Source organism: Clavelina lepadiformis, chromosome 4 (genome assembly GCF_947623445.1).
Source record: "Clavelina lepadiformis chromosome 4, kaClaLepa1.1, whole genome shotgun sequence".
Lineage (NCBI taxonomy): Eukaryota > Metazoa > Chordata > Ascidiacea > Aplousobranchia > Clavelinidae > Clavelina > Clavelina lepadiformis.
This window is the reverse complement of record NC_135243.1, coordinates 21221532-21360723: the sequence shown is the minus strand read 5'-3', so window position 1 is coordinate 21360723 and position 139192 is coordinate 21221532. Positions and strand designations below refer to the sequence as shown.

At 36.1% G+C, this 139192-nt stretch overlaps 17 protein-coding genes, 2 long non-coding RNA genes and 2 other non-coding genes across 32 annotated transcripts; 13 read left to right on the top strand and 8 right to left on the bottom strand.

Moving 5' to 3' along the window:
* The first annotated feature begins 1952 nt into the window (after positions 1-1952).
* On the top strand, positions 1953-3257 carry LOC143452566 (uncharacterized). The gene is made up of 3 exons (XR_013115060.1): positions 1953-2533; positions 2621-2771; positions 2971-3257. It is a non-coding gene; the product is annotated as an uncharacterized LOC143452566 (long non-coding RNA).
* Positions 3258-12912: 9655 nt separating this feature from the next.
* On the bottom strand, positions 12913-14569 carry LOC143453036 (uncharacterized). The gene is made up of 5 exons (XM_076954188.1): positions 14431-14569; positions 13825-13956; positions 13332-13509; positions 13101-13194; positions 12913-13012 (listed from the first exon to the last, which is right to left on the bottom strand). The coding sequence occupies exons 1-5, from the start codon at positions 14567-14569 to the stop codon at positions 12965-12967; spliced, it is 591 nt and encodes a 196-aa protein (XP_076810303.1). The 3' UTR covers positions 12913-12964.
* A 3735-nt stretch (positions 14570-18304) lies between these two features.
* Positions 18305-28350, bottom strand: LOC143452930 (serine/threonine-protein kinase Chk1-like). Its single transcript, XM_076954081.1, has 8 exons — positions 28183-28350; positions 25083-25208; positions 24227-24361; positions 21575-21752; positions 19741-19861; positions 19370-19465; positions 18790-18953; positions 18305-18716 (listed from the first exon to the last, which is right to left on the bottom strand). The coding sequence occupies exons 1-8, from the start codon at positions 28226-28228 to the stop codon at positions 18488-18490; spliced, it is 1095 nt and encodes a 364-aa protein (XP_076810196.1). The 5' UTR covers positions 28229-28350; the 3' UTR covers positions 18305-18487.
* Positions 28351-28355: 5 nt separating this feature from the next.
* Positions 28356-30987, top strand: LOC143452931 (uncharacterized). 8 transcript variants are annotated; one of them, XM_076954086.1, is made up of 7 exons: positions 28356-29038; positions 29238-29288; positions 29428-29535; positions 29799-29983; positions 30193-30352; positions 30525-30641; positions 30768-30987. In XM_076954086.1, exons 4-7 carry the CDS (start codon positions 29831-29833, stop codon positions 30851-30853), a joined length of 516 nt encoding a protein of 171 aa, XP_076810201.1. In that variant the 5' UTR covers positions 28356-29038; positions 29238-29288; positions 29428-29535; positions 29799-29830; the 3' UTR covers positions 30854-30987. The 8 variants fall into 8 exon arrangements, with proteins under 8 accessions (XP_076810201.1, XP_076810198.1, XP_076810197.1 ...); XM_076954083.1 differs by having other exon boundaries at positions 28356-28797; positions 28939-29038; positions 29428-29983; positions 30768-30986; XM_076954082.1 differs by having other exon boundaries at positions 28356-28797; positions 28866-29038; positions 29428-29983; positions 30768-30986.
* Positions 30988-32359: 1372 nt separating this feature from the next.
* Trnat-agu (transfer RNA threonine (anticodon AGU)) lies at positions 32360-32431 on the bottom strand. Its single transcript has one exon. It is a non-coding gene; the product is annotated as a tRNA-Thr (tRNA).
* A 1545-nt stretch (positions 32432-33976) lies between these two features.
* LOC143453035 (general transcription factor II-I repeat domain-containing protein 2-like) lies at positions 33977-35173 on the bottom strand. Its single transcript, XM_076954186.1, has one exon. It carries the CDS (start codon positions 35171-35173, stop codon positions 33977-33979), a length of 1197 nt encoding a protein of 398 aa, XP_076810301.1.
* A 1512-nt stretch (positions 35174-36685) lies between these two features.
* Positions 36686-36757, bottom strand: Trnat-agu (transfer RNA threonine (anticodon AGU)). The gene has a single exon. It is a non-coding gene; the product is annotated as a tRNA-Thr (tRNA).
* An 8445-nt stretch (positions 36758-45202) lies between these two features.
* On the top strand, positions 45203-50071 carry LOC143452469 (alpha-(1,6)-fucosyltransferase-like). The gene is made up of 6 exons (XM_076953460.1): positions 45203-45393; positions 45472-45580; positions 45656-45890; positions 46179-46286; positions 46436-46590; positions 49978-50071. The coding sequence occupies exons 1-5, from the start codon at positions 45218-45220 to the stop codon at positions 46552-46554; spliced, it is 747 nt and encodes a 248-aa protein (XP_076809575.1). The 5' UTR covers positions 45203-45217; the 3' UTR covers positions 46555-46590; positions 49978-50071.
* LOC143452470 (alpha-(1,6)-fucosyltransferase-like) lies at positions 46510-51987 on the top strand. The gene is made up of 5 exons (XM_076953461.1): positions 46510-46576; positions 50133-50199; positions 50306-50421; positions 50531-50696; positions 50840-51987. Exons 2-5 carry the CDS (start codon positions 50197-50199, stop codon positions 51149-51151), a joined length of 597 nt encoding a protein of 198 aa, XP_076809576.1. The 5' UTR covers positions 46510-46576; positions 50133-50196; the 3' UTR covers positions 51152-51987.
* Positions 51988-62059: 10072 nt separating this feature from the next.
* LOC143452468 (alpha-(1,6)-fucosyltransferase-like) lies at positions 62060-65541 on the top strand. The gene is made up of 11 exons (XM_076953459.1): positions 62060-62180; positions 62251-62354; positions 62481-62640; positions 62718-62826; positions 62902-63136; positions 63420-63527; positions 63678-63819; positions 63962-64028; positions 64144-64256; positions 64366-64534; positions 64683-65541. Exons 1-11 carry the CDS (start codon positions 62080-62082, stop codon positions 64992-64994), a joined length of 1620 nt encoding a protein of 539 aa, XP_076809574.1. The 5' UTR covers positions 62060-62079; the 3' UTR covers positions 64995-65541.
* A 4305-nt stretch (positions 65542-69846) lies between these two features.
* LOC143453159 (uncharacterized) lies at positions 69847-76413 on the top strand. 2 transcript variants are annotated; one of them, XM_076954326.1, is made up of 12 exons: positions 69847-69919; positions 70218-70397; positions 70545-70676; positions 70793-70969; positions 71221-71352; positions 71499-71684; positions 71851-71982; positions 72325-72498; positions 72619-72753; positions 75681-75719; positions 75909-76023; positions 76175-76413. In XM_076954326.1, exons 1-12 carry the CDS (start codon positions 69871-69873, stop codon positions 76263-76265), a joined length of 1542 nt encoding a protein of 513 aa, XP_076810441.1. In that variant the 5' UTR covers positions 69847-69870; the 3' UTR covers positions 76266-76413. The 2 variants fall into 2 exon arrangements, with proteins under 2 accessions (XP_076810441.1, XP_076810442.1); XM_076954327.1 differs by having other exon boundaries at positions 75909-76076.
* LOC143453156 (general transcription factor II-I repeat domain-containing protein 2A-like) lies at positions 73006-75565 on the top strand. The gene is made up of 3 exons (XM_076954324.1): positions 73006-73879; positions 73993-74174; positions 74331-75565. The coding sequence occupies exons 1-3, from the start codon at positions 73275-73277 to the stop codon at positions 75374-75376; spliced, it is 1833 nt and encodes a 610-aa protein (XP_076810439.1). The 5' UTR covers positions 73006-73274; the 3' UTR covers positions 75377-75565.
* A 966-nt stretch (positions 76414-77379) lies between the features above and the next one.
* Positions 77380-81626, bottom strand: LOC143453160 (uncharacterized). 2 transcript variants are annotated; one of them, XM_076954329.1, is made up of 12 exons: positions 81543-81626; positions 81055-81234; positions 80772-80903; positions 80412-80588; positions 79873-80004; positions 79582-79767; positions 79186-79317; positions 78707-78880; positions 78477-78611; positions 78189-78227; positions 77890-78007; positions 77380-77738 (listed from the first exon to the last, which is right to left on the bottom strand). In XM_076954329.1, exons 1-12 carry the CDS (start codon positions 81592-81594, stop codon positions 77675-77677), a joined length of 1521 nt encoding a protein of 506 aa, XP_076810444.1. In that variant the 5' UTR covers positions 81595-81626; the 3' UTR covers positions 77380-77674. The 2 variants fall into 2 exon arrangements, with proteins under 2 accessions (XP_076810444.1, XP_076810445.1); XM_076954330.1 differs by lacking the exons at positions 77380-77738; positions 77890-78007 and having other exon boundaries at positions 78198-78319.
* Positions 81627-84657: 3031 nt separating this feature from the next.
* LOC143453161 (cysteine-rich secretory protein LCCL domain-containing 2-like) lies at positions 84658-89655 on the bottom strand. The gene is made up of 11 exons (XM_076954331.1): positions 89469-89655; positions 89072-89251; positions 88836-88967; positions 88520-88696; positions 88104-88235; positions 87749-87934; positions 87354-87488; positions 86901-87074; positions 86623-86757; positions 86379-86417; positions 84658-85241 (listed from the first exon to the last, which is right to left on the bottom strand). The coding sequence occupies exons 1-11, from the start codon at positions 89524-89526 to the stop codon at positions 85105-85107; spliced, it is 1485 nt and encodes a 494-aa protein (XP_076810446.1). The 5' UTR covers positions 89527-89655; the 3' UTR covers positions 84658-85104.
* A 3672-nt stretch (positions 89656-93327) lies between these two features.
* Positions 93328-97362, top strand: LOC143453162 (uncharacterized). The gene is made up of 11 exons (XM_076954332.1): positions 93328-93458; positions 93708-93887; positions 94005-94136; positions 94285-94461; positions 94821-94952; positions 95204-95389; positions 95600-95734; positions 95995-96168; positions 96319-96453; positions 96675-96704; positions 96892-97362. The coding sequence occupies exons 1-11, from the start codon at positions 93410-93412 to the stop codon at positions 97026-97028; spliced, it is 1467 nt and encodes a 488-aa protein (XP_076810447.1). The 5' UTR covers positions 93328-93409; the 3' UTR covers positions 97029-97362.
* Positions 97363-101827: 4465 nt separating this feature from the next.
* LOC143453155 (uncharacterized) lies at positions 101828-104958 on the top strand. The gene has a single exon (XM_076954323.1). The coding sequence runs from the start codon at positions 101853-101855 to the stop codon at positions 104469-104471; it is 2619 nt and encodes an 872-aa protein (XP_076810438.1). The 5' UTR covers positions 101828-101852; the 3' UTR covers positions 104472-104958.
* A 2362-nt stretch (positions 104959-107320) lies between these two features.
* On the top strand, positions 107321-113887 carry LOC143453154 (uncharacterized). Of its 2 annotated transcripts, none has more exons than XM_076954322.1 (11): positions 107321-107938; positions 109058-109222; positions 109789-109987; positions 110300-110457; positions 110726-110990; positions 111273-111391; positions 111478-111604; positions 111678-111803; positions 111899-112961; positions 113152-113304; positions 113448-113887. In XM_076954322.1, exons 1-11 carry the CDS (start codon positions 107545-107547, stop codon positions 113523-113525), a joined length of 2847 nt encoding a protein of 948 aa, XP_076810437.1. In that variant the 5' UTR covers positions 107321-107544; the 3' UTR covers positions 113526-113887. The 2 variants fall into 2 exon arrangements, with proteins under 2 accessions (XP_076810437.1, XP_076810436.1); XM_076954321.1 differs by having other exon boundaries at positions 107323-107938; positions 109783-109987.
* A 3006-nt stretch (positions 113888-116893) lies between these two features.
* Positions 116894-121330, top strand: LOC143453158 (uncharacterized). Its single transcript, XM_076954325.1, has 12 exons — positions 116894-116983; positions 117096-117272; positions 117539-117670; positions 117847-118026; positions 118303-118434; positions 118770-118955; positions 119165-119299; positions 119704-119880; positions 119963-120094; positions 120198-120227; positions 120366-120477; positions 120774-121330. The coding sequence occupies exons 1-12, from the start codon at positions 116929-116931 to the stop codon at positions 120880-120882; spliced, it is 1557 nt and encodes a 518-aa protein (XP_076810440.1). The 5' UTR covers positions 116894-116928; the 3' UTR covers positions 120883-121330.
* A 1587-nt stretch (positions 121331-122917) lies between these two features.
* Positions 122918-127329, bottom strand: LOC143453134 (cochlin-like). Of its 2 annotated transcripts, none has more exons than XM_076954297.1 (4): positions 127184-127329; positions 126496-126688; positions 123717-123857; positions 122918-123508 (listed from the first exon to the last, which is right to left on the bottom strand). In XM_076954297.1, exons 2-3 carry the CDS (start codon positions 126647-126649, stop codon positions 123721-123723), a joined length of 291 nt encoding a protein of 96 aa, XP_076810412.1. In that variant the 5' UTR covers positions 126650-126688; positions 127184-127329; the 3' UTR covers positions 122918-123508; positions 123717-123720. The 2 variants fall into 2 exon arrangements, with proteins under 2 accessions (XP_076810412.1, XP_076810411.1); XM_076954296.1 differs by having other exon boundaries at positions 127188-127327.
* A 3414-nt stretch (positions 127330-130743) lies between these two features.
* LOC143453236 (uncharacterized) lies at positions 130744-133603 on the top strand. The gene is made up of 2 exons (XR_013115142.1): positions 130744-131765; positions 131860-133603. It is a non-coding gene; the product is annotated as an uncharacterized LOC143453236 (long non-coding RNA).
* Positions 133604-135279: 1676 nt separating this feature from the next.
* On the top strand, positions 135280-137529 carry LOC143452575 (uncharacterized). Its single transcript, XM_076953604.1, has 5 exons — positions 135280-135708; positions 135894-136028; positions 136256-136566; positions 136700-136902; positions 137051-137529. The coding sequence occupies exons 2-5, from the start codon at positions 135918-135920 to the stop codon at positions 137236-137238; spliced, it is 813 nt and encodes a 270-aa protein (XP_076809719.1). The 5' UTR covers positions 135280-135708; positions 135894-135917; the 3' UTR covers positions 137239-137529.
* The last annotated feature ends 1663 nt before the right edge of the window (positions 137530-139192 follow it).

Below are 139192 nucleotides of genomic sequence, written 5' to 3'. Positions count from 1 at the left end.
CTATTGAACTTTATCAGAATAATAGTGGCACCACGCTTGAAAGCAACCTTTATACTATAGAATGATCTCTGAAATTGAATAGGTATAGACCAATGCTAAGGTCGACTCGTTCTAATTGCAACAGTGTGTGGAACGTTTTTATTTCCGTCACATCCTCTTCATGTAGATGTTAGTAATAGCAAGATCTTACACCTTATTTGTCCTTAAACATGAGCGCAGTCAATTCTAACCAGTAAGATATAACAAAGGAACCTTAATGTAAAAGTGTAAGGTATTATAACCGATTTCATATGATTGCTACGTTCAACTTGCATGCCTTAGGATATACAGTAGCTTGGGTACATTTATGAAGGTAAGTGTGCATTTAAACTTGGTATGAAGATTAGTAGCATTATTTAGCTACTCCAACTTTATTCCAGAACTGTTTGCCATTTTGATAAGATAAAACAGGTGAATTAGAATCAAACTAGTGAATTAAACTAAAATAGCCTATTATGAAATGACTGTAGTTTGTGATAATAGGGGCATATTACAGTATAAAGATCGAATACAGTGTAGATTTTCTGTTTTTGGAAGTCTTCTTTGCGAAGCATAATATTGCGTACCAATAACTTCCTGTTTTCCGTTTTAAGTCGTAACATTAATGTCGTGCCTGCGTATCTTGCGTGCATTATTATCATACACAGTTGTTCAATGCATTAAATCTACTAAGATCAACGCTGTAACATTGACGTCTTTATGCTGTTGCTGTGCTAATGTTTTGTCTGAATGTAATTGTTCAAAGAAACTTCAATATAATCAATATATACAGGACAGTTGTCATTTCTGTGTAACCATTGTTAAATTCAATTTGAAGTAGTTCGGTGTTAAGATAGACAACTTTATTGTCATCTTCACAAGACAATAAGCCGTAAAGGTGAACATTTAAATCTGAGGGTAAGAAAAGCAGACGACGACCTCATGATACTCATATATCATCACCCGCAATAAACATTTCAACAAGTAATTAATGTAGTGGAGTGGGTCAACCTCTCAAGTTCAGGTGCCATATACCCACTTTTTGTTACAAGTTTTAGAATTGTCAATAAGCGTTTTAGAGATGTGGTCTACCCATACGCGACAGATTCTGTGTTAAGATGAATGCAACTCGCCTTTCGATAAGTAATATGCGGTGAAAGATGCCAAATATTCAATTAAATGTATTCACGGGAGATGAAATCTTAAACGTGGCGCCTATGTGCAAATAGGCGGAGTGCAAAAATTGTAAAATCACATTGAATTTTCTTATAAATAGGTGCAGTGTTGTGTGATAAACCAAATAGCAATTTGGCAAATAAGTACACAAGATAACACGGAAAATAAGAAGAAGGTTAAAATTTTTTATTGGTAGCCTACTGTACCGTATCGAGCCGGACTCCTGTAAAACGCTTAAGGGGTCAGGACCCAACTGAATGAGATAGGCTTTTCAATGCAAAGTACATTAAATCAAGACGCTACTGTCGCAAATTCACATCATAAACCTACACTGAATTTTGGCTTGCAACGACATCTAGGTTATGACTATCTGCAGTCTTAATTTGGACAAAATCCATGTACTCAGTTTTCTATAACAGCTACCTAAACTTTACAGCAACTTTTAAACTTAAAAATTTAGCACAAATTCTCCAAAAAAGCATAAACTCAAACCCACAAAAAATGTACAAGTTAGCCTAGACCTGCGACCAGCTACCGCCAAAATAACAACAAAACTTGTTCACAGCGACGTCACATGCGCATTGGACCGGAAAATTTATTACTTTTTTTAATATGACGCATTGAGTACGAACACGTAATAATCACTGTGTTGCCGGCTCAAAATTGTCTTTATATAGGGTATTGAGCCCTTATAGCCAAAAATTTATTATGAATGTAAAACTCAGTTTTTAGGCTTACTTAACTTGCTAGCTTGTCTTTGGGCTAGGCTATTAACTAAAATTTGATTGCACACTTTCCAGAAATACTTTTGGCTGGCTTTTTTGTATTTAACGGCGTTTAATTCTTTGTTTATTCATTTTATTTGCAAAACTGGTAGGACAGTTATTGTTTTCGTGCTATAATGAAGTGTACGTATTTTTCTGACAGAATGGATGCGTTTTAAGTTAATAAAAGCATAAAGCACTAATATTTTATTAAAATGTACGCAGACAAACGATGAAAAAGCCGATAGAAAATTTAACAAAGGACATGGTTCGGCTGGCTTCTAACGAGTCTTGTCTCTCTGGATTAGCACAATGACCGATAACGGAATGGTAGCATCAACTTTGACGGCCAGGGGCTGGGCAATCATTGACTGACATATATGCTAGTAGTACATAAATCAATTTTACCGCTTGCATGTGATTTGCAAGTAAGTCATTTGCGGCTTTGCGTCGATCCATATCGCTTCATTTTAGAGCCAGCCGACGTGAACATTTCAAGTTAGTGATGCAACCATCATCAATACTGTTTTGGCCATGATGTTTTAAAAATTGCCTTTACAGGCTTTGGGCATTAGGTACTACAATAGTTGCTATGGTTATTTTTGTAAGTTTCTACTACTGTTCCGCCTAAAGCATGCTATTTCAATGGCCCTTTGTTTCAGAATTTCCGTCTTCGACGAGCGACTGCATCCATTTTGTTGCTGGGAAGCCTGACTGTAAACGAAAGCCCTATGCATCGCAAGCCATTGGTACTGCTGATGGCGCTACCAAAACCATTGTTTCGACATAAAGCTGCAAGCTGCAATCGACCAGGTATTTTGTTTTCAAAATGGCTGCCTGTCGGCAGCGTTTTCGAAAATGTATCGTTTACACTTTTGCATTTTTTGGTGTTTTTACCTCAACATATTACACCCAAAATTCATTGATTGAAGTATTTGGCAACGGTCTGTTTGCAAAGCAATTACGATTTGTCATTTAGTACAAGACGTATTTTGTTGTTGTTCCATAACAGTGGTCGCGATTTACCACGGCGAACGAAAGAAAACCGTCGACATTCATTCGCTGTGATCATCTTGCAGGCCGGCTAAAACAGCTTCTGTTGCGTTGTTTAGCAGACTTGTCACAGTTTGAAGATCCTTTTCAAGTGATTTTCGATGCAGGCTTCGTACTGAGCAAACAACCTCGACTGAAAATGGATGGCAAACTTTTTTCGCGAACGTGCTTTCATCGCGCTGCTAGTGTCTTCTTTTGTAAAGAACTTACCTATGCAAAGCTTTCGAAAACGCCGACCAAGGAATTGAAAGGTATGGAAACAGCTTGTCTCACGTGTTACTGGTTGTTCTTGAGTTGATTGCATTTGCTTGGAAAAGCCGTTAAAAACCTTTAAATCGTTGTCAGTTGTGAGAACGTTAACGACCAAGCCATCCCTTGCAAATCTTTGGCAAGCTTCTCCCCTACGTCGCGCTCCATGTTGATTTACAAAACGGAAATAAATACGATCGCAGTTTTTATGTTATCAGTAGGTGTGTCTTGTCTATATTACTGCTAGACGTCGTCTTCCTACGACTTTCCTGCGAGCGCTCCTAAGATAATCTGGCAACACATAAAATCGCCTTTTTGCCAGATCCTGCTAGCGTATTGTTGAATTATAATCTTGTTCCAGGCTTCCTGCGTTTCGCCATGTCGTACACAACGCATAGATTTTCAATGGGACTAAATTACTTGTGGCTGGTCCAGAATTTTAACCTTAATTGATGTCTTTTAACCAATTAAGGATGTCTGTGCTCGAATGGCCACCTAGCGGTTAGTGTAAATTTGCTCTATTTGATAAACGTTTGAGCTCTCTTGGATAAAGGTGACCAATCTTTCGCGCACGTTGGACTTTCAGTTGGTATGTTCTAATGCAAGCGTCTTTAACCTTAGACAGTCGGATTAAAAAATTCCCTATAAGGGCTCAATACCCTATATAAAGACAATTTTGAGCCGGCAACACAGTGATTATTACGTGTTCGTACTCAATGCGTCATATTAAAAAAAGTAATAAATTTTCCGGTCCAATGCGCATGTGACGTCGCTGTGAACAAGTTTTGTTGTTATTTTGGCGGTAGCTGGTCGCAGGTCTAGGCTAACTTGTACATTTTTTGTGGGTTTGAGTTTATGCTTTTTTGGAGAATTTGTGCTAAATTTTTAAGTTTAAAAGTTGCTGTAAAGTTTAGGTAGCTGTTATAGAAAACTGAGTACATGGATTTTGTCCAAATTAAGACTGCAGATAGTCATAACCTAGATGTCGTTGCAAGCCAAAATTCAGTGTAGGTTTATGATGTGAATTTGCGACAGTAGCGTCTTGATTTAATGTACTTTGCATTGAAAAGCCTATCTCATTCAGTTGGGTCCTGACCCCTTAACGGTGTTGTCCTTACTCATCATTTTCGCCAGTCTGTGGATCCATTTTCAAGGTTTTGTACACCGTTTGTTTCATTAAATGAATTGCATTGCAATTTGTAAACAACTTGTTAACCCAATTTTTATAATTGCCATTTATTTTTGTTTGTGAAGGTATTTAGCAAATTTACTTTCGGCACATTAAGTTGGTGTATAAAAGTAAGTAAAGTAGTACGTAAGTACAGTACAGTAGCAACCTAAATAAGTAAAGTAAACAACGTAAAGTAGAGTGAATTTACTGCTTTTCAGTTATTTAAAACTTGCGTTGAAAACTATGTTTATAGACATTATAATTTATAGTAATTTAACAGTAGTATGGCCAACACGTGGCTGTGTTGCACAAAAAACAATAAACTAAAACTTTGAAGAAATTAGAATTTATAATTTTAAATAGAAATGTGTGTTCAATGATAAAGTCTCCGAATTATCAAAACTAGCAGCTTTCCCGCAAATACTTTGTTAGCGAATTCGAGTAACATAAACATTTGACTTGAAGTAAGTTATATACATTTAATTCCGGGTTCATTTGTCTACGCCTCTACGGTAAAAGTTCCATAGTTTGTGGCTATTGTACTGACTAATGATCTACAAATAATGAATTAATATACTGACTAAAATTCATTTGTGAACACGTGGTAGCACAGAAAAAATATCTTGGTGTAGATCAGTGGTTTTTAATCTGTGAATAATTAGTATTAATTACCCTACACTTTTGAACATTTTATCTGTTGTTACTGGCAGCAATACTGAGTAAGGATGGTTGCTGAAAACAACGCTTCCCCAAATTTCAGCAAATGACTTTAGATAATCCGACTGGCAAATAATGCATAATTCAGTTCCGGGTGGAAATCGTTTTGCGGGTATGGTATATTGCACATGTGAAAGAAGAATCTATTTAATAACTTAATCTTTTCATTGTCACGACGTTTTTGCTTGTTTACAAAACAAGCTATGGGTGTGTAAAAATGTAATTAAGAGCTACTGTAATTTAACGATTAAAGAAGATCCAAAGATTCAGATGACAGGAATTAAACGCAAGATGAATAAAGTGAAAATCTTAGTGATGTAGCCTTGTCGGCAGTTGTAATTCTCCAACAATCTTCCTTCATTGAATTTACTGCGAAAAAAACTAGATGCAATCAGAAGTAGAAACACTGAACCAAAACGGAAACGGTAAGTTATTCATCTAAAAAGTGCTCAAGTAGTTTGTTTTGAATTACGCTTCAAATATTTATGCCTTTGTTGATACGACGGAAGACGTGTGAAGTTCTGTTGAAACGTGAAGATTTTTCGAAGCAGCTAGCAGGTATAGGATATGCCAAGACTTGACACCATGTGCGTATTTTTATATTCTTATTCCAGATGTCAGCTAACACTTGTTACAATGAGGCTTTAAATATATACACCAGTTTAAGTACAACTTGCGATTATGAAATATTTACATTTCCGAAGTAAATTTCGACGTTTAAGTATTAACTTTACCTTGAGTAAGTTTAGTATCCTTAAAAATTGAATTGAAGTTCGCCTCGCGAATTCATTTCGGCGCATTCGGCAGCGCCAATTATCCTTTTCTATATAGTTTTTGTCCGGGTAGTTGCTTGAGCAGGGAGTGTTACAGTATAAGTGGCGGGCGTCTGTTAACTGTGCACGTTTAATTTTTTCACATTATTTCATAAACACATAATTATTAATTCATCTATTATTTTATTGAGTTACAAGAAGTAAACTCCTTAAAAACTCAGTGTGAGCGTTTTTATCAAAATACTCAAATATTCTTCACCGGAAAAAAGTTTTGCTGCAAGTGACTCCGTATATTTGTAAACAACGATTGACGTATACGTAACTAATGATAGAAGAATCGAGTATATAGTAGCCTGCACTGCCCAACAAAACGATTTATACATGAAGTCAATCTAAATATTTGGAAATGGCTAATGATCACCAATATACAACGCAGGATGATACGTGCTGAGGTTAAGTATTAAATTAGATGTACATGTGTGCATTATAACTGCTCGTTCTGGGGATGTAATCGTAGCAATATTTACCTGAGGAAGAAACTATCTGCTTCCCCTAATTGGACAAAAACAAAACATTTTTCACAAGAAAGCAAACTTTAGTCTGAAAACATTGAAAGGTTTGGGAATGACAAGTTTGCTCAAGTGTATTCCAAAACAAATATTCAAAATCCTATACTGCAACTGAGAAAACCTTGACTATCGAATGCCTAATTCCGACAATAGTCATCACTGTCACTAGAGCAAGAAAACTACTCTGTTTCATCACCACTTTGTTGCTTTTCCACGCACAAGGAAATACGTTCCTTTACTTCTTTGATTGTTGGCGCAATCGCCGGATCTTCCCTGTTTTCTTCCAAAATAGTCAAACATTTTTCAAAGTTTTCCCTTGCAGCTATATAATTCTTTGTAAATACGTAAATGTTTCCAAGCATTCTGTAACAGAAGGAAAGATGCTTTAAGCTCTGTATTTCAGATGTTTCGTAGCGTTTTATGAATTCTTCAAATGTTTCAGTGGCCCGTTCAAAGTTTTTGCTTAGTAAATGGCAATTTACAATGCCAATGATACAGGTAGGTTCAAAATCACGAACTAGTATTTTCATCCGATTACAAACTCTTTCGTTTAAAGTCGGCCAAATAAACCGGAATTTCGACAAAACCTCTGACATTCCCAAATAAACATCTAAAGCTTCTTTGTGATCTTCTACCACACTCTGCAAATAAAGGGCGTAAAAGTTGTAACACCGGACGATGAGCTCGTAGTTGTCTTCTATCTTTAAGCTGGCTAAATTGTTCTTTACGAATATAGAAACGTCGTCATTTCTTCGCCGAAGTGTTATCAAGCAGTCAAGCATTAAACTGACAAGATCAAGCTTTTCACTTAGAATGTCAACTTCCTCAAATGCTATTTGTAAAAAGTTCAACGCTTCTTCAAATTCTTTGTTGGCAATCAAACACTCACAAAAAACGATTACTGTCAGCAACGGTATCTTCTTTCTCTTTTCAGCAGATTGGAAAACGTTTTTAAACAAACGAACGGCCTTAGAATACAAGCGTAGATTATAAGCGTTGAAAATTCTACGACTTGGCGTATCTCTTATCAATTCATAGTTGTAAGGTTGAAATCTTATCAAGCTCTGCAACTTTTCAACGATGCCAATGTAATCAACAAGGCTTTCTTCCCCTATGCTTTTCATTACTTCTGGTAAGAAATGTTTCAAATCAAATGAAAAATAACCCGGAATAAGAGACATATCGTTTTGACGTTTTCTCTTGGAGTAGAACTTGAGCCTAATCTCGCATGATATGGACACTGCGTAGGCAAGTTCATGGGCAATTTCAGAAGAGATTACTTGACTTTCCGCTAGATCTTTAATGATATCAAAAGTAGAATGACTTTTAATGTGCGTTAACTTCATCCTACCCAGAGCAGTAACAAAGAGTGTAGAACTTCGAAACAGCAACTGCTTGATGTTGAATGACGGGGCAAATGCTGTATACAAACTGCTTTCCATTGTCTTGTAGACGTTAAAATTTCGTAGATCATCTTCCAACTGTTTCACGAAAATTTCGTTACCGTCTTTGCAGCGTACATCATTTTTTTGTTTAGAAATGCCAACAAAACGATTATAAATTGGTAAATAGCCTGAAACAAAGCAGGTGTTGGATAAGACATTTGCTAAATGATACCCGTCTTTCAAATCTACGTCAGCATCCAGATATTCCGTCATCTTTGATACAGGTCGAATAAGTTCAGTTGTCCATGGTTTGTTCTTGGTCTTTTCCTGTCGACCAAGTGGAAAGTGTGAAGCATATAAAGCCATACTGTCAAATGAAATACCGCTTGGTGTGTAATCGTCATAAAACCAGTTATACTTTTTATTTTGATTGTTGTTTAATGACGGAATAGAAACATTAAAAATTGGAGTTTCTCCTAAGCCTAGGACAATGAGATAGAATATTACACAAAACCATCGAAAGTATTCCAAAACAGATTGATACTCATTGCTATCTTCCCTAAACTTTTCCAGTATTTTGTCTTCCAACAAAATGATGTGTTCAAAATCCGAGTAAGGTGTAATTTCTTTGCGAGCCAATGATCCCATCCCTACAAGAGCGTACCTACACGGGGGATTTCCCAAGATCTCTATACATTGGTCGGAGACCCATTTCATTGCTTCGCTAAAAGAGTTTGAAGTTAAAGTTTGCAGATATTGCATTGAAATTATTTTACGTTTTTGTCTAATCAAAGCTTCTTCATCTGATATGCCTTCCGGTATGGGTTCAATTTCCTTTAAAATTTCATTTGCGTCTTTTCGCAAGCAATTGAGTTTTTCCAGGACATGATCAACAAAGGTACTTAATTCCACGTAAATACCTTTGGCGTTTCCTAGTTTAAACGCTAGGTTATGAAGTTTATCAAGATCTTGTTTCAACTTCACCAAAGTCGAAGGCCTTCTCACAATCGCTGCATTCATAAGAGCGGCGCTTCGAATCAACGCATAACGTACGCTGGTGAGTATTCGAGGAATCGCGTTTCGTATGCTGGTTGTGATAGGTGAAAACGAATGTTCTAGCAATGTTAACACAGATGATGCAAAAATATATTTCCAAGAGAAATCTATGGCTCTCATTCGATAAATTTCTCCAAGTTCGTGGAGCGTTTCTGCCGAGTTTTTCAGATGACTTTCCCGCTCACGCAGCATTTGTCCCCGATCTTTTGGCTCGCAATATTCTTTCAAGTCGTCAACTATTTCCAGCTCCCATTTCCACAATTGAGATAAACCTTCAATATCAAACTCACAGTTTTCTTTCTGCTTTTCTAATCTCTTTATGGCGGCCATTTGCACACTGTGGATGGCCTGGAAAGTTAAGGCATATAAAATAATATACACACCTATAAAAGAACAGCATACGTTTAATAAAACGTGGGTTTGTATAGTGTTAAATAAATCACAGAACACAGAATTCAACTATTTTTTAAATCATCACATTCCTTTGTTTTATTTTTAACACTGTCTGTGACTTTATTTCTGTTAAAAATATGAAAGCGTTTCCTTATTTCATAAACACTATACACCAGTAAACTTTCATTGCCAACAAATAAATGCAAAAATCAGGCACCGGGCTGTATTTCCTTGCTTAGGTTGCCTAAATCGACTTTATTACGAGCATTAAAAGTGAACGAAACACGCGTTGATAGTTCCACTTTTGCCAACAATTTAGACGTTTTATTTTTTAATTAAAAATTAACAGATGCCTAACTCCATCAACAGTCTAAGGTTATCAAAAAAGCAGCCTCTAACTAACCGTGACCCCAAATGAACCCGTACTGCATAACAGCAATTTTTTTAATTTTATTTTGTATTGTAGTATTTTCGTTGTAACAGAAGCTCAGCTATTGTTGCAATCTGAATTTGTCATTGTCTTATTGGAACGATAAAACGAATTTTTCTATAGCCTGCCATTAACTACAAGTTATGTTTTATCAAAGCAACGTTATTTTGATTGTTGAAACACAATCTTCTGAACAATACTACTGTTTACATTTACAACATAAGTTAGATACAACAGTAATACACTTTAAATTTCGGCATTTGTAGCCAATGGTACTAGTCAAAAAATGGCATATACCAGAGATGGGCAAACTTGTTCAATAAAAGAGTCACTTGTAAACTGCAAACACCAGCGAGCCGCAAAATCAATAGTGTCAAAACAAATACGGTAAATAATGCATGGATAATGAACAATAATAGATAATACTCATCCGCGTAATACGTAACTCTTTTCTTGACCAGTGAAAAACCTAATTGCCTATTGCTAAGTTTTCAAACACACTAACGTCTTAAATTCAACCTAAATCTATCTTTAAATCTACATTTAACTTCACTAAAACCGAAAATAGTTAAAATCAGGTTTTTATAACACTTCTACTAACCTAACCTAATTGCCTATCTTTAACAATAGGCAGCGTGAGGTGGTAGTTAAGGTAAAATAGTCACTTTCCAAACAACTTTTTGTATTGACTGTAGAGCACCCTGCCAGTACCATGCTTGAATGGTTTCACGCTCCATCAGTTACAAGTTTTGACGTAGTGTAACATTATAGCAAACTATTCATGAGATGTTAAGTTCCTTTTTCAAAGTTATTGCATAGGTTTATTGGCGTCGAGTAATCCTTAGTCAAACAGTGGGACATAAATAACCTGCTTCATAGGATGAAAATTAACTCAAGGCTTTTCGTTCTAACTCTGTTGATTTTTGCAAATGTTTTCCTACAGGCCGAGAGAAGGTCATTTGTTTGTTAAACAAGTGGTGCGTAGACGGAAACACTTCCTATTTAAACAAAAAATCAAATGCAAATGCTGTATTAAAAGGTCTTTTAACAAGTGTTGATTGTCATTTATGTGCTTGATACGTAGCAACATTGCGGTGCAGTTCTGATAATAACAATTTAGTGACGTGTTTGTGCTTTCAACTCTCGAACGCTGTGCTATTGTTGTCGCTGATTTATTGCGGGTTATTTGACTTATTGTACTTCCGGGTTATGTTAATCCGACAGCCAACTTCAATGATGCAAAGCGGCGCACGTTGTTTTTTCTTGTTCCGTTTACTTCTGACAACTTAGTGAACTCTTTGTTTTAAAACCTCGATACTGTCATATTTCAGGGTGTTGTTGTTCCTGTGAAATCGACTTTCCTTCGACGATTTGACTGCTACAACAAGTTATAGTCTGGTTCAGCCTCTGTGACTGACTGTTCAGTAGTATAAAGGCCGTTAACGATTACGCAAACAATGGAGTCGCGTCAACGTTCTAGTCAATAATTAATAGCATGGCGCTCCTGCCAGTCAGCACAATAACATAGGTACAAAGTTTAAGCCATTGCCGGCCTTATTTTTGCTTTCCTAACACTTCCTTCCCCATTTAATATAGGTGTCGAGGTTTCGTTTCAAGAAAACGATTTAAAAACTTAGGGTTAAGTGAATTAAAGCAAACATATTAAGGAAAAAATAGAAACTAAAAGCCTGAAGTGCAGTGTTTATCGTTTTACCGCTTGCAAGGAATCGCATCACTCTATCTATCGAACTGAGCACATTGTATTGTTTCTGAGAGGTTGACAGATCACAGAAAATTAAATTTGGTTGATCAAAAACTCTTCTCATATATCTAATCAACCGCAGTCGGCGCAGTAACCCATAACAAGGCCGTGAAAATGTTACGTGAAAAATATAAGGTCACGTTAACAGCACACAAACGTAAAATGAACTGTTCATATACTGACTGCCACCTTTGCACCGGAAAACATTGTACGTTTCAGGTTTCTTGTCTTTGAGTCGTCAAAGAACTCACTCATAAATAAAACATAAGACTTCTAAAAGGTTCGACATAAACAGTCTTAAACAAAGGGCTAAAAGAAAGAGGCCAAACCAACTGTATTTACACCAGGGTTGGCTCTTATTTAAGCGGGACGAGTTAAGTCTTGAGTCAGCGAAGCGTGTCAAAATTCAGCTGCAATAAATGAGAAAGTAATAAAAATTTCAGTTCTTGAAATTTTTTTGTAAGACAGATAGTAAATATTGCCTCTTATGAGCCGGCGTTTAATATGAGAAAATAGTATAATAGTCTAAGCTGCTCCAATCAACGTAAATTTAAATGCCTACGGTTGGGGTTCCACTTGCATCCGTCTTATATGCCGCGGCTTCACTAAATAAAAATTTAAACGATGTAAGTTGCAAGTGGTTTTTAACATATGACTCTGTTCAATAAAAAGGTTGAAAAGGCGTGTAATGAAATGTTCCCCTTGTTTGCTCATTTCGTTTTTATCTATAAATAATTCTTTTATGTACCTTGTTTCCCATCAGGCAAGCGTACGGATTCTTTGTTGTAAAGACTACGCAGTCTGATGCATGATTGAAGTAATGGAGCTATGTAACTGCTTCATTTATTAGCCTGAAAGAAGAAGCAATATAACAATAACAATAAAGCAATTGCAAAAGAAATAATTTTCGTTATAAATTGATTAAAATTGTTTGTTACGCTCTACTAGTGCTATACAAAAGACAAATAATTTGGTTTCGTAATACGGAAGTGTGAAGCTCTTTAAATCTTTTCAACGTTGTTGGATTCTCGTAGAACAGGAGCAATTTCATTCCCATCGTGAGAATTTCTGGAGGAAACACAAGAAATCTCAGTCACACAACGATTCTACGACGTGGTTTTTATTCTTGTAACTGTTGTATTGCACGACATATTAGAATTTTCAAGTTAGTTTTCAAGTACATTAACTTCACAGATACCTGTGTGACCCTTGGATTTTATAATACACGACCCATGTAAGTAGAAGTAATGCGATAAGAGTAAGACATGGGATTACGGCGTATCCAGATATCTTTGATCTTTGATTGATATCTATTGATAAGGTAACAAAGCAGGTAGGTTTGAAGAAAGTTTGATTTCTGAATTTATGCCAGAAAATGTCACAAGTAAATCTTGTATATGATATAAACTATTTCGATGGTCTTTTTTGTGTAAACCTCTAATGGTAGTTCATTTTACCTGAACATGGAGTTGTAACATCGGTGAAATTATTATCATCTAAAAATGAAAATTCGTATTACTACAACATATTTGATGATCGCAACTTGCGTGAGTGTCAACAAGCCAATTATAATCATTATCTTACTGGTAGTTGTAAAGTCAAACGATGATGGAAACGGTCCATGGTGTAAGCTTGTAAACAAGTGTCGTTTGGTTCAATTATAAAACGGTAGTCCTGGCTGAATATAAACAGCAATTAAGCCACCATCATTATCTTAAAATTGAAAACAAACGCGTCTGATCTCCCATAAAAGTCAACATTTGACGGTAAACCCATTAGTTTATGATTATATGGTACTACGTTTAAGTAGCTCACTTGCTTGAGATTCTGCCATCATGGATTGCAGCCTTACAAATCGATGACACCGAAGCGTACACGACTATTCCCCAAACGTTTGAAGCAGAATCCGCAGATGAAGGAGGGCTAAAGATTTTAGAACTTGATTGAGTGTAAAACATCGGTTCGTCAGCAGTTGTTGTGCAGTCAGGAGCTTCTGTTTAATCAAATGTTGCTGTAATTACAATCACGCCATGGCATAACTCATTAATTTAAGTATAAGATTTCGGTTCTTGAAAGTTTTCAATGAACATTAAAACCTTCGTCAGCTTTAAAGAGTATCAAAAAATAGATATTACAGCTAATATGCAGCTACAGTGAGAGTTTAAAATGGCGCTGAACCAAAGTTGGAATCATTTAAAATGTTGCCATTCATATTGCTGTACTGTGTAAACCTAAACATGAATTTGGCTGAAGCCAAAGTTATACAGGTATACCACTGTATAAGTAAGCTAATTTGTTGTAGGTCTACCTGTTAATTCGGTTGCAAAACTGAAGGATGTTTTCCAATATCCAGAAGGTTTGCTTGTGACGCAATTTCCTTGAGTGCCGAGATATGACGATTGGCCGAGCTGTCTGTAAAACGTTACGCTACCTCCATGGTCTGTTTAAAAAAATGTTTTAGAGTTAACGATATCAGCTAAATCCATTAAGAACGCAATTGATCTCAAACAGGCAGATTTTTTATCAAAATAGGGCAAAATTAAACTTATAAAAAGCTAAATGACGGTATAAAAACTATTATTTTTAATGCTACTGATCTTACAAATTAAATCAACCTGCTATTCTTCCATCATGAATAGCAGCCCTGCAAACGGCGAAATCGTGCGTATAGATGCCGCTTCCCCAGACATCTCCAGTTGTATTAGCATACCCGGATGGACATGTCAGATTGCCTGGACCGTAAACCTGGTATCACGACCGGTGATGTGGCATGACACCGATGGGTCATTAACACCTAAACACATATAAATGTTTATCTCTCAGCATTTTAGAAAAGTGTTTGCAAACTCCTGTAGTAGAAAGAAAATACCTTTTAACCGAATGTTTTGATTTTGTAATCTATGCAAAGTTTTACCTGGTAAACCTGGCGTCAAGCTAAAAGACGAATGAGAATAATCCATCAACGAACTGTTGACTGAATTTCGTTCTTCAGCTTGGTAAGATGGTTGACCGGGTTGTGTGAAAATTGTTACTTTGCCCCCAGCGTCTGGCATAAAATAAAGAATATATTAATGACATTATATTTGATATCATAGAAAATGTTTTATTTTTAAGTAACGTGTTGCTTCTAACTTTGTAAGTTATTTACGGAAGAAAAGACAAAAATATTAGGCTACATTTCAACCAACAAAACTATAGCAATATGATTAGTCGAATGTTAGTTACAGGGCCGGCTCAATTAAGTAATTGAGGGGCAAGGTATGGAACAAGAGTTAAACTATTCCTGGTTTCTAAAGGGCGGCCAAGCTAAAAAGTCCAGCAAGTTTTTCAAATAATCTTATAAGAATAAAAGCATAAAATAAGATGAAAAATGCAATAAAAAGTACGACAGCATGCAACGTGATATTATACCTCAGCAAAGCAGTGCAAAAGTCAAACGTATGTGTTTACGCTAACCTGTTCATTAAATGGTTTATCATTTACAACCATAAAAGATTAAAGCCTAACCCTGGAAAAGGCACTGGGGCGCTTCAGCTCTTTTCAGAAAAACTTAACGAGATATTCATTTCGGACAAAACCTTTTGCATCTCTACCAATACAGTGTTTTATATTTATTGTTAAAATCACAGACATATAGGCTACTTGTTATTTTTCCGTTATGAATGGTAGTTTTGCATAAGGAAGAATGGTCGCTGGATTACTGGATACAACCCTTCCCCAAACCTTTGCGGACGACTTCAGGCATCCAGGTGGGCAAACGATTTGGAAAACATTCAGCAATGCGAACCCTTTGTCTAGGACCGGTGTTTCACATGATATGGGAGTAGCTATTATTCAAAAACAATTTTTTGATCATTTTCAATATTATTAATGTTTAAAACGTATTTTGTTTTGCAATACTATAACGATTGTTTAACCTTTTTAAGTACTTGGTGTCACGAGAATATCTTTTCACACCTGTTTTATAAGCACTGCATTTTAACGTTGTAACACCCGGTTTGTAAAGCACTAGTTTACGGTGTAAGCTGTTTATGACTACTTAGTGTTTGTTTTATATTTACTACCCCGTAAACTGTTAGGGAGTTTTTACCTTAGTGTGTGCGTGCACTGTTTTTCTGCTGCATTATATTATACAGTAATTTAGTCCAATATGTGTGTGTCATCCGTTTCTATAGGTGCTGTTCATTACTTCATTTATGTGTACTTGCGTATACTTGTCGGTTTTCATAACTTCTCTCGCACTGTCGCACTTCTTTACCATTTACACGTGCAGGTTTTTTTTAGCTTGTTTCTTGTTCCGCATCACCGCACTACCCCTGTAGGCCTATTTGGTAATTAACGCCCCGCGCTTATTTTCTTGCTATGTGGCCAAGATTAATTCTGTGTTTTGGTTGGTTGCTCGGCTGGCAAGTTTTAGGGTTGAGTTGAGTTAGTCTACGTTTGGTTTTAATAAAGAGAAGACGTTTGTTTTTATCTAAGGAAGACTCGTAAAAATAAGAGAGTCTGGCTAATTGACTAGCCGTTAAAGCGGGGAGCTTACCTGGTCAGAAAAAGTTTGGTTACACTTGGTGCATAAGCTGGTGAAAATTTGATAAAATATAAATGGTGTAGGCCTATGTGAGTTTTTGCTATTCAGTGAATTAGCCTTCACCTGGAACTTTTGGGGAAAAATAGGCTATACTGTATAGGCTACAATGGCATGGTTCGTTATCAGAGAAAGTTGTCACATGTTTTAACATCATGACATTCACCTGTCAAACGTCCATTGTGAATTGCAGCTCGACATTTAGATGAGTCGTGCGCTTAGATTTTTTTGCCCCATACACAATATTTTTGAGAAGCGGAACCCTTTGGGCATTGGACAGAAAAGAACATGTCGTATTGCTGACGGGCGTTTGTTGCGCATGTGTACGTCATTGGGAATTTTAAGGCTACGATAAAAAGAGCAGGCAGCATAATATTACCGTTTAAAGCATTTTCCCCCGACTAAGTTTTTTATCACTTTTTTTTATAAAATGTGACCACGCATGAGTTATGTGGTGTAACATGACGTTGTTTCAATAGGTTCGTTGCTGATGAAAAGTATAATGGCTTAGTATGACATATTGCTAGATTGGTATTGACAAAACCAACAAAACGTCATTGCAACCACGCGGAGTCATACTTGTTCAATTGTGGTATTTTCCTGAAAACGTTAATCAAAATATATGTGCCTTTAAAGAAACAAATAATGCTAAAATGGATTTAACCGAAATATCCGCCATTTAATATAACGACGTAAAACCAAAACAACACATAACGACTGAAAAAGGGGGCGGGCATTGCAAATTTATGACAAATAAATTTAAATGTATGGGATTCGTACATATGGTAAAGCACAACTTACTTGGGTATTAATAAACGAGCTTACATCGACCATGTCAGATCATTGAGATCAACCATGGTGTAACATTGGTTTTGCAAACAGCTTGAGAAGCAGGCGCTACGATGTCAACATATTCAAGAAATAAAAATAATATTTTAAGTTTTTTTTTGTACTTGTGCACTCCGATTTGAAGGCCTGAATGAAAAGTTATGAGATAAATCAAAAAAAATTATGGCGTAATATTTTTTCAATACTAGATCCTTATATGGAGTACAAAAGTTAAGGAGACCGATTTTAAGTTGCGAAGTAACGGTCACAATGATTGCTTTAATTACATTACGATGCCTGTATTTGGTTGCAAATCTTAGTAGGCTACTTACCAAATTATTTACCCTCAGACAAATTGTAGTTAAAACCTGTTTTACAAGCCTCTTGCTTTAAAACTTTGTCTCCGAGGTATTTAAAAGAGGATCGTATCTTTGCCTCAGACGCACCAAGTTTTTCAAAAGTTAACTGAAATATTGTACTAGTAATGACCACCTTTAAAAGTCGGGCTATTAGCCCAGACGGTTGAACTAATGAAACAACTGGAAATTGATATGTGTTTATCTGACTACATTCAAAACTACTAATCAGTAATAATCACGTCTTGAGATGAGATTCGTCAGTATCAGGCAATAGCTGTGAAACAGCAACAAACTTCTCTGTCCATCTCGCTTAGCCAAACGAAAGACAACCGGAAAGCAGGCATGGATGTAACATGGACGGATGTTATTGCAACATGTCAAGTAATGCAGTACACATCCCAATATATTACAAAGTATCTTTTAAAGGTTTGCTATTAGCTAAAGGGGAAAAACAAAAAATTATTAAACCAAATTCTTCCAAAACACCTTCCTTGACAAAAGTTTGGTGGACGGGAACAAAGGAGTCTCACCGAATTTGTTTGTTGGTGTACACCAGGAGCTACAAAACTTTTGTAAGTCGACAGTTTGGCAAATTAACAGCCACATTTCAGGTAAGCCCCAGCTTAAAACTACGTATAGACAGAGTATATTGCTTGATAGCATAATGTGACTACAATGACTGTTTTCATCATGAGCTAATGAAACTATAGGATATTTTCTTTCAGTATCGTGAAGTTTAGAATTAACTAAAATAACTCAGCATCGTCAGTTTTAGCAAAAATTTTTGAATTAAGTAAGTATTGCAAAATCTTAACTCGGGCTGAGCCACTCATGTCAAGTCGCATTATAGCCTACTCTAGATAAATTTAGAGATTCGATACCGTAAGATTACTTTTGGATGAGGTCCTTCTAGTCATAACTAAATAGACTAATTTAACATACTTTGACAAATAGAGAAAGAATGAATTATATTTTCAAAAGAAAAGGAAATGTCACGGATAAAGAAGGGAAACGGAGAAACTCATACAATAACTACAGCAGCAATCGATTAAGGTTAAACATAAATGAAGGAAATGAGCACTGCACAACATATATTACAGCCATTACAGAAAATTCACCGATCTACAGAAAAATCAGCAAGAAATGCATTTATATTATCTAACATATGCAAAGTTATGCATAACCTGCAGCACCCACTCTTATAAAATACGCATAAGGCGCTTTATTAATGCATCAAAAAGTCGTTTGAACTCCAAGCCGTCTCCTTTTGAAAGGCGAACATCTACTAAGGTGTGATAAAAATCAGCTGTAACCTTAGAAAATTCAGCAGCACTGGGATAAATAAAAACTTTAAAAATAAGCTTTCTGAATCGCCGATCCGATGTAATCACAGTAAGTTCTGTGGACGTGGCTTGTTTTACAGCATATCTAAAAAAAGCATACAGAATAATCATAATCGCCTAAGGATAAATAACAAAAGTACAATTCCAATGAGCCTTACTCCAAATTTTCACACGCCTTGCAAATTTCTGCCATGGTTTCCTGAACACCTTTCTTTGTCCAGAAACGAGTCATACGTTTTCCTAAACGCTGCAATGCCGTCTGGGAGCTACCTGGTGTTCCCATACACTGCGTACTCAGCAGCATATTGTCAGCTTGAACTGGCTGTAAACATGAAAAAAAATGTTTTCAATATTTAAAAGTGCATAACAGTATTTTTAACTCATTACTTTCCATGAAAAATGTCGAGAAATGTTTTAGACAAAACGAACACTATCAGTTTTTGATTTGGTATTTATCGTGGTTTTGTATTAATTAAACCCATACATTTCAGGCGAATTCGCCCGATGATAACTTAGCCAAGTGTAATTCTTTTCAACCCGAGTCAGAAAGGTTGAATTGACCATTGATGAACTGAACGGAAACCATTGATGCTTACCCATAAATCGATAAATGAAATACTTTTCTGCTGGTTTGCACTTCAAACATGTTTATTGTTTACCTATGAAAGGTAACTGTGCACAAAACAGCTAGAAATAAACGACTACTTAATGAACACAATGTCATAGCTAAAACGGTACCTGAGATAGACCGACATGAAGGAGATTTCCAACGGATTCTTCTGAAACATTAGATGTGTTAAAGACTACACCTGGATCAGGTTGAGACAAAGAAATCTGTGTACGAATGCAAAATATTACAGATTGCTATAAAAGAATTATTTTCAAACATGAAATAAAAATTCATATGAATTATATGATAGTGACGGCATCGCACCTAGAAGCATAATTCGTTGTATGGTGACCGTTTTAACTCATTTAGTTATAGTTAGTATTTTACAAGACTGATCTATGTGTTTTCACAATCAAATGTTTTCCATTTGCATATTGATGTTAATTTTGCAAGATAAAATTGTGTGTGGGTGCAACTCCTAGGGAACCTGAATGGATACCTCTGTTGCCAACAAAGCATTGGATGAAAAATCCTCACAGCTAGTCAATCCTCGTTTTATGAACGGGGACTCTACAGGTGAAGACAGTCTCCGTTTCTGTTGAAGATGCTTCACAAACCACCTATTTACAAGAAAAAAGGGTATAATTTCTCAAACATGGAATGGGTTAAAATTAGTCCTTTTCAAGTAACAAGACGGCATTTGTGTGAATGTCAATGAAAAACATGGAAGAAAGGAGTCAAAATCTTTTTAGGAATCTCGATACTACAAAATTCTACATTTTTAAGCTACACTTGTCTTTTGTTTAAGCAAATTTTTTACTGCCTTTCTTTTCGGGAGTCTATTTTAATTTTACGGCTATTCTTCAGCAATGCTGGTTGGTTGTACAACCTTGGTCATTTAAGGCGTGGTCCACATTAGGGTATTGGATTCCTCAGGTTTTCACATAACCGGAAAAATGTAACTCAACCCAGGTAAAATACAAGACTTTAATAATAACACACATACATCTCAACTTCTTCTACGAATTTTCCCTGTACTGACAGTGCAGAAAAATCAAAACATTAACAAATTAGTCTTTTAGCCTCAACTGATGTTGGTGGAATGCTGAGGTATGAGATGAAGCCTTTCAAGAAGACTGCAATTGATAGCATTGTTGATAGCCAACTAGATTTGTTGTTTTACATTTTAGCTACCTGCTTAATTATTGCCATTGTTCCCACACGAATCACTAATTAAGACTGTAGTTGCCTTCAAAAAACTTTGTTTAGTATTATTGCTGAGCAGAATGACATCATGATCAAAATATATTCATCGTTTTTAACCAATAAATTTGGGTTTTGAAAGTATTGCATCAAGTTGACTAGATTGTGTTGTCGTCTTTGTTGTATACGTTCAAGTTGTCATATGTTTAAGAATTGGTTTGATTGAGCAGTATATAAGTGACTGTTTGCTGCACGTTATTGTGTTAATGTCCACAAAGCAATCCAAATCTGACATTGGAATATATCTGTTCCCCGGTAGAATTATTTGATGTTCATTTGTGGTGCAATTTGTAACAAAACAATAATTTCCCAACGACAATAACCACTTCTGACAGTTATTGCAGGTATGAGTAGACTATGCATATAGCTGCAGTAAAATTTTTCCTCTCTTGAATAAGAATGTAAAACTGGGCAATAGATAAATTCCTAATTTCCCACCCCAAATACACTTGCGGAGAATGAAAAGGAACGAAGACAAATCCAGGCCCATGAGAACCTTGACCCAAATAGTTTTAATTTACACCAAGCTTTGGCTATTCAAATTAGGGCTGGGAAATTATTTCCGGCTATTAGACACATTAGGCTACAAGCTCTTAGCAACTGAATATTTTGTTAACCTTAGCCTTAAACGTGTCGTTCATGTAGTAGAGAATTCTGAACAAAATTTTTGGTAATCTATCAACTCGTGAAATGTGCTGCTCTGTATATCATTTTCATTCTTGAATAGTTTGTTTCCTAGATAAAATTTGGAGTCAAACATTACATACGTTGCTAATTCTAACCTTTTTATCATGCTTCCTAAAATAACCTGTAATTTTGCCTACAATTAACAATGTGACTTGAAATAAGAGGTAAAGCTTCTAGTATGCTGATAAAATCTTGATATCACTATCTTACCAGTACTTATCATAACAAGTAAAGGGGACTTATCAAACGGTATAGACACATAACATTTGATGGATTTTTATAGCGACCTAAATAGAAACACTGAAACACTATCGTTAATTTGTGCTAATTTATGTTAATTAAAGTTACTTACAGTACTGTCTAAGAGAAAAATAAATTATAACCTGTCTTTTTTTAATGCAGCAATATTACAACGTGATTCTGGATCATGGGTAAGTAACTTTCTCAGCAGTGCTAAAGGCAATGTGTTGATCTTGCACCATGGAGAATATTGAATCTTGTGATCTATCCAGTTATTATATTCCTCACATGCAAGAGAGGGTTCATCCCAAGGAAGTTCTCCTAAAGCCAATGAAACAAAGATTTGTACAATCATATCAGATGCAACTTCATCGCCACCTGAAGTTTGATACAGTAATACTAGAATATACTAATAATAATACTCAACATTTCTAATTATATGGGTTTAATCAGTGCTTTTCAACAGGAGTTCTGCATACTTTGAAGAGTTCTGCAGGGGGGGAAATGCATTTTACACATATTAGGGGAAATGATATCTTGCAATTTATAAATATTTACATCAATAATCATCACTTACTTCAAACGCTTTTGATTAAACTTTGCTCTACTGCATAAGATTACTAGAATTCAGCAAAAATTTAGAGGCTAGCCAAAAGGCTTAAATCATTCAAGACTATTCTCGTAAAAATGTTTGATGAAAACAACTGCGAATAGTATACAGAGTGGGTTTCGTCACTAACAAACATACTTCTAACAAACCCTCATAACAATTAGCCAGCAAAATACTGTATTTGGAAGAAGTGTCTAATAATTTAAAAGAAACATACAAAATAATTATTACTATAAATAATATAAAATTATTTAAGCCAGTGGTGTCAAACTTGCAGTCCGCCAAGCATGTGTACCACAGTTAAAGTAACAGATACTCTTATGAATAAATAACAGCAATCTTGAATTGTGCATGAAAATAAGGATAATAACAATGAAATGACTAGAGCAGTGCTTTTCAATCTTTCTGATTACGGTTTGCACTTTTTAGTGTCTTGAAAATCTCAACCGCAAGTGATACAGTCCAAGCTGTAAAACATTTGGCAGGCTGGTGATTTCATCATTTGTTCACTTTTTTTTATGCTACTTATTGAAATTAAGATTTTATAAAACAATCTGTACCAGAATCCATAGGTTATACGTATATGTGTCAGCATTCGTAAACCCAATTTGACCCGAACGGAAACAAATTGCAACACACTTCACATAATCTTGAAACATTACATGAGAGTTTACTTTGTTTCAAGGTACATTACATTGAGATTAAACTACCAAAGGCCAAATGTGAACCGGATTCGAATTATCGCAACGAAAGAAATTACTGCGGCTAACTTCATATTGTAAGTTAACGTGGAGAGATGTCTCAAAAGAACGTCTGTGTGCCTCCTTGTCTTTAACGATGACAGACTTGAAATGTGAATGGTGAAATAGAGAAAAACACAATGGATGTTTTGGAAAATTAACGTGGTGTCATGCCCCTATCTAGCGGACAGTGTGACAAACGCTACAGCGCTACCATTGTACTTTCCTTAAACAAGGTGTGAATGACGCTTCTTGATGAATAGTTCCAAAGTTGGGTAACACAAATCAATGGTAGGCAGGTATCACAGATTTTTATTTTTGCTTCAGCAGGAAATCCCTCATCTTTTCACTATCCATTGCGTGATACACCACCAACACTTAGTTGCAAAACGTTTTAGTTTACTTCTATAAGAATCTTTGAATGTTGCTGTCAAAGCAATTAACAATTAATAAAAAGCAAACACTAAGGTAACGGTAACGAAAGTGACATGTATTCACAGATCTATCAGACTTGAAAATATCACTGTATTTAGCAACAAAAAGATTTACAACAGTGTGAAATTATCATGCCATCAAAATCGAAGTACGACAGACCAAATAAGGTCAAATGCGCATTAAAGTTGAGTTAAGTGTGGTCGTATTTTCTCACGTGGTTAGCTAGTTCTTGTTTGTAATCTTAATTATAATACTGGTTGCATCAGGGGCAATTAGATTAAATTGCGAACTTGGCTCACTGCCTGCAGATAGGCAGGGGAAGGATTCGTGTACAAAAGTTGAATCGTTTTTGCCTAACAAAAAAATTGCGCAGTGATCTATGTGCGGATGCTAAAGAGCTGCGATTTAAAGACGTTGTGTCTATAATTCTATTATGTATTAAAAAGAAAAAAAATGGGTAAAACAAGACATGTTTAAGCGTTTTGTTTTGCAATGACTGTCGAATGCTTGCATTTATTATTTCATGGAATATATTCAGTAATTTCATTTATTATTATTTAGCCCAATAACAATTTAGCCAGCAAACCAAACATGACGAATAAACTGCACTAAGGTCATATTGGGAAGAAGAGTGTATGTTGGAAATGATTTAAAAATCAAAACAATATTACAGCTTTACTTTCGTTCACTTTTCAGCTTTGAAGAAGCAAGCTTATGCTTGCGAAAGCTTGTGTCGAAAAATATAAAGTTAACCTTAAGAGTGCCAAACTATATCCTGTTTCTTATTTTACTTTAAAATTTGGTTAACACGATTCAGACAACATCAGCTTTACTTTGCGTTTGGGTTTTAAAATTATAAAAAATTTAATTTTCGAAAAAATAAATATCACGACAATCGTTAAAAACTGTGTATATACTGTATATGTCACAAATTTTTAGGGAAAGTTTTGGTCATCAAGCTTGGGGAGCAACTTACACATCGGTTTTACTTAAAAAGTAGTATATTGTACCTGCAAGCATGGCCACCAAAACAATCCCACACGACCAAATATCAGCTGCTTCTGCTTTGTATGGTGTTTGTTGCAAAACTTCCGGAGACACATATGGCGGTGTTCCACAAAATTTTGCTATGAGCCTCTCATGACCTGTAAGTTTGATGACAATAGTCTTTAAAGTGAGGAGCAGGTTAAAAACAAGTTGGCCTTAAATGAAAGAATAGTAGCCAGTAAGTATACTGAAGAAAGGATTTTAATAACCTATAGAGGTAAAAAAGTTATTGCTAAAAATGTATTGCAAATTTGGCATCTTTTTTGATGGAGATGGCGGCCATTATTACATTACAATGTAAAAACAACAACATGCTTTATGAATGAGGTTTGAATTAGGTAGGGTAGTACTAGTGGTAGGCCAGTTACAGCAGTTATAGGTAACGGACTGGAGTAGCGCCAAAACTGAGCTTGGTGAGATGTAGCTACATTCGCCTGTACAAATAAATTAAAGGTAAGCTTGCTCAGACATATTTAGCGCTAAAAGATCCTGTTATAAACTTAAGTCTGCTTTAATTATACTTATTTCTTGTCGGCCACATGAAATATTCTGCTCATACTTGTTCCAAATACCCGAGTCATGCACATTGTTTTATATTGTGACTTAATAAGAGCTGCCATCTCCGTCATAATTAACCATGAATTTGCGTTTTTTGCCACTTATTTATGGCCATAACTGCTTAACCACTACATTTTGGTAAAAATCCTTTTCCCAATATACTGACCGACAACAACTCTTTAATTTAAGGCCAACAAGTTTTTGGATTTACCCTCACTTTAATTAAAAATTGTCAGAATACAACACAACTATAATGCCTACCTCTGTGTCTAAATATTGTTGCAAAACCAAAATCCACTATCTTGAGGATATCATTTTCATCCAGTAAAATATTTTCTGGCTTGATATCACGATGAGTGATTCCAAGTGAGTGAAGGTATTCAATACCTATCGGTGGAAATCAACAACCATATAGCTGAATAAATCAGTTTAATTTAAAAAATGCACACATGGATATGGTTTGTAGTTGACTAATTAGTTCAAGATTAGGCAGTTAGTTTTTCAATATTTGTTCCAGCAAAATATTCAGCAGTTTCAAGAAATCTTGCATTGACTACAACACTTCAATACCTGGGACTAATAAAATTTTTGCGGCCCGCGAGCTTTCACAGTATTGATTTAATTTATTTCAATTAGAACAAGTATAGCATTTGGATAAAAAGTGTTTCAACCTATTTCTGTTCACTACACTGTTTCAACCTATCAGGTCTCATCAGTACAACTGGGCTTCTTAAAGGCTGATATGTACCTAGTGTTCCGGACGTTTTTGTTTCCTTTAAATATTCCATAGTTATCTTTTAAATTGGAACCCTAATACTGGCTATTGTGCAACAGTCAGAAATTTGGCATAATCCAATAATTGCGACAGCATCATTGCATCTCATCATCCATTTGTTTGTTACGTCATAATAGTAATAATAGTGGTAATAGTATTGGAAATGGCCCGCAAGTTGTCACGTTTTTGTAAAGTGGCCCGTAAGTCAAACGTAGTTGGACCACGCTGCTCTAAGTGAATAACAAATTTTGCACACTTGGTCATTAAATCAATTGTTTATGCAATAATAAACCTTTTCTACATGAGGTCAATTGCTTGTGTCAAACGTGTAATTTATGTCATCCTTCTCTCAGGTCTTTTTTCTTCATTTTGTTGGTTATTATTTAGGAATCAATCCTCTGATTTGTAAAATGAAATGTTGCTATCAATCATGTGATGTGTAAAGGACAGGGTTTCCTTTCTAGAAGTCGACAACTTAATCTGTTCTCATTTAAGTTTCAACTAAAGCAAGTCATACTTTCATAACGCTTTGCAAAATGCGACATGATATCACTACAATATATCAATACAATATATAATGTAGTGACCATAAAAATGCCAGTTTTGGAAATTTTGGACATTCTCTTCATCCCCCATTTTGAGTTAAAGAAATCCATTTTTGGTAAAAATTGCAAAAAAATGAAATACTAAAATAAATTCGAACTTTGTCAATTTTACTTAAAAATGGCTCTTTTATTTAAAAAATTTAATACTACTGTATATATTTTTAGCAAATTATTTTTGGTATACAAATGATAACACTAACAACCAACATGACAAAAAGGTTCAGGTTGTATAATAATTTCTGCATTTGTATGTGTCGTAAAACTTTTTTCTTGAAGCAGGTTTTTTAATTATTTTTCATGTAATTATATCAGTGCTGGGAACATTTTTTGTGTTGATTTGTATATATCCAGTCTGCTTCTAATTTAGTGGAACTTTCAATAACTAAATTTTATTTAAATAATTTAACTGAAAGTTGAAAATAAAGTTAAAATACTTAATGAGCTTTTAAATAAAATATATTAGTTGAAATCAGCAATTAACTAAGAGCAGGCTGGAATCAGAGAAATCAACAAAATAGATCTTCTCTGCACTGCTACAACTACATGACAAATACAGTTAATTGTCAACACAAAAAACATTTAAAGAAAACAATTTTACGAGTCAGGCAAATTATGTAGTATTATCATACAACCAAAACGTTTTCGTGATATTTCATTTATATACAAAAATAATTTGCTTAAAATATATAATATTAAACATTTTAAAAAAATCATTTTTAAGTGAAAGTGGCTAATTTTTTGTAAGTGTCACTAATGCTGCAAATAATCATATACACTGTCTGTACCTTTTATGATTTAAAATCAAATCGTATTTATGCTGGAAAATCACTTTTTATAAAAAATCAAAGTACCTATTAATTTTGACCCAAAAAAGAAGATTAATTCATTTTTAAATACTATAGTGTGTTCTACACTAGCCCGTATACCTGGGAAACTTTTTTAATTGGGAATTTTTGGGACAATGTTTTGTAATTTTTACCAAAATGAATTTTGAAATTCAAAATTGGGTTGAAGAAAAAGTCCAAAATTGCATTTTTACGGTCAGTATGGGTCACTACACAAAATATATACGAATGAAATTAAAAATTAAAATTATTTTTAATGAACTTTCTAATTCGGATATCGCACTAAACCAACATTTTTTAATAAAACAAAATAGTCTGGATTAATGAGGCCTGACTGTATATGCTAAATTTATTGTTCATACATTTAACATAAGATATAAACTGTTCATGGGATCCTAGAGACATGCTGCATCTTGTCAAAATGCCGTATTCATTCATATGTATCCATGCACTTGACGGCCTGAATATCGTGCTCTCAACCTAGTCACATAAATAGGATACCAATCATTAGGATGGTGTTTATTTCGGTAAGGTTTTATTTCAAACATCCATGTGCAGTTGTGCGTCATGTTCTTACCATTCTCTTATGTACATTCAAACATAAGTGCTAATAACAGAGTGTGTTATCTTTTTGTGCTTTTCTTGTCCTAGTTTTTAATCTACTTTTTAAAGTTACGTATTGTATTGAGGTATTTGGGTATGTATGTATGTATGTATTTGGGTTTGGTGGCCGTGAGCCCATGCTAACCTATCATCATTACATCACCAGAGCATTATTAACATTTTAAGCCAAGGCTCGAAGCTTTGCCACTTTTTTCCTGTTCATTGATTGTGTGTGAACATATATTCAGTCTATGATGCTGCAAAGATTAGCACTATCTTTTTCACTCCTCACAGTCAATGGTAAAAAATAAACGATACAATAACTAAACATGGTTTGGACACTTTTGTTTCAAAAAATATAATATAGCTTAACATTTGCAAAACCAATTGGCTAAATATAAAAATGTGAAAAGGACTTTTCTTAAGCATAAGTGTGTTTATATAAAATAACAAAATAGATATTAATTTAACAGAGTTGGTTTAAACAGGAAACAGTAACTTGGATAATTATGTAACTATCAGTTATTTCTTACCATCTATTAACTGATGAAAAAAATTTTGAGCATTATGTTGTGGCATCCCAACATCTGGCTCAATCCTGTCAAACAATTCACCTCCGCTAGCATAAGCCAAGAAAATGTACTGATGATCTGCCTCTTTTCGTGTTCCGTAAAACTCGAGACTCGTTGATTGGTTAATGTGCGTCTGTCTGCACGCTAGGCTACGTAAAGAGTTTGGTATAGGCTAATGGCCTTAGTCACGTAGCTTAGTACGTGTGTTTTTCGACTAGGCCTACTGCTGCGTCATTTGCTTAAGGCAGGTTGTTTTCCGTTTCAGGATTATAAATCAATATTCAACAAAAGTATAGCCTATATTTCAAACCATTTGGCATATAAAAGACATCCACCAAATTTCGAATGAGGCAAAATCTCGAAATAAAATGTGCCCTATAAGAAAGAAATACGTACTAAGTCATGCAAGCAAAGTCAATATCTGAAGAGGTCCAATAATAAACCTAGGCTAGGTGTCCAAGACTGCCAAGTTTTGTAACTTTATCATGAGCGAAACATGTATTTTAGACGGAGGATAAAAAAGCCCCCTCATGTGTATTTTGAGTCTCTCTGGAACTTGTGTAAAATAGAATTAAGGTGTGTAATTTTGCACTTGTAATGTATAATAGTTTCTAGTTTGACTAATAAAAGTGTCATGTTTTTAGGTTAACCATGGCTTCAGCACAAAACATGCATACCAGTAATTATATTTTTAATTTAATTTTTAATTATTCCCAGATAATTATAAGAGTGCTAGAAAAAAGTGTGAAAAAGCAGTAAATGCAACTCATATCTGCTCAGAAGATTTAGACACTACCGACGTTGAAAGTAAAAGGAAGTAAGTCAGATAAAAAACCAATTATGTGGTTGGACACTTAGCAATTTAAGCAATGAAGATAGGTTTTCTGTGAGTAGCATTTGACAACTAAAAATATGTGACTAAATAAATTACATAATTTATTTGTAATGAAGTATTCAAACTCGCACATTTTTCAAATATTTTGTTGAAACAAAAACATATACATATTTTTTATCAGAATTCGACCTCCATCTCGACTTGAAGAATCAAATTCTGACAATGATGCCAGGTAAAGTAAACAGAATTGACCTTGGATGATGAAATAAACAAAGTGCAAATGCTTGATAAATTACCTGATTAATTATTATTATACATGTTATGACTGTCTAAAGTAGTGATTTGCACATTAGTGAACATATTTACTGCAGTAACCACTGGGAATCAGACCAATCCAAACCCAAAAGGAAAAAATTGTTTTCACAACATTCAACACCACCACCTGTTGTTCCAGAAATGCCTAACACCCAGGAAAGAAGGTATACATTATTCTCGATATTGCTGTTATTATAAATAATATGTAATTTTTTAAATAAGTTATGGGCTACATATAAAAGTTACCAATCTTTACATTAATGTTCAAGGTAAAAAAATGAAAGTATTTTATCTTCAAGTAGAAGTGATAAGCTATGCTACCAATTTCTTTGTTTTGGCAGTGCAAATACTTCTTTTTCAACACCCATTTTAGTTGCAAGGTAAACAAATTTGACATGCAATGCCACAAGTTTTTCTTTGTAAACAGTTACGTAACAGCTGTAATCAGTGTGGTATGCTATGTGGTACGGTATGCTCGTTTTTCGTACTTCCGGATTCTGTAAAATAATCCAAGTTTCTTCGGTGGAACACTTCAACTTGCCGATAGATTCATTTGAGGATTTTGATAGGGTGGAATCACTGCTAGCAGAGAAATCACAAGCGCATGTTTTTGTAAGTGCAACATGTAGGTTAATATGCAAGTTACTGATAATTAAATAATAATATGAATATTGAGTATTTTCATCTCTTTTATCTAATTGCTATGGGGGACTACGTTGACATTTTTTTCAACTTTGATAATGCTTCCATGTAAAAGCATGACATGTAACCAGTAACATAATGCCGCCAAACAATTGATTCTTATCAGGATTTTTTTTTAGATTTCCTATCTAGAAACAATAGGTGGCATAACAGCAAAAGATGTTATCAGCATGATGTTGAGCAAATTGTTGACCTGTGAACTGGCAACCAATTGTAATTGGATGGGAAAGGGTCATAAGACAGGAATGCATTCATCACAACTCGCAAAAGCTGTTATAGGTGAATAAGTCAAAATTGAGTGTTGATGGTTTTGCTAAGTCATGTTTTGATTTTTTAGGTTGCTTACCGCTTCTTAATTGTTTTAAGATGTATTGTGAGTGTTATTTACTATTAGGCCTATCTGTCGATGATGTTTACTCCAGTATTTTGTTTTCATGTCATTATACTTTAGATGCTGCCAAGAAATTGGGTATTAAGGAAGCAGAGAGTATCTGCGAGATCAAGAAATGGTTAAAAAATGCTAGTGATAGGGAAGGGGGACGGCTAAAAAGAATGAAGAACAAAATGGGTAAGCTGTGTGGCATGCGTGTGTGATGTTCATATCATGTATTGCAGAACGTTTTACTTTGCATTTTTAATTTTGTAGATAGTAAAGAAACATTATGCAATATATTTCATTACAAAAATGTTTTAGATAAAGAGCGGAAAGATGAAGCCACGCGCAGACAATTGTATTTCATGAATTTCGACTCATCTTCTACAAGTGATGATAGCGGATGATGATAGTGATTATAATAAAATATTGTGTTTGCTGGTAGAACTTTCAAATTTGAAAAAATAAACTTTTTGCTGAACTGCATAAAAACCCTGTGTGTTAGTGATTGTTGGTAGGCCCAAAGTCGGCTCGTAGGAGATCGTAGCTAACTTGCCGACCGAGGTCCGACAAAGATTTTGTTGCTCCCTACCCGACCTAGGCCCGCTGGACAAAACGAAGTTGGCCCTTCAGCGATTATCGTTTGTGGGCCGCCAAAAGCAAGCTAGCGGCTCGACGTCGGCCCTCGAGCGACGTGCTATCTGGGTAAAGTCATCATAATTATTCCTGGGGCTTGACCAAGGAGGAGTCATTAGCGAGTTATAACTATCAGAACATATCAAGCACCTACCCAAGGTTTATGACAATTGCTTAAGGCACCATGTACCAAATTATAGAGAGGCTTGAAAATTTACCCAACATAAATATGAGCCAAAACTTTTTAAACTTACCTTCAGATACGCCTAGTATTGACAGTACAAAAACCCAATTGGAAATTCGAAATTAATTAGCCGACACATCCACTGAAAATAAATATAAGACTCTTAGAATGGAAGTATCATAGCAGAACCATAAAGCAACAAATCTTTCAGTATTACGGTTGCAATTAAGCAAAACAAGTGAAATGGCTATATTATCGTCTGGACATGCGGAAATCAAACCTTGCTGTATGGACCTTATTTTATTTTTGCTGTGAACGCAAAAGCTACAATTAACAGCTAACAGCAAGTAACCTTTAGAAGAATAAATTGTTGCAATACATGAAATTAGATTGCCTTAACTTGCCCAGAAAGTAAGCTATAGTTTGCCTTTATACGACCAGCAGTCAACAACGTCACTAACAGAACTTCTTGACTTAGTTAGTGAGCCTGAAACGTTCACACCAGGGGCTCGGAATCCTTGCTTTCAAAAGCTTCATCGCCCAATTATCGAAAGGGCGATGTTCAAAATATTTATCCAAAAGGGCCACATGACGTCAAAGGAATTGTGGAATGCTAATTAGCGTGCTTAGAGCAATTATCATCGGCCAGAACGAAACTCGACAAAAGCCCTTTTAACAAAGCGAAAAGGCATCAAATGCTTGTAAACCACGAAAAGACCAGTGGTGCTCTTGCCCACAAACTGAAAAATATTGCTGTCGATTGCAGTAAAGCTTCGAGATAAATGTGGATAAATGCCAAAATAACAAACAGAATCCCAACCAACCAACAAGCAGTGTCAAATAAAAGAAATACGTATTAGCCTGAAATTTTGCAATTTTCCAGTTACCTTTCCACTGCTCTGAAAATAAGATACTACTGTACATGTGTCCGTTTTTGCTTTGTTGGTAAGTACAAAATGTATAAATATATATAAATAATGATTTTTGTTTTTTGAACTGATTATCTTTAGTTGGTAAATTGTTCTGTGTTGCTGAGTAGTTCTGTGTACTAAATCATTTACAATCAAGCCTCAATTATAATTAAAAGAAGTGAAGGCACCACCGGGGTTCGAACCCGGGATCTCCTGTTTACTAGACAGGCGCTTTGCCGCTAAGCCATGGCGCCGCTCGAGGCAGAGAAGACGTATAAAGTATTCATATAACTTGGGGCTTATTTATTCAAGTCACTTGTATTGTATTGTACTTGTTATTTTCGCCATTGATTGTGAGAAGCGAAAAAGAATTGTTCTCAGCTTGTTGCGGCATGATATAACAAGAAAAATGCGATCAAAAAAATCAAGATCGAGAACTCTGAAAGCCCTAGGTCTTAAAACGTATGAGATAATGGAATCAGGGAGCTATAGGTTATAGCCATAGTGGTTAGCACGGTCACCAAACCTAGAAAGCGTTAAATATTTCTAATAATAGAATATTTTGAGTTACTCGCCGTTATTTTATGGGAGCTGACAAGATTTTTTCGATGGCTTATACTTCAAAAAGAAATCTCGATCCGCTTCGAATCTTTTTAGAATTACTCGCGCTTTTGCATTTGGATTGGAAAGATTTTATTCACATGATTAAAACTGTAATGAAAAAGTATCGCGTAACTATTTTTTATTTTTTTATCTAACAGCAGTTTTAAGTACTTCATTTGTTCGATATGACGTCACCGTACGTGGTCATCGAAGCATGCGACGTAAAATATATAAAGTGAGGAACGTTTAAAACTAAGTTGGCCTTTAATCAAGGAGTAGTTGTTGGTAAACATACTGGTGAAAGAATTTTTAATAGAATGTCTAGGTTAAGCAGTTATTGACATAATAGTGTCGCAAATTTGGTTTCCAATTAAGACAAAGAGAATGCTACAATGCAAAAACATGTTGGCTGATATGGTATGATAACATCTGGCTATGTTTCCTCATCGCTTGAGCCCCGTTTACCCAGCTAGCTTTTGTGCAAGTTCCGATTATCACACATTCCTTGTTTGATTGGTGCCTGACGTTTGTTTGTATTAGGTATTGTAGGCTAGCTAACACGTCTTGGATAGAATAGGCTCTGTTTCCATAGATATGCCTATGCCTAGGTGATTATTACTGTAGCAGGTTTATTGGTACAATGTTTATTTTTATTACAGCTATGTCATAAATGACAGTACTTGAAGTGGTAAAGCATTCTTGTTTTTACCGCAGTTACCGGTACTGGACTAGGCAAGGGTCAACATGTAGTTAAGACTGAACTGTACTCTAAGTTAGCATTTACTTTCTCGAGTAGGCCTACAGATACACCAACGGTTAGCTAGTTTAGGCGTATTTAACGCAAAATGTTCCTGTTCAGCCAGGAAACATGCTTTTCATACTTGGTCCAAATACCTGAGACATCTCTGTTGTTTCTTTTATGGTGACGTAATAAAAATCGCAATCTTTGACGTAATTAAGCCATGAATTTCCGTTTTATGCCACTTATTTATGGCAGTGACTGCGAAACCACTGCATATTTGTACAAATCATTTCACTAGTGCAGTGGTTCCCAACCTTTTTTTGGTGTTGGGGCCGAATTTCAACCTTCAGAGTACGTATGGAGCCGCATGAAAACACTCAAGTAATTAGAACGAAAATTTTAAAGCATGTACCAAAGAATAGCAACACAAACAAGAAAAATAACACAATACAATTTAATGTCCAACTTGGCATTGGCTTTGGGCTTTAACAAGTTTGTCAAAGCGAGGCGCAATTGCAGAGGATGCAGTATGCAGTAGCTGCTTGAGGTGGTCATCGGTCAACCGGCTGCGATATTTATTTTTGATTCTGATCATTTTGCTGAAAAGTGCTTCACATACGTAAGTTGATTCGAATACAGAGGCGTATTTCTGAGCATTGGTTTTCAAGTTGGGATACTTTCCCTCTGGAACTCGACTCCAAAATTCAAGTAGGTCTTCACTTCGAAATAATTGCTTGAGCTCGATATCTGACTGCATGTCCAGCAACTCCAATTGAAAACTATCAGGAGCTGTGGCCACATTAACTGCAATAGGATTTGCAAACATGTTCATCATTGGCAAAAATAAACTCATTCCATTAATGCGGCGGTTGAACTCATCAATCAAGTTACTGATAAGTCTGCTGTATGCTTCAAATGATCCATTGGTTCGATGGTCAGATAACGTTGGAAAATGTATTGTAACACCACCTGCAAGCTGCGTTTTCCAAAGACAAAGCTTGTTGACAAAAGCAATTGCTGTGCTGTACAAATTGTGACAAAACTTGCTATTGCCTTGTAGAGTTCGATTTAGAGTAGAAAGGTGTGTAGTGATATCAACAAAAAACGCCAAATCAGCAATGCAAACTTCATCGCCAAGCTGAGGGATATCTATCTTTCCTTCAGCAAACGTTTTAATCTCAGGAAGAAGGTCATAGAATCTTTTGACACATGTAGCGCGGCTTAGCCATCGCACAGCTGTGAACATGATTAGATCACCATACTCAGCGTCAGTATCTGCTAGAAACTTTTTGAACTTCCGATGGTTAAGTGCATTGACTCTAATCCAGTTTACGGTTGTTGTTACCACATCCATCACATTAGACATGTTGAGTGACTTAGCAACAAGACTTTCTTGATGTAAAATGCAATGATGCCATGTCACAGGAGCAAGATGATCTTCCTCTCGCCATTTATTGATGAGCCCTTGAAGTCCTCGATTTGCTCCAATCATGGAAGGGCAACCATCCGTTGCCACTCCAAACAACTTTGTTGAGTCCAAATGTGCTTCTTCAAGAGTAGCATGAAATTCACGAAAATTATCTGTTCCTTTAGTTGTGCCATGGAGAGAACGCAAAGTGAGATATTCTTCATAAATCGTAAAATCCGGCATAATTCCCCTAATAAACACGGCTAATTGCTCTGTGTCAGTGAAGTCTTTTGAGCTGTCAAGTGCAAAAGAGTAGTATACAAAATTTTTTGATTTCTCAAGAAGCTGATCGTGTTGGTCGTTTGATATACATTCAATGCGCCGAGTTACTGTAGTATTACTCAGCTGCAACTTTTTTTGCCTTTTGTTGTATGGCACTTGAACAGCAATCTGTTGCAAACGTAACTATCGCCTGCTTCATAATTTCACCATCCGAATATGGTTTCATATTGCGAGCAAGTAGATAGCTCAACCTGAATGATGTTTTGGTAATACATCCAGATTCATTACTAACCTTGAACATATTTGTTTGCTTATTCCATGCCGACTTAAGAGATTCCAACTTTCTTTTCCTTGATTCTCCTTGGTAGCAATCATATTTTGAAGAATGAGTTTTGTAGTGACTCTCAATGACTTTACACTACTTATCACCGCAGGACATAGAAGGCAATGTGCTTTGTTGTCTACCTCAATTTGAAAATACTTTTCTTCCCAAGCGCTTTGAAAGACCCTATTCTCCTGCTGAAGAGTAGGCCTACGTGCTTTTTTTAAAGGCTGATCTGACATAATTTTTGGCTGAATATACTAAAACTTATGCAAATGGCTAATTATCCTATCATAGTTTTATAGCGGCAATAACTGCTTTTCTCAGTATGTTTTATAGGACCTTCTAGAAATTTTACACGTTTCGTGGTGTGTTGAGCGTCACACCATATCAACCTAATTAATTCCATTAATCGTTTATGATTCACTATAAGTAGACAATGGGCCATTCAAAACAGAATAAAGTAGGCTACAATGTGTAAAATGAAAAGTTCACTGACAGTGCAACCTCTACAACCCAATGACAACGAAGTTTGTAAACAATTTTGACTTTGTAAAAATTTTGACCTAACGCTATAAGGTTTGAATTTTTTTGACAAGTCAAGAAATAATCGCCCTAATTATTATAAATAGATTTTTTATATTTTTTGTGGGATTTTCAGGGGTCAATGAGAGCCGCAGGAAGCCTAGCTTGGAGCCGCATGCGGCTCTAAGAGCCGCGGTTGGGAACCTCTGCACTAGTGTATTTACTATTTACTGACGACTACTCTTTGATATAGGGCCTAAGGCCAACTTCTTTTGCACTTGTCCATCACTTTAAGAGTTTGTGCAGTTCTAAACATGAGTTCAGTTATCAGTCATGTAGTTGATTGTTCTGCTACTTGTTGATTTCCTGTTGCAAATCATGTCGTTAAATTATGTTTCTCCATGATCCCTGCCAAATGATGTGCGTAATATCCTACGTAGTTAGTGTTAGTTCGTTAAGTTGTTATACTTAAGTAAATGTATTTAGCTATTTCGAATAAATAAATCAATACTGCAAATAAAAGGTAATTAAGCAACTGGAAACCACCTTTTCGCTGGCAGTAAGACGACCCTTTGACTGACGAAAACAAACATTTCTGCAAAATGTTATCCTAAAAACAAAGTTGAAGGCACCACCGGGGTTCGAACCCGGGATCTCCTGTTTACTAGACAGGCGCTTTGCCGCTAAGCCATGACGCCATTCGGTGGAGATAGGCATAGTACGAATTCTCATACGATCGACACGCGAAATCTTTCAAGTCACAAGTGTTTTTACTAAAAGTATTCAGGCAATTTTCCCTTCCTATAAAAACAATGACATCGGCAAAAAAATACTAAATAAACAAATTCAATATTGCTAAAGCAAAATTAATTTCCAATCAATAAAACATTACCAAGAGAATAAAAAAAAATTGTTCATACTTTCGATGTTGAAGTCTAGGATAGGTCAAGCAACTTTCGTAGAATAATTAATTTCATCAAATTATTACTAAAATTAACGCAAAGCTTTAACAATCCAAGAAAATTTGTTTATACCGGCATTTGAGAGAAATAGTTAAAATTATGTAGTCCTTGTCGGTTCAGCAGCCGAGTGGTTACTTAGAGCGTTGGACTTGCAATAATACGGCCCGTGTTCTGTTTACGACACCCAGTGGCGCTACTGTTAGAATGATGCCCTAGGTTAAGGCATTAACGATGCTTGCTCCTATTCAGTGAACCTGGTAAACAGCTTTAAATTTGGGCAATACGATATAAAAAAATCCCAACAAGAAGCAAATAAATAGGCGTTATAGGCGAATCTGATGTAGATCTTTGACGTAATAAGTAATTTTAATTAAAATGCATTCAAATAAAATGATATATTTTAAAACGTAGGATTAACTGTGACATTTTTGTGTAAACAAGCAAAGATATTGTTGCAGTATTCTTGTGGAAAACAGCTAGAAGTTAAGAGTCTTTTTTACCAGTTAGCAAACTATAGTATATTATGGGATGATCCCACTTTCATAATAATTCAGTAATAACTTCAATTTAGCAGAACAAGGGAAATAACTCAGAGAAGAGAGAATTTCCAAGAGCCGAGAGAAGTACTAGCAAGTTCTGAAGGGACAAGCCCTTGCAGAGCCTCGCCGGCCAGAGCTTCCAGCATAACGATTTTAACCAAGCTTAAAGTTTTATATCATACACGTCAGCCAATCAGCTAACGCCATGTTAATTTATCGTTGCTACGTGTATGTGTGTACTATCTATTATTCTACGAATCTACGTTATCCAAACATTTCATCAAGTACACTTCAAACTTTACGCCGTAAAACAACGCTACTTGAAATACTTCAACTACCGTCAGCACGCTACAAGCTTTGCACATTACTATCTGCCTGGAGAAAAATCAAAACTTTTGCAATGCCAATATATATAATTATTGCAATGTTTCTACATGATCCCCACAATATAATTCCCCCCACTCAGAAAAGCTTCGAGGTAGGAATGTTGGTTTTGGCATCTTGCAATCCTTGAGAATAGAGCATTTGTTTGTTTTCTCCAGTCAGATTTGTGCAGTCATCACAGGTTACACGAATTGATACATGCAATAGAAAAAATAGCAGTAAACATTCTTCACTAATACTATGTTATATAGAAGGGTTTTTTTTAATAGTTTGATATGTTTTTGTTATATACTTTTACCATAAACCAAAGGAACATAAAAGAATCGTAAATGTAGTTGCACACAAAACCTAACACAAAGTTTGAATAAAATGATTGCCATTATAACCAATGCATTTCAATATTGTGACAAAATGATATCGGACAACGCGTTTGGTTTACCGAATTGTTATAGCAAGATAATGTAAGTACAAGGGTGGGTAAGGGTTAAGAGGGTTTGCATAATGCAGGAGAAGAAAATAAAAGTTCGATCAGTCTGAGTAATATGCTTAATATCGCGATTCGCCCCAATTCGTTTTCTGCTTGCATTTGTTGATGCAAGTTTATGCGGTACCCATTTGTGAATCGAGGTTATTACGGGATATAGTCACAAATCAACAGATTCTGACTTATACAGGCTAGCAGTTTGCAACCTGGTATATTATGACAAACAGGCAAAATAATCGTACGGCGTTTTTGTTAACGCTTGTACTTATGTAAGTCATTTATGAAGCAATAAAGGTGGGTTAATATAAAACGTAGCTAAAAGTGTTTAGCGTAAGAAAAGATTAAAAGAATGCTTTGTAGGTAGACAATGGGGTGAAAGTGACCGTTGATAAGTATGTGGCTTAGTTAGCCTGTGTCCGTGCAAATAAAATAAAATAAAAAATCATCTACCACAAAACATGATATGGAAAAATAAGTATAGATAGAAGTCGACATGGGGATAAGGAATACATTAACTTTTAATTCAAATTGAATTTCTCCATTATGATTATGATGCGCGGTTTACGCAGAACAAATATAAGATATAACTACAGTATGAATTTATATGCGCGTTGTCCTTGGGGACATAAATTTATGAGGTAAAATCAGAATAAGAAACGTATTTAATATTTTTGTTATTAATAATCCTGACATATGTGCGCTAGCTAATATCTAATAACACCAATAACATGCTACGATTTATTCAGAAATGAGTAATGTACTTTACCGGCTAAGAATTAATCGGGTGCAGAATCAAATGTAGAAGTGTCCACAACAGATTGATAACTTCGTTCTTCTTGATGATTTTTCTTCCATTTTTCTTTTGAGCGATGCTTGACGCTGGTCGGTGTTGGTTGCTGGATTTGGCTAGTGTTGGCTAGCGTCGTCATCATCGTAATCCATAAGGCCAGTAGCATGATAGTCATTGTTCGTTAGCGAGATTTCTTTCAACTGGTTACTTCGAGAATTTTTGAAATGTCTGCCGCAATTTTCTCGCTAACAGACGGTTGAATGCAATTTTGTCTCTCGATCCTAATCTGACTCCAATTTGCACCTTTTATAATCGAATCTTTCAGAAGTGCATGTGTTCTTCTTCGTTTGTAGAAGAAAGACGGGGTTACCATTTATGGTGATCCCACTTTCATAATAATTCAGTAATAACTTCAATTTAGCAGAACAAGGGAAATAACTCAGAGAAGAGAGAATTTCCAAGAGCCGAGAGAAGTACTAGCAAGTTCTGAAGGGACAAGCCCTTGCAGAGCCTCGCCGGCCAGAGCTTCCAGCATAACGATTTTAACCAAGCTTAAAGTTTTATATCATACACGTCAGCCAATCAGCTAACGCCATGTTAATTTATCGTTGCTACGTGTATGTGTGTACTATCTATTATTCTACGAATCTACGTTATCCAAACATTTCATCAAGTACACTTCAAACTTTACGCCGTAAAACAACGCTACTTGAAATACTTCAACTACCGTCAGCACGCTACAAGCTTTGCACATTACTATCTGCCTGGAGAAAAATCAAAACTTTTGCAATGCCAATATATATAATTATTGCAATGTTTCTACATGATCCCCACAATATACTTAGAAATATCTCATATTACTACATACTATACTACTATATTACTACTATACTATATTACTACTATACTATATGTTACTATATACTATATAGTAACCAGCAATGTATTTTCAAAGTGTAAAAAGTCGTTTCTGAACAAATTGGCATCCACCTACAAGGTTTTCCTTTTCATGCACGTAGATTACATATCAACTGAACAAACTGTAAATTTTGGAATGTACTGTATTTAGTTGCTAGTCATTAATATTTCAATTGAGAATGAAAGATCATAGCCTATTTTAGCTTAGAGCTTGGTTATATTTTCAATAAATATGGAAAAATTATTGAATTTTTGAAATATTGTTAAAGAAACACTGAACCATTCCTTAAGATAATTTACACAGCAACAGTCTTAGATTAGTTCAGATTAATCGATATAATATGACTGTCTAGAAACCGAAATCACCTACACCTGGAAAAGATAGAGCTCATTTTAAAAATCTTAACTTGCCTAACAAGCCTCAAAAATATATAAGGATTTTAGTTTTAAATTCGAATACGCTTTTTCTGATTGATATAATTAATACAATATTGTAGTCTTGCGGAAAGGTAATTCCCGCCTTTTGCAATGAAGCGTAAATTGTTCCGTTTGGTTACGCCACATCTCCATCACAATAGAGTAGGAAATTTTCAAAGCTCAGAAAAAAAATCAAAATTTTTAGGTTTTTTCGAAAACTCAAGGTTCATTCCGAATTTTATCCAACGTTAATATTTGGTCCAAACAAAGAAGAAATCTTGTGAATGCAAAGAAATCTCTTCAAGGCCAACGTTAAAATTTTTACTGCCTTGTAAAACAGGCGGCGTTTAAAATATGACATCGGGCCCATGACAAATAACTTATTAGGCCCTTTATTTCGGTAAAAGTTTACGCTTAAAGACCTGCAAGAAACCGACATTAGCGTTGTTCAACCTGAGAACGAAAAAAACAGCAATGATTTTCCGTTAAACGTTTTAACATTATTAAAAGTTTAGAAACGAAAACTTGAGCTACGTTAAATAACGACATAGACATCTTGTTCCAGGGACTGTTTTGTGAAGACGTAATTGATTGTTTACAGATTGTCCAAAATACAACATTAAAATTACATGGTTTGTTCGGTTATTTAGATTTACTTTGAGCTAAGGAATGGTAAACATAACATTCACATTGTTGCTGGTAACTTCACTTAGCTTTAACGTCACATTCTGGTATAGCTTTCTGATGTTCCCAAACGGTTTGCAAAAGAGATATGTTGTGTTAATTTACATATTACATCGATTTTTATTATGTTTTCTAAACATGTATATTTTCATACAGGCCACGATCAAGTTGGTTTCATACCACCCAATACCTGAAGTCCGAAATGGCAACGATCATCAAGCTTCTTTGTCAGTGAGATTTAACAAAACTTCAACTAAAGGTAATCTAGCTAATACGATATTCATTAAAAACATACCTAATGTAACCAAACTTTTTCTTAACCAGGAATCTTCCCGCTCTAACGGCTAGTCACTTAGCCGGTTTTGCCTTGTTAACTTTTAATGGCATTTTACTTAATAAAAACGATCATCTCTCACTAAAACCCAAAACGTAACTGAAACTACACTCGCCCGGCACTTCCCAGCCGCACGCAACACCACACCAAAACAAATTCCAAGTAATGAGAGAGAATCAACGTGGGACGCTAAATACTAATTAAGCCCTCGGGGTAGCAAGAAGAGACGTCACCAGTGATCGAATAAAAACACGTGTACATATAAACAAGTAACACATGGCAGAACGTGAGCATGCATAAAAATGACTAATGCGAACAACAATGAAATAAAACAAACATAAAACTGACACAACAACAAAACACGTCCGACTAAATCAATCAATAAAAGGAGTTCAGAAAAACAGTGTACATTGTGATTGCTATAAAACGGGTGCATAAAAATAATCCCGTGACATCCCCCCCAGTCCAGTTCTTTTCCGGCCCCGGAAAAGTTATTCAACATCCGGGTAAACGACCATCGTTCGTAGCTCCTTGTTAATCGTTTGGCGCCCCGTTGTTGATGTGTACCACGCAACCCAAACCGACCGTCCAGCTTGGTGAACATCCGTCCCTGGTGTCGCTGACGACTCCACTGCACAAAAATCACTCGATTGGCTCACTTCGTGATCGTACCGAGACAAACTTACGCCCCAAATGAGCTGCTTGCTGGCTGAAGCAGACTCAGCGGCCTGCTCTTCGGGAGCTGGAGTTTCAGCAGCTTGTTCTGCTGGAGCGGACTCAGCGGCCTGCTCTTCGGGAGCGGGAGTTTCAGTAGCTTCTTCAGCTGGAGCAGACTCGGCGGCCTGCTCTTCGGGAGCGAGAGTTTCAGTAGCTTCTTCGGCTGGAGCAGACTCAGCAGCCTGCTCTTCGGGAGCGGGAGTTTCAGTAGCTTCTTCGGCTGGAGCAGACTCGGCGGCCTGCTCTTCGGGAGCGAGAGTTTCAGTAGCTTCTTCGGCTGGAGCAGACTCAGCAGCCTGCTCTTCGGGAGCGAGAGTTTCAGTAGCTTCTTCGGCTGGAGCAGACTCAGCAGCCTGCTCTTCGGGAGCGGGAGTTTCAGTAGCTTCTTCGGCTGGAGCGGACTCAGCGGCCTGCTCTTCGGGAGCGAGAGTTTCAGTAGCTTCTTCGGCTGGAGCAGACTCAGCAGCCTGCCCTTCGGGAGCGGGAGTTTCAGCAGCTTCTACCGCACATATACGTTTTCGTACCGCGAAAGCCAACGAAGATATTGCTCTGTCGGCATCGAATTGAGTCCCATTCAATACTCGACATTTGTTACTTTCCGTAGAACAAATGAGCTGCCTCGCTTCGGTACCTCTTTTCACCAACTCATCGTACTCCAAGTCGAAAAGCGACAAGTCTCTGCCTCGTACATCCCAGCTTAAATCTTCATCCAAGCTGTTAATTAGAAGATGCTTCTTTAAAGCAGGATTCGCTTCAATCGTCGTGCAATAAGCGTCGAAGCGGTTGAAAAAGCTTAGGAAATCTTCGTTGGGCTAATATTTTGGCGGCGGAATAGCAAAATAGATGCTGGACATCGTGAAACTTCCAAACGTTTATGGGAATATTTTCATTGACTGCGGGATCCTGGCGCGCTCGCCAATTGTAACCAAACTTTTTCTTAACCAGGAAACTTCCCGCTTGACAGCCAGTCATTTAGCTCTTTTGCCTCAATAACTTTTAATTGCATTTTCTTCGATAAAAACACCCATCTTACTTCTACAAAACCCAAACGTAACTCAAACTACACTCGCCCGGCACTTCCCAGCCGCACGCAACACCACACCAAAACAAATTCCATGTAATGAGAGAGAATCAACGTGGGACGCTAAATACTAATTAAGCCCTCGGGGTAGCGAGAAGAGACGTCATCAGTGATCGAATAAAAACACGTGTACATATAAACAAGTAACATATGGCAGAACGTGAGCATGCATAAAAATGACTAATGCGAACAACAATGAAATAAAACAAACATAAAACTGACACAACAACAAAACACGTCCGACTAAATCAATCAATAAAAGGAGTTCAGAAAAACAGTGTACATTGTGATTGCTATAAAACGGGTGCATAAAAATAATCCCGTGACATCCCCCCCAGTCCAGTTCTTTTCCGGCCCCGGAAAAGTTATTCAACATCTGGGTAAACGACCATCGTTCGTAGCTCCTTGTTAATCGTTTGGCGCCCCGTTGTTGATGTGTACCACGCAACCCAAACCGACCGTCCAGCTTGGTGAACATCCGTCCCCTGGTGTCGCTGACGACTCCACTGCACAAAAATCACTCGATTGGCTCACTTCGTGATCGTACCGAGACAAACTTACGCCCCAAATGAGCTGCTTGCTGGCTGAAGCAGACTCAGCAACCTGCTCTTCGGGAGCTGGAGTTTCAGCAGCTTGTTCTGCTGGAGCGGACTCAGCGGCCTGCTCTTCGGGAGCGGGAGTTTCAGCAGCTTCTTCAGCGGGAGCAGACTCAGCGGCCTGCTCTTCGGGAGCGGGAGTTTCAGCCGCTTCTTCAGCTGGAGCAGACTCGGCGGCCTGCTCTTCGGGAGCGAGAGTTTCAGTAGCTTCTTCGGCTGGAGCAGACTCAGCAGCCTGCTCTTCGGGAGCGGGGGTTTCAGCAGCTTCTACCGCACATATACGTTTTCGTACAGCGAAAGCCAACGAAGATATTGCTCTGTCGGCATCGAATTGAGTCCCATTCAATACTCGACATTTGTTACTTTCCGTAGAACAAATGGGCTGCCTCGCTTCGGTACCTCTTTTCACCAACTCATCGTACTCCAAGTCGAAAAGCGACAAGTCTCTGCCTCGTACATCCCAGCTTAAATCTTCATCCAAGCTGTTAATTAGAAGATGCTTCTTTAAAGCAGGATTCGCTTCAATCGTCGTGCAATAAGCGTCGAAGCGGTTGAAAAAGCTTAGGAAATCTTCGTTGGGCTAATATTTTGGCGGCGGAATAGCAAAATAGATGCTGGACATCGTGAAACTTCCAAACGTTTATGGGAATAGTCTCATTGACGGCGGGATCCTGGCGCGCTCGCCAATTGTAACCAAACTTTTTCTTAACCAGGAAACTTCCCGCTTGACAGCCAGTCATTTAGCTCTTTTGCCTCAATAACTTTTAATTGCATTTTCTTCGATAAAAACACCCATCTTACTTCTACAAAACCCAAACGTAACTGAAACTACACTCGCCCGGCACTTCCCAGCCGCACGCAACACCACACCAAAACAAATTCCACGTAATGAGAGAGAATCAACGTGGGACGCTAAATACTAATTAAGCCCTCGGGGTAGCGAGAAGAGACGTCATCAGTGATCGAATAAAAACACGTGTACATATAAACAAGTAACATATGGCAGAACGTGAGCATGCATAAAAATGACTAATGCGAACAACAATGAAATAAAACAAACATAAAACTGACACAACAACAAAACACGTCCGACTAAATCAATCAATAAAAGGAGTTCAGAAAAACAGTGTACATTGTGATTGCTATAAAACGGGTGCATAAAAATAATCCCGTGACACCTAAAACGTGTTATTATACGATGTTGGTGTTATTTCTAAAGCAAATATCCTTATACGTTGTGTGGCGGCCAAAAATGTTTTATTTTTTAGACCAATTTACACTTGTCAAAGCAAGAAATTTGATTAAAAGAGCTTACTCGGTAGCGTTCGAGGTGAATGAGTTTGTGAGAAAATATTTTAGTAAGGATTTGGACTTGACAAAGAAGGCTGCCCTTGAAGAAGATTATTTAACAAACTACCTTCCATTTAAGTAATGTCCTTGTTTTTGTCCTTAAACTGGTTCTAAAAATATACCATTAAAATTTAACTGTCTAATTGTTGTATATAGCGACCTCACACGAAAAATGAAATTTCTTGTTGATGTCATCCATAATGAATCTCAGAAGGAATTGTCGGACCTTGGAAATGAAGTTCAATCAAGAATTCACAAGTTACAGGTAACCTTTTAATGTTATATTGCACAGACCGTATCTCAAAACATGTTAAAACGCCGGGGTCTATCGTTTTCATAGAATCCAAGCGACTGCAAAACGGCAAAAAAGCTGGTTTGCAAGTTCCCTTATTGTGGGTTGGGATGTCAGCATCATCACATAGGCAACTGTCTATTAGCTGCGTTAGGTACAAATCGTGTAATGTTGGTGGATTATTCCAGTGTGCCATACCCTGGAATCCAGAAAGTTTTCCTTCCATTGAGTGACACATGTTCGATGGAAGATTTGCCAAAGCAGGTTGATGAATGGAAAGGAGGTAGGAAGCTTTTATAAGCACTTATTTACACGTTTACTTTGCATGTAGGTAAAGATATAAGTCACAATACCTTGAATTGTTTAAATTTTTATATTTTTACCAAAACTCATATATATGAACATGTGAAATTTGGTGTTTTAATCAATTGAATTATGTTAACTTTACAAGTTTTTCTTGTTTGCTGCTGTTTAATTCGAAAATGTTTTGTTGTTAACAAGTTACTACAGGACATTCTTAATACAGTATATTTTTATAACATTTGTACTGTAAATACCTTTTGCAATTTAGATTTACAGGAGAATTATGAACACATTCAAGTAGTTAGATTAGACCTAACACATGAAACGAGCCCCAACACTCGTTTTAAGGGGTTAACACTTCCCAAATTTCTGGAAGGTAAATCATGTTACACTATAAAATCTTTATAAAAATGTATGTCACTGACGTCACAAAGATGTGTTGGTTTTTGTATAAAATTGAACAACGAAAGCATCAGTTTGTTTCGTTTTAAGTTTGATTTGTGTTTTTGTTTGTATTTTTAATAGAAAAAGTTGAGTTTCCTCACGACGATCCAAATATGTGGTGGATCGGGCAAATAATGGGATACCTGCTTAGGCCCAGTCCGTGGATTTCTGTCAAAGTGCAAGAAATCAAAAAAAACTAAATCTTACTCATCCTTACGTGAGGTATCAAGAAAAAGGTACTACGACACCTTATCGAAAGACACTTTATCGAAAGACACTTTATCGAACGACACCTGATCGAAACGACAGCTGATCGAAAGACACTTTATCGAACGACAGTTAATCGAGCCGACAGTTGATCGAAAGACACTTTATCGAAACGACAGCTGATCGAACGACATTTTATCGAACCGACAGTTAATCAAAACGACAGTTGATCGAACGACACTTTATCGAACCGACAGTTCAAGCAAGATTTTAGCGTGTTTCTCAAACATTGGAACAATGAGCCATTGTGATGTGCGGTCTTTGTAATGGTGTGCATTAATGAATTGTGATGTATATATCATAAAGTTGACGATTTATATTTTATATCTATATTTTATATTTGTATCATAAAGTGTTCGATTTCGCATGGCGGCCGGCCCGCCCACATATTAATAAGATATCACAAGAATACGCACGAGAATTACTAAGTACGAGATTGTCTGTACAGTAGACTAGACTAGTCATTATAGATACAAAGAGTAAGGAATTGAAGGCAAAATTTAATAGCAAGGGGCATGTCGCTGTCTGACTTTTACACAAAGTAGCTTCTTGAAAGTGGTCTTTATCCCAGCTTGACCGACAGCGCAAAATAAATGGCTTCGATGCTTGGTAGCACGTACACATGTGAACAAATGTTTTCAACAATGAAATTCACGAAAAGCAAGCTAAGATCACGCATTTCCGACGCCTATTTAGAAAATGTTCTGGCTCTTGCTTCATATGACTTGCCACCAGATGTTGAAAAACTTTCACAAAGCAAGCAGCATCAAGTGTCACTTTAATGCTGTGTTGTTGAAGTGTGAACACAAATATTTTGCTCTTTTTGTGATTGGTACGATTGAGATTGCAGCAATGTGGTGTAATATACTGAAGTGAGTGTGAATTATAGTATTAATGAGGCATCAGGTAATTAATGAGGCATCAAGTTGTCAATGAGGCAAGTTGCAAAATAAAGGTCAAACTTTGCAAATTTTAAGGTCAAAGTTAAAAATTTTTGGGTCAAAAAACTGGTTGCCCTATTTATGAGTTATATGACTATTATAATTACATTATTTGATCATATTGTGTATACTTACATTTCCACACTATTTGATTTTAGACATCTTAAGAATTCTTGTAATTTTTTCCACGTTAATAACGATTGTATACATATCGAAATGGAATTCATTTTAAGTGATAAAGGCAAACGAAAGTTGGCCTTGGACGGTTTCTTGTACGTTCGTGACAAAACAACAAATGGCGTAACTTACTGGAGATGTGAGGACTACCTCAAATGCAAAAGCCGTCTATCCACAGCCGAGGACGACAGCCTCAAGAGAGCACCATCTGAACACAGTCATCCACCAAACCCTGCACGTGTTATAGTTGCAAGAGCACAAGCCAGCATGCGAGATCAAGCAATCAATTCAGATGAACGTACCTCAAACATTATTCAGAGGGAAACGCAGGATATATCCTTAGCCACCGCTGGTGCTCTCCCTAAAGCAACATCATTAAAGCGGATGATACAGCGAAAGCGCGTATGTCCAGAAGGAATCGGCTTGATGGATGAACTCCGCGTGACACCGAGGGGAGAAGCCTTCGTTATCGAGGAAGACGATGAGAACGAATTCTATATGTTTGCGTCTCAAAAGAATCTGGATATACTGAACAAATGCGCTAATTGGTTTTGTGACGGTACATTCGATGTTGCCCCACTTGGATACCAGCTGTACACGATAAACGCGCTGGTCGATGAAAATCGCACGGTGCCACTCGTATACACCGTTACCGAGAACAAATCTGAAGCTGTGTACAATCGCATCTTTGGTTTATTGGAACAACAGCGACCAGGAATAGCCCCAGAAACCGTAACAATAGACTTTGAAATGGCAGCATATAATGCTCTTTCTTCCAGCTTCCCTCGGGCAGAAATTCTCGGCTGCCTTTTCCATTTTGGCCAATGTAGCTTCCGGAAAATTCAGGCTCTCTCTCTGCAGCGGTGGTTCAATGAAGATGCAGAGCACGCCCTTCGCATAAAATGCTTCCAGGCACTGGCATTCGTTCCGCCTGAAGACGTTGTACAACGGTTCGAGGACTTCCTGGCCACGTTCAGTGACGACGATGAGCAGCACTTGTCTGAATACATTGACTATTTTGAAAATACTTGGATTGGACGATTGTGTCGCAGGAATCGTCGTCAACCTCTATTTCCTATCCGATGTTGGAATGTCTTCCACCGGGTTCAAGATGACCTTCCACGAACGAATAATAGCATTGAAGGATGGCACAATGCGTTCAGCAAGCGTGTCTCAATATCCCATCCGACGCTTCGCAGACTCGTCAAAAAAATTAAGCAGGAACAAGGTTCCAACGAATTGTTTATTGAACAATTGAGTGCTGGAATCGATGGCCCACCACGGAAGAAGCGCTACGACGCTGTCAACCAACGTCTGAGGAGCATAGTTGAAAATTATGACTCAACAAATATGGACATAAAAAGTTATCTTCAAGCAATTGCACACAACTTGTGATTAAATGAATGCGATTGAAATGTGCACTTCGTCAGTTGTCGTGCTTTTAACAGTGCATGTTGTCAGTTCTTTTAATAAATTGTCGTTCTTTTAACAGTGCATATCGTCAGTTGTTTCAATAAATTGTGGATCTTTTAACCCTATCCTAACCAGGCTCGCGAGTTTACTAAAAAAACTAGGTGTGGCCAACCCCGCACACACATTTGCAATCGTTAATTACTAGAAACCTATGCGTCGTAGACGATGAGATTATTACAGGTTAGTAGAAACATCATCTGGCTTCCTGTATACATCATAATTGTAAAACTAAAGAAAGTGAATTTAGTGTAAATTAGGTATTTCTAAAAGTGACACATTTCTATAAATTCTTCTTGTTACGCCGCGCCCCCGCTGTGAAAAGAGAACGAAAAAGAATAGTTAGTCAAGTTATTGGTGCGTAAATGAGTAATACGTTTCAATGCGGAGAGAGAGCAAAATTATATAAATATCACAATATCTCAAAAATTACAAAATCTAACTTTATCAAACAAACATGGACAGATAGCTGAACATCACAATGACCCATTGTTTCAATGTTTGAGAAACACGCAAAAATTTGCTTGAACTGTCGGTTCGATAAAGTGTCGTTCGATCAACTGTCGTTTTGATTAACTGTCGGTTCGATAAAGTGTCGTTTGATCAACTTTCGGTTCGATAAAGTGTCTTTCGATCAACTGTCGTTTCGATCAGGTGTCGTTTCGATCAGGTGTCGTTCGATTAAGTGTCTTTCGATAAAGTGTCGTTCGATTAAGTGTCGTTCGATAAAGTGTCTTTCGATAAGGTGTCGGGTCACGCAAGAAAAAGCATTTGGACCACAAAAGCAGAATAAGCTGAATATTATACAATAACTTTCGTTACAAATGTTCAATGGTTAAAGACTTAGACTAAACAATATAACAATTTTCATGTAGAACCTTTATAAGCTACATGTATACAAAGCATTAACTGTTTCATTGCAGCATTCACGTTCGAAGAACAGACAAACTTGTAAAAGAGGCAAGAAAATTCGAAATTGAAGAATATATGGTGAGTTTTAATTATCATTTTTCTTCTTTTGTACTTTTGTTAACAAAAGTCGTCTTTTCGTAATAAATAAATTTTGTCTTTATATGTTTAGACACTCTATTTGCAGGATCCTGTTGTTGCCTGGTATAATAGCCAAGTAGGAAACGCAAGCAATTATACGAGACGAGTTTATGTTGCGAGCGACGACCTAGCGAGTGTGATACCGGACGCCCGTAATAAGTAATTATATGTCTACTATGGGTACAGCACATAGCACTCACACCAACTACAGTGTAGTTTTTTCAGGCAAGTTATGAACATTTTACTGAAAACTTCCGTTTGGTAACAAGTATCCTAACTACGACTTTGTGTATAATACTGTCGACGATAAAAAGTTATTAAAAGATATGAAACAAACTGTCCAAAGCCGACAGACAGAAGATGAACTTGTTGCGATAGTCTGTGATTTAATGATTTTATCAGAAAGCGACTATTTCGTCGGGACATACAGTTCTAACGTAAGTGTTTCGTAATTAAGATTTGATGTTTAACCGGAGGTATTTAGTTTATAATTCCACACGAGCGTATGAATTTATGAGGCTCTCTTGTGTTTGGATCATTTGTTTCAAGTTTTTTTATTCATTTATTTTTTGTCGAACAGGTCGGACGTCTTATTACGCAGCTCATGCATTCTTCGAGCGACGCCACTTTTAAGTCACGCTCGATCGATCATCGAATGCATTATCATCGGGGACTTCCCCTAACTTATCGGGCGGTTGAAGATTTTTCTGGTGGCAAAGGGGAACTTCCTTTCTCCGCTGGAGAGACGATTGTTCTCACATCATCCATTGAATCTCCTTCGTACAAAGGGTTCGGTAGAAATGAAGCTGGTCACGAGGGCAGCTTTCCTATGTATAAGGTTGAACAAATGTTCACCTTTGTACAATATCTTGCTTTAAATAACACATTTTAAAGAGTCTGTTTAATCTTATATTTGCGTAACAAACAATTCATTGTGTGCATTGTTTTTGTGCTTTATACTTAAAAACGACAAGTTGTGGCGAAATGATGTGACTGGCTGGAAACCGAGGTCGCCTATATAAGTAAAGAGTAGAGCTCATTTTATAAAAACTTTAAAGAACCTTTTATCCTGTAAATCTTTGAAGAATGCTAACCCGTTATGCTAATGGCAAAGCATGATATGTTTTGTTCGTAGCGTCATCAAATTTTACTGTCAAATAACGTTTCTTTTAGTGATTAGATTTTTCAAAAGTTAAATGATAGTATTGTTTATCACAACCGCTATATTGTGGCGGATTTAAATTTTTATTTTTAGTGTTTCTTTTGCTTGGAAGTCAAATATTGACAAACTGAAATGCAGATTTTAGACGTTTGACATCGTTTCATTGTTGCTTTTGCTGGTGTAAGATAGATGACAATTTAAGCATTAAAAATGCTTGCTGACTTGTCAGCAATATTTGACTTTGTATTTTCCCACCATAAATTAGTCGCTAAATGAATTTTAGTCAATACCTGACTTGTGTTTGTTGCAGACATATTGTTTAGGATTTGAGTGTCAAACAGTCTTTTGTCTTTATAGAAAATTTGGTTGCTATCTTCATTTTGATTGTAAGTTTTACTTAAACGTTAAAGGAAATTTATTAAATGGCAAAAGCGATGACAATAATTTGTGGATATGTGATAATAACACGGTATAATTACTAAGAATAGCAAAATATTGGAATTAAAAATGTGTTAAATTTTTCAGTTTGTCAGGGTTAGCAGGCTTTGGGCCGGCTTTAACAAGTGCAGGAACAAAGTTTAGAACCGATGCCCGTTGCCAAGTTTAAATAAACAATGTATTATTACAAAAAATATTTTTCATATGACAATGATAACGATAACGTCGCGTGTACATCAGAGCGTTTCCAGCTTTTTAACCTTTGACTTAATTGGCAACCACTAAAAACCTTTAAGAAACCGCGACTTTTAAAAACTAACTGCTAATTTTATGCTAAAGCTGCAAAAGTGCAAATTTTTAGTGATCGTTGGAAGAGCTCAAAAGATCGTTGTAATTCCTGAAAACACTTTGCACTTAGCGGTGCAGTAAAATCCAAAGAGTAGCGTTTTGAAATCAGTAAAATGAAAAGTTTTGTGGCGAAATAATATTTCGCACTATTGTTTGTTTGTTTTTCGTGCATCTTCCCACGCTTTTGTTTGCTTAAGTTATCATTTAACTTTTATTCTGTTTGTTGTTTCTCTTGATGATCTGATTGTATTGATTTCGCTTGTCCACTGTTTTTTCACGTTGTTTATACCGCCTCAAGTGTTTTGATGTGGTCCAGTGCAGATTCATACGTGTCCTGTTTTCGGTTGGTCTCCCGTATGGGCTTCAGGCGGGAAAGGTGAGCTGGCGAGAAAAACGTGGCTTTCATGCAGTCGTGGTATGGGCGGTTAGGAAGAGGACCTGTCGTGGATGTTGGTCACTCAGAACTGCCCTGGTTGCTTTATTATATTTTACAATTTTGATTGTAAAACGTGTGCACCGTAAGTCAAGCCCCAAAAGCGGAGTGGAGTGCTTTTAATCTGATATCGAAATACAATCTCACTACGTTAAAAGAGGCTTGTTGGCTTTGAGTGGGCCGTGAAAGCGGTGGAGAGGGACCTGGCAATAGAAAATCTGTAACAGTTTCATTAAATCCTTTTCAACTGATCGGATCTTCAATCATCAGTTGTGAACAAAAATTAACTTAAATATTGTGAACATTTTAAATGTAGCGGATTTAGACGGAATTAATTTCGGTTTAGCAGAAATCTTTACAGCTTCACACGCTGGTTAAATTTTCACTCATTTTGGCTGTGGTGATGGATTCAGGGGTGGACACCTGTACCCGCCCCGTTGGCGTTTCCCTGGCGGTTGCGTTGAAGACAATATCGACTGATGTGTCCTCTTTCTCCGCATGCAAAACACGTGCGTGATTCCCGGGGGCGAAAGGGATGATTGTGGTTAAGACATGACCTCCGCGATATCTCCGATAGTGATTCACGCAAGGTGTCAACTTCCTGCCGCAGATCCTGGACCATTTGTTTCATTTCCTCGAAAGCTGATGGGCCTTGCTTTATTGGCTGTATTTTGGAAACGTGTTGTTGCACATGCGCAGGTTCCATCATTAATAGTTTTTTGACAGCATCTAAAAATTTTTGGACACTGTACCTCCATGTTGCACGTGACCAGCCTTTTTGCTTCATGTTTGTTACGCAGTCCAGCTATTAAAGCTTTATACAAGATTCTTCATTCTTCGTACTTTCCTCTTCCGGATTCGGGTATGCAATTGCTCCCAAATTGACAAGGGCGTTGACGTAACTTCGATTCGTTTCACCTAATGCTTGGATTCTTTGTATAAGCTGTTGTTTAGCCTTGTTACATCGAAGTGAGCAACAAGCAACTTCCTCAGCTTTGGACTTTAGTTCTTCGTAGTTCATGGTGCCTAACTCTGCACCTTTGCATTTCATTTCCAACTTCACCTCTTTCGGTAAACTGAGCATAAAAGTGTGGCGAAATAATATTTCGCACTATTGTTTGTTTGTTTACGTGCATCTTCCCACGCTTTTGTTTTCCTTAATTATCAGTTAACTTTTATTCTGTTTGTTATTTCTCTTGATGATCTGATTTTATTGATTTCGCTTGTCCACTGTTTTTTCACGTTGTTTATACCGCCTCAAGTGTTTTGATGTGGTCCAGTGCAGTTTCATACGTGTCCTGTTTTCGGTTGGTCTCCCGTATGGGCTTCAGGCGGGAGAGGTGAGCTGGCGAGAAAAAGGTGGCTTTCATGGCAGTCGTGGTATGGGCGTTTTGGAAGAGGACCTGTCGTGTTTGTTGGTCACTCAGAACTGCCCTGGTTGCTTTATTATATTTTACTATTTTATTGTAAAACGTGTGCACCGAAAGTCAAGCCCCAAAAGCAAAAGCGGAGTGTTTTTATCTGTTATCGAAATACAATCGGACTTCATTAAAAGAGGCTTGTTGGCTTTGAGTAGGCCGTGAAAGCGGTGGAGAAGGACCTGGCAATAGAAAATCTGTAACAAAAGCATGTTTTCGAGCAGCTGCTGTTGCGTCCACACTGTCACAGAAACTTTCAAACGTTGATAACAACGAGCTAAAACTTTTTCCAAGTTCAAACTTCGGAGGAGGGCAAAAAAAATTCATCGCGGAAAAATTTCGGTTCAGATCACTTTCTTTATAGGTCCTGCCGTGCTGGCCAAATGTTACCGGCCTTTTTCTAGTGCTGGTTCGAAGGGACCTGCAGTTAACTATAGGATTGTATTTCATAAAATGGTAAAAAGTGAGCACGTCTACACAGCAGTACAAGCATCGGTAGAATGACACGTTCGCCAACGGGCAAGGCGCAATCACAATTATCAATGCCTCCGGCCGAAGGCAGAAAACACAAAGGCACGTCAAACCGAGCAAAAAAAAGACGCCTTGCTATGCCAGCCTACTTTCTATGAGCAAACGGTGTTATAACGGGTAGGATAAGTATGTGAACAATGTCCGCTTCCTAAGTTTGTACAATGGGGTTCATCCTATCCCAAACCAGTTAACAACTTTAAGAGTTTATACAAACTTTTTCCTCCTTATTGGCGCCAGGAAGTAATGCTTGCTGCCAAAAAACATGTCTTCCCATTTATCCAGGCCAAACTGAGTATGAATGAATGGCATAAGTTCAGGCGATAAAACAACAACGGCATTGGGAAATCGATTAAGGTTAAGGTTTTTCTCGTTAAAATTAAAAATAGCGTCGACGATAAATCATATACGAAATCGTACATAGCGAAAACCAGCAGAAATCCTCATCCGTTTTGGCAGAGTTAGGAATTATCTTTAACTTCTAGGAAAAGAACGACTTGCCATCGAATCGTCATTTCTCTGTCTTAGAATTGCCATCAGTCATTCGGAAAGGAAAGCTCAGTTGTCGGTGAAGAAACGTAGTCTTTCGTTTATCTGTCACAACAGAGGAAACGCTGCACAGAATTGATTACTCTGTGGTTCTTATTCCTCACCGGACAGCGAAATGTATAGAACCGATCAGAGTTTAGGATTAAACAGACTGATATAGATTTTTCCGCCCCGCGAACTTGCAAGGTTGTTGCGTTTAGCACTGTTCAAAGATGCACAGTAATCTCGGAGCGTCTCCAAATTTACATAAGGGTGATGTTATCGAGCTTCAGCACGTGCCGTTGTTGATGGCGGTAAACTCAAATCTCGAGAAAAAAAGCAACAGGGGGCAGTACAAGTCAAGTGGACAATGCATGATGCTACGGCATGACTTGGGTCGATATGCTGGGCAAGGCTGTTTGGGGGTTTGCCCAAGTTCTGGGAAAATTTCCGTCACAACGGCCGCGGCTGTACTCGCGTCCAACGACGACGTGATTTCAAACCAAAGCGGCGTCGACTCAGATGTTTCCTTGTACCAAAGCGATGCCAGCGATTTTCATGGCACCGCCGGCTCGTCGTCGGAACCCGGCGAGGTAGACGTGGATTTCCTCGATACTATTTTACTAGAAACGAAAGAAGGAACTCGAACCTCGAGAACAGCGAGATGTTTTACCCCGGCAATACTCTCGCAAACATCGGCTACTTGCCAAAGATTTCGTCCGGCGAAACTGGTTTCACCTTGGAAAATAAGTCAGGCGATGTGACAGCAAACGATTGGATCGTTATGGACAAATCCCTGCTGTATTCCAGCGCCAACATGAACAAAAACGCTATCTATCCCACCGACCGACCGAACTACTCTTGCAGCTTTGCATCGATGAAACCTTATGCCGAATTTCGCACGTTGCCAAGAGAAAAACCTATCTCTCCCAAAGAAACGGTACAAATCATGACAGCTTTGCAAGACATTTCGTCGACACTAATTCATTGAAGCGTTCCATCAAAACCGAAGCACAACAGGATGAGTACATGTGGAACGAACTAAAGCCGGTATTTGCTAAACAAAAGCATTCCATTGCGCCAACACCTCCAGTCGATAGTCCAGTCAATTCGTTTTTAAACCTCCTGCCCATTTTTCTGTTGACCACTAAATCGTACCCAGCCCAACCAGCCAGTTACCAATTGGTAAACAAGAATTTCAGTAACACTGGTACCCATTACACAACGCTCTCCCCTAAGTATGCCAACAGCAGAGCATGCTTGGAAGAGGCGAGTGAGTGGACGCAGCGGAAAAGAAAAAAATCTGCAGCATCGGAAGAGGATCCACTAAATGATTCTGGTAGAAGTTTTTTCGGACAGAAGGCGTGTTCTCAAAGCGTATCTGACATGAAGGAAGCGCTCATCAACGAAATATCTTTATCAAGATAGTAAGCAAAGATTATTTTTTTCTTGAGTATTGGACACATTCAATAGCAATCTCCAGGTTCTTGTTGCTTGTAAATCAATCTGAATGGTCTGGTGTATGTATGCACTTACGCATCAATATCCTATACCAGCTTGCCTGGATTTGTGGTCATAAATTACCATTTTACATAAAAACATAAATGAAACTAAAAATATATAGCTCACGTTTTAATGAACAACCAAATACTACAATTATACTTGATAACTTGACGTAGTACGGATATATAACGTGTAATTTAAGCATATAGATATATAGCCTATACAAAGAATATATATATGTATGTATATATATATAAACCATTATTTATATCGTGGTCTGCGCAAATCAAGATTCTAAAACATTTTCGCTGGTTTACAGCAATTCATCGAAACCTGGCCTAGAGATACCGGAAGCGACGTCAAGATTCGCTTCCTTGAAGACTGTGGCCAGCACAGTGATGTCGGGTATCGCTCGAAAGCTGCGCGCTCACAACATGGCGGCTGCTCCGTCAGCAGCGAACCCATCAGATTGTGAACCGCGCAACTTGAAGCGCTTACAAAGCAACGAAAGGGAAAGATTACGAATGCACCAACTGAACGACGCTTTTCAAGCCCTAAGGGACATCTTCCCACGGGTAAAGCACGACCGGAATCTTTCCAAAATTGAAACCTAAACCCTGGCTCACAATTATATAGTCTCTCTCAGTCGCATGGTGGTTGCCCTCGAGAAGACCTTAAATGCCAGCCCGGAAATACTGAAGGAAGTTAGCCCAGGGCTTTCGGAAATTTTGCACTCGGTTGAAAGTGAAAAAGACTTTCGAATCGATTTTTCAATTGAAAACTCTGAAGTGGGCTAAAAGTTTGAATGACACAAGTCATAAAGTTTATTCGACGCTTAAAACATGCAGATTTTAATATCGTTCAGTCAATATCAGAAATGTAAAGTTATTTATATTACGGTTAATTAATATCGCAGCAAAATAGACGGTTCTGTAAGAGTTGTGGTGTGCCATAAATATAATCATACAATGATGTTGCCAAATGCATTTTATTCCATTTTTCATCAAAAGGCCAGACGAGATATAAATAGTACCAGCAAAACCAGCAAGAAATATAAACAAATGTCGCAATATTTCATTTTTTGTTGTGTGTAATTTTTTTATGAATGACCTTTTATATTGTTATCTGTTGCAAATACAACGTTGCAAAAATGGCATCAATTTTGTGCGATTTTTAAGTTTTGAGATAAGTTTTTGAGATATTTTGAGATTTTTTGAGATATTTGTTTACGCAGACGTTTTTTCATTATATTTTGTGCTATAATACCTTTCGCTTTTTTTACCCCAAATTCTTTACCGACTTCAAAAAAGTTTCAAAACTTTGTTTAAGTTTAAAGTCAGCAATCGAGTTTTAAAACTTGCATTTTCTAAGCTATGCATTCTTATTTGACAATCCAGATTCATTTTATGTGAGGTAATGATACGAAACAAAATACCTAAATATACTGCATACAAATGCACATGGTTTAATTGAACTAATATCTTGAAAATATTATGGTAATGATTACTTTACAAAAAATGTGCTTACAGTTTTATGTTGTATAGTGGGAAAAAGGATTTTGAATAAAGTTTTTTTCCAATATCTGACGACTGTTTGAGCGCACACTCACCTAACCAGTCATAACAACAAACTTTAGCGTTTTCAAGTCTGTTCGATCAATAGAAATAAGTTGTTTCCCAGTAAATGCCGCTGTTGTTTAAAAAACGAAGTGTGTTGTATATATCTGTGCTAGAAACACAATGATAAACTCTGCCTATAGTTGTCAGTTGGTTTGAAATGAAACTGTGGGAATTGTTGACAAACGTCGGGATACAGATTGTTTAACTTAATAGTACACCGATCGCATGCTATACAGTTCAGAATTCTTTAAAGTATTGTAAACGATTCAATGAAGATCGTAGACGTATTCAGATAATTAAGGCATTCATGTGTCGAAATATTTCATAAACGTGCCTATTGAAAAGACTCCATAACGGAAATGAATCAATCGGCATTCTTGTGCACGAGAAAATCAGTTAGCTTCTATGCTGTATCTATGCAGAGCTTAGAGCTGAAATTGATAACAGAAATGGATAAAAAAAGCGGACAGACTCCAACTAGTATGAGTATTTTCTTTTGAAGCTTAAATTAACTGTAATTAACAATAAAAGTCTTCGATATTGCTTAGCTGCATTCCAGGTGTAGGATTTGATGTTTTATGAAAGCCTAAATTGTAGCAACCACTGTAGTTTATGACAATGGCATGTTTGGAAAAGTTAAATACACACTGCTTGACAAATTAAAACAAATATTTCTTAAAAACCAGTTTAAAGTAAAAAGGTGAACGCAGAGTTTTATCACTAGCAATGGGAACTTCGAAACAATGTGTCAGTTGTCTGTCAGTTGTTGGTTAGAACTATAGTTTGAAATGTCTACGTTTAACAAAAATACGATTCTAACATAACTGTAGGTAACACAAAAATGTACAAATTAATTTTGCCCATTTCCCATGAATACATTTATTTGAATACTTTGCACCTTTCACCGCATTTTACTTATCGAAAGGCAAGTAGCATTCATTGTAACACAGAATCTGTAGCGTATGTTTTCGTTTTATTCAGTAAATATTATTAATCATTAGGATGGCTCGTGAAAGAAGATTCTGGTTATTTAATGCTATTTGGTGCTTGAACCAGCTAGTTATGATATTTTATACCGTGTTTACAGGATCGTGTCACGTGGTACATATACCTGTAAGTGAATTGTTTTAATTCAATGAAACCGTTTTATTAAGTTTTTTCGATTATTAGCTGGCTCGTGAAGTAGGTGACTTAACATTGAGGAGGCACTTTACGGTTTTATAACTGGACGTTAAAGTGGGAGAAATTGAAACACAATTATTTGGCAAGACATGTGTTACAATATGCGTTTCAAAAGCAAATATGAGAAGTCGCGGTCGCCATTTACTTTTCCTCTTTTTTCTAATGTATATGAACGTGCTGGCCATGATCATATACTTTATACTGTTTGAGTAAATTTTGTTGAGGTTAAAAGCAGGAATTTGTTGCCACGGTCTCCCTATTACAGTACAAGTATATGTTGTTTTATGTAAATATGGTTACCAAGTGGAAGTACATAAAAGTTTGTTATAGAATTGATTGATGAGGGTTTCTATTTTATAAAATGTTTAACTAATTGTTGTACTAAGTCTGTGTCTTGTTATCTGAACCCTGAGAACTGTGGACCGATTAATTCCAAAGCCAATTTTTTTAAATTACAGAATGTCAAACCAAATGATTGTTTGTATGACTTCCTTCCGAGTAAAAACGTAGTTAAAATTAAATGCAAGAGGCAGATTGGTGTAATATTGACGTTATTACCAGTAATTATTAGTCGTTATTTGTCGAATTTTATGTAAATCTTAGAGGTAATAAGTAATTTTAATTAAAATGCATTCAAATAAAATGATGTATTTTAAAATGTAGGATTAACTGTGACATTTTTGTGTAAACAAGCAAAGATTGTGGCAGTACTCTTGTGGAAAAAGCTAGAAGTTAAGAGTCTTTTTTACCAGTTAGCAAATTATAGTATATAGTATATACTATAGTATCCAGCAATGTATTTTCAAAGTGTAAAAAGTTGTTTCTGAACAAATTGGCATCCACGTACGATGTTTTCCTTTTCATGCATGTAGATTACATACCAACTGAACAAACTGTAAATTTTTGAATGTACTGTATGTAGTTGCTAGTCATTAATATTTCTATTGAGAATGAAAAGATCGTATTTTAGCTTAGAGCTTGGTAATATTTTCAATAAATATTGAAAAATTATTGAATTTTTGAAATATTGTTAAAGAAACACTGAACCATTCCTTAAGATAAGTTACACAGCAACAGTTTTAGATTAGTTCAGATTAATCGATAAGGTACCTGTACCGAATAAGGCCCACCTAACACTTTTATGAAAATAACTCAAGAACCATAAATGAGAATAGACTGAAAAATCGTATTGTATTAGTGAGGGTATATGACTACAACATATTCAAACCACAATAACTGACAACCCCTCAAAAAATTTTTATAAAGAAATTAAAAATTCCAAAAAATGGGCCTTATTAGGAGCATAGGCTCCTAATAAGGCCCACCAATTTTGTGAGTATTTTGATTCAAAACATAGTAATAGACAACATATAACATTATTAGAAATTTTACATTTTAAGTTGTACAAACATTTAAAAAGATTCCACTAGGCGCATCAAAGTAATTGCAACAATTTGCCAACTGATGACTGGAACCACTCTTGAAGTCAGGACATCAATTAGCCAAGCATCTTGTATGGGCCTTTATTAGGCGCATGTGGCATCCACGAAAAAAACGTCACATTTTTATCATCAGAAAAGTTTTAGCAAAAAAAAGGGCATTATCCTTTTCAATACTAAGTTGGTTGTTACATGAAAACTTCAGCCGGCAGACAACAGTTCATTTAACCGGCCAAATTTTCACATACTTTTTTTCTAAATTAACAAAACCACCTTAACTGCAAGAATCAAATTTGTTGTGCTCTAGCGAATCGGTTGATCACGTGACAAGGATGAAATCTGGTAAACCATCATGAATTTATATTAGTTTTTATGTAGGGACAAAATCTTTTATTTATTTGCACGGGTTTGCGAAATATGAGCAATGGGCCTTATTAGGGACCGGGCCTTATTCGGTACAGGTACCTTATAATATGACTGTCTAGAAACCGAAATCACCTACACCTGGAAAAGATAGAGCTCATTTTAAAAATCTAAACTTACCTAACAAGCCTCAAAAATATATTAGGATTTTAGTTTTAAATTCGTATACCCTTTTTCTGATTGATATAATTAATACAATATTGTAGTCTTGCGGAAAGGTAATTCCCGCCTTTTGCAATAAAGCGTAAATTGTTCCGTTTGGTTACGCCACATCTCCATCACAATAGAGTAGGAAATTTTCAAAAGCTCAGAAAAAAATCAAAATTTTTAGGTTTTTTCGAAAACTCAAGGTTCATTCCGAATTTTATCCAACGTTCATATTTGGCCCAAACAAAGGAGAAATCTTGTGATTGCAAAGAAATCTCTTCAAGGCCAACGTTAAAATTTGTACTGCCTTCTCTAAAAGCAGGCGGCGTTTAAAATATGACATCGGGCCCATGACAAATAACTTATTAGGCCTTTTGTTTTGGTAAAAGCTTATGCTTAAAGACCTGCAAGAAAACGACATAAGCGTTGTTCAACCTGAGAACGAAAAAAACAGCAGTGATTTTTCGTTAAACGTTTTAACAATATTAAAAGTTTAGAAACGAAAATTTTGAGCTACGTTAAATAACGACATAGACATCTTGTTTCAGGGACTGTTTTGTGAAGACGTAATTGATTGTTTACAGATTGTCCGAAATACGACATTAAAATTACATGGTTTGTTCGGTTATTTAGATTTACTTTGAGCTAAAGAATGATAAACATAACATTCACATTGTTGCTGGTAACTTCACTGAGCTTTAACGTCACATTCTTGTATATCTTTCTGATGTTCCCAAACGGTTTGCAAGAGAGGTATGTTGTGTTAATTTACATATTACATCGATTTTTATTATGTTTTCTAAACATGTATATTTTCATACAGGCCACAATCAAGTTTGTCTCATACCTTTCCAATTCCTAAAGTCCGAAATGGCAACGACAATCAAGCTTCTTTGTCAGTGGGATTTAACAAAACTTCAACTAAAGGTAATCTAGCTAATACGATATTCATTAAAAACATACCTAAAACGTGTTATTATACGATGCTGGTGTTATTTCTAAAGCAAAAATCCTGATATGTTGTGTGGCGCCCAAAAATGTTTTATTTTTTAGACCAATTTACACTTGTCAAGGCAAGAAATTTGATTAAAGGAGCTTACTCGGAAGCAATCGAAGTGAATGAGTTTGTGAGAAAATATTTTCGTAAAAATTTGGACTTGACAAAGAAGGCTGCCCTCGAAGAAGATTATTTAACAAACTACCTTCCATTTAAGTAATGTCCTTGTTTTTGTCCTTAAACTGGTTCTAAAAATATACCATTAAAATTTATTGTCAAATTGTTGTATATAGCGACCTCACACGAAAATTGAAATTTCTTGTTGATGTCATCCATAATGAATCTCAGAAGGAATTGTCGGACCTTGGAAATGAAGTTCAAAAAAGAATTCACAAGTTACAGGTAACCTTTTAATGTTATATTGCACAGACCATATCTCAAGTCATGTTAAAACACCGGGGTCTTTCGTTTTCATAGAATCCAAGCGACTGCAAAACGGCAAAAAAGCTGGTTTGCAAGTTCCCTTATTATGGATTTGGATGTCAGCATCATCACATAGGCAACTGTCTATTAGCTGCGTTAGGTACAAATCGTGTAATGTTGGTGGATTATTCTAGTGTTCCATACCCTGGAATCCAGAAAGTTTTCCTTCCATTGAGTGACACATGTTCGATGGAAGATTTGCCAAAGCAGGTTGATGAATGGAAAGGAGGTAGGAAGCTTAGATAAGCCTTTATTTATACGTATACTTTGCCTGTAGGTGAAGATATAAATCACAATACCTTTAACTGTTTAAACATTTACATTTTTACCAAAACAAACATATTGAAACATGTAAAATTTGGTGCTTTAATCAATAAACTTATGTTAACGTTATAAGCTTTACTTGTTTGCTGCTGTTTTATTGGAAAATGTTTTGTTGTCAACAAATTACTAAAGGACAGACATGATATATTTTTATAACATTTGTACTGTAGATATCTTTTGCAATTTAGAATTACAGGAGAATTATGAACACATTCAAGTAGTTAGATTAGACCTAGGACCTAAAAACAATCCAAACACACGTTTTAAGGGGTTAACAATTCCCAAATTTCTGGAAGGTAAATCATGTTACACTATAAATATTTTTATAAAAATGCATGTCGCTGACGTCACCAAGATGTGTCGGTTCTTGTATAAAATTGAACAACGAAAGCATGAACTTGTTTCGTTTTAAGTTTGATTTGTGTTTTTGTTTGTATTTTTAATAGAAAAAGTTGAGTTTCTTCACGACGATCCAAATATGTGGTGGATCGGGCAAATAATGGGCTATCTGCTTAGGACCAGGCCGTGGATTTCTGTCAGAGTGCAACAAATCAAAAAAAAACTAAATCTTACCCATCCTTACGTGAGGTATCAAGAAGAAGCATTCGAACCACAAAACCAGAATAAGCTGACTATTATACGATAAAACTAAGTTTTATCAAACGTAACAGTCTTAGGAAAGAATATTTATAATCCACATGTACACAAAGCATTGGTTATTTTATTGCAGCATTCACGTTCGAAGAACAGACAAACTTGTAACAGAGGCAAGAAAATTCGAAGTCGAAGAATATATGGTGAGTTTTAATTATCATGTTTATTCTTTGATAGATTTGTTAACAAAAGTCATCCTTTCGTTCTAAAAATATTTGTTTGTTTTGTCTTTTAAATATTTGGACACTGTATTTGCAGGATCCTGTTGTTGCCTGGTACGATAGCCAAGTAGGAAACGCAAGCAACTATACGAGACGAGTTTATGTTGCGAGCGACGACCTAGCGAGTGTGATACCGGACGCCCGTAATAAGTAAATACATGTCTACTGTGGGTACAGCACATAGCAATCACAACAAATATAGTATATTCCTTCCCGGCAAGTTATCAACATTTTATTGAAAACTCCCATTTGGTAACAGGTATCCTAACTACGACTTTGTGTATAACACTGTCGACGATAAAAAGTTATTGAAAGATATGAGACTAACTGGCAAAAGCCGAAAGACAGAAGATGAACTTGTTGCGCTAGTCTGTGATTTAATGATTTTAGCAGAAAGCGACTATTTCGTCGGGACATACAGTTCTAACGTAAGTGTTTCGTAATTCATGTTTGATGTGTAACCAGATAAACTGTATTTAATTTATAATTCCACACGAGCGTACGAATTTATGAGGCTCTCTGCCGTTTGGATCATTTGCTTCAAGATCTTTTATTCAATTATTTTTTCTCGAACAGATCGGACGTCTTGTTACGCAGCTCATGCATTTTTCGAGCGACGCCACTTTTAGATCACGCTCGATCGATTGGCGAATGCATTATCATCGGGGACTTCCCCTAACTTATCGGGCGGTTGAAGATTTTTCTGGTGGAAAAGGGGAACTTTCTTTCTCCGCTGGAGAGACGATTGTTCTCACATCATCCGTTGAATCTCCCTCGTACAAAGGATTCGGTAGAAATGAAGCTGGCCACGAGGGCAGCTTTCCTATGTATAAGGTTGAACAAACGCTCACCTTTGTACAATATCTTGCTTTAAATGACACATTTTAAAGAGTCTGTTGAATCTTATATTTGCGAAGCAAACAATTCATAGTGTGTTTTGTTTCAGTGTTTCTTACTTAGGGGTGACATGTTGTGTCGAAATATGGTGACTGGCCTGAAACCTAGGCCGCATATACCTGGTATCTGTAGAGCTCATTTTATAATAAATATTTTTGAAGAAAATTTAACTCTGTAAAGCTTTGAAGAATGCTCTGGAATTATACTAACGGCAATGCATGATATTTTTTGTTCAGCAGCGTCATTAATTCTTACTGCCAAATAACGTTTCCTTTAGTGATTAATTTTTCAAAAGTTTAATTATAGTATTGTTTATCACAACCGCTATAATGTGGCGGATTTAAATTTTTAATTTTAGTGTCTCTTTTGCTTGGAAGTGAAATATTGACAAACTGAAATAGAGATTTTAGAAGTTTTAAATCTTTTCATTCTTGCTTTTGCTGGTGTAAGTTAGATGACATTTTAGGCATTATAAATGCTTGCTGGCTTGTCAGCTATATTTGATTTTGTATTTTTCGACCATAAATTAGTTGCTAAATGAATTCTAGTCAATACCTGACTTGTGTTTGTTACAGACATATTGATTAGGATTTGAGTGTCAAACAATCTTTGGTCTTTATAGAAAATTTGGTTGCTACTTTCATTGTGATTGTAGGCTTTTGCCTAAGCGTTAAAGAAAAGTCATTAAATGACAAAAACCGTGACAATAATTTGTAGATGTGTGATAATAAAACGGTATAATTACTTAGAATAGCAAAATATTGGAATTAAAAATGTGTTAAATTTTACCGTGTGTCAGGGTTAGCAGGCTTTGGGCAACGATGCCCGTTGCCAAGTTTAAATAAAGAATGTATTATTACAAAAATTATTTCTCATATGACAATGAAAACGATAACGTAGCGTTTACATCAGAGCGTGTCCAACTTTTTAACCTTTGACTTAATTGGCAACCACTAAAAAACTTTAACAAACCGCGACTTTTAAAACCTAACTGCTACTTTTATGTTAAAGCTGCAGAAGTGCAAATTTTTAGTGATCGTTGAAAAAGCTCAAAAGATCTCTTGTAATTCCTGAAAACACTTTGCATTTAGCAGTGCATTAAAATCCAAAGAGTATAGCCGTTTGAAAGCAGTAAAATGAAAAGTTTCATTACATCCTTTCCAATTGATCAGATCTCCAATCATCAGTTTTTAACAAAAATTAACTTAAATATTTTAAACATTTTAAATCTTGCGGATTTAGGCGGATTTAATTTCGGTTTAGTAGAAATCTTTACAGCGCCACACGCTGGTTTTATTTTGACTCAAAAAGAACACCTGGTGTCGCCGCATACTTTAAACGTAAATTTGCCTAACGTTGCCAAGAGTTAGGTAGTAGATAGAACGGCTTAAGCAAGTTGGTTTAGCAACAAGGAAACCAAACAGAAAAATTAATGGAATAAGAAGAGAGTAGCGTGATTTTGAAAGCAACCTTTGATAAATTGCGTTAACGCTACATCGCGATACACAGTATCAGAGAAAGTATACCGCTATCCCACATTTACCAACCACTTGATAAATTGCTTTATACCGCTTACTCAACTTTTAACAAAGATAAGAACAAGTTTAAAACAATGTTTGTTCACAAACGGGGAGACGTGAATATATCTGCTATGATATGAGTTATGGAAGGACTGATAAGTGCAAAGAATGGTCTGGCTTGGGAACTATTGGACAAATGTTTGGTTTTTGTTTTAATGTATTTCTAATTGCTTTTCAAATCTGACATTTCTTATTGTTGGCGTTAATCGACGAAATTGCCTTAGATTGTTAACACTTGAAAAGAAGAAGAGGCCCATTTCTAGTGCAAATAATTGCAAGAAATTTTTAGCAACTGGACAAATGTTACAGATTATAATTTGTATAAAGCGCAATGCTATTTCAATTAATTCCTCGGCTACAGAACAACAACCATATTTGAACCCCAAGGTGAATTATAACTTTAAGTTACGAGACAAACGTTTTAAAAACGTAAACATAAAATGTAGATAAACTTGCAAAAGTCGATGCAAATATCGTTTGATAGTCATGTAAAAAGTTAAATAAAGCAAGAACATTTTTGGCAAAGAAAAACACGTTGCAGCAAAAGCGGCTTGGATTCCTGAGTGCTATATAGTGATAGTTTAAGCTTGTTGACTCAAACAGGCTAAAGCGCCTTGATCAAATATTTAAGAATTTAATTGGTAAAGATAGTATAAGACCAAAGGCTTCAAAGAAAATTTTAAACGTAAAATGTTTACGCTTCTATACATGGGTAATAAAGCGGAAGACGATTACTGAATTTAAAAGCGTTAATATAGCTTAGTGCTTCAATTCTCATTGTTTTATACAAACAACGCAGCATAAAAGAAGCATGCTATAGTGTGTTTTAATCTAAGTGGGAAAAGGACATAAAAAAACTTATTACGCCGATACCATTATACAATGAGCAACATCTTGAAAAGTCTTTCAACAAGTTTGCTTTTGTGTATTATTACTGTAAATGTGTCAATATCGCCAATGCATTTAGTAGCACTCATCCTACTTGTTGGTTTGTCTATGTGCTCTGAAGCTTGTTTGTCCATGTCCATCATAAACCGAGTATTTGCAGGTTGGACAATACTGGACACTCCCGGAATCGACAAGGTTCCCAATAGACAGATGACTACACGCTTACGAAAATGACCACTCATTGAAGCCTTAATGAGCATATATGCTGTGTATATTTTGCTGCATAAGCGGAATAGGCTAAAATAGTTTAAATGGGTAAATATGAGTAAGGCTACATAAGTGGTAATTTATAATAATCAATAAGTAAAGACGTGGTTGCATTTTTATTTTTTCAACACTATGACAATTACAAACAATGCTTAAAGATTCTAAGCCAAAGGCCAAAAAAGTTTCAGATATATAATTAATGGAAACGGCAATAACTCAACTGAACTCAACGAACTAAGCAAATATTTGAGATACAGTATCATTTTAAGAGTTAGCCAACCCACGATCATACCTAAAACGATTTTGTGTGGCTTGCAGTTAAAAGATGTCACTAAGAAGTTAAGTCAACGACAGTTTTCTGTATAACGTTAAATCACGCGATGACATCGTTAAATTTTACAAGAGACTAAAAAAGTTGAAGAAATGTTTAAAACGATGATAAACCGTCTGGAACACTGTTGGTCTACCAAGTGGGAAAAGTTTCGACAAATGATTAACTATTTCTTATTTCGGAGAGGGTAACCTTTAGTAAAATCTATAAAAGCAAAAAAAAGAAATAGACTTCTATAGTGAAGGAACGTTGAACGAAACAGGCTTTATTGCTTGATAAGAAAATTTGATTCAGTTTAAGTTGAAGCTTAAACAAATATAAATGAAAGGCTGTTCGACTGTACTTCAAAAGCTTGCAATTAAAACAGACATAAGTAAAAGTGCAATAGCGAAAGAGGTACATGCATTGGTTTAAGTTAAGCAACTGGTTAAGAATGTATTTGATAGTTTATTTCGTCAAAAATATTTCACAAAATTTTAAAGCAGAATAAGTAAATTTTTGATACGTGCAGTTTGAAGCAGAAAATTGTTATCAATTAAAATCTCTACAAAAAATATTTCAAGTACTAAGCCTCAAAATTTGGGTGTATAATTGGATTAATTGTTATCTAAGTTTGGTAAAATGTTTGCATGAATATTCATTATAGCAAATGTAAACAGTATGCAATAGAGACAAATTGAATAAACAATGTGATCATTTAAGAATAGCAGCAATTGCCATGTCTTCTTGGCATATAAAATGTCAATCTTACACGGTTCACTTTTTATGGTGATATAATTTTATGTATGTGAAAGCAAGCATAAAGGTTTAAGATACATTATAATCTATTATCGATTTCTTGGTGTTATACTCAGTAGGCTTTATGTTAAAATTATGATAGCCTGATAAAGACAACATCCAACTCATCCACTTTTATTGTAGTTATCTCTGAAGTCATGGAAACCGCAAATTACTCAAAGAGTTGGTGTGAAATTATATAAATGGCCTCTAATGCGTTGGTTCAGTATATATGTGACATTGTTTGTTCTCTGATATATTGTTCAGCAGCATGTTCTCTTCCCACATTCTGGTGAGCACGTTAGCATAACTACCTAAACACTTGAGTTATGTAGGTGGCACATAGGTTATTTGAGTACAGTGTAGCAGTCGGGTCACGCCCGCCCTGCGCTTTGTAAAATGAGTGATGCGATTTAAAGTTTCAACACTCCTTGTTCTTTATGTCAGGAATAGGCTAAGGATACTTGGAGGACTTGTTTCTCATATTGTTTCAATCTTTGAATAGTAGGCTTTTTTGACATTGCAATTTGATGTGACAAGGTCGGGGTTTGTAATATGTATTTCAAGTAACTATATATCTCGCAGTGTTTAAAGGTTTCTGCAGTTTATTTCTCGATTTTTCACCTGATTTAAATTCATGGATGGTATTACTTCAATTATCGTTATTTAAACCAACATTTTCAAGTTACAACTGATTTTAATATTTTTTTTTTCAAATGTTGTTTCCGAGAGAACATGCCGCTGTTATTTGCCAAATATGCAAAAGTAAAATTAATTTATAAAAGCCATGACCGGAAAAATCATACTGGAAAGCAGAACGTACAGCCTTACTTTCCGTTATTCAGAACAAGTATATATATTTTCAATCAATTGTACTCAATTGTCAACTACGTAAAACATGTAGAAAGACATACTAACATTCGTTTGTTGAAGTCTGTTTTAGCAGCTAATGTTTGTGTGCGCCATAGCAGCTTTGTAACTATGTTTTTTTTTCAGCAAAGGTTTTAAAAAACAGTTTGCTAAAATGTTTTTGAAAGTATTTGCTGTTCTGCTGATGACATGTGTTTCCTCAGGTATGTAACAAGTTATATACGAATTTTAGTTAGCTTATTAGGTGCATGGTATACCGCGGTACAACAGAGACAAAATATTTTTCACATTTTTGCTGTAGCATTTTTTGTGGGTAACCGCTTGCTGTATATTGCTATGAATTATTTTAGATAGTTTTTTTGTAAAGGTGGCAACAATACAGTACATTTTTTGCAAGCTTCAATATGTAATACTTCCAAGTAAGCTAATCAGTATAGGCTTTAATCGCTAGAATTTTCTGTATGAAACAAGACTAAAATGTCTTAATCATTGTCACCGTAGTAATTGCGTTTGCGATTGTATATACGTGTGAGACAAACGCACGTCAGCAATACGAGATGTTCTTCCCGGTACTATGTCCAAAAGGATGCGCCTCACATACTTATACGATATGGGGCAACGGAACTTATACACATGATTCGCCTATATGCCGAGCCGCCATTCACGATGGACGAATCACAGGTAGCACGTTGTAAGAATTTTTATAAATTTGCACTAAAATTAAACCTAAGAATGATTGTTAAATTTGGCAAGATGGAATATTTCCAAAATTACCTCACTGGCACAAATCGAGAGTATTTGTCACAAACTCAATGCATTTGCTTTTAGACGAAGGTGGCGCAGTTATGGTCTACAAACAGCCGGGCCAAATGTCTTATGTTGGAACAGAGAGAAACTCGATCACCAGTTCATCTTATGGATACTGGAGAGGTTCCTTTAGCTTCACCCCAAACATTCCAGGTGCTAGCTTTTTCCGTTTACTAAAAGCTCCTAAAAACGAATGATTACGTGCTTTCTTTGACTTAAATTCTAAAAAATTCTATGGCCACTTAAAAAAATTATTCTTCAACGAGCAGATACTCCAATAACCTGTGAGACGCCGGCCTTGGATAAGAGATTTGTTCTGCTAAACACGTACGAAATAACCTGTCCATCTGGATGTGTTAGCTCCTCTGCCGAGATTTCAGGCGACGTTATCTACGCTTACGATTCTGCTATATGCGTAGCTGCTATTCATGATGGAGCACTAACGAGTATGGTTGATATGTTGCAGAATTATTTGTCTTTATACCATTTTAGATTGATTTTATTTTGCTTTTGTCCTTTTCTTCTTCATAACGTTTAGTCTAGGAATAACCGATAACAAAACATCTATGACAGTGACAGTAAATCTTTATGGAATGGGAGATGAAAATGTAACTTGTAGCTCTCATAAATAATTTGTTCAAGACAGAACGAACAAACCTTAGTAAGCAAACAAATACACATTTCCATCTTTTTGAAGACGATGGGGGGAAGGTAACAGTTTACAAGCAGCCAGGCCAACCCTTCTACGTGAACGTCACCAGAAACTCAATCAACAGCACCACGAGTAGTTATACACGATCTTCTTTCAGCTTTAGATCAGATCTTCCAGGTAAAAATACAAAAATTTCTACATTTACCATTATCAGTCACGTTTGATTCAGTTTTTGGTTGCATTGTATTGCGCGACATCGTTCTTATTAAGATAAAACGGTTGTAACAGTCCTGTAAACTTCAAATTATTTCAAACTTGCCCAGATGTGAACGACCCACCATTTGCTTGCGGCATTACGGCGCACGATACCAGGTTTGGAACCCAAGCAAGTTACAACATAACCTGTCCTAAGGGATGCCTCAATGATGATAGAACTATCTGGGGAAGCGGCTTTTACACTCACGATTCTTCGATTTGCAGAGCCGCCATTCACGATGGTGTATTAATAGGTTAGCAAGAATATTTTGACATTAAATTTGCATTGAAAGTTGCAAAAATTTGTGGCAAAATAAAATATCCATGGCAAACAAAAGATTCCTTCTTCAGCATAAAATTATTTTTCAATTTACTGTAATTGTTTAATGAATTTATATAAAGAATATCATTTTATTTCAGATGATGGAGGCCCCATCACATTTTACAGACAAATCGGGCAACCTTCACACATTGGCATTGAAAGAAACTCGATAAGCAGCTCTGCCTATGGTTACTGGAGGTCGTGTTTCAGCTTCACGCCAAAGGCACAAGGTTCAATTTGCAGTATTTAATTTTTTAGAGTCATGCAACTTTTTAGCTCGTAAGGTTAGGCATGTGTTTTGTTAAATTTGGCAATCTGCCAAAACAAGCTTATTTACAATAGCTACCAATATTATCATAGCTATCTATCGCCCATGGACGCTCTCATTGTCCTAAGCAAGAGCTAAACAGAAATATTAAACATGGTGATCGCCATGTATTCACCACCAACTGTTATAACAGACATAGAATGGATTTTTATTTGAGATACCATGATATAGTTGAAAGAACATACGTTTTGGTTTATGTACAGTAGGTTTTTATAAATTAGACATCAGTGTTTTTACTTTGAAGATCCTCCGGATTGTACGACGACCGCTGAAGACCCGAAATTTTTTGATGCATCGCAATACGAATTTGCCTGTAGTCCTGGATGCGCTAATTCAACGGCAGATATTTCGGGAACAGTTGTGTACACTTCTAATTCATCAATATGCAAAGCTGGTATTCACGATGGCAGAATAACTGGTAAATGCAGAAATATATTATTGGTAAGGTGTTAAACTTGCATTAGTGAAAAAGTAAGTTCACGTCGGATTTACAGAATAAATAGGTTTTTTGCTACCAGACACACTTTCCTCATTCCAGATGCTGACGGTGGTTGGGTAAAGGTCTTTGTTCAGCCTGGTCAGCAATCTTACAACGGAACAGATAGAAACTCACTGACAAGTTTACAGCATGGACCTTTTCTATCGTCGTTCAGCTTTACAAAAAATATGACCGGTAAAAAGTGATGATATGTGGACATAGGGCAAAAGACTTGCTTGTATAAAGAATACTTAACAAACAGGGACTATTTTAGAAAAATGTACATAGAAAGGTTTATAACAAGGTTGTTCAAATGGCGGATTGCGATCCGGATCCGGATCTTTTCAACTTTTTATATGGATCTTTAAATGTAGCCTTGAAAAAAAAACTTTTGAAACTTTCTTTTTTTTCAAAAAAAAAAGTTTTTTTTTTCAAGAGAAACTTTTTTTTTCCAAAAAAACTTTCACTTTTTATGTGGATACTAATTGCCAGGGTTGAAATTAATTTTTTGAATTTATAATAGCATAATTTTGCTCCCTCTCAGCATTAAAGCGTATCGTTTTCGTTTACTCATTTACACACCACTAACTCGACTAACTATTCTCTTGTCTTCTCTTCTCGCGGTCAGCTGGTTTTCTGCACAGCGGGGGGCCGCGGCGAAACAAAAAACTTCTAGAAATGTATCACTTGTACAAATCATCAGAGTTATTATCAACATGGCCAGTAAGAAGCGGAAAATTGATCTAGAAAACAGACAATTCAATGGTGAATGGACTGAAGATTACTTGTTTGTGCTCAACCCAAGCAATAAACCCAAATGTTTATTGTGTGACTGCACTCTAAGCATGATAAAGAGTCAAAACATCAAACGACATTTCTTTACTCATCATAAACATTTTAATGATAAGTACAAGCCTGGCTCATGGGCCAGAAAACAGAAAGTTGCGTGTTTAGATAAGTCTGCCAGCTCTCAGAAACAATGCCTCTCAACATTTGTGTCTGAGCAATCAAAAGCCACAGAAGCAACACTCAGCATCAGTCACATTCTGGGCAAGCGGATGATGACATACAGTGATGCTGAAGCTGTTAAAGAATGCATTGTTGAAGCAGTAAAAATCATGCATCCAAGTAAGAAAGAAGTGATCACCAGCATGACAACTCTCCCGCTCTCCAGATTGACATGTACACGGAGATGCACTGATATCGCTGAGGATTTGCATGACCAGGTGTTGATTGAAGTCAAGGACGCTGATTGCTATGCACTAGCTTTAGATGAATCAACAGATATTACTAATTGTGCCCAGCTTGCAGTATTTGTTAGGTGAGTTGATATTATAAGTATAATATTGGTTGTAAATGGAAAATTTCATTGCAAGTCCAGTGTCAAAAACATTTTGTATATATTTTATTTTTTGTACGCAAATTTGCATGCAGGTACTTTCACCACGGAGTGTTCAATGAAGAACTGCTTGCACTGATCACACTACATGGCAATACTACAGCAGCTGCGATATATGATGCACTCATAAGCAAACTTAAGGAGCTTCAGTTGCCAATTCAGAACATTTGCGCACTTTCCACTGATGGTGCACCCGCCATGATAGGAGCATGTCATGGTATGTCATTACTCATTACAAATGTATTAAGTCTAATAAATATTTCATTGCACAAAATCTAACATAGCATAGCGGCCATAGCCTAATTATTTGTATTGACATACCTCAAGAGGTAATATGACTTTACAGTAAATAACTCTTCCAATTTTTATGTAGGTGTAGTCACCAACTTGAGAACCGAGTACTGTCCTGATCTGATAGTAATCCACTGCATCATCCACCAATCCGTACTATGTGCCAAGCTGTCCGGAGACTTCCAAGAGCTAATGACTGATGCAATGAAACTAATCAATAAACTGAAAGCAAACTCATCTCTAAAGCACCGGCAACTAAGGAACTTTCTAGATCAGCATAATGCTGAATTTTGTGACTTACTCACGCATAATAACGTGAGATGGCTAAGTAAGGGCAATGCTTTGAAAAGGCTGTGGGACCTTCGTAAAGATTTGGTCATGTTTTTGAATGAAAAGGGTCAAACTAGTACTCTGCTTGAAGGTACCAATCTATGTAACTTGGCTTTCCTTGCTGACTGTTTTACCCATCTAAATACTCTGAACTTGAAGCTCCAGGGCAAGGGGCACACTATCATTCAGCTGTGGTCAGCAGTGAAATCTTTCAAGCAACAGCTGTTGCTATTCGTTTCAGATATCACCAAAGACATGCTCCACTTTCCATGCTTGAAAGTGACTATACAAGAAGTTAGCTGTGATAATGATTGGTCATGCTTTGTCGAATTTCTGCAAAATTTGGACACTGAGTTCTGTAACAGGTTCAAGGAATTTTATGAAATCAGTTCAGTTATAGAACTAATTTCACATCCACTGTCTGCTGATGTTAATGGCACTTGGAAAACACAACTTTCCACTGAATATGCATTGCTGGTGTCTAAAATGCAGGTAGAACTTTGTAATCTTAAAGGAGATGAGATTTGTATCGCAGATCCAAATGTGTTTTGGTTATCACTTGTAACCTTGGAAAGGTACCCAGTTATAACCAGGCTGGCTAGAAGGATCCTTACTTGCTTCGCTTCTACGTACCTTTGTGAGTCGTTGTTTTCATCAATGAATTTTGTAAAAAACAAGCATAGAACGAGACTCACAAATGCTCATCTTCATGAGCTTATGAGGATATCAGTAAGTGACAGAAAGCCCCGATTCGACGCTATTGTGAGATCTAAACCAACTCATCATTTTTCTCACTGAAATAATCTTGGAGCTGTAGCACACTTCACTTTTGACTATTACAAAGTTATTAATATGTTGTAGGGTACATTTTCATGAATAAAGCACCATAAAAATTAAAGCATGTCCAATATATTTACTATTCATATTTAGTGGATCATCATGTTGTCAGGTTTGGTTGTGGTGGATCATGGCAGAAATCATTTGAACACCCCTGGTTTATAAGCTTCATTTTAAGAACAAAAACCTTATCAATCATATATCTCAGACGACTTAAAACTTTGAAAATAAGTCGTATAATGACGTCATTGTTTGTTGTTTGCAGATGATGGAGATCATTCAACCGTGACGACTGAAAAACCAGGTGAAATCATCATATTTGAAAATTACCTCTTAAACAATGGACGTACCACTGAAAAAAACATGCGCGTATTACATGTTGTAATACTGTAGCTATACATACTTTTCATTTCAAAAATCAACAAAAAAGTTACGTCACGTATATTACACGCTGTAATAAGTTTACATTTATGTTTTATTTCGACTTTAACAGAAAAAGTGAAAAATAACGACGATGGACTGTACGCTTTGCTCATCATTCCGATTGTACTTCTTCTTATTCTTGCTGTCTTTGTCTGTCGTAAATATGAGCCATTGCAAAAATTTACGTAAGATTTTGATGACATGATAGTAACATCACTTTCTCCTGTATAGAAAGTTGGTAAGGGCACTTGCGTAATAAGGGTCGTTTATGATGCATAGAGTCATACGCATACATCCCCATTTCTTAAAAAGGTGTTGTTTTAATCTATTATACAGGAGTAATTCGTCCACAAATTTGAATTTTCCACCTATTACAACGCCCGCCGCAATGGAAGAAAAGAACAATTATCAGGTTTTAGACAACTAAGAATGATCTAGGTCAGCAATGTGAAGGACATTAAGATATTACGCCAACCAAAAGCAGAAAATGCGATCATTGTTAATAGAATTGTTTGTAATGAATAATAATTTTGCTTTTGTTTTTGTTTATGCAAATATACATGACCTTGTTTTGAGTGAAGTGTGCATGTCTTTATACTGAAGGAAGAGAAATAGAAGTATCGGTCTAAGGTGGCGCTGGTGGCGGTCAAAGGTCAAAGGTCAAAGGTGGTGATACAGTATCGTATAAACATAAACCTCAAGTCATGTCTGAATTACTACAAAATAAAACGAGCCCAGTAAAATCTTTTACTTCCCATTGCATCTAAGTCTTGCTGTTGCATATATAGTGTTAGACGGCAAAATATAAAAAAACTCAGATTAATCTTCATAAAATTTGTTTCGATAATGTCATGTATACATGGCGGTTATTGCTGCAATATAAGTGTGTGTTTGCTTCAGTCATGTTCGTGTAATAGGTTTATGTCAAACGAAATCCAAAGGCTGGAGTTAAAATTTGTGATTCGATACTAACCACACCTACGGCGGTTGTTCAATTGCACATAAAGATTATACAAGAGCTTTAACTTTGATTTCATGGAAAAAATGGATTCCGTATATCTGGTTAATTGTGGTTATTGCCGCATGGGTCTTGTGCTACAACCTTTGAGAAACGGACATTCGTGCAGCACATTTGTGCATTTCTCTGTTGTTAAAATATCGATGGAGTAGATAGTCCAAGAGGCACTTTTCCTCTTTTACCATAACAGTCAAACAACTTTTAAATATATGTTTGGGTCCAGTACTTGAGGTCTTCTTTATGCGCATTAAAGGTGGCACATCGGTGAGTTTTGCCTGAGTTTTTTCTTTAGAGCTGCTTTTTGACAATCTTTCGCTAAATCTTTATTTGACAGAAATAAACATGAAATGACGTGTCGCCCTGAGCTGTGCTGAATGAGTTGATATTAAATTTAATTTCACAATTGTTTTGTTCTAGGTTGTTTTTCTGTCAGTAAGTTTTCTTTTTCTGTTGTCATCTTTTGCGTGTTGTGCTAATGATGTTAGGGATTATAAAGACAAGACTTCTAAGTAAAAACACCCAATTCTGTTGGCGTTGTATTGAAAATATCAAACGCATTAACATAAAGCAATAGAAAATTATAAATTAATTATAGAACGTAATATTGGTTATCAAAAACATCATAAAAGCACATTACAAAAAAAAACAAAGGAAAAATAAAGTAAACGGTATCGAATAAATGAGAACATGGGCTGCAGATAGTAAGATTTGGCATGTTTTGTTATTAAAAAGCTTTTTTACATTTACCCGAAATGATTATCCCCTTCACGTTATGAGGATAAAATGCAACAAGATACAAGAGAAAATTTTTTTATGGCTCAAAACTCCACGGGTTCGGCTTCTGGGATAATTGCGGAGGTCGCGTCATCACTTGAATAATTTCTGGTGACAAACAAGAACAAGTTAAACGCGATTTTCAAACATCTATCGATTAGGTCGACTTTAACAAGAATTCTATTCCAAAGACAACAGTGTTTAATACACTACAGCAGTTTAAATTTTAAGGAACAATTCGCTTCAGCCGAGTACTTACCCGTATCTACGATTCTTATGCCATCGCCATAATCCATATGCAACTAGGAGAACGACGAGACCGAGAAGAATAATCAGGATCAATAGAATTAACTCCCTGTTCTGACCCTTTCCGTGATCTGCAAATAAGTCACGTGATTGTACGTGATCGAAGGACGCTTTTTTTGATTCTAGTATTTTTCTTTTAAACAATTGTCAGTCATTTATTTGGTATAAGGGAATGTTTGAGAAATAGATTTCGGACAAAATGCATGCGCCCTTTCGGTTACCTTAACTACAAGCAGTTGCCAATTATTTTACCTGGACTTATTGTTGTTACGTAATCGTGACGACCATCATCTGTAGCAAATAAAGCAAATAAAATCATTTACGCGAGATGTTTGTAGAATTTCTACTTTTATGCCAACCGGAAATGTGTGGTTGCAAATATTCTGTTCAAAACGAAAGCACTAAAACAACGAAAAAACAAATAAGTCGAAATTATAAATTCTAAATATTCCAAATATTGCCCCGTTATATTTTGCCTGGTAAGATTAAACTGGTGACATAATAATATCTACATGATCTCGTCCCAAGCGACAGACTTACCGGTTTCATTAAGGGTGAAACTAAACGCCGTTAACCAGTAACCGAAAGATAAACTTTTCACAGAGTTTCTCTCAGTTCCATTGTAAGTTTGTTGACCTGGCTGAATATACACAGTAACAATACCACCATCAGCATCTGCAAACAGATAAAGTGAAAATCTTAATAAAGAAGTAGTTACTCAAACCACAAACTGTCATCAGCCTTACGTCATTGGAGATCGCAATACTTACTTAGTATTCTGCCATCATGAATGGCAGCTTTACAAATAGCTGATTTTGAAGTGTACGCAACAGTTCCCCAAATATTTGAAGCAGAATCCGCACATGAAGGTGGACAAAAAAACTTAAAACTTGGCTGACTGAAAAAATTCGGGTCTTCAGCTGTTGTTGTGCAGTCGGGAGGATCTGTGTTGCAGATAAAAATGTAAATAAAATCGTTGCAATTGTTTACACAAAGCTTCCGTAATAGAATTTTTTAAGAAAAATTACAATGTCTCCTAATGACACTTTAACCTTTTACTACAGCAACATTGTTGGAAAACGATTGTTTAACAAATGTCAACAACCGAGGGAAAGTCAAACACAACAACAGATGACCGTAGTTAGCCACAAGAATGTGAAACAGAAATTGAATTGACTTCATTATACAAAGTATATCATTACGAAATATACATTATGAACTTAAATATCAAACAATCTTTTATTTGAACCTGGCACTTCTGCTGTAAAACTAAATGATGTTCTCCAGAATGCGTAAGGGTTGCTTGTGATAGAGTTCTTTTTCAGGCCTATATACGAGGGCTGGCCAAGTTGTCTATAAAACGTTACGGTACCACCGTCGTCTGTTTTCGTAGATATAAAATGGTTTAATAGAAGTCGTATGTGGAAAGGTTTGGCAATCCTGCTCATTTCGTCGGCCGTGCCACAGCATGAGCAGTTGATTTGTGTTAAGTCAAATCTCAAAAATATAAACTATAATTCATAATTTTGTAACACATGTTTGTATTATTCAAAATCTATGTAGAAAAGTACAATTTCTGTTTCAGAAAAGTTTAGTATAAAGTTGAAAAACCAGACACGTGCAGTGTAATTGAAAACGCACCAACCTGTTACTCTTCCATCATGGATAGCAGCCCTGCAAACGGCGGAATCGTGTGTATAGATGCCGCTTCCCCAGATATTCCCAGTAAAGTTAGCACACCCGGATGGACAGGTCAGGTTAAAACTTGCCTGGACCGTAAACCTGGTATCACGACCGGTGATGTGGCATGACACCGGTGGGTCATTAACACCTGATAATTATTGTTGTAGAACATTTCTTCAATAAGTGTTGGCCGACGTAAAAAATCATACTAGCCGAACACGATTTAGATGTATTTATCAACGCCCAGTTATACCTGGTACATTTGGAGTGAAACTAAAAGACGAATGAGAATAATCCATCGATGAACTGTTGACTGAATTTCGTTCTTCAGCTTTATAGGACGGTTGACCGGGTTGTGTGAAAATTGTTACTTCGCCCCCAGCGTCTGGTATCAAACAAAGAATATAACAATGACATTATATGTGATATCATAGAAAAGGTTTTACTGTAAGTAACGTGTTGTTTTTAACTTTGTTATTTACAGTGGAACAGACAAAAATATTAGGTTACATTTCAACCAACAAAACTATAGCAATATGATTAGTCGAATGTTAGTTACAGGGCCGGCTCAATTAAGTAATTGAGGGGCAAGGTATCGAACAAGAGATGGGGTCGATGAAGGTGTCGTATTTAACGCATTAGCACCCCAACACCCATCACCTTAGACCCGAAACTTTTCTCAGGGTGGGGATGCAACTAGCATGCAGAATATGTTTGCGTGTGATAGAAGTCGGTTGACTAATTTTTTCAAATAAAATTGCCTAATAACATTGTTTAATCTCAAGCACATACTCGTTAGTCTTCCATCATGGATGGCAGCTTTACATAATGAAGAATGGTAAGTGTATATAACGCTTCCCCAAATCTTAGCGGACGACTTCAGGCATCCAGGAGGGCAGTTAACTTGGAAATCGGTCGGTAAAGCAAATCTTTTGTCAAGAACCGGTGTTTCACACGTAATTGGAGTAACTGTGTTTGAAGAGAAGTATATTCAAAGCTTATAAGAAGCATATTTCTTCGCTAAGTCTTACAATAGTTATACAATGATGTCTTTGAGCTAGTTTAAAAAACAGTCATTTATTGAAAGTCATACATGTACTTCTATCCAAAAAAAGTGTAATATATTTTCATTTTAAATTCAATTTCAAGTGCCTGGAATTTTCGGGGTAAAACTAAACGAGCCTCTCCAATAACCATAAGATGAGCTTTTGATCGAATTTCTCTCTGTTCCAACGTAAGATGTTTGTCCTGGCTGTTTGTAGACTATAACCTCACCACCTTCGTCTAAAAGAAATTGAAGTCGTAACATCTTATGATCATATGACTCACAATGACTCATCTTGAGTGCATGTCTATCACAAGCACGTCACATGAAAGATCACCAAGATATACATGAGATGCGAATAGTAATTTATGTTACAACATTAACCTTCACCTGTCAAACGTCCATCGTGAATAGCAGCTCGACATATCGACGAATCGTGCGTATAAGTTCCGTTGCCCCATACTCCATAAGTTCGAGAAGCGCAACCCTTTGGGCATTGCACAGGGAAGAACATGTCGTACTGCTGACGTGCGTTTGTTGCGCATGTGTACGTCATCGGGAATTTTAAAGCTATAAAAATACAACGCAAATGATAAACACTTTGTGTATATTCCTTTTTAAAGTGACGCAAAGCCTATATTTATTCGACATTTTGCATAACATCAGATTTGCATTAGTTTGTCATTATGGTATGTGGCAATTTTTTATATTTTAATAAGTATCCGGCACAAGATCAGCTAACTTTATAAACATAGCACAAATATATGAGGGTTAACATATTCTATACAGCCTGAAATTTTCATCATCTGCTAATTTTTGCTTAGTAGCCTATCTATTGCAAAGTATATTTTGAACAAGATTTGAAAGCTTTCATTTACCTTTGCAAAGGCCTAAAAAAAGTAAAACAATAAAACTTTTTAAAATCAGCATGCTGTTAAATTTTATTCATTGAAATATTTGCTGAAACAAAAAAGTTCAAGAAAATGCAAGAGATTTTACAATAGAAGTACATAAGCCTGTATGACCAAGCTACATGTCATGGTCTTCATGTTATCTGCATTCTGCAAGCAAAAAATTCCGTAAAGTAGTCCTCTAGTTTTGGTAACGTTAGTTTGCGACAGACCAATTGCTTGTTATCACAATTTACACTGCAATTCCAAACATCGAACAAATTTGACTTTGACTGCCGCTTAGAAATGACTGCCTTACTTTCTTGCAACAAGTAGGCCTACAGTAAAAAAGGCCCAAATACAGATCACAGTTCTGCAGATCTCCAAAACACAAGACTCTTTTATCACGATAACTAAGCTGCTAAACGAGGCTTCAAAAAGTAAATTAATACATGCGATCAGTAATTAACATCTTCACTTTCACTCATCGTCAAAGGCTGCTTAACTTAGACGACCCCGCATGCAAAAAGTAGCACTGGTAGCTAAAACAGTAAAACTCCTACAGGGACACGATATCGGCAATGTAACGCACAATCAAACTAAGAGACGTCATACTGCAAAACTTCACCAAACCAACCGAATTATTCTACATCTTTACTACTCTAATACCAAAAGCCATAACTGAGAGTATAGCAGGATCTAGTTAATGTGACCTGGGAAAAGCGTGAGACACCAATTACTAACTGGCTTCTGGCACGTTCATGTGGAGTTACACAGACACAGCTGATCAAACGAAACGCTACAAATTGGAAAGAGAAACGCAGCAGGGATCGTAAGGTGCACAAAGTGCAAAAATTCCTTTTCTTTGCAAAAATTCCTTTAAACACACTTATAAATACAAGCGCTTAGAATACTACGATTGAACCTTGCTTTCAGAAAGATTACAATAATGAGATGTTTTGACCATTAATTACATCAGGTGCAACTTGTAAACTGTAAAAAAGTAATAAAACTGTAAAAAAGTAATAAAACTGTAATAAACCTGTAACAACACTGTGACATTTTAAATATACAATTCTGTTAAACTTGGAATGAAACAATTTTTCTTTTGTTGTTAGTCTGTGGTTTCCTTATATCCGTCAAGTACTCGTAGATTTTGTTCAAAGGTTTCCAATTTCTTTCTCGCTGCATAAGCGCTAAACAAACGGTTGTTAACTTATGTTCTTTGTCGCTTCATTTATCTGAAAGTTATCTTGTCTCCTGAGATACGATCACGTATTCTCTTAGCTAATAAAACAGCTTCTCAAATATTTGTTCAAGTCGGTTCATGCCACTTTTATCACCGTTTATCCGTATCCGTACAACTAGACTAATTTTATGACAAATCCAACAGCCCTAAGTCTTCAGGTTCTGAGCTTGTCATTTCACTTGCGAAACCTAAACGAAATATTTTAAACCCAGTTTTAAAGATACTTAAACCTGTGTGGAGTGAAATAAGGTAATTATGTACAAACGGTAATGAAAAAACAAGCTTGTAGAGTTAGATATTATTCCCATAATGCTTATGCCTTAACCTGAACTAAAATCGTTTCAAATGATGCACATATAGGGCACGAAACCACGTTCGTTTAAGCAAACTTAAACATTCAATCAAGTGAACCTAAATCTCTTCAGGTTTCTTTCAACGCTGTTTTGATTGTTTACTTTACTTTTGAGCGTTTTCTGCACGGAAAATTCAGAAAAATTTAGTATCGTATGAGTTTATACTCATCGGTTCCAAAATACTTGACTTTCTTTGTATTTGCATGCCGACGAAAAAATAACTCCGGTTACTTGGGTTTAACGCAAAAGATAGTATATTTAACTAATTGTTTTTACATGTCCGTTATAAGAAGAATAAGAAAATGCCTGACAAAGTTTACAGAAAAGTTAAATCGTGCTCCGCACAATTTTCTGAATGTAACCAAAACCGTATATAAAACCGTTAACCGTAATGTATATACGTAAAACAAAATGTAACCGTAACTAAATGACGTTTGAAATGCCTCGCTATTAAACTAAGAAACCGGACATTAATGCCTTTAGCACCATCTCACGGCTTATACTTTTTCTCTATTGGTCGGTTAGTGAATCTTATGAACAAAACCATTATCAACATCGGGTATGATTTTAAATTACACATCATACAAACATGTGGGAAATTTATTTTACTTGTAATTAGTAATGCAATGTTTAAGCTGCCTTTGTTAATCTTCAAACATCAAATAATTTACCTGATATATAGAATAACTGTGGTCAAGGCTACAGTAACGGTTGAAACATTGTTCTGCAAGTCTATCAATAATGACAAATCTAATGACGTTTTGAACTGCAGTTCACAATCTAGCATTGTTGACCACTTAGTGCTGACAAAGAGTGATTAAAATTTCATTCTAAACTCAGTATTTTTGCCACACGGTCTTAGCGTGAGCAAAAACGAAAATATTTTGTTAATTTGTCGGTGAAGTGCTGAGGAGAAATATGTGACAAAAACACATTTCGCAAAAACTTTGGATTAATTATGAGAAAACGTTAATCAAACTAACAGACTGTAGAAATATGCGAAGTAAATTGTCTTTTTCGCTCCAGTGGTCGTGTGGTTACAACACTGGGAACGCCACAATATTTTTCGTGTTTGACACCCAATTGTAATAGCTACTGTTGTGATGTCCAATGGTACATAGGCATATGGTCCCTATGTGTACAAGAAAACATCTTATATATTGCCGATATTTCTAAATTCTTCCCAGTTTCTCTGTAACCTTCCACTTTCAAGATATGTGATACGTCATGGTACGCAAAGCAGAACGAGAGATTTCAATTTGCTAAAAATCCGTTTTAAGTATACAGGAATATTGCCTGTATGCCACCAAAGCCTATAGATACTGTATTTTCAAATTATCTATTTTTCAAATATGATTTTTGTAGGTTGAAAATCAACTTAGAATTTTGTTGTGTCGTTATATATTCTGGAAACTGTAATTTGTCTTAAATATTAACACTTTACTATGAAGGCAGATTGTAAATATTTTTAAAAGTACGCTTAAAAATAAAATCACTCATCTGAAACAAAACGTCTATATTTCAAATTTAAAAAAGACAGCAACAATAAAAAGCTGTTATAGAGGATGTGATAATAACCGTTATTTCGTTTTATAACTGTTGTAAATCCATTTGTTACCTAAATCAAATTTAGGGTTTTTATGTAGGACACACGGTATAATGAAGACGATATTTTATCACAAAAATTTAGTTTAACGTTGCTAAGAAAGAGATACAAGCCAAAAAATTCTAAAACATCAGTTCTAACGTAAATTTTGCATTATAGTTACGTCATTATAGTTCGTCTTCATGTGTTTTGTCTATTTTGACAATCAAAAACCTTCATGCTGTCAGATCGGAGACTTCTGGGTATTTTATAGCCTACTCAAATTTTCGGTTCAAATAAAAAAAGAATAAACCATTCCAAACACTCGTGAGAAATATTTAGGGATTTTCAATTACGTGAAATTTATACGTCAGAAGAATATTTGACGTATCTTTGCCTCCTTCGCCACCTCCGCCATAAAAAGCCGCCAAACACAAAAGCAAGGACAATTGGAATTATGAGCAGAGCATACAAACCATTGTCTTGTCCGCCACTAGGACCTGTAATAAAAATTTTTACAAAAAATAATTGAGCTTTGTGACATCATTACTTCGCAAATTAACTGTGGTCATACTGTAAATACACTTACATACAAGGTCTGTATATACTCCATATGTTGTACTTGGTTGAAGAGGCAGTTTTTGAAATATTTATTATGTTGTATGCGAAATTTACTTAAAAAGTACACTATTCTACTTTAATTTGTCTACTAGAAGTAAACGTGTGGGCAAGTTGTTTTTGGTCGGAAGTGACTTCAGCTTTTTGCGCAAGCATAGAAATCTGTAACCCTGTTGCTGGCGTATTTTTGACAATTTGAACATAATGGTTTGCGACCCTCCATGGCACAAGATTAATATAAAGTGACCGGCGCACTTATACCTTACAGCATCCCCATGCCTTACAGCATATTCAGACGTGCAGTGGATGCATAAGATTTAACAAGGATGTTTTATAAGCATAAGCTTCCACTAAGCAAATTTCATTGCTCACTACATAGTAAGCATCCAGCACCAATAAAGCTAAAACCAGCACGAAAACCTATCAAAAATGGGACAGTCATTTTTACGTGTATTGTACTCTGGCGGTTTGGTGCATCATAAAAACATACCGCTAGGTGGAACAATCCATAAAGGTAACATCTGAAAATAGCTTGATGTTCCACTACGCGTTTCTTAAGCTGCATGTGCATACGTCGTAAGCGTTTCGACGAGTTAAGCGGCGAATATTTGCCAATTTTCTTATAACAATACGACCGCTCATAACATCTAAACATAATCCCCACGCTTTGGATCTGGTTTTTTATTCCCGCAACTTGCAAACCAACTGATATTTAAGTTAGTTCTTTTCTTAGTTTAAAACTATGCTGAAATGTACGTTATTTGAGTCACTATATAAGCGACGAGGCGGTTGGATACCCTACAAGAAAAGGAGTTGGAGAGATGACATTAGAATCGTATTGCCTTTGGAGGAAATGTGTCAACTGCCAGAGAAAATATTTTGAAGGCGAAGAACCAAAATGTGTGAAATATTTTATTTTAGTCTGAAAGGTCGGAAAATTTTTGAACATTTGTCGCTTATTTAGTCTCTGCCAGCTGCTATGAAATAATTTATAACTACAGAAAGCAATAAAACTTTACCTGGACTGATCGTTGTAGCATCACTGTCACCTCCGTTATCTGCAAACCACAAACAACAATCAATACAGGAATTTTGAACTTTTGAACAAAGCCTTGTCAAAATCAACGACATGTTGTAGTTTTAATACAAATAAAAACATTGCTTTTAGAAGAAAAAATTTCACATATATCAAACACAACATATCATTAACTTTAAAGTTTGGTTTAAACAAGCTCCTTAGTCATGCACACCACCTAATCCTACCTGTTCCATTAACTGTAAAACTAAACGATGATGAAGAATGCCCATAAGGTAAACTTTTCACAGAGTTTCTCTCAGTTCCATTATAAGAATGTTGACCTGGCTGAATATACACAGTGACAATACCACCATCAGCATCTGGGTCAAGAATAGTTCTAAATGTTACTGTGATGCCTTTTATCATGAAGCTTTAGCTAAGTTAAAAAGCTCTCTAATAATCTATATAAACTCTACAGTACATAGTACAATACATATACAGTAAAACATTTAAAGGTCCTAACTCAGCAATCTGCCGTCGTGAATGGCAGCTTTACAAATCGATGACTCTGTGGTATAAAAAACATTTCCCCAAATATTGTTTGTTGTCTCGGCACACGATGGAATGCAAGAAAATTCAAACTTATTTTGGTTGAAAAATCTCCAGTTTTCAGCGGTCGTTGTACAGTCAGGAGGATCTAGAGTATATCAAAAAAACAAAATGAGAAAGTTTTGTATACTAAGGTACGTTTTCTTACTTTGCCTATACCAAGTTCATGTTATTAAGCAGCTCAAGTTCGACAGTAAGAGTTTACAAAGTTCTTTTACAAAATCTTTTTCAACAGAACTACTGTACTCAAAACTGAATCTCTTGCTTACAGACAGGGGCAATAGTTGTGAGATACAGTCAGCTCAATTTCGTAATTTTCTATAAGATAATTTTCCAGGTTTATATTAAACTTAGGCCTTTATTGGACCTGGCGGGTTTGCCGAAAACGTAAACGACTTTTTCCAGTATCCATATGGAAGACTCTTGATCGAATTTCTCTCCAGACCTATGTATGAGGATTGACCAAGCTGTCGGTAAAACGTTATAGATCCTCCTGTTTCATCTGCAATGCATGCAAGGTAGCGTTTTTTAGACAATGCGTTTATCGGGATTGCAAAGATCGATTTTGTCAAGCAGAAGGAAAAATTCTTAACAATGAACACGTAAATATTTATAATTTATACAAGCATGGATCATAAGTTATTATAAGTCCGGGTATAATAAAAGTAACAAAAGCATGTATATTGCAGCTTTCATATCCAAAATTTTATACAGTGAAGGTCTCTAAAATAAAAGTATACCAGTAAATGAAATCATTCTCACTTTTTATTCTTCCATCGTGAATAGCAGCCCTGCAAACTGCGGAATCTTGAGTGTAGATGCCGCTTCCCCAAACATTTCCAGTAATGTTAGCGCACCCAGATGGACAGGTCAGGTTAAAACTTGCCTGGACAGTAAACCTGCTATCACGACCGGTGATGTGGCAAGATACGGGCTGGTCATTAACACCTACAACAGATAATTACAAGCACCACTTCTTAACACGAGCGCACACAAACATAATACATCATTGTACTCTTGTTGATTTTTTTCAGGCCATTTTTGCAGATGAAGAATAATCGTCTGCTTGTTGTTGCTGTTGGAAATTCATCCGTAGGCTTTAAATCATTACTCTTACTTGAAACATTCGGCGTGAAGCTGAAGGATATGTGCGAATAATCCATAAATATACTTTTAACCGAGTTTTTTTCTTCACCTTTGTACAAAGCCTGACCTGGTTGTTTGTAAATAGTAACTAGGCCGCCTTCATCTGCAATTAAGAGTGACATCAATTTCACCAAAATATATACGTCATAGTGTTGTTTGAAACCTAAGCAGAACTTCCGAACATAAAAGATAGAAAATACGGATTCAGCAAATGCGCATATCACAATTCAAGGGAACAAATTTGATGGTGTAGGTATAGATTTGCAGATGTAGTCAAACATAAACGAATACGGAATCAAGCGAAATCTTTAGAATATTATCCACAAATATGCCTGGAGTTTTCAGCATGAACGCTTAATGTCCATAATATACATATTAGAAGTTTACTTGTTAGTCTTCCATCGTGAATGGCCGATTTACATAAGGATGAATGATAGGTGTAGATAGAGCTTCCCCAAACGTTTGCAGACGAGTCACGGCAACCACGTGGACAAGTTATTTGGAAATCAGTGAGCAAATCAAATCTTTCGTTTTCAAGCGGCGTTTCACAAGTTATAGGAGTATCTGTCGTAGAAATATTGTAGCGTGGATGTTATTGGATTTATGGAAAAAAGACAATTTTTAAATTTTTTTTAAAATAGAAGCTTGGAACCGACTACGTTGGTTCTAAATAACGCTCCGTTGTCATTTGCTGATAGAAAACCTGGAATTTTCGGAGTAAAACTGAAGGCTCCTCTCCAGTAGCCGAACGATATGCTTCTGATCGAATTTCTTTCTACACCAACATAAGATCGTTGGCCTGGCTGTTTGTAGACAATCACTTCACCGCCTTCATCTGAAAGATAACGAAATTATGAAAAAATCACAGACAAAAGATTATATGCAAGCAAGTGCAACAATTATTTCAAGAAATCAATCTTGTACAATATGCAATTTTACCGGTGATATGTCCGTCGTGAATAGCAGCTCGGCATATGGACGAGTCTCGCGTATAGACTCCGTTTCCCCATACCCCATAAGTACGAGAAGCACAACCCTTTGGGCATTGCACAGGGAAGAACATGTCGTATTGTTCACGGGCATTTGTTGCGCATGTGTAAGTCATTGGAAAAGTCGACGCTGAATCATATAATATTGCAGTTTCAATATTTCACACAAATTTTTTTTCTATCAGTTGGGATAAATTTTTTTTTTTGTGGCATGAGAATTGGGATGTTATACTGTAAGCTAAATGAACAAGGTTTTGCTTATAGCATTTTATAGCATTAATCCTACTATAACAATATGCCAAATTGTATACAAAAACAGTTAAAAGATTTTAAGAATATAAACTTACCATCTGAAATGTCTACAATCAGCAAAACGAAAGCCACTTTCAAAATTATTTCATGCATATTTCATCATTATACCTACTTTATCAAAAATAAAAATTTTCTGGAAATAAACAGCTAATGGCGTCCGCCTTGAAATTATTACTCAAATATATCAGTGTCCCATAACCTGGAGTAACGGTAGACTATAACGGTCACTCACCTATAAATTTGAATCACACTTCATCCCTGTCCTATATCACATTACACCAACAAGTAGCGACAATCACCACAAACACGGCAAAAAAACATCACTGTTTTTGCGGGATATGATTGTTATCATGTCAGTCATGGTGTTCTCGTTTTTCATTTCGTGCTGCTCAAAACTATTCCTTGAATATCTTTTCTAGACATTTTTGGTCGCCCTATCCCAAACTCTATTACATATAAATAACTGAAAGTTCTCAACTTTTTCTTATCATCATTTTCTGGTGCTCAAGTGGTGCTGTTTGCACCTTTTAGCCTTATATGCTACTAAGAACTGATGCAATTCGAAATTCAGTCAGCAGTGTTTATTTACTTTTGTCAGCTTCAATAAAAGAGACGTGAAGTGTGCTAACACGACGCAGCAACTAAAACCAGACATGAAAAGGCACCAAACGTTCGCAGAAAAACCCTAAACCGTACAACAAGACCTAATCTAACGAATTGACATGTCATCACTACTCTAACCAACACTACTCTACCTACCAAAATCAATAAATACTGTTCTCTGAGACGGTTTGCTGAGTTATTTACAATTGAAAACTGTCCACCGGGCGTTTTGCAGGTTTTAACAATGTCAGCTCAAACTGCTACAACACAAAGCTCAAATAATAATTTAATTCAGGTCTCAGCTATAAATGACGTCAAGCTGGACTTCGGACACTAAGTAATCATTAATCTCTCTTGAGGGACGGGCTTATCTGAATGCATTTGAAATTCTACCACATTATTAAACAAACCTGCCGCCCTTTCTTAAGTGATATACACCGGTGTGACGAAAATATGTCACGTGTTATCTAGTACTTTAGATTTTATTGATTGTTTTATAATTGTTTGCTTATATTATGCAATGATTGCTTTACGGTGTTCTGGTTTTCGTCGGTTAGTGGTAGTTATCATTGTTTATATTACGTTTTGCGCTTTCTAATCTTATCAATATAGTTTGAAACCTCCTCTTTTGCATGCTATAAAAGCGGTTGTTAAGTAATTTAAGGGTCGATTAGGTTTTGGCATTTGGGTGTTTAATAAATTTGCTTTCTTGGGTTTAATTGATGGTGCAGGGGTTCACCATCAATGTAACAAAAGCCTGGCATTAGAAGATTCAGAATTTTCAGTTAAACTGATACCTTTCTTGAAACCATAAATAAAATCAATCTCCGTCAACATGAGCTTGCCACATCTAAGTCTTTGTCGTGGTAATGACTAGAATGACATGACATGCATACATCGTTTTACAAAGCGAACTATCATCAACGTTTTGACGTTTATTAGCATAGAGAGATTTGTATGGTTTATACAGTTTTAAAAGCATTAATCTTTCAAAAATATTGTATCGTCTGGACACTAAATCAAAAACAGTAAAATGTCCCATTTCATTTACGAGTGATTACGACCCGTCCGAACATATCAAGCACAAACATCGACGCTTATACAATGAGGAGGTATTTAATACAACAGATAAGTTTAATACGTGACGCGTGACGGTGATTTCTTTAATTGTGGCATTTTCAAATAACTTTTTGCAAATGACCTTGAAATCAGACGAAAATACAATGCACAGTAAAATGCTGTGATGTGCATTGCCAGACTGGGACTAAATTCCTTAAGTTTTGATTGATACAATAACATCGTAAATTGCACTAGCTTAGCTTATAAAGCGATCGCTAACCACGTAAATATTGACAATCAAACAAACAGTGTAGTCAACGTTAACATGTGTTGCAGGTTTTTGCAGTGTTGGTCAAATGTAGCCAGAAATTTATGGCGTTTTGCCAGCGGGGCAATGCGCTGCAGAACAAACCAAGAACAACAAAAGCAACCGTACAATTTGTTCTCTTCACAAATCGAAATGTTGAGATTTAATGCAGTTGTCAGAGTGGAGCCTATTTAAGACAAAGTCGGTTCGAGAACGATAAAAAAGTCGATGATAGAAATTTTACAAGGTTGAGTCGGCTTGAGCAAACATGTGAGCAATAATTTTAGTTGTTGGTAAAGTCTAGGCCTTTCTACGGTTGGTGTTATTGACTTCCGTTTACCATGCAGCAATGAAGTTGTAAGCTTTCTGCTTGGTGTTGATTGTATAAATAACTGTTTTTCATTTGCAAATTGTCGGAGTTATAGGGTATAGGCTAAAATTTGAATGAAACAAGAATCAATATACTGGATTCGACAGTTAACGCTGATTCGCATTTGGGAGATTTTTGCTGTTAATAAGCCTCAACTCTGCTGGGTAATACTACTATAGCAGGGGTGGCCAGACCGGCTTCATGCTCGAGCCGCATATAACAAATTCCAGTTTTAAAAGAGCCACAACACAAACACAATAAAAATTCGAATTTATTCACTCACAACGAAGTGTAGCTATTGATAAACATTAGTGCTGCGTGGTGATACTATGAGTCTTCACCAACTCTTTTTGCAATTATTAGTATAACGTAACCAAGACTTAAAACTAGGTCAGCCCTGACGTACAGCTTCAATCTGACAGTGTTTAACTACAGTGTATAAGTTAGCACACTTCGGTACAATAATGTAGTTTTTGGAGTGTAATTTCATTATTACTAACAATGAGTCCATTGTTACTACGTCTGATAGAACGCATTGTTTCATAATCTGATCAAACAACTCGTCTTGACCGGGAAAATGCATGTCTAATTCAACAATGCTAATTCATTAAAGAGCCGCAATTGAAGGCTCAAAGAGCCGCAGTTTGGCCACCCCTGTACTATAGCGTCTAAGACAGAAAAGCATAATAAAATTAGGTTTGTCTCTTGATATATGCGAGGTGTAATGTTTACTGAATTAGTATTTCCAGGTAAGTATTTGTCTTCAACACAAGGTTTACCCAGTTTGTTTAGTCATGTGCCCTTTGATCAGTTGTTTCAGGTGACTTGGCTCACTTTGTACACCGGCTTAATAATTAGCGCACAACATCACGTAGCCTATAGCTGAGGCCACCAAGATTGTCAGACTGGTTGGTTGTAGCAGTTGTTGATAAAAAGCTTGACCGGTCCACTTCTCATTAGGTAGTAAGCTTCTTAAGACAGTATTTGGGGCCAGTAAACAGTGAACTAGAGCAACTTTGATCTCACAAGTAGGCTAATGATAATCTGAGTTAACATTTTGTTTGCTTAGCACCGCAAAAAGCCTGTTGCAAACCACTTTCTGATATGTCGATGGCTGTATATTCCTTCCTAAAATACGCTTTAATTTGGAAGTGACCACATGTGTTTATATTTAACTAGTTGTTTCTTCAGGTTTCTGTAAAGTTGGAGAAGAGAACTGCATTGTGCTAAACTATGAAATAATGGGGTGGAAGTAAAGTTGTAACATTTACTTAACCAAGTCGTTTAGCCTCGAACCCTCTCAAGTTTACTCACTCTCACAGTGCTGCGGACAAGCACTGCACTGTGCACTGTGATTTCTACACTTTTGCAAATTATTGTTCACCTGAAAAGATTAGCACGATAAATCGTCTCAAATGAATGACCATTGTTTAATGAGATTAAGATGTGCACTTGTCAGTTAAAAGGAAGGAATGTTACTTCAAAACATTTTGCAGTTTGCAAAGGTTGCTTTGCTTTAAGCAGTTGTAAATTTGCTGCTGAATATCAGGTTTAACTAACCTAATAGCAACGTATGCACATTTTGAAATAATGAATAAAATTTTAATATAAAGGTGTTACAACAACATACGCATAAAATGATTGTGAAGGGAACTTCTATTCTGTGGTTTGTAGGCTTTTCTCAAGGTATGTTGAAAGCAAGACTTGACTTTAATTTTACTTAAAAACATTTAAAAAATTCTTTTTAATGTTATTAATATTATTTGCTGTTCAGAATCGGATGTGTTATTTTATCAGAAGTTGTAGTACTCTGTTAGGTAACACTTTATAAGCGTCAACCAGTATTCATTCATTGCCGACTAGATCTACAATAAACTTTCTCATTTGGGGGAATTCCCTCCGTTTGCAAGATTAAAGTTTCATATATTTGATTAGCTTTGAATTTTCCGATGACGTACACATGCGCAACAAACGCCCGCCAGCAATACGACATGTTCTTCCCTGTGCAATGCCCAAAAGGTTGCGCTTCCCGTACTTATGGGGTATGGGGAAACGGAGTTTATACGCGGGACTCGTCTATTTGCCGAGCTGCTATTCATGATGGGCGTATCACAGGTGCAACTTATAGAACTAAGAAGAGATTCTAAATGGTTGCATTTCAACCACTTTACGCCTTTGACAAGCCAATAGTTGAATGGATAATCATTTTCATAATGATATATTCTCTTACAGATGAAGGTGGCGAGGTCATAGTTTATCAACAGCCAGGACAAATATCTTACGTTGGAGTAGACAAACATTCGATCAAAAGTTCATCTTATGGTTATTACAGAGGCTCGTTTAGTTTCACCTCAAAAATTCCAGGTAACTTCACGATCAGTTTCCACGCACATGGATTTTTAATTTGTATGAACTTTGTTTCTAACTTTTCGTTCTGAGCAATTAAAAAGAAACTTTTATTCTCTTAAATCTTTGATAACATCCAAACTGTATATTTTACTGTAAACTGTAGACTCTCCGATAACCTGCGACACAGCCATCGAAGACAAACGATTTGAATTGCTGACTGATTTCCAAATTACCTGTCCGCCTGGTTGTCTTGATTCTCCTGGAAAAGTTTATGGAAACGCTATTTACAGTTATCATTCTTCCATATGCACAGCTGCCATTCACGATGAAAAACTATCAAGTAACTAGGCTAATTAAAAAAGAATGTTTTTATATCAGTTTTGCAACATGGGCCTATCGTATAATACAACCTAAAATTAAAGATATAAAAGAATAATTTGCACATACGAAAGTACATATGACAAATAACGTAAAAGTTATAAACATTTAATTTTGAGTAGCACTTATTACAACCTACTAGTTATTGCCAATGACTGACATGGTTTCATACTATAACTTCTATCGTTTGCTGTCAGTTAAATTTGACACCAGGATAAACCATTACTTTCAGCAAATTCTAGTTTATGAAGATAGCTTCCGCTAATTTTAAACAACGTAAGCTTGCCAGTTTTATTGAACCTTCTTCTGTGTACATTGCAGACGAAGGTGGTGAAGTGGCGGTTTACACTCAGCCGGGCCAGGCATCATACAAAGGCATAAAAAGAAATTCAGTTACCAGTTCTGACTGGAAATATTCGCACATCTCCTTTAGTTTTACGCCAGATGTTATAGGTTAGGCTACATGTGTGATATTATGAGTATGCCTATGCGGTTGAAGTCAGATATATACAGTATACTATGGATGGGATTGAAATTTCAATTGATTGATAAATAATAACAGGACTATATATCTATGTTGTCTGGCGAATTTATAGGTTGGCTATACGTAAATATGTATACGTGCGTACAAAGCATATGCATGTGTATAAGCATGTGTCATTTTAATGTGCTTATGTCAAGAAATATTTAACATGCACTTATAGGAGTTGACGACCCGCCAGTATCTTGTTTCATTACCGGCCTCGACACTAGATTTACTGTCCAAGCAAGTTTAAACTTAACTTGTCCGCCTGGTTGTGTAAGCTTTGAGGAAGGTGTTTGGGGGAGCGGCGTCTATACTGAGGACAGTGCAATCTGCAGGGCTGCTATCCACGATGGAAGAATAACAAGTGGGCTTCAAATACTTTGATACAAACTGCTTTACGGTTTCTTTTATCTTTTCACTTGTAAACGCTGCAACTACATTATGTAATATCGCTTACATATTGCATTCCGCCTACATAGGTTTTATCAACGTTTGAATAAACAAATAAACCTTTTTGATTCATTGTTCAGATGACTTATAACAAAAATAACGGTTTACCTTGTTTACGTTCCAGATGAAGAAGGAGGTATAGTAACGTTTTACAGACAGCTAGGCCAATCTTCATATATAGGACTTGAAAAGAATTCGATCAAAAGTTCACCATACGGATATTGGCGAAGATCATTTAGCTTTGAAGCAAAGACACCGGGTATATACTCCTACAATGATCACTGCTTTGTAATTTAAGTTTACAATTTTTGTATACCTGTGTAGATGCGATTACTACTTATACAACGTGCAACTGTTCGATAACTTCTCAGTGCTCATTCTAGCTCGCACGTAGTTGTATTGGCAATCAAGCAACTCCATTTTGACTAATTTTGTTGAAAAATGCATGAAGTTTGTAACAACAGCTGTTTAGTATACGTGAAAAAGTCTGATGTATTTTTCCTGTGCTGTGCAACAAAGATCCTCCTGACTGTACAACGACTGCTGAAGACTCGAGATTTTTTAAGGAAAAAAGGTTTCAATTTTCTTGCCTTCCATCGTGTGCTGAAACAACAAAAGCAATTTGGGGGAATGTTTTGTACACCACAGGTTCATCCATCTGTAAAGCTGCCATACACGACGGCAGATTACTGAGTAAACAACTTTAGATATTTCATTACTGTGTAGGCTATGCTCTGTTGTTTATATTGTACAGCTTAATAACCTATAAGAGAGGTTTTTAACTGAGCTAAATTTTTATGATGAAAGGCATCACAGTAACATTTAGAACTATTTTTAACCCAGATGGCGATGGTGGTATTGTCACTGTGTATATTCAGCCAGGTCAACATTCTTATGATGGAACTGAGAGAAACTCTGTGAAAAGTTTCCCTCATGGGCCTTCTTCGTTATCGTTTAGTTTTACAGTTAATGGAACAGGTAAGATTATGTACAATAGTTCTTGTTTTGGTCGTGACAAGAGAATATTTAGTGCCCAGTATAGCAAAAGTTAAAGAGATACCAAAAACGCAGCTGTGAAACTTGTAATTAGAATTTTTTCAAATTAAAAAAAAAACATTTCAAGTTTTAAAGCACTCCTTTTTAAAGCACTTATTTCATTTCGCTGAGTTATTTTAATTATTTTTGGTTATGTTTGGCAGATTATCCTGATTCTACGACAGTAAGTCCAGGTAAATTAAAACTATATTAGTGGAAGTTGGGTCTTTGATCAAATATAAATTAAAAATAAAAACAGTTTAAAAGTCATTTTTCACAACATTCCTCATATTCATTAAATCGTAGTGTATACTATTCCAAATATGACAATTCTTTCAACATGAAAACCGGGTAATTTTAAAATGTAGTTGTTACTTGCAGATCAACCCGGCGGACAAAACGATGATGCCTTGTATGCTTTGATCATAATTCCAGTTCTTCTTGTCATCATCTTTGGTGTGTTGTTATGGCGCACATGTCAAAGAAGGCGTAGATATATGCGGTTTTCCGACGTTTAAGGTCCACGAAGCAAAACATTATACAGTGTTACTTGCAATATTTTTGTAATACTCTAAGTTTCTGTTTAATTATCTTAAAGTGTTCTATTCTGCTTCAGTTGTTATTGATAAATATGATGCCATACGATGATGATTCAATGATATCATGAAAATTGCCATATTTTGATGGCCCAAAAAGTGTCCTTAAAAGCCTAAATCTAAAATTGTTAAGAAAGTTGAAATCATGAAATTAATCTAATTTTTCTCTGTGTATTACTTTACTAACCCATGCTGGAAGATTTTCAAAGTGTTATTTTGAGATATTTTAAGATTGGTTTTACAATACTGTTGTTCCAATTTCTAGTTTTTTTGCTGAATCCAATAAGGTTTACAATAAATCTTCATCTTGTCTGGGAACGGAAAAACTTTAATCAAAATATTTCCAAAACAAATACAGACATATAGACAAAACTCTGGGACAACTTTACAATTATGTTAAAAGAGTAGTGATACAGAGCAAGGTTGAGTTGCAATCAGTAATAGAAGATACAAGAATAACGAGGAATATCATATAAGGCAAAGGACACCATGAAAATTTGTTAATATTGTTTTATATTGCATATGTAAATACTAAATCTGTCTCACAATACAAATGTGCACACAATAGGCCTGTAATGAAAAGTGGTATATTGGTACCTTTGCCTGAAAGGTTTACCCACTTACACTACAAAGTCTGTTTCCTTGTGTATATCTTAACAGTGAACTTTGATAGACTTCAGCAGTAATGACACAGGAATGACTACTGTATAATCTGATTATATTTGAAGCTTCTTTGAACGAATACATCAAGATAGAACATTATAACAGCAACAGCACAGAGACATGTTGCGGCGTTGAACGTACGACTGAAAAGAGACTGAGTAAAACAAAATGCACGGACAAGGGAACAATCGATTACGTCACGCAGTGTTATGCTTCACTGATTCCATAGATGAGAATTCTATGCAGTACACAATTTTATATTACATTAATTGATATATTTATCACATAACCTCCCCCCAGAAAATCGCGTTAAAATGTAATTTTAAAGCAATTTTCTAATCATGATAGAAACAATTCTCGATAAGCAATAATTAAAACAATAGTGTTGATAACAAAAGTCAATATAACACGTTAAATGTAGATCACATAACAATAAACGTTGAAACATAGTTACAATACAATTCATATTGGCAATACATTCGCAAAAAGATAGTAATATGTTTTCTGTAAGTCATACAGCAAAATTAGTATACAAAACAAACAATGATGACATTTATGTCACGACTTTAAATAGAAAACAGAACACAGGATGTCATTTGACACACAATGCATTAGCTTCTATGAGCATATTCGCAAAATTAGGAAATCGTCAGCAAATTTTTCATCTCACGTTTCTTCACGCCGTTTCCGTAAACAACGTATGGTATGAAATTTTTGTATGCTCACGCGTTCTGATCAACATAAGAGAAATTTGCACTAGGCATTTTCAAACATAAGACCATTCAATCATATTACAGCGTCTGGTTTTCCCAGTGTAGCTGCGTGAATATTTCACTTGGAAATACGCGTTTTGCAAAACATATATATAAAATTAGTCAAATACGTTTTGTAATTGACATTCAACATAGTGTATCGGTGTTAGCCTTGGGCATTTGTTTAACCTTCGAAAACAACCGCTATGTTTTAAAGCATAACAAAATAACACAAAGAAAAATTTCTCTCCGGCATGGTTGAACCGTTAGAGAGTGTGGCAATTAAGCCACCATCAATTAAGGTAAACTACACAATAGCGCTATAATATATACTACATAGAGAAAAAAAACAAACAAAAATCATTACTGAATGTCCAAATACCGACAAAGTGTTTTCACTGGAGTGCTTTGTTCGTCGGTCATTCTTGCATTCGAAGTTGGTTGAAGTCTAGGCGATTCTTCGTCACCGTCGTTGTAGTTGATTTGTTCGAATATCATATTGTCGAGATGTCTGTCGGCTAGATCCAATGAGTGTTGTATGGGTTGTGGATGAGACATATCTTCTAGTCTGAGATCACTAGACTTCTCTCAACCTCAAATTTAATTGTTCATAGGTTGTTCCCCAAAGAAATGCGTAGTTCTCAGCTATTTCGGCTCCACCACACTTATAATGGAAATGTCTTCTTTTATTGTCAATTCGTCCTCACTCGGCTGCATCATTTTGTAATGAAAAGTGGTATATTGGTACCTTTGCCTGAAAGGTTTACCCACTTACACTACAAAGTCTGTTTCCTTGTGTATATCTTAACAGTGAACTTTGATAGACTTCAGCAGTAATGACACAGGAATGACTACTGTATAATCTGATTATATTTGAAGCTTCTTTGAACGAATACATCAAGATAGAACATTATAACAGCAACAGCACAGAGACATGTTGCGGCGTTGAACGTACGACTGAAAAGAGACTGAGTAAAACAAAATGCACGGACAAGGGAACAATCGATTACGTCACGCAGTGTTATGCTTCACTGATTCCATAGATGAGAATTCTATGCAGTACACAATTTTATATTACATTAATTGATATATTTATCACAGGCCTATGCTGTACAAGTTGTAAATTAAAACCTTTCCTAAGCAAAACATATGTTACATGATCCATCTTTTATTATTGGTAAGTTGTAAGTTTTCGGTAGGTCTCTGTTTTTATATTCGAATGAGGACCGTTTTAGATACCTAAATGAAGCACCGTTATAAAACCGACTTAACGATCAAAAACGACAAAAAGGCACCATTACTTCCCAAGACATCCTTACATGGAATAATAGGGTATTATATATTGTCACAAAATCGCAGAAATGGTATTGTAAACTATATAAACTGTCTCATTTATAAATGATTGATTCACCGCCTGCGCGATTGCACACACTTCAATTCATACTTGTTTTGCTGGGGAACTAAAAATGAGTATCACCTGACTCACAGTGGCGTGTTATTTAATATGTTGGAAAGCAATCGAGCGTGAAGATTTTGTGCTTGACTGCGCCTTACCAAACTTTGCTCACAGTGAATTAGGTTGGTACCTTGGCTTGGTTGGTTGTCATTTATTTTTTAGTTTACTAAGTTACTATTACCTTAGTGAAATATAAAGCGATTAGTGATCGTTTCTGTTTAACTGATGTTGAAATACTTATGCGAGACTAGATCATGATTAGTAACGGCTTGTCGTATAACCACGGTATAGTAACGGTATAGCAGGTAACTTTCAGCATGAAAAATAAGATAGCAATTCAATCGTACAGTCTAGGTACAGATGAAAATCTCAGCAGTGAAGAGAGCAACAGTACCTTGATATAGGTGTTGTGACATCAAAATTTTTCAACGATAACGTAGAAGAGTAGGCTAAGTAGGGTGAACGTGGTTCGCACAACCCTGAAGTATAATAGGCTACAAAATTTGGTTATGGCCTTTAATGTTTACATTTTACGGTCGTTGTACTATGATTGCGGTAGTCACCCCTTTACACTTTATGAAGCAAATGCGCCATTAACTAAACTGTCACTATTTCACCGGGAAAAAACAGACAAACAGACGAAAACGTGTCAAGGAATAAAATATTATGAATTTGACATGGAAATTAGTCCTCAATTTTTTCAAAAAGAGTTGAAACTTCGTGGAGAAATGCTACGATGTACAAAATTAAGGTTGTCATTTTTCTAGAAAAGAAAATGGATTTGGAGAAAATGTACCTTCCACAACCTGAATGGTTTACAAAAGGAAAGAATTGGAGTTTCACAAGAAACCAACTTTGTCGTTATCATGCTAGTATAAAATCCAAATATTTTTGTTTGATACGAGGAATTTATCCACACTCTTACACACTATTTCAGAAACTGGACCCATAAAGGAACTCACATACTTATATGTGATGATTTACAACGGTATCTATATTATGCGCTTAAATAAAAAGATGCATTATCCGTGTAGGCAAATCCTCTGTCTGGACTGTAACACCAAAGTATACCTGAGTTTCCATTCGGCAAGTAACTGTGCAAATACGAGTTTGCTGGAGTGTTTGTTGGTAAACACACCGTTTAAAATAAATGAGTGTTTCCAATTATATTTAATGGTTTCCTACAGAAAATATTTGGTTTAACTTATTTGCTGCTTACTACCAATTAGCATTGTGTTAGAGGCATGTGGATGGTGGAATTTTACTGAACAAAATCTTGCAAAACACATTGGCCGAAAGCATATGTACAGTATTTATCTATTCAATCTAGCCTATAGTTTCCAAATAGTAAGCAAAGCTGATTAAAAGCTAACACGTCATCATTTATGCGTACATATACTAATGTCATAATTTTCATTTTATTTTATGTAGGTAAAATTTGAAATATTTATTTCTCTCATTTTTGGTCAGCCCATTTTGATAGCGTTGATGTTCACGCTGTGTAATAAGCCACAACCAACTGATTAGGAAACCCTGGTTTAAATATTCACTATATAACACAGACTATGCGACTGACGTTTGGTCTGAGCGTTACTTTTCACTATCAGCTACAACGCAATGTGGAGCCTAAGATATTAGTCATGTTGATTTTGTTTTGTTTCGGGCTGTTTCAGTTTTTACTTGTTGCTAACAAAATTACCGAAATCTTATTAAAAGCTTTATAAGATATTAAATTCAAAACATTACTTGCAGATTTTATTTGTTAACATTTATATTCGGGAAATGAAATACACTAAAGCCATAAGATTGCTGTATTTATAAATGTAAATTGAAATCATTTAGGTATTTAAGAGTATATTATATGGAAAAATTAAAATGGAAAACATTGAATTTGACGTTGAAACTTGCCCTGAATTGTGGAAAACGGAACTGAAATTAGCTGAGGATTTGAGACAATGTTGTGATGTTAAGAAGAAAGAGGAAAGAAAGAACGATTTAGAAAATGAAAAAAAACGTGATGAAGAAAATAAAATATATTTTGAAAGAGAATGTGATCTGAAAGAGTCTGCAAACATCCTTCACAAACTTGGTTTAGTCTACAGGAAGAAAGCTTTATATTTTCTCCGTAGATTTACCTTGGCACTTACAGTCATTGCGTTGGTCGGTCCTTCAAAGGTATCTTGTTTGATACGTAAAAGGCTTTCGTGTATCCTGACTAGCATAAGATTTGCACTTATTAGAAGCTCTGCTCTCATGAACGCTGCCATTGTTAGGAAGCCTTCAAATGCGAGGGAAATTCACAAAGACCTCGACAATCTTCATCTCCTGGTACTTAATCTAGCAAAAGCCTCATGTTGTGAATATAAGCTGAGCGGTAAAGTGGATTTTGTTTTGGAAAAGTTGCGATTTTTGAGGAAAGCCACTGAGGCAAACCTGAACAAGTTACAAAATATACCTGAGAATATTTCTATACAGGAAGAATTTCAACGTCAACAAGGTAAAATAGATTTTATGGAATCACTTCAAAGTATGGTCTCAGAATATTATATTGACGTAATGAGTTGGGTTTCAAATCAATGCATTGAAATCATGGGAAAGCCCCCATGTGGATACGCCGTGGTCGGAATGGGATCATTGGCTAAAAAAGAAATCACTCCATACTCTGACTTCGAACATGTTATTGTGTTGGATGACGACATTTTGGAGAGATTTAATGAAAACAGCGATGAATATCAGTCAGTGTTGGAATATTTTCGTTGGTTTTGTGTAACATTTTTTATGGTCATACTTGGCTTGGGCGAAACTCCCCTTTACAGTGTTAAAATTCCATCACTGAATAGCAACCAAAAGAAAAAGTACGATTGGTTTTATGACAAATGGACACCAAGTGGTATATCATTCGACAGTATGGCAATATATGCATCCCACTTTCCACTCGGTCGACAAGAAAAAACCAAAAAAAAAGCATGGACAACTGAACTTATTCGACCTGTATCTAAAATGGTGGAATATTTAGAAAAAGATGTTGATTTGAAAGATGGATATCATTTGGCAAATGTTTTGTCAAATACTTGTTTTGTTTCGGGAGACAAAGTAATTTATGATCGCTTTGTTGAAATGTCAGGAATCAAAATTAATTCTTGGCGCAAAAGTGGAAACGAAATCTTCCTGAAACAATTAGAGGAAGATCTCAATAATTTCAGCGTATATGACAACCTTGAAAACACCTTGTCCACATTTTCTTCGTCATTTAATATCAAGCAGGTATTTTTCCGAACTTCTACATTGTTCGTTTCTGCTCTGGGAAGAATGAAGTTCGGCTACTCAGGAGAAAACTGTCCTTTTCGTGTCGTTAAAAAGCTGAAAGAAAGCCAAGTACTTACCCCAGAAGCAGCCCACGAGCTGGCCTATGCAGTGGCCATATCATGTGAAGTGCGGTTGAAATTATACTTGAAAAACAAACGTCAAGAAGACTCTTCCAGGAATCTCAACTATTTTTCACCACTTGCTATGCCCGCTGCGCTTGATATAAAAAAATCAATTGGAGAAGAAAGCTTGTTGAGTTATATTGAAATTGTGGGTAACTTGCAACATATGATCAGAACAGAGTCTTGGAACTACGAATTGACAAAACATGCTCCGCATTACAAAATTTACACGGCGTTTTGTTTGCACTTGCATTCCAAAGCTATTCGCCTGTACAAAAGCATGGTAAGCAAATCTACCAGTGGGATTCGAATCCCAGTTAGTGTAATATTGTTAGTTGCTGACAGCATGTACGTAAATCAAATGTACGATGAGGCTTTAAATTTGCTTCAGGACACGTTTGAAGCGCTAGACTGGCATAAGATCAAGCTTCATATCGCTTGTCTGATCATTCAGTGCATAACTACTCTTGACAAGAAAGACGACGAAATCTGTGCGTTCATGAAAGAGAACCACGCTCGCTTAAACCCAGAAGAAGACTTTCACGTCATGCTCAGGTGTTATGACGTATACGGTAAATATTTGCTGGAGGTTGTTGATGATCCTGAAGAAGCTTTGCAGGTTTATGTAAAACTGTCAGATCTCTTGTCCGATTTTCGTCTGCTTGAACCAACCCTTAAACAACCGGTAAGGGGTTGTGTGAGAAAACATATTTTAGGTTTTGGTGCGGGCTGTTCTTTTGGTATTGGAGAATGTCATCTGCGAAACAACAACTACGACAAAGCTATTGAAAACTTTCAAGAAGGTATAAGGCGCTACGAGGGTTGTGGAATTCAGTGCAACCAATACCTATGCTATGGGCATACCATTGTTGGGAAATTATTTATGGATAAGAAAAACTATACCGTTGCCAAAGCTTATTTTGGTACAGTTTTTCAAATATTAGAACGGTGCATTCATGAGGGCAAAGCAGCACCAGTTATTGATTTCGTAAAAGAACGCTTGTCTGAATGTACAGAGTTGCAAAAAAACGTATTTGCACTGGAATGGCTGGGCAACTGGGCCTAACTTCTCTCAGCAAGATAAGCCATACAGTATACTACACGACGTTCTCATTTCAGCTGACATAGTTGGAATATAATAAACGTAATAAAACAAAGCAAACACTGAACGCTCGGTTGTGTGTTTGTCAGCAAACAATCTTATATTTAGTTTGTGGCGGTCAGAAGTTCATTCAAATTTGTTGGTTTCAGCATCAAATGCTCATGTGCATTGCTAGCGGCAATGATGTACTGTACATTAAGTTTATATGTTCTTTATAGTTTTTACACACTCCAACAGTGTTATTGTATTGTCAAGCCATTGGCGTTATATGTTAATTGCATTGTGACCGGCAATATGTCTTTGAAAATCTATAGTGCTTTGTCATGATGATATTTCATTTTCACTATTCATAGATGAAGTTGTTCATTTTATATTTTTTTGTGTTACGTTTGTCGAGGAATGATCAAACTTTCATCTGGCACTTTACAACTTAAAACAGATTTTAATGTAATTTACGCCTTCCTGTATATATCATAAAATATAAGGATTAAGCTGCCGCTCTGATACGATGATTAAACCCAGTTGTAATGTAACATAAACTCTGTGTTTCAGAATTTTTTTTATCACGTGAAATCTCATGATAAAAAAATGATCAAAAGCCAATGGTTCCATAAATAACGTGCGATAAGCAAGCTATACGGATAATCAAAAAAGGCTTTCAAAACTCGTATGAAGACAAGAAAACAGTCGACAATCAGCCTTCAGTCGTACAATTTTGCAATGAAACATTTCAACAACTGAAGAGCGCCGTGCTTGTATACGTATGAAAGCCACTTACACATGATAATGCGGCAGCACAAGCAATTACATATCATTTTGAAACTGAATGCTATCTGTAGGAAAAGTGCTAAGTGTTCCTATGCTCATGTCAAGTGGTCCAGTTAGGCGGTCAGATCCTTTTGGAGGGCATAAATGTTTTACGACATTGTGGATACTGAACTCAAATTAAAGTTAGAACGAGCATATCAACTTTCCATTTCATCAGGAAGAATTGTTGATAATATCGCTGCCCCTTAAAACAGTAAATGAATGGTTTGAGCCGACCACCTGGCGCCATCATCAAACTCAAATATTTATGACGCAAGATACCACGCTTTTCGTCGCTTTTACGAAACAATCGAATTACATTTTCTTAATTCATCTGAAAATTGGGTTTTGCGAAAGTTCGCATTTATGAACTTCTGCGTTTCAGAGATTCCTGTTTTAATTGATCGACGAGCTCCAAAGAGCTTTTGCTGGAACTTCTGATGTCCATTTCACCGGGTTAAACCATTAAACATTTTCTATCGGAGGATAGTATGAAACTTTAACTTAGTTAATCAGATAGAATTTGAAACGCAACAAAAATGCATATTTATGTGGCGAATAATTGCTTTATTTACCACGAAAATCCGATTTGAAAAAACATTTTCCAAATTACGCATTAAATGCATTAAAACTACAGCCTACATTTAATTTTTACCGAAAAAAAATTTGAAGTTAATAAAAACAATTCTAGCCATCAGCTGTATAAACCGTTTAAACAGGAAAGGCACAATCCATTCGCAAACAAGTAAGTCTGCCTCCGTTACGCAGAGAAAGACAACTAAAATTGAAGTGACTTAGCTCATTATCACAACCTAGCGTTTATTTGATTTACCCTTTGCTTCATGTTGTGGTGCCACAAAAATGTTGACGATTATATGGTTAACCATTGTCCAGAGATGTGTGTTCTATAAGATGTTTTCCTTTGTCTGCAATTTTCAATAATGGAACTAAGGAGTACACAAAATAGTTCACTACAAGTCCATTATTTCACCTTTTTTGGGCCATCTAGTGTTAAATAAAACCAATAAATGTTTGAACTAGAATGTAATAGGCAAAGGGGAAACCGTCAAATTTAAAATAATTTGGTTGACACGAGACTCATCAACTTGATGTTATTTCTATATATCCTGAATTAAGGAGAAAAGCAATCGATCCTATCAAAGCGCCAAATTCATTTGGAGCGTTTGTTAACGTAATTAAAGAATGGCTTGAGATATCGCCGTTACAGCGAACGTGTGACAACTACGAGCCAACGATCGATATGCCAGGCAAAATCAATTTCATTGTGAGCAGCTTTTCAGCAGTTGTTGCTGTCAGCGGGTAAACCCTACAGCTGATTTATTGCTGTTGCCTGTTGCTGTAACCTGATATGGGTTTGTGGAAAGCACATTACAGAGAGAGCGCTACAATTAATAAGTTGTGTTTGCGGCTGAGATTTATAGAATAACCATGATTGTTTATGGAGAAAATTAACCGCTAGTCAGTTTCCTGTAAGAACGTTGTTAAATGGTTTTTAAATGACAACCATTTTAGATAGTAAGTTGAAAACGTCACCAACTACACTGGGATTTACAAAGTTTTAAATACCATAGATATTACTTCAGTTGACAGTTAGGAATCTCGTACTAAAATTAGCAAGCAGTTTTATCTTTGTGCTGTTTAGAGATAAGGACGGTCGTCACAGCAGCAGCAAACTACTTAAACGCACGACACTTCACGTAATTAGACTAGACACTGAGCGAGAATGAATGCATGTAGGAAGCGTTCCAGGCTTTATTTAGATTACGGGTTAGCGTCTGCGCGAGCTAAGTGAAGATTTATTAGTACGTTTATTTGCGTCGAATTGAAATAAGCGCAAAGCAGAAACCAGCGCACAGCGTTGAGCCGAACTTACGTTGCTTAGCAAAACAAACTCAGTGTTTAGTTTATTATGATCTTGTTTGCGAGTGCGGCTTATATATATGACATATTTTGCATACACAGATCCAGCAAAATCTAACAAAATAACTGCGTGAACGTCGCCTTATTCTTTCTCACAGGTATCTATGATAGATTTTGAGGAGTGCTGCACAATCAAAGGTTTCAATCAAGTCAAATCAATCAAAGGTTGTCTGAGCAGCAAATTTTTGTTTAATAGAAGCCAAAACCTATGCACAAGGCCCAGTCGTTACGCTAACAAACGACACTTACATGCTGACGCAGGCATGCGTGAAATTACGTCACAAAGGATATGGTAATCACGTCTCCAAGCGGCGGTCGCTTTGATTTCGACGACGGCGGAACATATTGTGGCGGATGGGAGGACGGAAAAGCGCACGGACATGGGATTTGTACCGGTCCGCAGGGACAGGGCGAATATGCCGGGTCTTGGAATCATGGGTTCGAAGTCCTGGGAGTCTACACTTGGCCAAGCGGAAATACCTTCGAAGGGAGCTGGTCGATGGGAAAACGTCATAATTTAGGAATCGAGACAAAGGGAAGATGGAAGTATAAGGGAGAATGGACTCACGGACTCAAGGGACGCTACGGAGTGAGGAGTAGCACTTCAAGTAGGGCCAAATACGAGGGAACGTGGAACAACGGACTTCAAGACGGGTACGGAACAGAAACTTACGCAGATGGAGGTAAGGTTTTATCATTTTTTCCTCGAGATTTAGGGAGGTTTTAAAACTTAACCCGAACGACAATCCTTGTTTATACTAGAGAGAGTTTTATCCTATAAAAAGTGGAATCATGTTTATTATTCATTGTTTATTTTAGCTTTGTTATCCTTATAAGCGGATTTTCATTTGACATAAATAATTTATATCAGAACCTTAACAACATCTCCGTTATAATCTTTAAGCAAAGGCTACAGTGGTATATTAATTCATGTTACTTTAAAGTTGTACATTAAATCAATGTAATTAATGTCCGTGGTTTCTTATCACTTACATACCTACGTTTTAGAACCAACAAGATCAGAAACACAAGTGAATAAAGAACTGTTTCTAATCAAATTCAAATCCACCTTTAAGCCTTTTACTTTTGTGCTAAAATTTTTTAAATGAGCACATTTGTTTCTTAATGGTGGAACAAAGAAACATTTTCATCTGCAAATATACAGTAACGTGCTTAATGTATTTGAGAAAATGTTTTCCCATCGGAATACGCTTATCAAATATCTGTGTAACTTGATACTGTACAGCGATCAAGTACTTAAGTATAGTAAGCTTGTTAGACCAATAACTATTTATTTCACACCATAAGGTCAATACGTCATTACATGTCGCGATAATCCGATTACCACGTGCTGGTATATCTGTCATCCTTTAACCTTCCTGACGTAAAACGATCACGTGATTGTCTAAAGGTCGAATGACGTTACACGAGTTGCTGACCTTAATCTTGCTGTAACGAAATGCAGTTTGCAGTTATAGGTATATAGGAGTTATATTCGGCAACAACAGTTGAAAACAACCATCACCATCATCATTACGTAGGCCTGGGCATTTATTTGTGAAGTAAATAAAAGAAAGATAATAATAAACTAAAATTGGTGTAGGCTGAAATTATTCTGTAACATTCTGTAACCCATACTATTCGACTCACCAAGTCACAAAACATTCATCCGAGTTAAAATCGCAACAGTAAATAGCTCGTATACTTCCATATAACAGTGAAACCCAAACACAAATTTGGCTTAACATGTCATAAACATTTAATTGGAAAGTTTTCAGCATTTTGTTTTTGTTTGAGCAAAGGAACCTACCAAGGGCAGTGGGCTGGTGGGATGCGACAGGGATCCGGGATACGGCAAAGTGTTCCCTACGGAATGGCATCGGTTGTCCGCAATTCTCACCGAACCTCTATGACGTCACTGCGGAGTGAACACAGCAACGGAACCACCATATCCGTCCCTGACGTTGGTGAGTTCGATAACGTATGTGGTTACGTCCAACAAAATGACGTCAAGTTGCGACGATATTTGATAAAGTTTTAGAAGGACTTGTTTCAATACAAAAACATGCAAATCCTGCTTTCTCTTTACTTTGGTCAATAACAACGCTGCCCAATAAATCCGTATCGATGAATTCTTCTCCTTAGTTACTGGTTTAATAAGGGTAACAGCTTCTGCCATATACTTGATAAGCTTTGAACATGAAAAACCCAATCATAGATGTTTGAGTACAAGTAGCATATTAACTGACTGGTTACCCTCTTGCGCCATATAACAAAGCATCTGGCGGGTGAATATATCCCCATGTCGCTATTATGAAATATTGTTTTTGCAAACCGGGTTTTGTTTTAATAAACGTATCCAGGGTAGAGTTAATTGCATCGTATTGTAGTATCTTGGTACAAGTGGGCTACCGTTACAGTATGCTCCACAAAGTTTTCGCTTCACCCATATTTTGCCTTACGTCTTTACCTTAATCCCGACGTCTTCACTTTTCTGTTTCACCTATATCTTGGCTAACATTTTAAGGTTTAGACGTCCCAGTCGGTGCGCGAGGCGGTTTTGTGCTGACGCGATACGCCATGACGAAGTCGCCATCTACAACGTCATCAAAAAAGCCCCAGTTTTTCCGCAATTCCGGCCTCCGTAAGTCGTTTGGTTTGAAGACCCGTTCAAAATCGAGCACGTCCATTGCAAGTGGAAACTCTTTTGCAAGCAGCAAGTCGTACAGAAGGTACTTGGTAACGTGTACAGTATTTTACTTTATAACATGGATACATTGTAGTGTTAAACAATGCTCAAAAATACAATTTATGTTCTTCAACTGTAAGATATAAGCTAATATACACTGATAATAATAATACTTTCAATTTAATGTAATACATATACACAAGAAGCTGCATATAGTCTATGTCTGTAACAAAGTTTCTATTCATAAGTGGTAGGATTCGCGCACTTATCCAACAAATATGTGATACTAAAACAAAGCAATTTTTGGTACATTTACATTAAAAGCTATTCTACAATACAAGCTTTTCTTTCCTAGCACCATGACAACCGGCACGCTTGCGAGCACCACTAGTGACTACAACTCTTTATACGAGGGAAGTGACATGACGTCACAACTGGACCCAATCGAAGACGAGATTGATTTTAACACATCGGAAACCTATTGGGGCGAATGGAAAAATGACGCACGCACAGGTAACTAAGCTACGTATATAGACCGACGTATGTATGGTCCTTGCTTTGGGCGACATATACTGCACATCACTGTGAAATGCCCGCCTTAGTAATTTCATTTTTTCTTTGTTGATCGTCCGATCCGCAGCGGTAGTACATTGTGTTGAATTTGAAGCATTGACATCAATCAGTTGTTTCTTGCTTTAAGCTGCATGCTGAAAGGTTTTAGACCAACGAAAAAGCTTATCTTTGCAACGCTAATGATACACTAACAATACACTTAACGTAGGTTTTGGAGTTTGCAAAAGGACAGACGGGTTTACATACGAAGGAGAGTGGCTTGAAAATCAGAGGCACGGATACGGACTAACCACTTATCCGGACAAGTCTAAAGAGGAAGGAAAATACAGACAAAATGTTTTATCTAACGGTACTCGTCGGAGAAGTTTCCCCCTGAAAGCTGGAAAAATCAAATCGAAAGTGGCGCATGCGGTCGCTCAGGCGCAGAAAGCAGAAAAGGCGGCCCTCCAGAAATCCGAGACCGCGGAGTCAAGGTGGGTAGGTAGCTTTCAACTTGAAAAGTTTGATCGCAATTATGCATGTGTGTTAAAAGATGTTTTTATTATTTGTTCGTAAATAAAGGAATGTAATGAGAAAATAACGGTGTTATCTTCAGCTTTGAGAAAATATTTATTGATACTGTAAACAAAGTTAAACATTTACATGTCATATGCTACAATATTGATGCTTCCCAAAATTTGTTAAAACTTTAGTGTAACGCCCCATTGTAGATTTTCTATTTTACTTGAAATGAAACCAGTTGTTTCCTTGCATAGAACTGCTCACAGCATAGCAAAGGCAAAGCAGGCAGAAGGCATTGCTCAAAACGCCAGAGACGAAGCAAAAAGCGCCAGATGTGTGGCACGTGAAATGGATCCCGACTTTCGACAACCCGGTAAGTTTTCACGAGTTCACATGAAAAACTTCCTCTTGTTGTTTTGCAGTTTTCCTCTTGTCATAATTTTCCGCTATATGATTCAGGTTTGCACTACACAAAACAAAGAGGAGATGAGCCAACAAAGGAGCACGATTTAGGCTTGGTAGACAGTTATTTAGCAGAAAATGGGCCGACAGATGTTGCTGGACCTGAAAGCTACCATCAGTACAGGTGTGTTGACGACCTTAAAGGAACCTTACGTTGCTTTTTCAAACGTAGTTAACTTTTTCAATTTTTGTGACAGCCAGATGAACGATTCAGGCCTTCTTTGTTCACCAGTACCGCGAAGATCTGGTAGTGTTGACTCCAACGAGATTGAACGAAAAGACGCAAAGAAAACATTGTCACAACATTCGCAACAAAACCAAACGTAGGCCAAATGCGTCATCGGTATTTTTCGTCTAACATTTTTTATGCGATTACATATTCTTTTCATTTATATAGAATTTAAACATTATTTGATAGACCGTCCGTTTTTTTTGGACCAACAACAGAACGCGATGGAGAAAGAAACCGGTCGGGTGTAAGCCATGCCCAGAGGAAGATGCAATATTTATCTCCAGACCGTGCGCTTAAGTCAAGTTTCGAAATTCCGCAGTCGCCCAGTGCGAACGTTATTCACCAGACCGCGGAACCGAAGCGAAAACATCGTAATTCTGCCGTGTCGAAATTACCTTTGAGTGAAAATGACATTAAAGCGGAAAGTTTGAGCAATCACAGTACTGATAATAACTCCCCACGACGCAAACAAAGCTTCTTCAAGTCTCTTAAGATAAAGAGCAGAAAAACCTCGAGTGTAAAAGATTTGAACCAACCGGAGAAGGTTGCTCCTAGCAAGGCCAATGATGAGCGCAATCGCCAAGACTTAAACGAAGAGGATGCATCACACTGGAAGAATGAGAGCGCCGAGGAAAAGAGAATGGTGTGGAAGAAGGCTTATTCCACGCCAGAACGGATGCATGCATCTTTTGGGAGATCCCAGGATTTGGGATCTTTTGACTACGAGCACAATCAAGAGAAATACCTTATCGGGTATGAGACTGAGATGAAGCAGCCTGAGGAATCGGACAACTATCGTTATCAGGATCAGCAGAATCCGTACGACTATTCATCTTCTGTTGAGAATAATACATCCACATATCCAACAATTTCACCTTACCTATCTGCCGACCATTCAAGGTTACTTGGCAACGGTCATGAAGCATACGAATCACAGACACGTACCGGACAAAGGCATCACACTTATAACAAATCCAATCTCACGACTCACGCCCACGCTAACACCTCTGGCCAATACGGAAACTTTTCCAGCAATATTTCTCGCGAAGGTTCCCACAGCTCTTTAAGTATGGCTCCGTTGCGCCCTCGAACGATAAATGGCGTTCACGTATTGACGGAGCCAGTGGCGCCGCCACCAACACCAGCATTTGCAAACTATTCTGGCCCTGTTGGCGCTGATAACTTGACTCCAAAGCAACAGAAGACAAGCAGCCCTCAAAACTTAACAAAGTTCAAATATCATTTGGAGGTTGTATAGTCTTGATGAATGGCTGTAATTATAACTTATAACTTTAAACATTATGGACAATCTATGACTTTGTCGGTTTACATTCTATAGCTCTATTGGTTATTTATAATTAAATTTAAAGAAATCAAAGTATGCATTATCACGAAAACTAATATCTATTAAAGTGTAAGCTTTTATTTTCTAAATTTAGGAAACACAAAACGAAGACGACTTCCGCACCATTTCCCAACTTCACTTAGATGACGTCAGCCGTTCACCGTTACCAGTTAACCTGCGGCGCCGTGCTACGCTTGCCGAGCTTGAGAACACAGAGCAGTTGAATATTACAAACGAAACAGATATGGTATAGATTTTCGTAAAAGGAAACATTAAGTCTAATTTAAAATATAAAAGTTCCATGTAAGCACGGAACGACGATACAAAAATCATGAAGTTTTAGGTATAATAAACTCAAACGAATCGTTGTTTTTTTTTGGATTTCTGCAGACCAAAACCTACGCAATCATCCTGGTGCTACTCCTAAATGTTGGTTTCTTGCTATTATACGTACAATTTTTGACCTGACTTCCTTTTCATTAAAACCTTTTGGAAGCCACAATTAAAGATATCCACTCGAGGAATGATTTGTAGTTGACATGTTACTACAAGAACTGATATCTAATATTTGGAATTTGCATGCCCACTGCTTCTACAGTAATTTTTGTATCTGTTATATTTTTGTAGCATGACCTCAAACGGGTGTAGAACAAACTCAGCGGATGGCAGAGTTTGTTAAAGTACAATTTTTATTCAGTATTAAACTGTTCTTTAGTGAATTTTTTGAATCACTGAATCTTTTGAGTCTGTCTTGAAATCTTTTGAGCGAGGAAAAGACAACAAGCAAAAGAGTTCGCTGGTTTTACGTGCAGTGTAAAATAAAATTCCTATATTTGAAAGTTTTCTCATTTTACAGGTTTATATTACAGTATTTATTGTTATATATTTTATAGTTTTTATAAGGTTCAAAATATACTTCTCCGGGGTTGGTGGGAAAAAAGTTATATAAGCCCTCCTGTCTTCAAGTCAGTAAGCATAAGAAGCCCGAAAGACATACTATGCCACACAAAATGCTTGATAGTTATTTGACCTTGCGTTATGATAGGACAACGTTGCTTTAAAATAATGTAATATATCTCACAACACCACCTAAACACCACCGTGAGATTTCATAATTGGATTTTCCACACTGCGCCTAACACCCAATCACTTGTCGCTTTTCGGTTAAATCTGGATCGGATCTACTACAAAGCAATTCACCGGGTGATAAAAATAATAAAACGGGTGCTTTTTGATCTTTCATAAACGGGTACTGCGGTTACGGGGGTAAATATAGATAAATACGGAAGAAACCATTTAAATAGGTGGTTATGCCTTCATGCTACAAGCAGCACATTTAGCTGAACCGTAGCTTTTTGTGGTATCTGCTCGAAAACGTTGCTATTGAATCAGTTTGGACGGTACCGGCATCAACCAGATGTAAAACCAAATGAAAACGACCATTAATAGATTTTAAATGTGATTTGTACTATACAACTTGCAAATAACTCGTTTCACAAACATATAACGCAATGGTTATAATTCAGAATCCGTGGAAAGCTATACGTTTCAGGGCTTTGATGAACGTCATGTGAAACATTGGACAATTAATTAAAAACATTTCACTTGTTTCCTTCTATGTTTGATTCGACATAGGTATAGACAGTGTTTTAGGTTGAGTACTGAACCCATTTTACTCCTGAACCAGCAGTGAACATAACAACAGTGTATGTTATTTCGTCGTCAAGTTTACTGTACATACAAGGCATAACGAGCAGTTTTTGCTGCAGAAGTAGCGTAAAAGAGTAAAATTGTCAAGAAGCACATTGCAATGTAGCGGACGTTTTGCAATGAAACTGTAGCATGATCCACAAAATTTATATATTGAACGATTTTTGAAATCTTTTCTTATGTGAGGTCAAAATTTTAAAATTGTTATAAGGGTCAGTGGTCAGAAGAAGGTTGTGAACCACAGGCATTAATCGACTGACTGAATGAAAGTATTATAGGTTACGATATAATGGCATTGTTGTGTGAAGAAAAGCTGATAAATATGCTGGGCTTGTTTATCCGAAATTAACACGAGTTTTAAGAAAGGTTAATATTGCAATATCGTGTTACTTAAATGCTTAAACGCAATTGCATCAAAATTGACCTGAAAGGAACTGAATTGACATCCGCCAAATTAACCAATACAAGTATGTAGGAAATATTTAAATGTGTTTTGTCCGAGAACGACGTTCCAACAGCTGTTCCATTAGAAATAACGTGAACATAACCCACTGCATTTGCCTTTCAGCATGTTCAAAACACATTTAAATCATATCAGTTAGTTTAAAATGCACGAAAGGTCTCAATCAATCTCCGTGCTTATAATAAAAGTACAATTTATAGCAGTAAATAAAGGATACTTTTTACATGCTGCGTTGCGTATCTCATAGCGCAAATACATTTTGTGTTAAGCGTTGTTGTCATGCAAGTTTCTAATTTCCTATATACGTTCCTCTTACCCTCAGCTCAGTGTTATCTTTTTACAATCTGCCTTTCACTGTCGTAATCAAATAATTCTCCGTGCATTTGTCACAATTTGTCTATATAAGTACTAGGTAGCATGTAGCCTGTCTTTTCAGATAGCTAGCATCCCTATCGCTATCCGAGTGAATAATATGTGATTAACTTCGTTGATAAAAAGCCTATGGTGAAATTTTGCCACAAACGACAACAAGTTGCATTTAATCAGGCGCCTTTGTAATAAACGCTCTGTTGTAAGCGCACACCGCATGAGGCAAAGGTGTGATCATGTCAACTCAGTACATTTCGACCAGAGTTTCCACGACAAGCAACTTTACCCAGTGAAAACTGTTAAAGGAATAAAAATGTGTCTTGCAGTTTATTGAATTAATTTTTAAGTTTTGGATAACTATAGTCTTATAGCCAGTAGACTAAATTCGACAGCAAACAGTCTGTGCACAGTCGTACAATTACAAACGCAACGAAAACATTTAAAATTTATTGAGAAACCAGAACATAGTAAAAGTGTCCAGCTATATGGCCGAAGTTTACGCATCAAAAGCTCTCCGAAGCAGTCCCAATCGAACGCAGTGCGGCAGCAATCGTTGCAAGATTCAAAGTCAAAATCGTTAGTTTGGTTACCGGCCAGTTATAACATCTCAGCGCAATCTTCCTGGATAGCTTTGCATGGACGCCAGCCTATGTCTGTTCCACATGAAGTAGAAAAAATTGGTATACAATTCATCTATGATAAAGGAGAGTCAACATAAAGCGAAGGGAAGGAAACGAAAAGAAGGAAAAGGAAAAGAGCAATACTGTAACACTAGACTTGTCTTCATGTTGGCTTTCCTGAAACTAATTCGTTAAGTGAGCGCAACAAATTACAATTTTATCACTTAAGTGGCCTTATTATTTCAATTTCGTATCTTAGTCCCTGCGTGTTGTATGAAGGGCTTGATAGAACGTATGGACTGAACGTGTTACAGCTGAACAGTTCCAGAAACTCCATAAATGTTCGTGCACTTTCTCTATAGATTATATGCCATAGACAAGAAACGGAATCACGAACTCGTTAATATACAGTATTTCAAAACAGTTGTCAGCATACGTGACCAGATTTAGACAATTTCGTGACTACAGTTGCTGAATTTTACGCCGGCGATTTTCAGACGTTGCTTCAAGCTAAAGTGCATTGCAGCTGTAGGTTTGCGTGTGTACGCCAACCCGGTGATTTGAGTTTTGAATTTGAGGTATAGTTAGATATTGGAGATGTGGTTGTGTTTTCATATAATAAATTGTCGGTCTACGTCAATACAGATTTTTGTTCAAACGTGACTTGACATACAGTAGAGAATTTTTTAAAGCCATCGTGAAATTCAACATGAAACTGCTTTGGAGTGGAATAATGTTACTTCTGAATCTACTGTTTCCTTCAGGTTGGTAAAAGAATTCACAAATTTCCATATACATAACTGAAGCTACAATGTCGTTTAATATTAACAGTGAACATATGTTTTAAGACAAAATAACTAAAGCATATTTTTGTAGCTCAGGCAATTAGGATCATAACCTGCCTGGACCATGCCAGACATGAGCGCGGTACGTCGTTCACCGTTCGATGCATTCAAGGTTGCGCCGCAAAAGATTACAGAGTATGGGGGAATGGAACCTATACTCACGACTCGGCTATTTGTCGAGCTGCTATTCACGACGGAAGGATTACAGGTGAAGGTCATGATGTCAATACAGCGGATTTTAAAGGACGGTGTCACATGCTTTGTTTGGTGGTCGGTCATTTCAACCCACAGACGATTTTGACCAGGACAATTCAACCAACTGACGATTAGTAGCCTTCATTTCAACTCAAAGACTATTCAACCCATAGATATTGGCGGCTGTATCTTTCCGGGTTTAGCCATCTTGGGTTGAATCGACCTGGAAGCGCTTCGTATCTTTTACACAATGCTTCAAATTCATCGTATTTATTTCAGATGAAGGCGGCGTAGTTACTGTTTACAAACAACCAGGCCAAGAGTCTTACGTTGGTGTGGAACGAAATTCAATTCAAAGTCAAGCATACGGTTACTGGAGGTCTTCTATTAGCTTTTCAGCACATATCAAAGGTAATGTCAAAGATAAAACGCCATTTTTGATATGTGTCACATAAAAGTTGTGTTGAAAACGAAAAGTCGTGTTCCATATAATATACCTAAATAAAAACAAGGTGAGAATTCCAATTTAATTAGGCAAATGGCAAGAATATAAAACGTAAAGTCTAAAGAAATTGTTAATGAAATAGAAACACCAATTACCTGTGCAACGACCGCTCAAGACCAAAGGTTTGACTTCACAAGAAGTTTTGAATTGATTTGTCCGGCCGGCTGCTTGCAAGAAGACACCAGAAAGGTTTGGGGCAGTGTCGTTTACACACATGATTCATCTATATGCAGAACCGCCATTCATGACGGCAGAATAACAGGTAAGAAATTACAGGTAATCATCAGTGGGTTTGTAGTTATTAAGTCGTTTTGAATTTTTCAGCCACACGTTGCTTTATACTATTTTATAAGATCACGAAATACGAAAATGCTGAAGGAGTTGGTTCGATATTCAATATGATTCTATTATAGCGTAGTCGAATAAATTGAAATCGTTTTTTTGTTGGATAATAATTGCACATATTTAAAAACAAAATTATCCAAAGAATTGAAAAAACTTGTTGAAAGTGTTGGAACCAAGAAGTTGTGATTGACAGATGAGGGTGGTGAAGTAACGGTCTACAGGCACGCAGGGCAACCATCGTACAACGGCACAGAAAGAAACTCAATGAGAAGTTTTTCCCATGGATACTATAAATCATCTTTCAGTTTTACGCCTGCGATTCCAGGTACATGTTAGTAAGGTGTTAATACAAGAGTGAACCAAAAAGTTAAGATAACCACCCTGAAAAGCTGCCAGAAAAACGGTACTAAATTTAAGTCATTTCATTACAGTTTAATTGTATATAGTCTAATGGCAAGGTTGTGGTTGCATTTAACGTTTGAAACATTTTTGTTATAAATCACATCACCTATTGATCTACTTAAAATAATTTTTTCGTTAAGTTACTTAATATACTAGAGCAACTAGGTACTTAGTGACTGCATGTGCGCAGGATAAAAATTTAATAACAAGATTTTTATGGCAACACGGCCTAAAATAAAAAGCGGAATGTTTTAACAGGTGGAAGTGATCCTGAAATATCTTGTGGCACAACAGCCCAAGATACGAGATTCTCATATCAAACAAGTTTTGAAATAACCTGTCCATCAGGATGTGACAATTCTTCCGCTACGGTTTGGGGAAACGGTACCTATAGCCACGATTCCTCAATATGTAAAGCTGCCATTCACGATGGTATAATAACTAGTAAGTCACGTTTTATATACGGCACGTATACATACATATGTACGTATATATTTCCCGAATGGACGGTGCTTAAGTCATAATAAGCTGTAAACATGCTTTGAGTAATACGACCACGTTACACATAAGAAAATTTTACCGGTATTCGTCTTGAATGACAAGATTTAGATTAACTTTATTGTATAACGAAGACTTCCTTTTGTGTATTTCAGAAAAAGGCGGGACTTTCATATTCTACAGACAGCCAGGCCAACCAAGCTACCAAGGTTCGTCTAGAAATGGCATTACAACTACGAAATACGGATATTACTGGAGATCATCTTTTAGTTTCACGCCAGAGATTCCAGGTAAAAATTCATTATACGAGGTGAAATCTCTACCATGCTAAATCTGCGATTTTAGGTCAAGAACTGATTCGATGTATCGTTTAACAACACACTGATTATTAAGTATTCTCCATATACTTATATATGAATATCATATATTTGTTTATTGCTTAGAGTTTTTATCTCATACGGTAGCAGTTAAAAACCTTGCCTCATATGTCTGATCCTCTAATACATGTAGAATGGTCGTATAGTATCGTACGAGACGTCCAATTAATAAAATATTTCATCTGTCTTAATTGTCTCTTGCTGTTTTTTCTACGTAACATCATTATATTTTGGTTTGACCTAAAATTTAGGCTTTTTCTTCTTAGCCCAAAAATGTCAACAATTCAGAAATAAGACTTTAATTTTGTTCCGCACAGAGGCGCCAATCTTATGTAAGACAACTGCACAAGAAAGAAGATTTTTCTCTAAACCAGCTTTTCAAATTCTCTGTCCACCGGACTGTGTTAATTCGACGACAAAAGTTCATGGAAATGTTCTGTACACAGACGACTCTTCAGTATGTCGAGCTGCCATTCACGATGGAAGAATAAAAGGTCCCCATACTTATCTTAGGACATTTTTCCTACAGCTACATTTAAACATTAACCTAGAAAACTAATCAAGAAATTATTATAGACGAGGGTGGATTGGTCAACGTTTTTAGGCAAACTGGCCTTTCTTCATACCCCGGTGTGACGCGACACTCCATCACAAGTTTACCCAACGGTCGTTGGTCTTCATCATTTAGTTTTACAGAAAAAATTCCAGGTAAATAAAACATGAAAAACTCGATTTCGGATTTCGGATTTCGATCAAAAAGATTACAGATATTTTGTTTTGTTTTTACCTAATTAAACTTTATTATTTGTAGATTGGTTTGGAAATGACACGGTCAGTAACGGTAAGATGCAAGTACAATAACCTCTGTTTGAAACGACTAAACTATGCTCTAAATAGTCTCTAAATAGCCCACATCTCTAATATTGATACTGAAAAAAAGCATAAATATTTAAACTGCTGGTTTACTTTTTTTCTATAGGTGAAAAAAATCAAAATCAAGGTAGCTTAGCCGCATTGGTCATCATTCCAATATTTCTAATCTTAATCGGATGCTTTATATGGCGTAGGCGTGTTGCCAGGCGAGGATCCAGGTAAATTCTGTCGAGCTTTTACTTTGTATTTTTAAAGTGATATTTGAATAAAAATAATGTAAACTTTGATGAACTTTGGAACTTGAAACGGACTTTTAAGAGCAAATCAATCATTTAATAATTAGTTTTCAACTTTACAGTAATATTTAAGCATTGGTAAAAAGACTCAACTGCGATATATGTAATATATAAGATACATGCTATTTTGCTATTTTTATTCCACACACTTAATTTTCATTAATCTTAAAATTAATTAAACAATAAATTAAGAAAATAATTTTTTTTTTTTCTTACAGACGTGTCTCCAAAAGAAGTGAAAACTTAGACAACACGTCATCCCAAGAGGAGGAAGGCCTGGAAAATGGCGCTTTTCACCATAAGGTCAAAAGTTATCATTGGTTTTAGAAGCATGAAAAGCTAAACATTCATGCTTAGAGATTTTCCAACACCGAAAGAATATCAAAAAGATAAAAGTCTTCGTATTATTCAGAACCTCTCGTTTCTTCCCTTTGTACAGTATATTGTGTGAGGTTTCATGTACAAAAGTTAGAAACTTTGAAGCTGTTGGTGTCAATTTAGTTGATTTAATTTATGAAATGTGATACTAATGTGCAATTAATAATTAGCAGAAACATTTGTTAAAATTAATTATGTATTTGTCTGTACTATCGACTGTTAAATGTAGTACCGTACTTTAAGAATAACGAAAAACATCTATGTTCTTGTGTTCAATAGCCTTGTATCAGATTACGAGTGCCAATTTTGTTAACACTTGAAATACTCTATCGAAATCTAGTGGTTATGCCAATCGTAAACGCATAATATCGCCCTGGAATAAATTTAACAGAAAATTTGTGTTACTTGTTTAGCGTTGCAGTTATTGTATTACATACGGTGAAGAGACGTACTAGTTTAATTCTAAATAACTAAAAGTGCAGCATACAGTATAGCACTTTTGGATTAAATGAAATAATTATTCTTCTGACGTAAGAAAATGCAAAGCAAACGCAATGATTTAAAAAAGTACCAAGAAGTATATAGACGATGTAAAAAATGACTATAAACGTGCTCTCAGTCAGGTTAGTACTGTATAGTAAAGTATAACACCGCTATTATGGCTGCTACTGAAACAACAACTCTTACTCAACTCATAAGGTAAAAAGTGAAGAAGCTTGCTTTTGGTTCTTGACCACGTGACGGCGTTGACAATGAGATGTTTCAGCAAACCCTGAAAAACCTCTTTTGTAAGTAACAAATATAACATTTGGTCGATGGATTAAAATTTAACCTGTCGTTCCTCACGAGCACTGACAAATCGAAAGAACAACAGTCTAACTTTTAACTCCAGTTTCTGGTGAAGAAAGCAAAAACTTTAGATGAAAACTTATTTTTAATGGTAAAAACTTTGACATTGGCATGTCAAATATACAAACAAAAACTGTGACGACGACAAAAATTAATATTTTCAAGTGACTTATTCCTATAGGATTCGAGATTAATTCTGTAAAAGATGTAAATTAGGTACCCACAATTATGGCAGGAACTAATTTTCAAACTATAGGCAGATGTTTGGAACAAGAAACCATGATTATTTTGCGCAGCTCATGCGAATGAAATTATAATATTAACTGTACAATAGGTAATTAAATTGTGTTTATAGTTCAACGATTTACATGACGAGATAGTGGTCGAGATAGTGAGTTCAACGTCAAAAGATTAAAAGTTTCATAGAGATATAAATCGATCCAAGTCTACAACCAGCTTGTAATTACGGTTAACCGCGTAATGTGCGACATGTTTTCAAAAGTTTCTAGCGCCTGCAGAAATCACGTTGTGTTTTGATACAAAATTAGACTAATCACGTTTCACATTACCCATGGACAAAAACCCGAGAGAGTCATGTGATGCCTAAACTAGGCAAAACAGAAAACGTTTTTTTAGTATTGAATTCAATTTTCGTTTTTTTACAACGATTTCAAACATTTACTGCAAAAGAAACATTGATCGGAAAACATTACATTTTCAGTAACGAAATTCTCTGCGGAAAAATTTAACATAAACCATGCAAATTATTTATAACATCGCACAAATTGCTGTTTGTTAAAACAATATGCATCAATGCGGAAATAACATAAGATTAACGAACGAAATAAAGTAAAACGAGTTTTGCTACATAGATTTAGGCAAATAATAATCTCAACGAAAATGCCGCCATCGTAAAACGAATTGCGCGGGACCAAATACGTCAAATTGAGCCGGATATTTAGTTACAATGAGTTAAATTACAGTTTTTACAAACTTGTAATGTCGTGAACGTAATAAAAATATCGCATAAGATCTTTTCGTAATAGCTATCTATGAACGAAGTTATAAAATTGCCTTCGGAACAAGCAACACGACCAGTTTGACTTCTAGATTCATTCGTTTTTAATTAAAAACATTTAACTTGATCTGCAATTTTATTTGTCATGGTTTGCAAGCAGTGCATTTACATTTATAACTGCGTATGAAGGTAGCGTATAATACTAAATAGTAAATAATATTGCATTCTGTTAGCATATTTATATTTTTATATAGTAAACTTACTTTACACATGACTATATAGTAAAATGCTAAATACATAATTTTTTATAGGTTAAGTTTTCAAGATTAAAGTTCTTGGTTGCTAGTCAATCGTTCATTAACGCAATAAAATCACACTTTCATTTGTTCGGGTGTTGATCGCAACATAGTTGCAAATACTTCATACATTAAAAGTAAAAGTATACTGTACACTATATGCAAGTTAAAGTTACAAATTCAAAAGCAGCAAAGCCAGATAAGGCATAAGTAAAATGTCGCTTGGTCTGATATCAGAATATCAGCACTCTAAAATGAATGCAAAGTTTCCAGTGTGTATTACACACTTATTGAAAAACTTAATGACAAACAGTTTCTTTCTAGAACGTGGTAAACAGACAATATTGCTGAAAGTTTTAGGCATAATTATGTTGATTGTCAGAGACTAGCAGTGATGGGTTGATCTGTAAATCTGTAACATAAAATAAAATAAAATAAAATAGCGAAAAAAAAACAAATTCATGAGCAACTAAATTTATCGTGTTTGCCAATTTATTTATAGCATTTCAAACTGTTATTATCACAACTTTTTTTGGAGTTTATGTTTGCACTTTTCAAAAACTACACACATTCATCTTCAACGTTACACAGCATTTACAACTAACACACGTTTGCCTTACACATTCAAACGTTTAAAGCTGTCCAACTCTGATACCCTCTTGTTCCCAAGCGTTGAACTCTCTGCTTGTCACCATTTCGTTTATTTCCTTTGAGATTGGCTTGACCTCCCGTCACGTACACTACAAATGAACCGCCATCATCTGTAAAACACAGTTTTCACATGTTTTGACACTCGTACTATTAATTAATACAATTAAATAATGGATATAATCAATTAATTAATTATTATTGATAAACTATAATTAAAGTGAGGAGGCAAGTCCAGAAACAAGTTGATCTCATATGCAAGAACACTATTAACTGGACAATCTTATGAACTATTTTTGAAAAGTAATATTGGTGGTTGGGTAGTTATCGGCAAAAGAAAACCGCAAAAAGTCTCAGTTTTTAGCCTTCGTTGTGACGTAGATGACGGCTCTTGTTATGTCATTGATTTGTCCAGTTGCTTGACAACATGTTGCTTTTCTTGTGCGGTAGTCAACTGAAGTCAAAAGTGTAGGTCATTGGAGTCCAGCCTAATTCCAATTAAGCGACGAATTTAGCAAATTAAAGCGTTGTAACTGAATAAATTACGATTGTTTTAATCATAAAAAATTCGGTATTCCAATCATTTGCGTCCACGAAGTTACGGTATCCTTTGGATTGCAAAGGCAATCCGTCAAACCGGTACCGTACTGGTTGCCGTGGTTGGCTATAAGCTATCACCTATCAAGGTATTTGCAGTTAGTGCAACCTATACAGCTGTTACAGATGCATACGTGAAATATAGTATAGGTAAGGCAAAATTTATGAATTAGCAAAAGTTGTGTGTGATTACCTATGACATCACAAAAGCCTTCATTTACATCCCAATTAAGGCTTTTGTGATTTTCTTTTGCTTATAAGGTACCTGTACCGAATAAGGCCCACCTAACACTTTTTTGAAAATAACTCAAGAACCATAAATGAGAATAGACTGAAAAATCGTATTGTATTAGTGAGGGTATATGACTACAACATATTCAAACCACAATAACTGACAAGCCCTCAAAAAAATTTTATAAAGAAATTAAAAATTCCAAAAAATGGGCCTTATTAGGAGCATAGGCTCCTAATAAGGCCCACCAATTTTGTGAATATTTTGATTCAAAACATAGTAATAGACAACATATAACATTATTAGAAATTTCACATTTTAAGTTGTACAAATATTTAAAAAAATTCCACTAGGCGCATCAAAGTAATTGCAACAATTTGCCAACTGATGACTGGAACCACTCTTGAAGTCTGGACATCAATTAGCCAAGCATCTTGTATGGGCCTTATTAGGCGCATGTGGCATCCACGAAAAAAACGTCACATTTTTTCATCAGAAAAGTTTTAGCAAAAAAAAGTGCATTATCCTTTTCATTACTAAGTTGGTTGTTACATGAAAACTTCAGCCGGCAGACAACAGTTCATTTAACCGGCCAAATTCTCACTTACTTTTTTTCTAAATTAACAAAACCACCTTAACTGCAAGTATCAAATTTTTGTTGTGCTCTAGCAAATCGGTTGATCACGTGACAAGGATGAAATCTGGTAAACCATCATGAATTTATATTAGTTTTTATGTAGGGACAAAATCTTTTATTTATTTGCACGGGTTTGCGAAATATGAGCAATGGGCCTTATTAGGGACCGGGCCTTATTCGGTACAGGTACCTTATAATTACCTAACCAATAATTATTTTTAAAGCACTTTTTTGCAGAGTATTCAGCGAGTGGAGTTCTTTATGGACTTAACACTTTAACTGAAGTTTCTAAATTTCTAACGTTATTAAAAAACAAACCTTTGCAAAATGCAACACAAACTAAATTTATGTATAAAAGAAATTTCCAGATTAATGTATAACTTTTTATTGTTCCAGCGTGAATTCCAGCACAACAAATCGAAGAATTCTGTCGGTACAAATCGGTTCCCCACGGGCTGCCACTAGCTTTGGCACATCCAGATGGACAGAAAACTGCCAACGAAGTTTGAGAACGAAATTTTTTAACTTCATCGTGTTTGAGCATTTTATTTTATAACAATCGCTAGCTAAACAAAATACTTAAAATTAATCGTGAGTTTTACCACAATTTTTAGCTTTAATGTAACTACACTAATTAAGTATATTGGTGTTGTTTAGCTTTTTTTGCTTATAAACGTCAAAGTTATACAGTAGGCTTAATTGTATATTTTATATTTTTTGAGGTGATGTATAGTGCAATAAAAAACCTTCTAATTTTTCAATAAACTGGAATGAATAATAACGTTCTCCACAGCGGCTTCTACAGCCATTCCTTCCAACGGCAGGATAAAAATCGTGCCCTGACTAATGTTTCAGTATGGTTACGCCACCATTTTCGTCCAAAAACGTTAATCAATTAGTTTAAATAAATTTTTTGTATTCACTCAACAAAACTATTAGCCATTTTTATCTTATAGGAAAAAGGATTTATTTCTTGAAATTCTGCAAAGAAATGCAAATAAACTTTTGATATAAAGTATGAAATGTTATTCTTCACAAACAAATATTAAACAAATACGCTTTTACAAGAAATGCGTTCTTGATTACATTTTATTCTAATCGGACATTTTTATGTATGGAATTTTGCTAAGATACTGATTTTTTTAAAGCATATTTACAGGTCAGAAGCCAAATTTTTTTTCAAAATTTGTAGGCTAATAAGTAATCTATATCTAATTAGAATTTACATAAAACAGGATAAATGTAAAGAAAAATAAATTTTCGCATACCCAACTGAACAACTCACTTTTAATTCTTCCATCATGGCTGGCAGCTTTGCAAATCGGCGAATTGGAAGAATAAGTCGCATTTCCAAAAATACATCTTTTCTCATTTAAGCATCCTGGTGGACACAAAACTTTGGCAAACTTTTGGTTGTCAAGTATCCAGAAGTAATACATTTTATTTCCTACAGAAAATTGAGATCGGTTCCTATTGACCTTATAAAAAAAATATCGGAAATACATTTTAACTTCGTCTTTGCTATAATTTGTAAATTAGTGGAAAGTTTCACTAGTTTAATTATAGAAAGTATTGATCGATACGTTTTGGGTAGAGTTGACAAAAGTTTTATTATAATACATTTACCAAATGTTTCCATTTCCATTTTTGAGAAATTATGTTTTAATTACCATTGACGATAAAGTGAGGACATTGCTTTTTTTAGCTAAAATAAATTTATAAAAACTTACACAGTTAATCAGTTACCAGCAGTAAGTCCGAGAAACAGTAGAATTAAACACACTTTAACCAAAAATTTTTCGATGCTTTTAACAATAATTCTTATAATTGTTTAATAAACATCACCTAATTTTATTCGTAAGAAAAGTGATTTTAAAAATAAAGTTATGCTCGTAAAATAGATATTCAGAATATTGTACATACAAAAAGAATTTAAATAACGTAGAGGTATACATAATCAAAAATGCACGTACTTACACGTAATGGAGTAGTCTGAAACAACTGTCAACTTGGCTGTTGACTTTACCCTATACCAGGGGTGGCCAGACCTGCTTCATGCTCGAGCCGCATATAACAAATTCCAGTTTTAAAAGAGCCACAACACAAAACAATAAAAAACACGAATTTATTCACTTACAAAGAAGTGTAGCTATTGATAAACATTAGTGCTGCGTGGTGATACTATGAGTCTCCACCTGGGCTTCACCAACTCTTTTTGCAATTTACAATTATTAGTATAACCGTAACCAAGACTTAAAACTAGGTCAGCCCTGACGTACAGCTTCAATCTGATAGTTTACTTAACTACAGTGTACAAGTTAGCACACTTCTGTACAATAATGTACTTTTTGGAGTGTAATTTGATTATTACTAACAATGAGTCCATTGTTACTACGTCTGATAGAACGCATTGTTTCATAATCTGATCAAACAACTCGTCTAGACCGGGAAAATGCATGTCTAATTCAACAATGCTAATTCAAAAGAGCCGCAGTCAAAGGCTCAAAGAGCCGCATGCGGCTCGAGAGCCGCAGTTTGGCCACCCCTGCCCTATACTATATTATATAAGTGCTTTCAGACGTGTTGCTTTGCTATAATCATTATTCTCCTAATCAAATATATCCCGTGCCTTGCAGGCATATAACTTGAAGATAGCTTTTCAGATGATTCATAATTTTGTGTTTGCAGAAGTATTTGCAACCCAGCAATCAATCGGTTTATAAACCAAAATTCCAATTAAACGAGCTGTTCAAAACGAAGTACGGGATACCGGTGTCATTAAGTGTGTGTCGCTTTAGCCAATAACATGACAAAAACCTTTGAGTAATCGCAGCGTCTTGTCAGCAAAAACTCTTAGTTCAAGCATAATTAATGCAGAGCTCCTGTTATGCATATAGGTAAATTGTACTAAACTTTTCTTTGTTTTTAAACTTGAAAATAGTTGACCAAAACCGAAGAATATAAGAGATAACGCATATAAAAATATATATTTACTTTAAACACCATTCCGAACTGTTATTAAATAGATATGAAATAAGCCTTGATATTTCCTGAATCAAAAGCCACATAGTGCAATTTTTGAGAAAATATTGTTGATGATGGAAAAATAGCGTAAATTAAATGGATATTGTAATGTTATTCACAAAATTGAAGTCAAAGAACTTTCTAGTTTAACTTCTTTATTTTGTGGGCATTTCCATGACAGTTTGCTTTGATTTAAGCGTTGAGCTGATATACTCTTTACAAGACCACAAACCGTCTATACCAGACTTCGTGCCGAATACCATAATTTGTTTGACGTCGCTCACCTGTGATAAAGGTGTTTTGATGGTACATTTGTTTACAGTAAATTAAAAGCAGATTTACTCTGTGTGAAGATGTATGCCGTTATCGTAGCGTTCATAGTTTTTTTTCTGAGGCAATGGCTTAGACTGACATATATGTCAACCAAGCTTAATTGAACTTTCAAGGCATTAACCGCGAACGCGTCATGTTTTTGAAATTGTTTTTAATTAATTAATGCAAAGACAGCATATATAATGAGATTATAAGATACGTAACATAATTGCCACCATTATAAGTTAGGAATTATGCGTCGTGAACGTGAATTGTTTAGGACTTATTTTCCATTTTGTTGCTCTATCAAAATTTAAAGCATTACTGCGGAAAATATTGACAAAAATACTTTAAACATGTAAAAAGTTTGTAACTAATTCTTTGAAATGAAGTTAAAACAAATAGATATATGATCCAACACATAACACTCATAATTGTAAAGCTTATTTTGCACTTGTTAGAGTTGAGAATACGCATCCATTGAATGTTTTTAAAATAAACTGCTAAACGTTATTGTACTGTATTATATATATATTTACCGATCCAGGCATATGTATTACACACGTTAGTTAAATAGCTGTAACACTGTTACATTTGATAACTTCATGGCTTTTAGGGTTTATTATCAAATGTTTTCATCAAATCCTTATTGCAAGTTTGCAACAAAAGTTTAGGTAATATGTTCACTATAATTTTGTTTCTGTTTATGGCAATGACTTTTCATCAACATTTTCATTTCACAACCACACATTTCATTAGGTTGATATTTGCAAAACAAAACCAGTATCTTTATTTCTTTAATTCAATTTGCAATAAAAGTTTAAGTTAAAGCTATACTATACTTTGTTTCTAAAAAAGATGTTCTTTGAAAACGTAACATTTGATTTCAAGTTAGTTATGAAAATTATTAAAATTTTATTATATTTTTTAAGAAAAAGCGCAGAACGTTTATAAGTTAGGTCGACATATCAATGAATAAAAGGTTTAATGCTGATAAAGAAGGTTTCTCGCTTACATGTGGGTGATTAACAACGGCTGTTGTTTGAAGCAACAATGCCTAAATCATGGAAACCGTTTTTTGTACTCAATAATAATTTGTCAAATAAAGCGGGATGCTTGGTTCAAATATGATTCATCTTTAAGCTACAACAACTTGAGCAAAATTAAATAAATTAAAATAAATTCAAAAGTAATTTCATATGCAGCTTTTCAGCAATTGCCTTCAGCGCAAGCAACACAACATGTTTACGATTAAGGAGATAACTTTTTTGTCGTGAGTACGATGGAGTTGTGATTGTCATCACGATATCATGACATTGTCATCAGCGCGTTTTTATTTAACGATAAGTTGTTTGTTTTATATCTGATAGTAGTGTACTTCATTTAGTTTATTAAAAAAAAGCTTTTATCATGTCGAATTATATTTAAATTAAGATTGTAGTTGCAACAGTTATTTTCAATCGCAAACACGAAATTATGTTTATCGATGGATTATTGTTTAATGTTTTGCGTTACCAAGATAAAAGAAAATATCCTAAGTAAAAAATCAAAATAAATAAAAAAGGAAACCGAAGAAGTTTGGATTCGGGACAAAGAACATTTTAATCAGTTTTCTGTTTATAAAATGAGAAATGATTTAAAGTCGTACATGCGTTGACGAATCTAATGCGCGCTCAGTGAGCTTTACGTTTTACATATCTTATATAATATTTACAGTTAAACGACATGAAGCAACGTGGGAATGCTAACAAAATATCCGTATACAGTATTTTACCAATCAACTTTTCAGTCAGAACGTATAATAAATGCGGCCACTTGCCTTTGCTTAAGAGCTGTACATACGTAGTTTGACATGTTACGAAGTAACTTTTACAAATCCGTTCCGTAAAGAGAAAATATTCAGCATCAAATGCGCAATGAAAAACAATTAAGAACAAGAATAAATAGACAAGTTGCTACCATAAATATTTTCGCTCCGAAAAAACTTACTTAATTGCCCCCACTTGCGGAAAAATTTTTTAAAAGCCAGAGCGCAGCTTATTGGAGGGGAAGGACTGTTACGTTGTTTTCCACTTGATTTGTCATTCCACAGTCTTGTCTGCCTCCGGGCCGAAGCGCTTGTCGATTTCGCTGCGCCTTGTCTGTTGCTAGATCAAGTGATGATTACATTCTACCGATACCAGTACTGCTGCGTAGACGTGCCTAGTTTTTACCGTTTTGAAATACAATGTTATGGTTAACTGCAGGTTTATTCGAACCAACAATAAGAAAATGCCGGTAACATTTGGCGAGCAAGGCTGGACCTGCAGTTTAAAAATGTGTATAAAAAGATTAATCTGGACCAGATTTTATCTACGATGAATTTTTTTACCCTCCTCCGAAGTTTGAACTTGGAGAAAGTTTTATCTCGTTTTTATCCACGTTTGAAAGTTTCTGCGACAGTGTGGACGCAACAGCAGCTGCTCGAAAACATGCTTTTATGCTGAATTTACCAGAAGAGGTGAAGTTGGAAATGAAATGCAATGGTGCAAAAGTAGGTACCATGAACTATGAAGAACTAAAGTCCAAAGCTGGGAAGTTGCTTGTTGCTCACTTCGATGTAACAAGGCCAAACAACAGCTTATACAAAGAATCCAATTAAGCTCTAGGTGAAACGAATCGAAGTTACGTCAACGCCCTTGTCAATTTGGGAGCAAGTGCATACCCGAAACCAGAAGATTAAGGCACGAAGAATGACATCTAGTATAACGCTTTAATAGCTGGCCTGCATAACGAACATGAAGCAGAAAGGCTGGTCGCAACATTGAGGAACAAGGTCCAAAGTTTCTAGATGCTATCGAAAAGCTATTAATGATGAAAACTGCGCATGCGCTACAGCACGTTTCCACAATACAGACCATAAAGCAAGTCCCATAATTTTGGGAAGAAATGACACAATGATCAAGGATCTGCGGCAGGAAGTTGACACCTTGCGTGAGCCACTATAGGAGATATCGCGGACGTCTCGTCTTAACCATAATCATCCCTTTCGCCCACGGCAATCACGCACGTGTTTCATATGCAAAGAAATAGAACGCATCAGACGATATTGTCTCCAACATAACCGCCAGGAAAGCGACAACGGGGCGGTCACAATTGTCCGCCCCTGAATCTGTCACCACAAACAAAACGAGAATCGGTTACTTACAAGATACAGACCGTCTTTGCAGAACAATATAGGTACGTTAACGTCGTCATTAATGGTAAGCCCTTATTTGCGCTTGTTGACACTGGTGCATCAATTACCGTCATATAACATTTCACTTTCCAACAGTGTTCCGCTCAAGATTTGAAAGACTGCCCTTCAAATGTTCGATTTCTTGGCGCATCGGAACCGTTATCGCGATGGCAAGAAAATCAAAGTTAAACTTCACCGTTGCTGGAACAGAGGCCACTCGCGACGTTTTTGTCTCGTCGGAGTCTTGCATTCTGGGTTTGGATTTTCTTCAAAACCATTGTTGCATCGTTGACTATGATGTGATGACATTCAAGGCTGGTGGAGGTGTCACGGGATTATTTTTATGCACCCGTTTTATAGCAATCACAATGTACACTGTTTTTCGGAACGCCTTTTATTGATTATTTTAGTCGGATGTGTTTTTTCGTTGTGTCATTTTTATGTTTATGTATGTTTGTTTTATTTCATTGTTATTCGTATTAACTTAGTCATTTTTATGCTCACGATCCGCTCATCTGATCCGCGGTATTATACTTGTTTATATGCACACGTGTTTTTTAATCGATCTCTGTTGACGTCTCGTCTCGCTACCCCGAGGGCCTAATTAGTATTTAGCGTCTCACGTTGGTTCTCTCATTAAGTGGAATTTGTTTTGTTGTGGTGTTGCGCTCGGCTATGAAGTGCTGGGCGAGTGTTGATTTCAGTTAAGTTTGGGTTTTATAAAAGTAAGAGGATGTTTTTATCGAAGAATATTCTATTAAAATTTAGTGAGCCGAAAGAGCTAATTGACTAGCTGTCAAGCGGGAACTTTCCTGGCTAAGGAAAAAGTTCGGTTACAGAGGAACATTACCGCTGTTGAGAGAACCAAGACTTCACTGAAGCCCACGTCGACCTATTCGTTACCCTGACGTCGAAACGTATTAATTGTTTATTTGTGTAATGCTTAATTTTTTGTCTTTGACTACTTTCCTATTATTTGCGTTTTAAATATCACAGTTTCAAGTATGGTTGTATTTTCTTCGTATCCGTTTATCTACGGCCTATTTGAGCAATCGATCACACGTTTTTATATTTTTTTAGTGTTATTTGCATGAAGCGTAAATTATAACGCACCGATACTCTTTATTGTGTATGTGCTATTATGTTGATATAGTTATCATATGTTTAAATTTCTTTTATAACTAGTTTTATTTAATTTTGCTGTGGTTTGCAATGCAATGTTTGTGTTTACATTATCTGTATCGAAAGGCTGTATACCTTGATTTTCGTTTTTTTTTATTGTTGTGAGAATCGTAGTTTTTGTAACTAGTGCACCATTTTGGTGTGTGTAAAGATTCATGTCTGTAAACCTTTGCTACGTGGCCCACTATAGTATACGTAGTTTGTTCCAAAATTCACAAATTTATCTGGATAACAAAAGTAATGGCTGTTGCTTCGTTATTATATTGTAGTTTGTCGTTGTTTAACCATATACTTAGCCTATAGCCCTATAGCCTGTTATGCTGATTGTTTTTCAAACAATGCCAGAGTGAAATTTATTGGAGGGGAAGGACTGTTACGTTGTTTTCCACTTGATTTGTCATTCCGCAGTCTTGTCTGCCTCCGGGCCGAAGCGCTTGTCGATTTCGCTGCGCCTTGTCTGTTGCTAGATCAAGTGATGATCACATTCTACTCATACCAGTACTGCTGTATAGACGTGCCTAGTTTTTACCGTTTTGAAATACAATCTTATAGTTATTCGAACCAGCAATAAGAAAAGGCCGGTAACATGTGTAACCTCTCGTTACGTTTAAATGTTGACTTAATTGTTTTGATATAAATAAGAATAAATAAAAATGATTTCCGGAAAAATCAAGCTGATACGTGCTGTATCAGCTTGTTACACTGTTACATACTGTTCCAAGTCAAAAATGTATCCAAGAATCGACTCTCTGCTTTTAACAACGTCGCCTAGTAAAAGCTAATTTTAACAACTGGTAGGAAGCGGTTGCGTTTGCTTACGGAATGCGATCACTGCTCGGCAACAGTGTTACACCAGAGCAAACAAGCTTCTTCTACAAAATAAACAAGCTGCAAGCACTATGACTATATGGATAGCTTGTGACTAGCATGACACTTCACGCACATTCACACAATGTTGTTGAGTCACGCTTGGATAAGCAAAGGTGGCTGGAACCATATGGCAAGCAATGAAGCAAACCTATGGCTGGAAACTTGATTTGGAAGTGCGGTTGCGCGTGTGTGCGACGATTGATGCGAAAGGTCATTGCTTCGTATCGATTTCATTCCGGTGCGCAAACACCTTTATTTTATTTCGACAGCACATAAACTGAACGTGTCATTAAATAATTTATAAAAGCAAGGATGACATGAACACTTTATCCCGAAAGATTATAGAAAAAAAGCAGCTGGAGAGAAATGTTTGCAGCAATATTAGAGTTCAAGGTGTGCAGTAGGTTACTTATTGAGACTATCATAAAGAAGATTAAATAAAACAGTATATATTTGGTAATAATGTTGTCAAACACGGAACCCAAGACCAAAGCACGCCTTTAAATGCTGAGGTTTTCAGAGAACGCATTCGGTATGAGTCTGCAAATCTGTAACGACATAATGGTAGTTTGCTTTTAGAAACTTTTAACAAAGAGGAAATGATGTGATGAACAGCAGATGAATCTCTTCAATAGAATCATAACTTGTACTGTTTAAAGCAGTTGATGTGATAACAACTTCCAAATTATATGAACGAACATTAATGATTGTTCATCACTTATGCAAGCGACATAGTGTTTATAAGCATGGCGTTCATTAGTCCAGACCAGGTAAAATTCACGCAAAACTCTATCAAAGCAAGTTTTAAATACGGCGATGGATACGTGAATGACCTCATTCGACAAATAGCAAGAAAGGACACTGACGTTGAAGACATTAGCAAGATCCGCGTTTATACAAGGAATGGGACGTATTACATGTAAAAAACTGTTAATTGTAAAAAGTTTGTGTATGCCTTTAAGAGGCTCCAATTGCCAAATATTCAATTAACATTCATTCTTATATTTTGTTTCACAAAAATGTCTTTATTTTATTTGCAAGTTTTACTCTCATTTTTATTTTATGACACGGCAATGATAATCATATTCCATTCGACGATCTAACGCTTAAAATAAATCCGATTCAAAATTTAGAATTTCTGTAGAAACTCTAGAATAGAACTGACAAGAAATGACACGGTTTTCATCGGCTGAATTGACAGCTGAAAACTATGCAAGTAAAGTAATCTCTATTATGCCTTTTTCTAATTGAGAAATTTATTGTGTTGTATAAGAGAAATAAGATTCAACCAGAGGCGTGTTTTGCACACAGCGCGTTGCACGCGAAGCTTTCTTTTGTATAACCTTTGTATAGCATCTGCACACGTCAGCAAAATTATGGCTACTAGGAAAGGTAGTGGGTTTGTTGTTGTACATCCTAGGCAGGGATTCTTGGTTAGTTGTTTATGGTTATGGGGATAATACCCGGGGACCTGAAAAAATGACCTTTCAAAATTTTTGTTCTCAACCATAAAGGCACGTAATGGAAAGATTTAGGGCGTAGTAATGTTTCAATATTCAGTCTGAATATTACAGGGTGCATAAGCGAACTGTAAGTCAAAAGAAATTTTAGAAAAAAGTATAGTAAAGAAAAGCAAGAATTTCGCTACTTTACACGCCACCAATCACTTCCAGCATATATATGTTTAAAGCATCGACAATCGAAGACTCTATGTGTTCCGAGTTTTGCAACGTTTGGGTCGCTTGAATACCATTGAGATCAACGTGATATTATACAATCCACGGTTGATGAGAAAATTTTCATCGACAAACGGAGGATGTCACGTTAATCTAAGAGGGCGGATTAGTACGACTTATCGCCACTGCCAATGTGTTTGCGGCCACAGTAACCCAGGTAATATACTCATATGAAATGAAATTGATTCATATGAAATGGTTCAAACACTAAACTGCGATAAATGTTGTTGAGTGACTCAAAGCTTTCTTCTTCAAAATTCTGTTAAGTAGTATACGCTCGAATTAAACGTTTCTGCAATAACGTCATAATTAACTGAATTTGTGACTTAACGCCATTACTAGACATTCTTATTGGTGTCTGGGAAGATGGAGGTCAATCATACTGGGGATGTTATACCCATGGGAGTAATTTCGGATAGCGAGAGCGATGACGAATTAGACAGCTTTGTGACAACTTACAACGGCCAGTCAACAAACGTTTGTTTTATTTTATGAAATTTTGTTTGCTGTTATTTTGTGCAAATTGAAAATGGCTATAACAAGCATCACTTTTTCAAAACGTTGCTTTTCATCACAAGGATGGCTCTTTTTAATCGTTTACTCGGCTAACGACAGTTATTAACTAATTTTTGGGTTAGCAATATTAACAGTATTGTATGATGACGTTACAGTAGTTTGCTGTTTTAAGTGACATGATATTTTAGAATTATGGACGTTCATACTCTGAATCACCACAAAGAGCATCATCTACCGGAAGTGGAAATAGTGACACAGTAATGTTGAGTATTCTGGCTGGAGCTGCTGCTATGGCAATCGGGTCTGAAATAGCGTCGTATTTCTCACAGTTTAAAGATCTTAGTCCGATTGAGATAAAGTTCTCACAGAACTCAATCTCCAAACGTTTTCAAGATGGAAAAGATGTCAATTGCACAATCCTGAAGATAGCTGCCGGAAAGCTGGGTGCATCCAGCATTGATCGCATAAGAGTAGTTAAGAAAAATCGGGAGTATTGGAGGTTTGTTATTTGGTGACGTTTCTGCACGAAAACTAACAAACACGGTCACGTGTTTGTTTACAATTGTTTCTTTACTTCGCAAAGGATTGATGATTTTATTTCTTACACGTATAAGTTAATTGTTCATTTTTAGCCTGGATAACCGCAGATTATACGTCTTTCGTGCTTTGCAATTAATGGGAAAGTTAAAAAAGATTGGGGTCCGATTCGCCGATGAGAATTCATCCGAAAGCAGAAATTTTACCACAAACTGCGATGGATGTCACGTGAGGATCAGGGGCGAAAATACATATCGCAATTGCAACTGTGCTGCAGGAAGACAACAACAACTTCCTGGTGAGTATTTCTTAAGTACAGGAGGATGTCCAAATAATCCGCATACCTGTAGCTAGATATTAAAGTTGGTGATAAAAATACAAATTTTAATTTTTGTTATCGGACGATGACGTGTGTTTTTATAAATTAAACATCATCTGTTTGACAGCGTGGTGGAACACAAGATCTCAATCTATCAAGTCAATTCTATCAGTGATGAGACTTACTGTTAACAACTTTGTTAATCCATTTGGATTCAATGAGTCAGGCAACCTTTCTACCGAACAAGAAGAGCAGCTCATTGATTTACGAAACGAACCGTTTTTTCTAGCAATGTTTCCCCAAAAAAAGCTTTGACGAGTTTTGGCTATCTGCTTACCAATCATATTCTATGATCGGTGGCAAAAACCATAAAAATAATTTTACCATTTGCTTCTTCATGGGTCTGTGAATACAGATTTTCTGCTTTGGCAGAAATTAGAAGTAAAAAACGGGAGAGATTTCTTGAAATTGACGACGAAATACGGGTGTGATTGGCAACGACGGAACCTCGTTTCAATCTTATTTGCTCGTAGAAACAGGCGCACTAAATGCATGTGTAACATAAGAGCAGCATTGAACCACAAGTTTAAAACATTAACCACTGCAATCACGAACAGATACATAGTTACAGTAACACTAATAAACCACTATGCTATTGCCCCAGAAGAGACATTTGTTACAAAATGTAAATATTCGCCACGGTAGTGCGCCTTATGTAGACAAAATATTTGACGAAATTTACTAAATAAAAGGGATTACAAAATTATGCCACTGCGTGAAATGTGTGGAAAGGGTCGTGATAACATTATCCATTAATTTTTAAAAGATCTCTCCCGTAACTGGTCGTTATGCACTCAAGCTAAAAAAAGATTAATAGCAAATAAACAAATGCAGTTAATAATTAACGTAAAACGTATACAAGAAGGCTTAGTTCAATTTTAAACATCACAAAGCAGTCTTCGACACCAGATAAGCTTCAAATTAATGTGAAGGTATTGAAAGTGTATGTAGCATTGCAAATGTTGGTTGATATGACCATGAGTAATGTATTAGGACGGTGCGTTATACAGTATGTCAATAGAATAATTGGGTTTATCAGAGTTCTGTATCATACAGGAGAAACCAGAGTTGAAGGAAATAAAAGTTTGTATAAAAGATTGCAACTGTCAAAGCTCTCAAAAACTTCGTTTCAGCAACATTGAAGTTTGTAGAGATAGATTACGCTACAAGTCTAGTGGTAACAAGAAATTGGCCAGAAGTCATTTGGCGTACATAGGGCAAACGAGTAAACAACGTAATACAAAATCTAACAAAAGCCATCCATGTAAAACGACTAAAATGCTGTTTTAACGTTTGTTAAACATATGTACGATAATATTTGCTTCTCAAAGTTAACAAAGTAAATATCGGGTTTTTAAGCCAATTCTCTTTTGTTCTCTTGGAAATTTTATATTAATGCTACGTGCAGGAGTCATTGCATAAGTTTTAAATAGAATTTAAAATGGTGATGTTTACCATTGTCAATCAAGAGCAGATAATTTTTTCACAGGACTCTATCAAGTCAGATTTCAGGATTGGTAAATAACCTCATTGGAAAAATAGCAGTAAAGTTAATATACGTATATAAACGTTTATAGAGAGTGGCCCCTTAACAAGTTGAATTCGTGAGTGGGCGTAGGCAGTAACCTCCCCTAATACGCTAGCGTTTTAGTGCTAGCAATTACCCTATTCCGTATCAGTTATGCAACATTAATAAAAAAGTATAATGAAATGCTTCAATTGTGAAAAAAAACACGGTGTTGAATTAGTAAACAAAAAGAACGTGGTAAATCAGCTGATTAAACTAAGACTGTTGTTTGCTAAAATTTATTGCACATATCAACATATATTTTTATGTTATTCCCCGGTATGCTATCATTTATTAGTTTACTGAATCGTTCTTTTGAAATGTATCCTATCTAAGTATTTCATTACGTTTCAAAAAACGCCTTTTCAACCCCAGGTATGTTTTCATTACACTCAGTTTGCGAACCATAACGCTATGGTAAGGGTGTGTGAAGCCTAGTGTGCCTTAAGGGGATAACTACTAAACTTCTATGCGGTTAAGCAAATATAGAGACGAAAGTTAGCAGTTAAATATAGATATGAAAGATAGCAAGCGTAATTAAAGATGAGAGATTGTAACCATAGCGCTTGTGATGATTGTGAACTTTAAAAAATCAAACAAATGTAACAAAACGATCAATAACACCAAAAAGTTTCAACCTTT

Coding starts and splice junctions, on each gene's coding strand:
- LOC143453155 (XM_076954323.1), top strand. CDS start 101,853: ATGGAAAACATTGAATTTGACGTTGAAACTTGCCCTGAATTGTGGAAA.
- LOC143453159 (XM_076954326.1), top strand. CDS start 69,871: ATGTTTTTGAAAGTATTTGCTGTTCTGCTGATGACATGTGTTTCCTCA. Junction 71,353..71,498: donor CTTTAGATCAGATCTTCCAG/GTAAAAATACAA, acceptor AAACTTGCCCAG/ATGTGAACGACCCACCATTT. Junction 71,983..72,324: donor CTTCACGCCAAAGGCACAAG/GTTCAATTTGCA, acceptor TTTACTTTGAAG/ATCCTCCGGATTGTACGACG.
- LOC143452931 (XM_076954086.1), top strand. CDS start 29,831: ATGTGGTACGGTATGCTCGTTTTTCGTACTTCCGGATTCTGTAAAATA. Junction 29,984..30,192: donor AATCACAAGCGCATGTTTTT/GTAAGTGCAACA, acceptor ATTTTTTTTTAG/ATTTCCTATCTAGAAACAAT. Junction 30,642..30,767: donor AAGAATGAAGAACAAAATGG/GTAAGCTGTGTG, acceptor AAAATGTTTTAG/ATAAAGAGCGGAAAGATGAA.
- LOC143452575 (XM_076953604.1), top strand. CDS start 135,918: ATGGAGGTCAATCATACTGGGGATGTTATACCCATGGGAGTAATTTCG. Junction 136,567..136,699: donor AAAAATCGGGAGTATTGGAG/GTTTGTTATTTG, acceptor GTTCATTTTTAG/CCTGGATAACCGCAGATTAT. Junction 136,903..137,050: donor AAGACAACAACAACTTCCTG/GTGAGTATTTCT, acceptor TCTGTTTGACAG/CGTGGTGGAACACAAGATCT.
- LOC143452470 (XM_076953461.1), top strand. Junction 50,422..50,530: donor CCGGACGCCCGTAATAAGTA/ATTATATGTCTA, acceptor TGGTAACAAGTA/TCCTAACTACGACTTTGTGT. Junction 50,697..50,839: donor TCGGGACATACAGTTCTAAC/GTAAGTGTTTCG, acceptor TTTGTCGAACAG/GTCGGACGTCTTATTACGCA.
- LOC143453160 (XM_076954329.1), bottom strand. CDS start 81,594: ATGCTGATTTTAAAAAGTTTTATTGTTTTACTTTTTTTAGGCCTTTGC. Junction 80,005..80,411: donor CCATGATGGAAGACTAACGA/GTATGTGCTTGA, acceptor GTTTGATACCAG/ACGCTGGGGGCGAAGTAACA. Junction 78,228..78,476: donor TTTCACCCTTAATGAAACCG/GTAAGTCTGTCG, acceptor TATTTGCTACAG/ATGATGGTCGTCACGATTAC.
- LOC143453035 (XM_076954186.1), bottom strand. CDS start 35,173: ATGCCGGATTTTACGATTTATGAAGAATATCTCACTTTGCGTTCTCTC.
- LOC143453134 (XM_076954297.1), bottom strand. CDS start 126,649: ATGTATTACTTCTGGATACTTGACAACCAAAAGTTTGCCAAAGTTTTG. Junction 123,858..126,495: donor CCATGATGGAAGAATTAAAA/GTGAGTTGTTCA, acceptor TGTGTTTTACAG/ATGATGGCGGTTCATTTGTA.
- LOC143452930 (XM_076954081.1), bottom strand. CDS start 28,228: ATGCCACAACATAATGCTCAAAATTTTTTTCATCAGTTAATAGATG. Junction 25,209..28,182: donor TTTTCATCAGTTAATAGATG/GTAAGAAATAAC, acceptor TTCCACCGATAG/GTATTGAATACCTTCACTCA. Junction 18,954..19,369: donor TTCATGTCGGTCTATCTCAG/GTACCGTTTTAG, acceptor TCATGTTTACAG/CCAGTTCAAGCTGACAATAT.
- LOC143453162 (XM_076954332.1), top strand. CDS start 93,410: ATGATTGTGAAGGGAACTTCTATTCTGTGGTTTGTAGGCTTTTCTCAA. Junction 94,137..94,284: donor TTTCACCTCAAAAATTCCAG/GTAACTTCACGA, acceptor TGTAAACTGTAG/ACTCTCCGATAACCTGCGAC. Junction 96,454..96,674: donor TTTTACAGTTAATGGAACAG/GTAAGATTATGT, acceptor TATGTTTGGCAG/ATTATCCTGATTCTACGACA.
- LOC143452469 (XM_076953460.1), top strand. CDS start 45,218: ATGTTTTATTTTTTAGACCAATTTACACTTGTCAAAGCAAGAAATTTG. Junction 45,394..45,471: donor ACAAACTACCTTCCATTTAA/GTAATGTCCTTG, acceptor TGTTGTATATAG/CGACCTCACACGAAAAATGA. Junction 46,287..46,435: donor ACTTCCCAAATTTCTGGAAG/GTAAATCATGTT, acceptor TATTTTTAATAG/AAAAAGTTGAGTTTCCTCAC.
- LOC143453156 (XM_076954324.1), top strand. CDS start 73,275: ATGGCCAGTAAGAAGCGGAAAATTGATCTAGAAAACAGACAATTCAAT. Junction 73,880..73,992: donor CAGCTTGCAGTATTTGTTAG/GTGAGTTGATAT, acceptor ATTTGCATGCAG/GTACTTTCACCACGGAGTGT. Junction 74,175..74,330: donor CATGATAGGAGCATGTCATG/GTATGTCATTAC, acceptor ATTTTTATGTAG/GTGTAGTCACCAACTTGAGA.
- LOC143453154 (XM_076954321.1), top strand. CDS start 107,545: ATGGTAATCACGTCTCCAAGCGGCGGTCGCTTTGATTTCGACGACGGC. Junction 109,223..109,782: donor CATATCCGTCCCTGACGTTG/GTGAGTTCGATA, acceptor TAACATTTTAAG/GTTTAGACGTCCCAGTCGGT. Junction 110,991..111,272: donor TCCGAGACCGCGGAGTCAAG/GTGGGTAGGTAG, acceptor TTCCTTGCATAG/AACTGCTCACAGCATAGCAA.
- LOC143453036 (XM_076954188.1), bottom strand. CDS start 14,569: ATGCCAGACGCTGGGGGCAAAGTAACAATTTTCACACAACCCGGTCAA. Junction 13,510..13,824: donor TTTTGCAACCGAATTAACAG/GTAGACCTACAA, acceptor TTGATTAAACAG/AAGCTCCTGACTGCACAACA. Junction 13,195..13,331: donor GATGGCAGAATCTCAAGCAA/GTGAGCTACTTA, acceptor GTTTATATTCAG/CCAGGACTACCGTTTTATAA.
- LOC143453161 (XM_076954331.1), bottom strand. CDS start 89,526: ATGCATGAAATAATTTTGAAAGTGGCTTTCGTTTTGCTGATTGTAGAC. Junction 88,236..88,519: donor TCACGATGGAAGACTAACAA/GTAAACTTCTAA, acceptor TCTTAATTGCAG/ATGAAGGCGGCCTAGTTACT. Junction 85,242..86,378: donor TGCTACAACGATCAGTCCAG/GTAAAGTTTTAT, acceptor TTTTTATTACAG/GTCCTAGTGGCGGACAAGAC.
- LOC143453158 (XM_076954325.1), top strand. CDS start 116,929: ATGAAACTGCTTTGGAGTGGAATAATGTTACTTCTGAATCTACTGTTT. Junction 117,671..117,846: donor CTTTTCAGCACATATCAAAG/GTAATGTCAAAG, acceptor TTAATGAAATAG/AAACACCAATTACCTGTGCA. Junction 120,228..120,365: donor AAATGACACGGTCAGTAACG/GTAAGATGCAAG, acceptor TTTTTTCTATAG/GTGAAAAAAATCAAAATCAA.
- LOC143452468 (XM_076953459.1), top strand. CDS start 62,080: ATGATAAACATAACATTCACATTGTTGCTGGTAACTTCACTGAGCTTT. Junction 62,641..62,717: donor ACAAACTACCTTCCATTTAA/GTAATGTCCTTG, acceptor TGTTGTATATAG/CGACCTCACACGAAAATTGA. Junction 63,820..63,961: donor CTTACCCATCCTTACGTGAG/GTATCAAGAAGA, acceptor ATTTTATTGCAG/CATTCACGTTCGAAGAACAG.